Source organism: Syzygium oleosum, unplaced genomic scaffold (assembly GCF_021117445.2).
Source record: "Syzygium oleosum isolate NSW1041296 unplaced genomic scaffold, Sole_v2.1 Sole_v2.23, whole genome shotgun sequence".
In the NCBI taxonomy this organism is placed as follows: domain Eukaryota; kingdom Viridiplantae; phylum Streptophyta; class Magnoliopsida; order Myrtales; family Myrtaceae; genus Syzygium; species Syzygium oleosum.
In genome coordinates, this window is record NW_026607507.1 from 2,239,747 (window position 1) to 2,373,383 (window position 133,637).

The following is a 133,637-nucleotide window of genomic DNA, read 5'->3' on the forward strand; positions in this document are numbered from 1 at the left end:
CCGACGTGAGAAGTTACCTGATTTTATTTACCTTTAAAAAGCCTAATTCCCTAAAAAAATTTCAATTTTAGGTCAAGTTTCAAATATGTCCGGAACTTTTCTTTGTCTAAAAAAATACCCCAAACTTCAGGTCGAGTCCCAAATATGGCCCGAATTTTTTTTTTATCTCACAAAAAACTCCAAACTTTAAGTCCAGTCCCAAATATATCCCAAATTTTGTTTTGTGTAAAAAAAATCATCAAAATTCAATTTATTTTAAAAAATATATCCCCGTAATCTAGTCTCAACTTGACGTGGCACTTCCACGTCGATAACAAATCCACATTAACAAAGTAATTGGGCTTTTTTTTTAGAGAAAGAAAAATTCGAGGCAAATTCGTACTCAACCCAAAAATTGGGTTTTTTTTATATTAAAAAAAGTTTTTTTTGGGTGGATTTGTTATCGTTCATAACTTTCATATCCTAAATCGGTCAATAATTTTTATTGGATTGGATTTGTTATCGAAGTGGAAATGCGACATCAGCCTATACCTATCGCCTCATTACTTTGCTGATGTGTATTTGTTATTGACGTCGAAGTGCCACGTGAAGTTGAGACTGGATAACGGGGGTATATTTTTTAAAATAAATAAAATTTGCTGATTTTTTTACACAAAACAAAATTCGGGACAGATTTGGGACTAAAATTAAAGTTTGGAATATTTTCTAAGACAAAAAAAAAAATTCGGGCATATTTGGGACTGAACCTAAAGTTCGGAGTTTTTTCTGAGACAAAAAAAAAGTTCGGGGTAGATTTGAAACTTGACCTAAAGTTATGAGTTTTTTTTTTTTTGAATTCATTCATTCGTCTTTAAAAGATGGACTTTTAGAAAAATAAAAATAAAAAGAATAATACCCAAAAAAATAAAAGAATAAAATGCAAAAAAGAATGGGAGAAGAAGGAAACGATTCTTCTGGACTGGACAAGGATCAAGCAGTAACTTGATTCTAGGACGATCTCTGGTCCTATCAATGGTGGGACCAATACAGCGCTTTGCACACAAAACCAAATAGAGAGGCAGGAGGGCATCCGGGGAGGCGGCAACCGAAAGTCCAAGGCCCGTCCGTACCAAAAAAATCGTAAATTTATTATAATTATATTAATTCAGTTCTAAATTTTTTTTTATCAATTAAATCGTAAATTTTTTATAATTGTGCCAGTTCAATCAATTCGGCCAACTTTGACACGTCTGTCATGATGTGGACACTTTTTAATAATATTTTAATATTTTTTCGAATTTTTAAATTTATTTTCTTTTTCTATCTCTTTATTTTTTTTTTGTCTTCCCTTCCTTCTTCCTCCAGCCAGCCGGAGCTGAGGGCTGGGAACCTCGCCCAACGATGGCAAGAGCTCGCCCAAAGACGGCGAGGCCAACCTCACCGACCCTCGCCTCTAGCCGGTCGTCGAGGTCCAGCAACTAGCCGGAGGAAGTAGGAAGGGAAGAAGAAAATAAAAATAAAGAGAAAGAAATGAAAAAAGGAAAAAGAAAATAATAAATAAATAAATAATATTAAAATTTTATTTTAAATTGTCCGCGTCTGGCCGCGTCCTGTAGGATGGCTGACGTCCACATCAGCACCGGCTAGCCAAAATTGAGAAGATAAATTGAATTAGCACAACTATAAAAAAGGTTTATGACTTAATTAGCCAAAAAAAAAGTTTAAAACTGAATTGATACGGTTGCAATAAGTTTAGGACTTTTTTGGTAATGCTCTCGTCCGAGAGTACCTTTTGTCATTGAAAAACTGCTTTGATTGTGACACATCTCGTTATGCGACTCAAACTTTCAGAGCTTTATAAGTTTTCAAGTTAAATTACAAGTTCCTAACTAAGCTACCATTCAATCTTCTTTTGATGACGCACCCAATGACTATCCGAGCAACGTTTACATCCCGAGCGGACATTTCCCCTTCGCCTCTAACCGGCACAACTCAACGCCACGCGATCCCGAAGCAATTGTTAGAAAGGTAAGAGCTTCCGAAGTTTCCCTTGCTGAGCTTGTGAGTGGGTGGTATTCTTTCCAATTAGTTCTAGGGTCGATCTTCGATACGTGCTCGTGCCGTACACGAGATCTTTTCTGGCGACATGAAATCTCACCGATTTGATTTTTCATACGGCAAGAGCCGAGCACACAAAGTTGACTCCACGAAATTGACAAATTTGGAAAATCTAAGAAAAATGGCCATTTTTGTCCTTTTAGTTTATGTTCAGTGTAGTCCCTAAGCCATGTGAACATTTTTATATAGTCTAGGGACTAAATTGAACATGTACCAAAAGTTCAGGGATCACATTAAATAAATTAAAAATCCGGGAGATGATATTGCATATTGACATAAAGTCCATAGATCACATCAAGCCAGTTAAAAATTCAAGAACGACATTGTACATTTGATCAAAGTATATTGATCATTCGTGTCATTATCCCATATATTTTCAATGAACAATCACCCAATCCGATCGGCAGGCTTAGAATCTTCAATAGCCACCCTTCACGTGCCTCTTATCGCCTTAAAATCATACGATACTCTCGATTCTTTTCGAACGAGGACACGGTGGACGAACTCGAACGACACTTTACAGTCCAGGGTCGGGCTGGAACCATGGTGCCTGTCAAAAGTAAAAATTCCGAATCCACCGTATGTTAAATAAAGAAAGGATACACATGCACCTGTTCACCGGTTCGGGGAGCGACAAGTGCGTTTGGAGTTAATTTTGTAACGGAATTTAATGCAAAATTATTATTTGGACCGGCAGCGGATTTAATAAAAATTTGTAAATAACAGGCGGTGAAGGGAAAAAAAAGAAGAAGATAAATTGCCGTTCAAAAACACTGGGGTGACCCTTCGGTTCACACAAGCAAAACCCCGCGATCGGCGAAGGCACAAACGAAAAACGCATTTGCTCTCCCTCTCCTCCGCCTCACGCCCCCGCGACGCCCGCAGCGACGCCGGAACTTCACGCGTTCCCTTCTCCCTCCTCCTCGCCGCCGCCGCCGCCGCCGCCGCCGCCGCGGGGACTCGCCGGCGACGGGAGCTTCTGAGCCTCCGCCGGTGCCGTTCGATCTCCTCCGCGCTCTAGCGGCTCCCGCGCCTTCGAGCGGCGGATTCGCATTCCCGGCGGCGGGGAAGAGCAGAGAGACCGGGGGCAGAGATGGGGAAGAAGAGGCAGAGGAAAGGAGAGCAACAGCAGAAGCAGCAGCAGCAGCAGCCGAAGAACAAACCGAATCGGAAGGTGGCTGAGTTGACGCGGATTCGGATAGCCGAGAGGCTCGACAAGTTCCGCGCTTCCAAGCAGCAAGGTGCGCTTTCTCCTTTTTGCCGGTCGCCCTTGGTCAGCTCGAGAAGTTTGTCATTTATCGTCGGCGCCGCGTTTGCTCATATAATTCGCGTCGTGTTTTGTTCTCTTTTGTTTTTTTTTTCCGGCGAGTGGCTGCGTGAGGGAGCTCGTTCGGAGTCGATGATTTCTTTCGTTTGTGATTGGTATTTTGAGCGTGGTTGCTGCTGAATGCTGTGTGAGCATGACGAGCTTTGTGGCTTTTCAATTTGATTTGTGCGTGCGAATGAGGATTTCGCTTGAGCGGAGACCTTGGACTGAGGTTTTGGAGCGAGTAAGTCCGGAGCGATGCGACAGAATGTCTAGCTCAATGTTGTTGAGCGGTTCGCGTGCCAAAAAAAATGATTTTGCAGTCTTTCTTTAGGATTTCTACTGCATTGGACCCCTGAATTTGCTTCACTACCTAACGCTTTAGATTTTCGAGGATCGTTGTAACATGGCATGGTGTACTTAGATGGTTGTTCATTATTTGTAGTGACGCATATGTATGTGCAAGTGGCGATTCATATGATATTGGTGGTAATTTCCGGGGAAAGCATGGGAGAGCATTTTCCGAACGTGTCATATCCCTCCTACGCCATAGCTGCCTCAAAAGAGGTTGTATTCCGTGAGAAAAAAACAGTGCTTTTAGAATGGATAACTGATCTATGGGTTAATAAACATCCAAAACTGTTCTCTGTCACGTAGAATCACTCCTGAAAGTTAGAAATAAACCGACAAAGTCCAAGTACTTTCTCCCCCCTTTATATCTGACCAGTTACACCCATACGCACAAGCATTCAGTGGGTTCTGTTCTTGGGATTTTTAGGGTTGATTGTTGTGAACTATCTCAGTCTGTTTTATGGCAATAGGTCATAATGCTTCCTAGGGAGATATTAAATGTGTGCAAAGTGTAGCTATATATTGTTTATTCCACCGTTTGATAGGTTAATGAAGTATTGACTGGATCATTATCTCAATTTTCTTCTCTAACTTATTTATGATTATTCGCTTTCTTCTTGTAAGTACTTTCGTTTACACGCTAATTTACACATCTTGAATTCGATGCTTTCATCATATTTTGGTTATCAGGATGAATAACAAGCTTTGGAAACTTTGTTTTGGTTGAATTCACCGGGATGTTCTGGTTTAGGGCTATTCTTGCTTCCTGGGTTTCTTTGTTTTATTTATGCGATTTGCTTGTTTGGATGAGTGTGCCATTGGAAGGAAAAAAAAAGTCCTTTGTCATTTTGTGAACATTGCGTGCAGTGTTAACATTTGATGAGAACCTGTCAAATCATGAACGAGCTGTAGTGCATGCAGTCTGCAGGAAGATGGGAATGACGTCTAAAAGCTCTGGGTGAGTGTTAGGATGTAATCTTTTCCTGTCACTATGAACATTCTCGTGTGATTTATACTTGAATAAGCTTATTCTGAAAAAAAAAAAACATGGGCGCTGATATTGATAATTTGCTTTTGGGATTCCTATTCTTGGATGGTCATGGTTCAGGCATGGCAATCAAAGGCATGTTTCTGTTTACAAGTCCAAAGGGAAGGGGGAAAACTCAGAAGGGAAGGGGAGTATGTCTTATTTGACATTATCTCAGGAGGCTAAGGAGATTTTGAATGATCTGTTCATAAGATACCCACCGGGTGAGGGAGTGATTAGTGAGCAAATTGCTGTAAAACACACGGGAAAAAGCGTACAAAGAAAGGAAAGACAGAGAGATGACATATTTTGCAGGCCTCCCATGGATAAGGCAGATATTACAAAGAAGGTGGAATCACTTTCTGCTAGATTAGAGAAGGCTGCAAACTTGAAGCAGGTTCCAGATCTATTATCTTGCTTGCATCAATTCGTGGATTTCTTTTCTTGGTTAGGGAGTGTCTTTACTGGTGTTTTCAATTGGTCGGCCTATGGTTTATAAGAGATCTATGGTTATATCGAAACTTTTCTGATTTTACACGTGCAGATTACTGAAGAGAGGTCTAAGCTTCCAATTGCATCCTTCAGGGATGTCATCACGTCATCTATAGATTGTCATCAGGTTATTTTTTACAATATGCTTAATATCTTATAGGTTATTCTTATGGAACATATGCATTTGTTTTTAGCATGCTGATTTCCAATGCTGTCATTCAAGGACTTTTCTGGACATATGTTTGGCTAGAATCTTTAATTCATCCTTGGACTTGTTGCTTGTTCTGTATACAAAGCAGGTAGTTCTTATATCTGGTGAGACTGGATGCGGAAAGACCACACAGGTTAGGTTACCTACTCTTTGCTTTGTTTTCTTTATGGTACATAAATCGTGTTCGATCTGAAATATTCCGTGGAGGTATGCTTGGTATCGTGCGGCTGTTGCTTTTCGAATTGAAGCCATATTCATCCCTCGCATTCCTGAATACTTTAAGAATTGGAAGACATAATATTACCATTTTCACGCAGTTTTTGGACATTATGGTTTAGTTGAAGTTTATTTGAAGATTGATTTTCATTTGTTCCTAGCAAACTGTAGATTTGGTTTTAGCTTGTAAAGTTTCAAATTCTCGGCTCCTTTTTTTGGGGTACAATAATATCCTTTGCAAAGCTTGAAGTTCTGGTTAAATGCCCCAAATAGCTCATAGGCTATTCCCTACCCCCATGCTCACACCTTCCAAATCCAGAGGGGGTAGTTGTACTTCCACCTCCCCATTCTCATGAGAGATGCTGGCAATAGGCAAGCTCTAGTGTTTTTCTTAAGTTTATTTATTTTGTATCTATTTTTCTCTAGGAGCTGTGCTTTTAGAAAGATGAATTTGCTAAAAATGACATAACCCTTGGATATCTTTCTTATACCATTTTGTTGTGGCGTAAGTATTACATGTTTCGATCTTTTGTTCAAGCAAACAACAATCCTGAATTGGCGATCTCAACTGCTCATCCCAGAGCTGACTTTATGTGACCTTAAGTTGAGGGTGATTAAATGATATTGAAGGATATCATCGCTGGCGTCCAGCATGGAGGCCAAGTGGTTTGACTTTATTTATAAGATGACATCAAACAACCGTATATTGCATTTGTTATTACATGATTTGGTAGGGTAATTACGACGGTGAAAGTATTGGGGTTTACATGTTTCGATACGATAATTTTTTTATTATTAGTTGTAACATCTGGAGATGGTTTCTCAGATTATTGCGGTTCAAACTTCTATTTATACATTAATTGTTCTAGTTCCTTATACAATTTAAGAAGCAGATCCTTGCCAAAGGAAGACACGTATTTCTAATACGTTCTGAGGACTAATTAATTAGCATGTATTCTTTAGGTCCCTCAATTTCTTCTGGACTCAATGTGGGCTAAGGGTGAGGCATGTAAGATAGTTTGTACCCAACCTCGGCGAATCTCTGCAACATCAGGTGCACTCATGAGGCTGATTAAAGCTCACTCTCTCCGACTTTCATGTGAAAAATCTGATTGTCTTCTGTTTCTGTATAGTTGCTGAGAGAATATCTTCTGAAAGAGGAGAAAATGTTGGAGATGATATTGGATACAAGGTAATCAGTCATATCTCAATGGGCTAGTAGAGTGTAGTGCATCTATGTTCAAACTTCAATTACCTAACGAACTTTATGAAGTTAAAAGTCAAATACTGTAAAGCATAGGTGAGATATTGTTTTTTGTGAAGCATAGATGCTTGGTTATGGCCTGTCTAGGTATTCCACCTTTCTTTGTTATTGTTATATTGTGTAGTTGGGGTACTCTAGGATGTAGTAAAATCTTCAATTGGCTGATCATATTTTTTTGTCAACTCATTAAACTGCAGCAATTGAATTGTCAACTGAAGAGTAGTTGTGACGAGATTCATTTGTTTAGCTGCAAAACTCGGTTTCTCATAAACTAGAGATGGACCGAGTCTATCTCTGAGACAAGCATCGGCTTGTGTTAGTTACCCTCATTTCCCTACATAACTTTTGTATTGAGCAGCTTGAATTGAATCCTAAAGAAACCCCTGGCGTTGCTTAATGTACAATGCTCATGAAGTTGTGAATTAGTTGGAAATTCCAGTAGCCTGTGTCTCTATTCTCAAATTTTAACTTTTTTCGTTGGATATTTCAATGCTTTTTACTTGTTACAGATCTTAATGGACCTATTATTGGATTAATAAGGAACACTAGTTCCTCTTGTTTTGACACTGTGATTTTATATCCGTTTAACTTTTTTGAATCTGTGGGTAGCCGGTAATTAATTATATGCTTCCAAAATGTCAGATACGGCTGGAAAGTAAGGGAGGGAAGCACTCGTCAATTGTTTTTTGTACCAATGGAGTCTTACTGAGGGTGTTAGTTTCGAGAGGAGCTGGTGGATCAAATGGTGAAGCCTCCAATAGGCACTTGAAGCATCGTTTATCCGACATAACTCACATAATTGTGGTACTGTGTCATGAACCTCTCTCTACTTCTTGTCTATGAGTGGAGGCCTTGTATAAGGGACGACTTTTCCTGGTTGGATTAATTGACAACAGTCAATTGTTATCACCCTTACGTGATAACAGCATTGCAAATGCAGAGTCTTGGGCAGTTATCCTTGCTCTGGGATGCTGTACGTTATGCTTTGGTACTGATTGAATATCGATTTCTGAATATTGATTTTAGCAGCGTCTCTTTGTTGGGTTTGGTTTGAGTTAGTCATACTTGAATCAGTTGATGGCTGAGAAGTTGATTGCTCTAGCATATGAGAGAAATCAGACTGTTCCAACTCAATATAGTTCGAGCGGCATTTTGAGTCATTTTCTTGGCATCATTTACAGGGTTTCTGAGGGAACCAGAATCTAGGATCTTTGCTTTAACTTTTGGTACTTAAGTGTTCCTGATCACCTAAGTTCTAGTTAAGGGGACATAAGTCTGCAATGAAATGGTGCTAGCTTGGTTTGGAAGTAACATGGTGACGGTTACAACACAAGCCTAATAAGTACCTGAAATTGTATGCCATGACTTGAACTCTAAAGTATTGCAAACCAGCAAAATAAGATTTGCACCTTTCTTTCTAAAGATGAAAGTCAAGCTGTTCGGAAACTTTGTTGTTGGAAGCTACAGTACTTGTACTTCAGCAATTCCTATAGCATGCATCCTGGTCTCAACCGGGGTGATAAGCCAACCCATCCGGTACCATGCCCCCACGGTACCCCCTCTAGGCAAGGCATCAGTGGGATTCATAAATATTGTGTCAGATTTGTTTAATTTCTATCATGAGAACGGGTTTATATCTTGCTATGTCTTGAAGATGACTGTGCTATTCGTTGATTGATCCATGTTATATGGGCAAGTTGTCTTTGACTGGCAGTATTAGTTGAAGAAGTTTTAGAAAGATTGTGCTGTTGGAACTTGACATTTGCCAGTTTTATCCGGCCATTTATACCTTTGTTTTCTACATTTTCTATTACTATTTCAATCACAGCATTTACTTGTTTTAATGATGAACAAAAAACATTTTACCTGGTAAACTGGTAATGTTTCCTTTTCACTTGGTAGGATGAAATTCATGAAAGGGATCGCTTCTCGGATTTTATATTGGCAATTTTAAGGTAATTATGATTAATATGGAGTCTCTAGCAGTCACCACTTCAATTCAATAGCAATTTTCATGTCTGCATGCACTAGTACGATATATGTCATACATTGGGTCCACTTCGTGTAGAGAAAAAATCAGTAAGATGTGTTGTGCGAGCCTATTCAATAAACCTGCTGCTACTATGCTAGCAATGGTCTGAATTGTGTGGAAGGTTGATGATTCCGTTTCCACCGGTGGGCTGAAGGTCTGGTGGCATTGCTGGAGGCTGGAGATTGATGCAGGACACTTTGGTGTGTGCGTGTAGCACAACTTGGGGAGGGTTCATTAGTTTCATTTGTTAGTTTACTAGGACTAAGACTACTGCGTGAGTTGGCAGCAAAAACAATGGGGATGATTCTCTCTCTGTTGATGAAATTTGATGTTCTTATTTGATGTTAACATACTACTTTTGTTAGTCTAGCTAGTGTGGTGATGTGTGTGTATTTTTTGCAGGGACATGCTTCCATTGTACCCACACCTGCGTCTGGTTAGTGCCTTCCTTCCTTCTTCTCTGCATCGAAGATATCAAAACGAAATTTAGACGATTTAATTACGGACAATCTGCTGTCCCATTGTATAATGGGATGATAACCCTGCGTAGACATTCTTATTTTTCTCCACGGATAAGTGTTAATAATACTCTGAATGTAGAACATTTGCCTCCTTTTTCTTTTCTTCTTTTGCTTCCATAATATCCACGAAATTTTCTCAATAATTTTTTTACAGATACTCATGAGTGCCACTCTCGATGCTGAACGATTCTCCCACTATTTTGGTGGCTGCCCAATTATTCGTGTTCCGGGTTTCACTTATCCTGTAATGGCTACTATGATTTGCTTTCAATTTTCTCATTTTGGGTTTAGTAATCCTGCGAGACTGAATATGGGTATACTGCTCTTTGCTTTTCAGGTCAGGAGTTTTTACTTGGAGGATGCACTGACAATGCTTAAATCAGTACAAGACAATCACCTTGATTCCGCTACATTCGGTGTTACTGATGAAAACCAAATGCTGACAGAGGAAGATAAGGTCGCTTTAGACGATGCTATTAATTTGGCATGGTCCAGTGATGACTTTGACACACTACTTGATTTGGTTTCTTCGGAAGGAACTCCACAAATTTATAATTACCAGCATTCCTTAACTGGGATGACACCTCTAATGGTGTTTACTGGTAAGGGTAGGGCAGGTGATGTTTGCATGCTGCTCTCTTTTGGTGCAGACTGCCACTTAAAAGCGAAAGATGGTGCGACTGCACTGGATTGGGCTGAACGTGAAAACCAACAAGAAGCCGCTGAATTGATTAGAAAGCAAATGGAGAGTACCTCTTCAAATTCAGTGGATGAACAACTATTGCTTGATAAATATCTTTCGACAGTTAATCCTGAACTAATCGATGTAGTTCTTATAGAGCAGTTATTGAAGAAAATATGTACTGATTCAAAAGATGGAGCAATTCTTGTTTTTCTTCCGGGATGGGATGATATCAATAGAGCCAAGAGTAGATTACTTATGTCCCCCTTCTTCAAAGATACTTCTAAGTTTGTCATTTTGCCTCTTCACTCCATGGTCCCATCTATGGAACAGAGAAAGGTTTTCAAACGCCCGCCCGTTGGTTGCCGCAAAATCATCTTGTCAACTAATATTGCTGAGACTGCTATCACCATAGATGATGTTGTTTATGTTATTGATAGTGGTCGAATGAAAGAGAAAAGCTATGATCCCTATAACAACGTGTCAACTCTTCAGTCTTCATGGATTTCGAAAGCCAGTGCAAAGCAACGAGAGGGTCGGGCAGGCCGTTGCCAACCTGGTACATGTTATCATCTTTATTCAAAACTACGAGCAGCTTCTTTGCCTGATTTCCAAGTACCTGAGATCAGAAGAATGCCAATTGAGGAACTTTGTCTCCAGGTGATCATTTTTGTGCAACTGCTATATGTTCATTTAGATAAGGGAAAGCATGTCTATAGGGCCTCTCACTTCTAGCTTTTAAATGACCATGCTATTTGAAAAAGCAACCTGTAAAACTTTGATGTAGAAGACAGAAACATAGTTATTCCCTCTTACTTTTGCTTTTTCTTGCATTTTTGAATTTTGAGCGGAAATATATCTGAGAAAAGATCGATGTCGCAGTCTATATTAATTTCTTAACAAAAGATGCGAAATAGTAATTGTGGAAGTTATAACTTCTAACTGCCGTATTTAGAGTTAAATGAACGTCAAAGGGAACGCTGACTGTTAAAAATCACACTTCCAGCCTAAATGTCAGAGCAAGAAGTTTAATGCGTCAAAACTTGCTCATAATGTTTCTCCTTGCTTTTGTAGTTTTGAGTGGGTATTGATAGCCAAAAAATTGTCTCAAGCCCAAGAAAGTGCTGTATTTATTTGGTTAATATCTTTTGGTAGGTGAAGTTGCTTAATCCAAATGGCAACCTTGAGGACTTTTTGCTGAAGACATTGGATCCTCCAGTTTCTGAAACCATACGGAATGCAGTCAATATACTCAAGGATATTGGTGCTTTGTCTCTTGATGAAAAATTGACGGACCTTGGGGAGAAGCTTGGTTCTCTGCCTGTTCATCCACTGACAAGCAAGATGCTTCTCTTTGCCATATTGATGAACTGCCTTGACCCAGCATTGACTCTTGCATGTGCTTCGGACTACAGGGACCCATTCACGCTGCCAATGTTACCGAATGAAAAGAAAAGGTCAGCAGAAGCTAAAGCTGAGCTGGCTTCATTGTACAATGGGCAGAGTGATCAACTAGCAGTCGTAGCAGCATTTGAGTGCTGGAAGAAAGCTAAGGACATGGGTCAAGAAGCACGCTTTTGTTCTCAGTTCTTTGTATCCTCTAGCACTATGAGAATGCTGTCAGGCATGCGAAAACAGCTCCAAATGGAACTGACGCGCAATGGGTTCATTCCTGAGGATGTTTCTAGTTGTAGCTTGAATGCGCATGATCCAGGTATAATTCATGCTGTTCTGGTTGCTGGTTTATATCCAATGGTTGGGAGATTAGTACCGCGTCATAGAAGTGGAAAACGTTTTGTGGAGACTGCTAATGGTGATAGAGCTCGTTTGCATCCTCATTCGATTAACTACAAATTATCATTCTTGAAAACTGATGATCAGCCCTTATTCATGTATGATGAGGTAACACGTGGGGATGGGGGTACTCTTATAAGAAACTGCACTGTGGTGGGGCCACTTCCAGTTTTGTTGCTAGGTACTGAGATTGCTGTGGCTCCTGGTAACTCTGACGATGATGACGACGACGGTGATGATGGTGAAAGTGACTACGATGAAGACAGCGATGAGAACCCAACAAACAATAATGACAAGTCACAAGGAGGAGATGGAGAACAGACAATGTCCTGCCCCGATGCACCAGTGACAGTTGTTGTCGATCGATGGCTTCCCTTTGGTTCCACTGCACTTGATATTGCGCGGATATACTGCTTGAGAGAGCAACTTTCTGCAGCAATATTATTCAAGGTGAGGGATTTTCTTCTAGATGTTTCTATTCTTAAACTTGGATTGTTTCATTGGGTCGTTTTGGTTTCATCATTTTGATCAATTGAACGTTGTTTTATAGGTCATTCATCCACATGAGGTTCTTCCTCCAGTACTTGGGGCTTATGTATATGCAACGGCATGCATCCTATCCTATGATGGTTTATCAGGGATTTTGTCACCCTCAGGACCTGCTGACTCATTGATGTCGATGGTGAATGCAGATGAGAGTGATGAATTCGTGCCAGAGAGGAGGAAGACTGGTGAGTTTCTTAGATTTTTAATGAGGCCTGACAGACATCATAACTCAACGTATGGATCTTGGGAAGCTGGGTTATCTCTGTCCACGGAAAAGCAGAACTATAATGACTTGTCAATTCAAAATATTCAGCAGCCATTTTCTCCAGTTTCCACGAGTGTGCAAGCGAAACCTCTATCTGAAGTATCTACTTCAGTTGGCTATGGACCAAGAGGTCAGAAACCTGGGTTCTCTGCATCCAGGAAAAAGCAGAATACTGCATCCAGGGACAAGCAGAAATACAGTGACTTGCCAATTCAAAATATTCAGCAGCCTTTTTCTTCAGCTACCACGAGTGTGCAAGGAAAACCTCCATCTGAAGTTTCTACTGTAGTGCGCCATGGTCCAAAAGGGCCGAAAGCTGGGATTTCTGCATCCTGGAAAAAACGGAATACTAATGGCTTGTCAATTCAAAATATCCAACGACCATTTTCTTCAGCTTCTACAAGTGGGCATGAGAAACCTCCAACTAAAGTTTCTACTTCAGTTGGCCATGGTTCAAGAGGTCCGAAAGCTGGGGTGTCTGTATCAAAGAAGAAGCACGAAAATAAGGGCTTGTCAAATCAAAATAGCCAACAGCCTTCAACTTCAGATTCTATGAGTGGGCATCCGAAACCTCCAGCTAAAGTTTCTACTTTAGTTGGTTATGGCTCAAATATGTATGGACCTTACGGTCCGAGGGGAGATTCTCTTAAGAGGCAGCGTGGTAATGGCTCTGGTTGAGGTGGTGATCAACAGTCGGACAAAAGTGCCTTGAGCAAAGTAATTGATGTTGTGGACCTTCCTGGTTGCATTGCAAAATGAGTGGAACTCACGGAATCGATGACGGCCACTGAATTAGCAATGCTTCCGATGGATGGAAAGCTTGAATAGGTCATATTTGGGTCTTTTATTTACATGCTAACACAGCAGAAGATCCTGACAGATGTTGATGCAGTATTCTGTACCTCAGCCGAAACTAAGATGATTGGACCTGAAAGATGCAAATCGCCCCAATCCTGATTTGTGAGGTCTAATAACAAATGAAAAGCTGGGCAGGGTTGCATCTGTAATGAATTTTGCATTTCAACTCTGAGTTGGGACCTCTCTTCAGCATGCGGCTTCTTGCTCGTGCCTTCTCTTTGGGCCTTCTGCTGTTCCTTGCTTCTACTGTATGCCATCATTTTCTTTTGCTTGGATTTTATTTATAGATGAACCAAGTCTGCTCTTTTTTCGCCTCTTTTTGGTCAATGATGAATGAAGTCCGTTACTGTTGGTTACGCTTGAATTATAGTTTTTCTTCTAATCATATCAGAAATACGTGAATGAATGTGATCAGTTAGGACTTTTATTTCTTTTCTCTTGCGCATTTCTGCCTTCTTCCTTTGATCTGGACAGATAGCTGCATGCTGAGATCTAGCTTTTCCTTGCGCGAGGGAAATGAGGTGATTTTGAATTTACTCATGGACAGTTTGAACGTTTTCATGAGCCTCTTTTGAAAAGGTTCCATCTCATGTCATGAGATTGCGGTGAGAAGATTACTTGTTTCTTGAGGTCGACTAACTGTTGGGTCTTGATTGAGTGGTGGCTCTCCTGTTATATTGTTACGGTGGAGAGCAGAATTTGATGCTGAAAACTGTTTCCAGTGCCGCAGCTTTCAGACCTCGATCACGAGGTATGTGCACACCCGTTTTCTTTCGAAGGAACTAGCAGATTGAAGTCGTCTCGGGTTTCAGCAAACGCTGCAAATCGGTATGATGAGCTGTGTCTTGCATTGTTCTGGCCATTATCGTCGTGCCGCTGGGTATTTTGACATTATGAACAAGCATAAGCCATTTGAGCGCTTGATGCCCGGCATCCATGTCTTATCCGGCGATGGCGAAAAACTTTCAGATGGTATCGACCTCTATTTCCGGCTTTTTGATGACTTTGCCTCTCATTTGGTAGATATGTAGATAATTATTGATCAAGACAACGCGATACCGTAGAAGAAACTTAAAACACTTTTTCTACTAAAAAATACCTTTTATCAAGACAATGCGATATCGTAGAAGAAACTTAAAACACTTTTTCTCCTTAAAAATACCTTTTTTTTTTGCTGGAAGCAATTAATACACGAGGGTGGTTCTGTAGCTTATTTTGTCGATCTTTCTTTTCTTGGTCTGGACTTTTTCGAACTTCTTTTACTAACGAATCATGGAAGTTGTCTACTATGGTAAGAGCCCTAATTTTTCTTAAATTTATCTACTAATTAGGTTAAAACTTCTTTTCCATAAGGTTTAGGGAACAAAACAAGATAATAATAGCCTGACAAAAGCTTCTCGGTTCGATTCGGTTGGACCCGATGAATAAAATGAGATCACTTCTTATGGACCTGTTGATGATCAGTTCAAACTCCGTTTGAATTCTTAGTGAGAAAAAAAATTAAATTAATTTAGAGTTGGGTCGAATGAATAAATGGATAGAGTCCATCCAGAAAAAAAAAATTTCGAATATAGTTTTCCTTGCAATGGTTTTCGATGAGGCGATTCTTGTGATATTTTCGCTTGGGATGCATTTTATTTGGCAGTTTTTCAAATGTTAAATACCATATTTTTTTGGTCGGTTACTTTTTATTGGCATTGGAAACACATCACATTATGTCAGGGTAACGTTTCATAGTTTAATGAATCTTCCACTTATTTTTTTATATGAAATCTTCAACTTATTTGATGGACGATTTGGAAGATATAATTGGAGGGCATGTGATTCCATTTGTATACTTGGTCGAATCTAGCATATCTTAACCAAACCTTTTACATGCTGATTCTCACGATTTTGATAGCCATACCAATGATCCGGAGGAGATCTCTCGAAAAGTATTTAGTGCTTATTTTGACCAATTTTCTGTTATCTTTCTTTGGCCGAGTGGCATGCATTTTACATGGTAACAGAATTTGCTTTACTTGAAGAGTGAAACCACAAATCCACCGGGGGCAACGTGGGAGAGCGCGTTCTTAAGATCGTCCGGGGAGATGGACCGGTTGAACCCTAACCACCTTACTGTCATGCCGGAAAAAGAGAAATTGAAAATAAAACTCTGAAAAACAACAGTTATCAGACGTGTTCGGTTGGACACGATCTCGATCCACAAAGAAATCGTTTAGGTGTGAACATAATCAAAGTCTGTAGATTGCTAGCTCAATCAAGTCTAATTTGTGCGAATAAATTAATCGGTTTGAGGAGGCGACATCATAACGCAAAAGTCTTCATTCTCTCCCACCAGGATCAAGATACTTGTGGGCCTATCTTATTAAACAAATATTATATTATCTTTTTAGTAGATCGTCTCAAATTGTTGTTGGGTATTTTTCTTTTTTTGGTCAAAAGTTACTAATGAGAACGTGAAAAGTTCCATATAAAATTTATTGGTAAAATTAATTATTATGTAATTACGTCAGTAATAAATTTATACAAAACTAATTTTTTGACCATAAAAAACCCTAAACCGGTACATCTGTAACAAATTTATCCTTCGTTAGTTTTCGTTAAATTGTAATGTCAAATTACTGAGTTAGATGATACGTGACAGTTGACGGGTGTACCAGTTTGAGATTTTACACTCTGTTTGTCACATATGTACCGGTTTGTAATTTTTGTGATATTAATCCAATTTAACGGAAACTAACAGAAAGTAAATTTGTCACAAATGTACAAGTTTGAAGTTTTTTATGGTCAAACAATTAGTTTGGGGATAAATTTGTCACAAGTGTATTTGTTTGGAGGTTTTTGCGGTCAAAAGATTAGTTTGAAATAAATTTATCATAAATGTACAAGTTTAGGGTTTTTCGTGATATTAACCAAAATAATTATTGCATTATCTTTTTCTGTAGATCGTCTAAATTGTTATTGGGTATTTTCTTTTTTGTCAAAAGATATTAATGAGTACGTGACATAAACATTAAGTTCCATATAAATTTTTAAGGTTAATACCATGAAAAACCTCAAACTGATACACCTGTGACAAATTTATCCCAAACTATTTTTTGACCACAAAATACCCCAAACTGGTACACCAGTGACAAATTTACCCTCCGTTAGTTTCCGTTAAATTAAACTGTCAAATTGCTAAGTTTGATGATACGTGATAGTTAACGGGTGTAACAGTTTGGGGTTTTATCCCTCTGTTTATCACAAATTTATCAATTTGTGATTTTTCGTGATATTAATCCAATTTAACGGACACTAACGAAGGGTAAATTTGTCACAAATGTACAAATTTGGGGTTTTTAGTGGTCAAAAAATTAGTTGAGGGTAAAATTATCACAAGTGTACCAGTTTGAGATTTCTGGTGGTCAAAAAATTAATTCGGGGTAAAATTGTCACAAGTGTACCGGTATGGTATTTTTTGTGGTCAAAAAAATAGTTCGGGATAAATTTATCACGGGTGTACCGGTTTGGGGTTTTTGATGATCAAAAAATTAGTTCAGGATAAAATTGTCACATATATACCAGTTTGGGGTTTTTCGTGATATTAATCCTTTTATTGGTACTAAAGCCATCAGATAAAATTTTGTCCAGATATATGACATTGTAGCAAAGGCTGGCTTGTATGTGCACTGACATCGAAAGTTTAGGAAAGTAATGAAGAGCTTTTAAAGTTAAATTAGAACTTTGGCTTAAAAAGTTTCACAATAAAATCGAATAAAAGAACCTCGCAAGATCCCTTTATAAATGATCAACACTAGATTTTTGCAGAGATGAGGCCGCCGTTCGGTCCGATTTATGTTGCACTACTTCCTAAGAACAGCACGTCTACCGATTTCCCCGTAGCGGCATGCTCGAAATAATATCAAATTGCACTAGGGTTTTGGTCTAACGCTAATTAGTAAAGCCTCTTAAATGTACACTAGAAAAACTATATAGGAATGGTCAACAAGTGTGCTAGTTTCCGAGAACACACGTTTGCTTGATTAATATGAAAAAGAGCTTGGGAACTTGGTCCATAATTATACATATCAATTAACGGGTTAAGCCAAGGAAAGCATGTGAATCGACTTTTTCACATGGATGTCGAACCTGTTCCGATTTATTCTGCAATGCTTCTTAAAAATAACACGTCGGCATGCTCAATATAATATCAATATGCACAAGGGTCTTGGTCTTAGATATACACTAATAGGACTATATCGGAATGATCAACGACTGTGCTAGTTTCCCAGAACACGCGTTTGCTTGATTAATATGAAAAGGAACTTGGAAAATTGGAAGTCCATAATTGTACATATTAATTAATGGGTTAAGCCAAGTAAAGCATATGAATTGACTTTTTCTTATTCTTCTTTCATTTTTCTTTGTAAACTTGCCATTTTGATCAGGTCCTTAGTTTGTCTCCTCAGGCAATAACCTCGTCTTTAATAGTCTGTTATTGGTACCAACTCCTCGAAACCTTGCAAAATCCAACTTTCCACGTTCAAAATTTTGAAAAATAGTCAAAGTCTCCTTGGCAAGCAAAAGCAAGCAAGGAAGTGCAACATTTATCTTTTGCCTGCACAAGTTTAAACCGATGGAATATCCAGTCCATTCTCGACCTGCCTAGCCACCAAAAAGGAAGAAAAAAAGAGAAATGAATATATGATTAAACTATCTCGCACCGCTTATTTACGAGATTTATAGACTCTTTATATCATTAAACCCTAAACCCTAGTTAACTTCTTCGTTAATAATCTGACAGCAGTGAACTCATTCATTACACAACCCAGAACCAGCCTCCATGGGTCGCTTTTGCCTTGTTCTTTGCATCACAATCACATCATCATCAGACTCCGATCTTCATTATTTCCGACTTGATATAATTAAATCGTTTAAATACGTAATTATGGTGACTATTGTCAACTTCGGCTCCCGTGAAAGAGAGCAACTTTTGACAGCTGCTCAGTCCTTCGTTTTCCCATGCGCATGTGATGCATGGGGCTTGAGTAGTTTCTTTTATTTTGCATCATCTCATATGATTTTGCCTTGTTTTTAGGGTTTTCTGATAGGTGACTTGACAATGAAACCTGTCTTGGTTAATGATGCAATCGCAGTCACAGACAGCTCGCCGGACATCGACCACCGAGGCAAAACTTCAAAGTTCAAACTTGTACGCCTATGACTCTGCACCGATATTGATCACCAGTCTTCTCCCATTTTTTCCTCACCTGGACTGCTCGAATGTGTATTTAATAGCAAGTAAAATCGCCAAAGTCCAACCATTCTTAATTGACTCTCTCTATATATATTATATATATATGCGTGCTTACATGAAATTAGATCTTTAATATGGGTCAGATTTCAAGGCACGACAGCTGAACATGTAGTGGGACAAAAAATCAAATGGACTATATGAATTTGCTATTGCATAAGTTAGTTGCGGTAGGTAAAGACTTTCCCCATTAATAATAGTGTGGAATCGACATGATTTACATTTATCTATGCTTAAAATGGTGCGAAATCGATATGATTTACATCTGTTTACACTTAAAAAGAAACTAGCGTGTCGATCTTTACGGATGTTTGAATCTCTCCCACATCGTCATTTTTCGCAATCGAGTTGAGATTATGATAATTAGTGAGATGCCCGTGCTCATCTAAAATTTTGTGCATGATGATAGTGAAACTAGGGTTTGCGGCCGGGCTTAGCCCTCCCGTTTTGATGTGAATCATGTGCAATTGATTACGATGGAACTTCTAGTCCTTGATGCAGCAGATGTACAACAGAATAAAAATGTTTCGGGAACTCCAAGAAAGATATGATATCAACTGCTAGAGATCTGTGCAACCTTAAAGTTATTTTCAACTATTCCAAATATAAAAAAAAGCTATACGCACTCTTTCTATCATGGAGATGCTTGAACAATCATCGGCATCAATAAAGATAAAGAAATGGATATCCATGGCCGACCTTATTAAGAAATGGAGTTTAAACATTTGGTAGAGCTCTAGATCTACAAGCATATCCCACATTGTATTTGTACCTTTTTTTGTCGAATACTTGTACCTTGACATCTACAGAAATGGTATTTGTACCCTTGAGATCTTCATGCGCGCAATTTATCCAGCCTTGTTACAATTAGTAAGTGAAAGGGATTAGATGCTTTCACATCAAAGTGGAATTGACCCCATTAACACAAGATCCTCTAGGCTACTTTCCTGCACCATTTATTCATAATATTCAATTTATTCTGGTGTGGTAGCAGATAGGTCTATGCTTCTTGATTTCAATAGGACTTTCTATGAGCTTTATTTCTATCTAAATGATTGAACCGAGCCTTTAAATGGTCGGTGCACGATAGGATTGATGATACTATAACAAGAGATTGTATATGGTTGGATCAATACCATTGAAAAACCTAAATCCTTATGACACATTTATCCCAAATTAATATTTGATTCACAAGAGATCTTGAATCGATACCCATGACACATTTACTCAAAACTACTTTTCATCTTACAAAAACCTCAAACTAATATTTGACTCACAAGAGATCTTGAACCGATACCTATGACACATTTACTCAAAACTACTTTTCATCTTACAAAAAACCATACCTGATGATTCTGACCCAAATCTACCCTCCATTAAGATGCGCAAGTGTCAAAACACTTGGATTTTCCAAATCAAATCTGTCTTGCAAGCGTCCCCACGAATGTCGACATGCGTGCACCTCAACAAGATTTTGGACGGAATGCTAACGAAGGGTAGATCTGGGTTAATAGTACCGGTTTAGATTTTTTCGCGAGATGAAAGTTAATTTGGAGTACATGTATCATCTATTACCAATTTGGGATATCTTTTTTGGTGAGCTTTGGATGAATATGTCATGGGGGTATCCATTTGGCTTTTTAATGGCATTAATATGATTATAATTGCCAATAATCAATCACACATGCGGTAGACAGTACCGATCAAACTACAAATAATAAGTAAACGCCCTCCGCCCTCCGTCGACGCTAGCCTAAATTTCTTAAACTGTGATTCAACCACCCCCGTACCAACCTACCAACTTGTCGATCTGCATTCTAAAATTTGGTTATCATGTGCAAAATGATTGCCGCGTCCCATTCAACCGATCGCTGCTGTTGAGATCAGAGATCGTATCGGAAGTGTCGAGATTTTCAGTCTGAAAGTGTCAAATTTTGCCGTTTTGAACGCCAACGGAGAGATCAGAGATCGTATGATCTGCAACGCAGCAAAACCTCGACAGAGTTGCATGCTCTCATTTCTGGAACGAACATGTCTAATCCATGCAAAAAGGGTGATTGACGATGGCGATATCGGATGGTGCAATCATCACATTCGACCCCACATGCGACCGTACTATGGTTATCCAAATTTAACAAATTAAACCACGTTTTTCAGTAAAGAAAGCATCTAATCTGTGCACGCCATGCACCTACACCACAACCGGAGAAGGCAAGTTGCTCATACAATATCTAGTGGCGGCACACCATGCTCATGCTTTAGAATCCGCTTTGTTATCGTAAATTTGATGTGTCGTGAAACCCCAAAACCGAATCACATGGCTGCATGTTTGGTGTGGCGTGATGTGGGGCGGCGCGACATCTTGTCCTCATTGTAAGGACGGATCTGCCCGATTCATTTCGAAGAGAGACGTGTTCTTTCGTTTCGAATCGAGCTAATGTTTAATCATTGTGTGATTCTCGTCCTCTGTAACTAAATCCCACATCTCCGTCGTCGATTCGACCTCTCCTCTTCTCCCCTCCTCGCTACTAGAAAAGATCCTCCGTCTCCGATGGCAGGCGAGGTACCCACATTGGGGAATGCCTCCGTCTCGCTAATTTAGTGTTCTTACGATAAGGTTCCCCGGACCATTGCGTATTCGGTTCGTCAACGATGGACGGTCGAAATGGGGACATGATTCACGGTCTTCAAAGAACACGCAGTACAATAATGAAAACATTTTCTGCTTTCCGAAGCAAATGATGTGATCGATTGTATTGTTTGCGAGAAGAAATTGACTAAATTACTAATTTTGTACAAGTTGTTGTTGGTCTCGCCGCCAGGTCTTGAAAATTCTGAGGAGCTCTCCATTTTTGACGTCCAACGCATCATCGTCGCCCGCCGACAAATTTTGGTGTCCCAATCAGTGCTCTGAGCAAAGGCCAGCGGACAAAAACTTAAGCATCTTCTTCTCTTGTCTTCATAGATTTTAAGTGTGAATTTTGAGCATCTTCTTCTCTTGTCTTCATAGATTTTAAGCATCTTCTTCTCTTGTCTTCATAGATTTTAAGTGTGAATTTTTAGTAAGGTTCTTGACTAAATAAAACCTTTCTGAAGTTTACACTTAATACAAAAATAAATTTTGTAGTAAGGTTTCACATTCATTCACTCGACATACCAGACATACCATCAAAATAAGTCATATAAAATGTCTGGCCAAAAATAGTTGGTTTTTTTCCCCATCGAGTCATTTCTTAAGTTGAGGGTTACCGACTCGGACGTACCGATTATTATATGAAACTGTGAACTTTCCTTGTGTCATTTAACCAACTTTTTGCTAGTTAAATTAGCAACAAGTTTTTGGTTATCGACTATCATTTGAGTTGTTTACTGACATTGATTTGGTTTTTTAAGATTACTAATTTTTTATTGAGTGAATATTCTTATTTGCCTTAGTTACTACTCTTTTCTATGATTGAATTACACGAACTCTTATTTTGGGTTTTTTTTAAAGTACTAACTTCTCCTATTCTTGACAAGAGAGTCTTCTATTATTTATCACCTATTATTTAACTTTCTTACCAACACCATAGATTTATCGACCATTATATGAAATTGCCACATTTATTTGGTGACTTCCTCCGACTAAGTAACTCAATAGAAAAGTTAATAAACTAAAAAAACGTAAATAAATGTTGGAAAATAATTCAAATGAGAGTGTAACCCAAAATTAGTTGATTGATAAATTACTGAAATTAAAGTTGATAACATGTAATTAAGAAAGGTAAATAGTTGGTAAAAGATAGAAAAGTTGTGGTAATTAAATGAAAAATAAACTTGCTAAGTAACTAAAATAATAGTTAAGTAGCCCAAAATTAGGTGATAACTCAATATGAGAAAAGTTGGTAAGTTACTCTAATTAATATTAACAATTTCTTTAAAAGTTGGTAAATGTAAGGTGTTACTAAGAAATGCAAATAAAAGATTGTAAATAACAAGAAAAGTTGGTGATTCGCACTAATTTAGGTTGATAACCTCTAAAAGAGCGAGTAAATACAAAGGATTAGCAACCAAGGCATATAAAAATTAGTAACTAAATATAGTAAATTAGAAGAATAATTAAATATTGGTAAGTAACTTTGACGAAAGTTGGTAATCTAAAACTAATGGTTAATTTAATGAAAAAAATTAGTAAATCACTCGAATTTAGGTCGATAACTTCTCATAGAGTTAGTACATGTGAAGCATTGATAAGCTATGCAAACAAAAAGTGGTAAGTTAGTATAAAAATTACTAGTTTCCAAATTATAACAAAATTTGGTAATTTCATGAACGTGTCGAGAAGTTACCAACAAATTACGCGAATCATATTTTCTCAACATTTGTTTTTCGACATTTACAATATTTACTGAAATTTATCTAAAAGGGAAACAACCCGTACTTTTTGACGCGAAATGACATAATACGGCTGTTTTAACACATCAATCTTTGTCTCAATGCTGAGCACAGGCACCACAATGTTCATTGGGTTCATTTGTCCTCGTACCTACTCTTTTTTTTTGTCATATCTTGTACCTACTTAACATACATAATTTATGACAGATGTAATTTCATTTTTTTTTTCACAGTGACCGACAACAAAAGAAGGAAAAAAGAAAACTTCTCATTGTAATTAATCCCAAAGTGAAAGTGGCCTATTGGAGCTATATACATTAGCTTCGTCCTTTGTGATCTTGTTGTGAATAATTAATCACACATTCTCTTTTTTATATCAAAGAATGTTAGCCCCAAAAAACTCTTGGAAGGAATTACAGAGGCTCCTAATTGAGTGAAACCCCTGAAACTGTTTGTGAACTAATGAAGGATTTAATCATGTTCCCGCTATACTTTAGTAACGAAGGGCCGGCTAATTAACCATGCGATTCCGCAATCGAACAAAGCTTCCCCACTTAATCAACGTTAATCTTGTTTGGTGATCACCGCAAGTTCACAAGTCCTTGTCATAAGCAAATCTTAAAAAAGATACTAATGACATCTATGGGATTCAATGGTACCAGCACTAGATTTTTGCAACCAATAAAAAAAAAATTGGGTCTTAATGCATTCAATTTGACCATGACTTGACATTATTGAGTCTTGCTAATGAGTGGTCTTAGGTGCTGCATGAAAACCATTCTGGTTCTGTCAAGAACTGATTTTTTGTTCCCAGAATCAGTTTTGGACCAGAAACTCGTTTGGTAACGCAATTTCATTTTCTATTTCCGGGACAAGTTTGCTTCCATGGCGATTACGAAACCGAAATGAGAACCAAAAAAAAAGTTGATTTTTCATTTCTGGAACAAAAGTGAGAACCATTTATGAGGAATTCATTTTCTTCAACACACATATTCATATGGAAGTCACGATCTTTGAGGTGAGAAAAAAAAGCAAAAAATCAAAAATTTCAAAACTTAACAGAATGGTTTAGAATCTGTGGCTACCCACTTTCAGTGAAATTTAAATTTTTTTAGGTACCGAAAAAAATAAATAAAAATAAAAAATTTCAAAATTTCACAAAATGGCTTAGAAAACCTATGGTCACCCACTTTGAGCAAAATTTAATTTTTTTAGTTGCCAAAAAAAATAAAAAATTCTAAAATTTAAAAAATTCACAGAATATCTTAGAATACCTGTGGCCACCCAATTTGAGCGAAATTTTATTTTTTTTAGGTGCCGAAAAAAATAAAAAAAAGCAAAAAATCAAAAATTTCAAAACTTCACAGAATGGCTTAGAATACTTGTGGCCATCCACTTTGAGTGAAATCTAAATGTTTTAGGTGCCGAAAAAAATAAAAAAAATAAAAAATTTCAAAACTTCACAGAATAGCTTAAAATACCTGTGGCTACCCACTTTGAGTGAAATTTAAATTTTTTTATATGCCAAAAAAAATAAAAATAAGCAAAAAAGTAAAAATTTCAAAACTTTACAGAATGGCTTAAAATACCTGTGGCCACCCACTTTGAGCGAAATTTTATTTTTTTAGGTGCCGAAAAAAAAAAAAAAAAAGAAAAAAAGAAAAAATTTAAAACTTCACAAAATGGCTTAGAATACCTGTGGCCATCCACTTTAAGGGAAATTTAAATTTTTTTAGGTGCCGAAAAAAATAAAAAATAAAAAACTTCACATAATTGTTTAGAATACCTGTGGCCACCCACTTTGAGTGAAATTTAATTTTTTTTAGGTGTCGAAAAAAAAATAAAAATAAGCAAAAAAGAAAAATTTTCAAAACTTCACAGAGTGGCTTTGAATACATGTGGCCATCCACTTTGAGTGAAATTTAATTTTCTTTAGGAACCAAAAAAAATAAAAAAAAATAAAAAATACCATTTGGGCATCTAAAAAAATTTAAATTTTACTCAAACTGGGTGGCTAAAGGTATTATAAGTCATTCTGTGAAGTTTTGAAATTTTTGAATTTTTCACCTAAAAAAATTTAAATTTCACTCAAAGTGGATGGCCACATGTATTCTAAGTCATTCTGTGAAGTTTTGAAATTTTTGATTTTTTGCTTTTTTTTCACCTCCAAAAATTAAAATTTCACTCAAAGTGGGTGGCCACAGGTGTTCTAAGCCATTCTGTAAAGTTTTGAAATTTTTGAGTTTTTGAATTTTTTAGGCACCTTAAAAATTTAAATTTAACTCAAAGTGGATGGCCACATGTATTCTAAACGATTTCATGAAGTTTTGAAATTTTTGATTTTTGATTTTTTTGGGCACCTAAAAAAATTTAAATTTCACTAAAAGTGGGTGGCCAGTATTCTAAGCGATTCGTGAAGTTTTGAAATTTTTGATTTCTTGATTTTTTTTGAAAAGAATTCAACAAATTTCCTATTTTCCCGAAATCTAAATTTTTTTTATTTTCTCGACATTTTGATGATTTTTTCTGGAATTTTTCAATTTTTTGGGATTTTCTGAATTTTTTTAAAGATTTTTATTAATTTTTCGAATTTTTTATTATTTTTATTCCATTTCTAAAAAAATGGATTTTTATTCCTGGAAATAGAATTTTTCTTTGTTTATCAAACGGGTTTTATTTCGGGAAACGAAATTTTGTCTTTGTTATCAAACGGGTTTTACGTTCTAAAAATACAAATTTTTGTCATTATCAAACGGGTTTTTTTTCTCAGAAACTCATCCAGGAACCAGAAATAGAAAAATCTATTTCTGGTTCAGGAACTCATTCCGGAACAGAATGGTTATCATTCGCTACCTTAGTGACGTGCTTTCTACTCACCAACCGTGGAGGCGTACATGATTAGGAGGAGATTCCAATCTGGCCCCTCTTTCCATGATAAATCGTTGCTGAAAAAGCCATTTACTTTACAAAGTGACATATGCCCATTTCTCGCCCGTCGCGTCGCCACCGAACTTGTCTGTCGCTTGCCTCGCCCCACCTCCGTCCGATGATGACGGGGTGGCAGAATGCAGTAAAAGAGTTTCCAAATTCTTTTATATCAAACACACTGTTCTTCTCAAAGAGTTGCTCGATTTGATTTCAAATATGATCCCTATCTGTATAGAAAGAATCAAAGTTGTACCCCAAGGCGGGTCAGCGACGGAAACCAACAGTACTTTACTCTAGCGGGCCACACAAGAAGCATAATGAAACACCAGTCAAGGGTTTCTTCCACTGAAAAATCTCACCACTTATTTAATCATTTTTTTCCAAGGGTTTCACCAATAACGTCGTGAGATAACGATACAAATAATTCTTAAATTTTAGATCAATATGTGATGTGATCTTTAAACTTTAAATTTATTCAATGCGATCCATGAACTTTAGTCCAATATATAATATCGTCATTGAATTTTTTATACATGTTCAATTTAATTATTAGACTGTATGAAAATGCTCGATGTTGTCAATTCATTAATTCAAGTTCCAGGACAATATTGAATATTTCTATACAGTCCAATAACTAAATTGAACATGTACTAAAAGTCTGTGATCAAATTAAAAGTTCAAGGACAATATTACACATTGGGCTAAAATTTAAGGGATTACACTGAACAAATTTAAAGTTCGGGAATCGCATTACGTATCGTACCAAAATTCATGTACTATTTGTGTCATTTATCCTAACAATAAGCTATTACGCTTTCTTCAAAGGATGGCTACTTCCAAGTACACCTCCTGATTGGATAGACTTTTTCTCTTTGTCTCAGGTGGATCGATCGTCTCTGTTGGAATAAAAGAATAGAAACTTTCAAGCATAACTTATTAGGGTTTTGATTTCATCGCATGGAGGCAAGTGCAAGTCCACACACAACTCGAGCCAGCATATAAACCATTGCGTTCCACGAGTGCAGCGCCGTCCAATCTTGACCGGAGGGCGCAGTGGTTGGCCCCCCCTGCTTGAAGAAGACAGCGAGGAACAGAACAAGAAAGACAAAGTAAACGTCGTCGTAGTGGTAAAACTCCACTGTTCCAGTCATACGACTGCTCTTTGAGGTTCCGAAGTGATTCGTGCGACGCCACTACACTACCAAAAAGGTTGTGGGACGGGTCAAGTCAACCGTGCCTGCTAGTGCGAGAGAGAGAGAGGGGTCAAGTCTGAGGTACTCAGTACTCAGCATCACTCACTCAATGATCTGTGTCTGGAGTCAAAAGCCAACGTAACATCGACGACTTTGGTGCATTTTGCTGGCGTATCCGACGACAGAAATTTGAATCAGAAAGCTGATTTTTATGCCCCTACACAGTTGCTGCTAAGGCACGATAGGGGGAGAGTAAAGATAAGTGCGGTCAAAGCATGGAGCTCGTGAAGAAATCAGGGCGTGGTCAACAACTGGGAGCTGCCCTTTTGATTGCGACAAAACTGAGGGCATATCTGGCAAGAGAAAGAAGGAAAAAGTTGATCCAAACATATAGTCACAGCGATCCGAACGTACTTTAGTTTTATCTCTTGATCTGTCAAGCGGTTTTTTCTTTATTTTCATTCGAATCTACGAGAGATTAAGGTCCGGATGGTGCCTCATAAGCTTTAGACACACGAGCTGGAGATAGAGCGAGCGGTCCAAACGAAGGGATTGCTAGCTCTCGGTAGACGATCAAGCGTACATCACGCGCTTAATCGGTGGATGAGATGATTTTGCTCCTTAACCATTAAGCCAATCCCTAACATCATGAGTTATCGTTAGAAAATTCACCTGTCGTTTTTTTGAGAAGAAATATTGAAATTAATTGCAGAACAAGTTGGGAAAGTAGGTGAGATAAAAGCGAGGGTAAAGAGATAAAAGTTTATTTTATAAGATTTCCACGCGACCAGCTGTTGCACAAAAGTCGGTCTAATTTTTTTTTTATTATTATCATGCTTAGATTTATTCACTACTCCAATTTTTTGAGCATTAATGCGTGCGGGACTTGTCTAAAGCCTAAAAGGCAACTACCTCTATTGATTTATAATAATTAATGGTAAAAATGGTACTCTAATCAGAAATTTTGGTCCAAAAGTGAGTGCAGAATTTCTGTTGACTCTACTCTTTTATTTGATGGTTGAGTTTGAGTAAACAATTTTGTTTTTTAGAAAGAAAAACATCAGTTGCGTGGTAGGTTCCGACTAGGAAGTAACATGACCGGCTCCACATTATGTGCACCAAATATTGGTTTCTTCATCATGCAAGACTGATTTAAAGAGCATATATGAACCAGAAAATGCGATAATATACATAGTACTCCATATACTAAAAGAAGATTACAAAGAGTTATGATAATAACTGTAAGTGAGAGTTTGGGGTGAGTCGTATTCGATACCCATCATAAATATTTCATTTGACTTTGTGAATCAATCTCCTATATACGTTATAATTTATGTCCTGTTTAGAACGAGAAACGACTTTGATCATCAAATGGCAATGTTTTTCCTCCAACTTTAGACATATGGAGACTTTCGTGGTCCTAATTTTTTGTCAGTGAATTTAGTTAAAAAAAAAAAACTAAGGTAGCCATTACTTTCACGGTCCCAACCTGACTTTTTTTTTTTGTGTGTGTGTGTGCATTTTGTCATGTTTAATTTATGAAATATCATTAAATAAAGAACTTTAGAAAAATATGATCCGTAATCTAATTAAGAGCCTAAGATTCATCTCCATCATCAGCACTTGATCTTGAACACGTTTTTTTTCTGTCAATTATTGCAAAATATTAGATGTCACTATAACTGAAAATGAGATTTGTACGTAGTTAATTTAAAAAAATAAAGAAACTTTTAATGGGTATCACCAAGGCATTTGTCGAATAGCTAATTGAGAAATACTTCTGTTTTCAATGCGTCCATTGACTAACCTTGAGCAATTCTTTACGGCATTAAGGTTGCCTTGGTTTTTAGGTTTTATCGTCATGCAAATGAATTTATGTTGAGATCTGGTCTCTATCGGTTTATACCATCGGCAAAACTGAACTCATAATAACTGTTCGAGGTTCTTAAAAACCCCCTCACCCTAACTCGAAGAAGTTACCCTAGGAAGCGGATGTGCCGGTTATATCTTACAAGATGTTCGCATGTTGCATGAGAAAATCGACCAGCGATACATTTACGCGTCGAAAACGTTCGGTTTGATAAGCGACCTGGAACTTCACGGTGTGCATGCGACGTGTTACGGAACCGACAATCTCGGTTTAGTTCGAGATGTTGTACCATCCTAGCTACGATCTTGTCAAACTTCCGGGTGATTGATTGCAAGAGCCGTCACATAAAGGCCTCACTTATCCACCCAACCCGAGCGGTCGATATTTATTGGCCGTCTTCTTAGGCAAACCCATAATTCTTCGTTTACTTTTCTATCAAATCTTCTCGTGAGGACGAAGATGCAAAGGAGATGATTTCCGAACAGCCCCGATTCATGCCGGCGTGTACAGGGCTGTATAGTTGATGATATGTCGAGGGCTTAAAAGGAAAGAAAAAGAATAAAAAGAAGCCAGATGATCAATGTATTCACACCAGATAACGATATCTGTCCCGTGTGCAATTACATAGATACCCTTTCCGGTCTCGAATGATATGCTAAAGTGGAGTCTACTATCATCTGCGAGCTTTGCTTCCAAGCAAGTGCCGCTTGCCTGGCTGTCGTTGCGCCAAGGGCCGCCGAGAAGAGTTTTAAGGAAAAGAAGAAAAATAGGACCAACGTGATTTGAATGCAATTTTTAGGTCGGACTTTCGACTATTGACTTGGAGATAGGTCTCATATCAATTTATTTCATATGCGGGGTCCTCTCGTTCGATCAAATTGCACGAGCCATTCTTAATCTTGCTCGTACATGAGAAAGGGGTTGTCATGTCCCGCATGGCTTGTCTGTGGAGTTCATATGACGTTACATCCCATGTCACTTATTCACGGGGGTCCATACGCTCTTTATACATGTACGGTCTCTCTCTCTCAGCCCGTTAACTCAAATTTTTGAGCCGGATGTCCTAACGAGCACCGAGCGAGTTGGTTTCGGAACATGAAAAGCATCACTCGCGCTAAACAGGAAAGACTTAATCACGGGAGGACATTCAGAAAATCCTAGTGAGCATAAATCCCCACACATATAAAGCCCGAAGGACAAGACTAATAGATGACGAAAGGGGAAACAATTGAGATTGCTTTTTTTTCCCTCGCTAATACCCTTTTTTTCCATGCATCATACACATCAAGAACCTCCGTGTGGCTCTTACTCCCTGCGTTATATTCCTTTCTTGTTTTTATCAAATTATTAGTTGCCACCAACGACCCTTTTTGCCTCTTTGAAATCGCAGCTTTTGTTCAACGAGAGGCTACTATACTTTGGTTTTATTCAATACAAAACTCGAAAGTTGCCAAAGTGCGACAAAAGGCCAGTTCGCTCCTTATTCCATGTCGTGTCTGGTAATAACCTGTTCTCGCTCGTCCAATGGGATCCGAGCCGGCCCTTGCCACGTGATGCTCGACCCGGTGGTTCGCGCTTATATAAAGAGTGCGTCCCCAGCTTCGCTATCTCATCAAACTCTCTCTCTCTCTCTCTCTCACACGCACACAGACACAACACCCACCAAGGGCTCCTTCTCTCTCTTCGCTTTCCTCCCTCGTTTTCCTGTTGGCGTGCTGAGAGCAAGTTCCGGCTCGATCACTCGGAACCCTAGTTCTTATTCACTCGTACGTTCGATCCTGTGTGTGTGTGTGTGTCAAACAGAAAAGTGCGTGATAGATGGAGGAAGTGCATGAAGAAGCTCTTTGCTTAAGCTGGTTAGAGAACGTTGCGTTTGATCGTTTTGAGTGTTTGTGTGTAGGCGGGAAAGTTTTGAGGGAGCACAAGAGAAGTAAAGATGTGGAAGCTTAAGATTGGAGAGGGAGCGAACGACCCCTACCTGTTCAGCCTGAACAACTTCGTGGGGAGGCAGATATGGGAGTTCGACCCGGAGGCCGGGACTCCCGAGGAAAGGGCCGAGGTCGAGGCCGCCCGCCAGAACTTCTACAACAACCGCTTCAAGGTCCGCCCCAGCTCCGACCTCCTCTGGCGGTTCCAGGTATGTACTCTCTCCCTCTCTCTCTTGTGGGCACTCGGTGCGCATGCCGCATGCCGCCTTCATTTCATCGACGGCGATCTGAGCGCCACGACGCGTATCGGCGAATAATCTTTCCTTCCATTCACTAATAGCATCGAAAAGAATTTCACAGACCGTGTGATTCACATCAACTTGTTTGTGCCCTTCTTTTGGTTTCATTAGTACGAGATCACATCAAATGATTGGAAAATTTGCTTTCTTCACTAGTGTTGAAACGTGATAAGCAGTAGTAATCTCCGATTAAAGAGATCTTCTGTTTTGATGCTTACCTCCCCGCGGAGTTTCCTTTTCTTTCGTTCTCTCTCTTTGTTGGCATATCGACATAGTAACATGCATGGCCAGTCTTGAGAAGTTAATACGATCGAGACCTTTGATAGCTAGCTACCCTTGTGCATATCTTTAGATCGCCTCGGTTACGTCTTTGACTTTCCTTTTCTATCTTCACTGTTCTGTTGTTCTTGGGCTTGTGATCCGCTCCATCGAACGAGATCCAGAGGTCTCAGATCGGAGAAATATGACTTAGAAGGATGAATGCTCGTATATTGTGACCATAACCACATGTCTCGCTCCTTATTTGTTCATGAGCCACGGACCACTTCTCTATTTTTCTTGATCTATCTTGGCCACAATATGCGTGGGTCGGGGGGACGATACAGTTGAACTCAATAATTTTGTTGGGCTCCACGCATGAGCTATATAGGCGGTGATGGCCAAACTTTATCGGAAAAATTATCCAAGATATCTCAGACAACAATAACATCCTTTCATTTATGTGTCCACATTAATTCACTCATCAGGTTAGGTCCCTAACGTGCCCGAAAAACAAAAAATGGTATGGTCCCCAAAATTTCTATGGCCGAGAGTCGATCGGAGCCTGGACTCCTCGCATCATTAATATGAATATCCCCCACAGACATAATTATAAATTTACCATACATGTGTAACACATCGTATCGCATCCTTTGCTTACAGTACCACTGTAGCAACGGCCAACGAGACGTTGCCATTTTTTTATTTTACGGGTCCTCGGTTTCCGCGACGATTAATTTGTCCTTCCTTAGGGTTTGAATCTTGAGTGAAATGCATGAAATTACTGCCGTGTAAATCGATGGGCTCATGCATACGAGGGTTAAAGAAAGGAAGAATCTGACCATATGGCCGGACGATCTAGAAAATTTTCCACAAAGCTTTATCTATCGGGCTTTGTCTGCACGCCAGCTTAGAAAAATTCGACCCTTTGATTTTGACTCGTAAAACCCTAGACGGTCTCATAGATAAAAATCGAAGGCCGTAAAAAGAAAACAATTTCGCTCCATCAGTAGTTTACCCACATCAGTAAACAACCGGAAAGAAAAAGACAGTATATTGCTCGCCAAGCTGTATTTAACCCGATTACCCATATCTCCAGAAATCATCATATTAATCCATTCTTGTCGTGTCATGCGTTTTGGAAATCAGTAACGAATAGTGTAGCATGGCAAGTCAAATTGAAATTGCTCTGTGGATTTGACACGTAACCCTTTGTTCTCTAATTTTCAAAGTCAACTTTGCACCACACTGCTCGAAAGTCATAACATGCATGAAAAGCTCACCAATCGCTCCAGTCGCAGCCCTTGACCCACTTCCTCGCTCCACCCCTTTTGCATCCGCGATCACTTTGCCATGATCCTTAAGAAAACGAGAAGTGAAAAGGATCGCGTGTCTTCGGTAATTTCCCGCGAAGCATCGTCGTGCACGGCAGTCCGACGTTTTTGTCCTGTCCGTGTCCGACGACACGACCTTTTTGACTTTCTGCAGCAGGCCTCTTGTTCACAAGAAAAGAAAAAGGGACCAAGTACGCCTCTCCCCTCCTTCACCAACCGACAGTTTTCGCTTCGTGCGAGAACTCCGTAACCCTTTTGGAATCCTTGTTCTTCCTGGATATATGCTCGTCTTCTGAACTCTTCCTGGATATATGCTCTTGTCTTCTGAACATGGCCCAGAAACAGGGGGACAACGGAAGAACGTGCGGACATTAGAGAACTGAGATTAGATTCCCAGGTCGGACCTCGCGCGGTTTTCTTTTTTTTTTTTTTTATATTCGGCGACGGGTCCTCCGATGTCACTTGCTCCGGACATGATGCGACCCGGCACCTGATCGGTTTGGTCCGAAAGGGCGCGCGGCGAGAAAAACGGTCCGGAGTCCGGACACATCTCTCGATTGTTTACCGCACGTTTGATCACCAAGCTGTTCATGTGCTTAGGATTTGATTTTTTATTGGGACTAGGGTTGAATCTTAGGACATCGGCCGGTCAAGATTTGGTCCTACAGTTATATTACTTACTTTTTCGTGTTTGTTCATTTTGGGACTGCCCTTTGCTGGGGCCCACCAGAAAACTAGATCGAGCCCCCTGTTTTTGTCCGTTTGTGCGCCCGTTGACTTTTTTGACTTTTTCCTTTTTCCTATAAATGACGTCCACTTAATTGGCGGGATTTTTTGTTCTCTTTTCTTTTTCCGTTTGCAGTTCCTGAGGGAGAAGAAGTTCAAGCAGACGACCCCTCCGGTGAAGATCGAGGACGGCGAGGAGATCAGCTACGAGAAGGCGACCGCCGCCGTGCGGCGGGCCGTCAGCTTCTGGTCTGTTCTGCAGTCCGACCATGGCCACTGGCCCGCCGAGAACGCCGGCCCCATCGCCTTCTACTTCCCTCCCCTGGTGGGTGTGATTACCCCCGTCGACCGGTTTGAATTTCTCCGACCGGACCGATTCGCGCCGGCGACGTCGTAGCTTTTTTTTTTTTTCACTTCTTCTTTCGTTTTTTGATAGCACGTTGTGATGATCGGAGCTGCGGTTCGCGATTTTGCAGGTCATGAGTCTGTACGTGACCGGACATCTGAACACCGTCTTCCATGCCGAGCACCGCCGGGAGATCCTCCGCTACATTTACTACCATCAGGTAACGTCGAAACGTCCTTAGACCGATACGAGGTTGAAGCTGTTAGATGTGGGCTGCGACTGTGTGACTACGTTGAGCTGGATTTTGCTGAAAATGGTTTGTGTGCGTGTGCGTGTCGCAGAACGAAGATGGTGGCTGGGGACTCCACATTGAAGGCCACAGTACGATGATCGGGACGGTCCTCAACTACGTCTGCATGCGCCTTCTCGGCGAAGGGCCCGATGGAGGACTCGACAATGCTTGCGAGAGAGGGAGGAAGTGGATCCTCGACCGCGGCGGTGCCATCAAAACCGCCTCCTGGGGCAAAACTTGGCTCGCGGTACTTTCAAATGCTCGATCACGATTTCGTTCCGTTCGCGCGAAATGCATAACTGCATTGCTCTTGATATTAACGGTTGGACTTTGGTTATCTTTCTTGTAGATCATTGGTTGTTATGAATGGGCTGGATCCCACCCAATGCCCCCAGAGTTTTGGGACTTCCCTTCATTCATGAGTCCAGGTAAGCAACTTGCTCGGCTTAATGCCCGAATGGGCTTTTCTTGTACTCTGCCTCTGACCAGAGGATTCTGTTTCCTCTGTTTGATGCCGAATTGGCTTGTCGTGTAATCTCTATCAAGGCTTGCTTGTTCTGACTTTTGTTTGCGCCGGAACCTCTATTGCAGCACAAATGTTCTGCTACTGCCGTCTGACTTACATGCCCATGTCGTATCTGTACGGGAGAAAGTTTGTCGGTCCCATCACCCCTCTCATCAAGCAAATCAGAGAAGAAATCTACAACGAACCTTATGATCAAATCTCGTGGTGGAAAGTCCGCCACTTATGCGCACCGGTAAGTTCGACGGGTCACTTTTTTGTTAAATGATCATATTGTGATGTAATCGCGCGGGTTCTGAAAGGATTCTTGACGGTTGTTTCAGGAAGATGCACACTATCCTCACACGAGATTGCAGACCCTCATGTGGGATACTCTCTACTTTGGCACCGAGCCTCTTCTCAACCGATGGCCATTCAAGAAGATTAGGGATATTGCCATTCAGAAAACAATGGAGCACATTCATTATGAGGATGAGAACAGCAGATACATTACCATCGGTTGCGTGGAAAAGGTAATGCCAGTACCAAGAATAAAAGAGTTGAATGGTTCTGATAAGTTAATGCGCAACGACATGTACGGTGTTTCTAACACTCTGCTATCCAATTGAATTGAACAGCCATTGATGATGCTTGCTTGTTGGGTCGAGGATCCACATGGGGAAGCTTTTAAGAAGCATCTATCCAGAGTCGCAGATTATGTCTGGGTTGGAGAAGATGGAATTAAGATGCAGGTTTGTCTTTATAGCTACCGAAAACGAGTCCTTAAAAAAGCAAATCTTTAGCCTTTTGGCTTCTTAACATAAAAGAGCCACTCAAATTGTCGAGAATTTAACACTTTCCAATTGTCGCAGAGCTTTGGAAGTCAAGTGTGGGATTGTGGTCTCAGCCTTCAAGCGGTGCTTACTAGCGATCTCATCGATGAATTTGGCCCTGTCCTTAAGAAAGGACATGAATTTCTGAAGGAATCTCAGGTGTGTGTTAGTCCTTGAGCTATTTCTTCAATCCAGTTGAGGAGTTTACTCACCTTCTCTCGTTCCTCATAAATTTAACTGAAACTGTTTGTCTGTAATTCGACAAGATTGACCGAAACCCCTCTGGCGACTTAAAGAAAATGTACCGTCACATTTCCAAAGGAGCATGGGCTTTCTCGGACAAAGATCATGGATGGCAAGTTTCGGATTGCACGGCAGAAAGTTTGAAGGTGAGCATTTTTTTCTTCAGTGTTCAGGTTGAATACCGGACTTCATCCAATTGGCTATTCCTAACCAAGTTCTCTTTCATTCCAGTGTTGCCTACTTTTCGCTATGATGCCGCCGGAAATTGTTGGACAAAAGATGGAACCTGAGAAGCTGTATGATGCTGTCAATGTTATCCTCTCTTTACAGGTAATCAATGAGTTACATTACAATAGACAACTGATCTATTATTAAGAAGGGGGAGGAGCATGTGTGAAAATTAGAAAATTCTGCTTCATCCTCCATTGCCCTCTGTCTGAGGACATTGGACATGTGTAAGTGTCGCTAATAAGCATCAACAAATCGTACAGAGCAAGAATGGTGGTATGTCAGCCTGGGAGCCATCAGGAGCTGGATCATGGCTAGAGGTATTTGCTCGACTTTCTTAAATTTTCTTTTCAAATTTCTTAGGAGTTCCCTAGCTATCAGATAGTAATCCATCTTCTACTCGTTTCTTCTTCAGTGGCTTAACCCGGTGGAGTTTCTTGAGGACCTCGTTATTGAATACGAGTAAGTAAAATATAGACCCCTATATTTTGTGGATTGTCTCTGGCTTCGAAACTTTTTCTGATGATGAATTAAATTTGATACAGGTACGTGGAGTGTACTTCATCTTCAATCCAGGCATTACTTCTGTTTAGGAAGTTACACCCTGGGCACAGGAAGAAGGAGATCGACAAGTTCATTGTGAATGCTACTCAGTTCATTCTAGACATTCAAAAGCCCGATGGTTCGTGGTATGTGTTATCTCTAGATCATTAGATGTGGGAAATTTTTACCAGTTCATGGTTAGAAATGGTCCAACGGGGATAAACTGAATCAAACCCCTATGCAGGTATGGCAATTGGGGCATTTGCTTCATCTATGGCACTTGGTTTGCGCTAGTTGCCCTGGAGGCTGTCGGCAGGACTTACGAAAACTGTGAAGCTGTGCGCAGAGGGGTTGAATTTCTGCTTAACACTCAGCTTGAAGATGGCGGTTGGGGAGAGAGCTACCTTTCATGCCCCACAAAGGTGGTTTTCAATCAGTTTCCTCTTTACATTAGTAATGTGTCTCTGTTTCTCTCTCCTCTTCCCAGTGTTCGGACAGTTTGTTCCATCACTTCTCCATGACTAACTGGATCATTTTGTTCTTTGTGACAGTCTTACAAGCCTCTTGGTCACACAAACTTGATACATACGTCACTGGCCATGATGGGTTTGATCCATGCTGGACAGGTCAGTTGATCAACCGTTATTGAAATGTCATAAAACTTTTTGCAGTTCTCCAGAAGAAAATTGACATATGTGACCATGCTTTGATTAGGTTGAGAGAGATCCCACACCTATTCACCGGGGCGCGAAGATCCTGATCAACGCTCAACTAGATGATGGCGATTTCCCTCAACAGGTACGTCTCCTCTCCTTAAATTTAAACTGTACAAACGGAGAAACTATGAACGCAAAGATCAGCGACATTCATATCTCGGGGCTGCTTTCTCAAGTTCAACTGCTGACACGCTTCTTCTACATTGACAGGAGCTGATGGGTGTCTTCATGAGGAACTGCATGCTGCACTACTCGGCCTACCGGAACATCTTCCCCACCTGGGCCCTCGCAGAGTACCGCCGATTCGTGCCCTTGCCTTCCAAAGGACACTAGATCTGACCCCGTTCCCTCCACAAGCGCGGCAAGCACGGGGGACAAGCCCAATAAACAAAGAGTCGAAGTAACGTTTTCATGTATAGATGTTCACGTGCTTTGGTGTAAATCCCGCCCGAAATAACCTTAAGCCTTAAGCGCCCCCACCACAAGATGCAATGTCTGTATTCCCTTGTTACTATTACTTCAGCTGTAATGTCCTGGACGACATGGAAAGTCATGGACCCTCCCTCACTCTCAAAGTGGAAGTCGAACCCAGAAGAGAGAGAGGCGTCTTCTTGTAAGCGAGATGGATATTCTTTTTCCTTGGCAAAATGAAAATAACTAGATCTTCTGTGGAATAATATTTCCTGCTCTGTGTTTTTTGACTCTGTCCTTCAACGAGCCACATCACTCTGACACTGACCTGCGAACCCCTCCTCCTCCTCGTACTTATCCAAATCCATCGTCAAGATCATATCACTTCAATGACCTTCCTCTTCGCAAACGCCACCATCGAGGTTCAGCAAAGAAAGATGGCGGAGGAACAAGAAAATCACAGACCCAACACGCCGATCGTCGTAGCCATGAAGGGCCACCCGGGCACCGGCAAGTCCACCCTCGCCCGCGCCCTGTCCTCCGCCCTCAAGATCCCCCTCCTCGACAAGGACGACGTCCGCGACTGCACTCTCGCCCTCCAGCAGCGGCACCAGACCCCGCCCGGCCTCCTCAACGACCTCGCCTACGACGTGGTCTTCGCCGTCGCCGCCACCCAGCTCGCCGGCGGCCTCTCCGTCGTCGTCGACTCGCCCCTCTCCCGCCGGGCCCACCTGGACCGCCTGGTCCGGCTGGCGTCGTCCCACGGGGCCCGGGTCGCGGTCGTCGAGTGCAGGCCGGGGGACGAGGCCGAGTGGCGGCGGCGGCTGGAGGCGCGGCGCGGCGACGGGGGGAGCTGGCACAAGCCGGCCACGTGGCGGGACATGGAGAGGCTCCTGGAGGCGTACGGCGGGTGCACGGAGTACGACCTCGGCGGCGTCCCGAGGCTGGTGGTGGACACGACGAGGGGAGGGCAGGGCGAGGAGGCGGCGGCGGCTGCGGCGGAGTTCGTCGCCGACGTCCGCGAGGGGCGGTGGGGCGGGAGCGCCGCGCGTGAAGAGTGAAGCGCGCGCGTCGTTGGGGTCCTGTTCCTCGGACGACGAGACACGGATCGTGCGCGTCCGTCGGATCAGGACGAGAGTTTCAACGGCAGCGATCGTCCGGGGGATGGGTGGGTCTTAAGAAGACAGAAACCATTGTAAAATGCGAAATTGGCTGTTGGCGTTTGTAAATGTAAAGACGAGTCGATTTCGCTTTGCGCCAATTTTTTTTTCTTTTTTCTGTTGCCACTTCGATCGAAAGACTTTAGTACATACACATATATATCTTGAAATTGACGCAAGATAACCAATCAAATTAACGACCCATCTACGATATAAATCTCCAATGAAATTTGCCTTTTCTAAGTTATGCAAATTTCATTTTCTTAATTTGCCACCATCATGGCATATAATTTGCAAAAGGGTGTTTTTTTTTTCGTCTATGGATAATATTATTTTGGGATAATGACACAGACGGTCTCTGAATTTTGGTTCAATATGCAATGAAATTCATCAACTTTAAATTTATTCAATGTCGTCTATAGACTTTTGATAAATGTTCAATGTACTCCCTGAATATTATATAAAAATATTCAATGAAGTCTATGAATTAATTCATAAGCTAAAATTGAACATGTACTAAAAATTCAGGGACCACATTGAATATTAAGTTAAAGTTTAGAGATCACATTGAATAAATTAAAAGTTCAGAGTTCACATTGAATATAAGATTAAAGTTTAAGAACCACGTTGAACAAATTAAAATTTTAGGGGCCTACTCGTGCAACGTGCCAAAATTCACCGGCCGTTTGTATCATTATCCAGATTGTTTTTGTCTCGTACGAAATGGCGAACCCTTTTCGTGTCCCCTCAATTCGTTGTGTGAGAGAAAGGGAAAGGGGAAGCGGGGCAGAGTTGGTGCTGATTGATTGGTCGTTGCTCTTGTTTGACGAGGTAGAGATGATGGCGAAGTCGGTTTCTTCTTCTTCTTCTCTCTCTCCTTCTTCTCCTTGAGTCAAGCGCGTTTGCACTCGAGCTGAAAAGAGAGGAATGATGCCCCCTTCTTCCTCCCTTCTTCTTCTGTTGACTTTCTTCTGATTCCCCAATCACCAGTTCACCACCACCACCACCACCACCACCACTCCCATCTCTCTCTCTCTCTCTCTCTCTCCTGCTTTTTCCCTATTCACACACTCCACTTGAGCGCTCGCGTCTCCCCATCTCTCCTCAGCAACGCGCTCGTGCCCGGCAATCCCCGCCGTCTCGGGGTCACTGGGTTTCCTCCCGTTCCTCCGTCCGATCCTTGGTCCGGGCGATCTTCCCGTTTCGAAGGGCCGGGGTTTCGTGCAGGTTTCTTGGCTCCATCTCTGTCGCTCGCCGAGCGCGAGGAGTTGCTTGCTTCAGTAGGTGATTCGAGCTCCCCTGTTCTTGTCGCTGCTCGGTCTTTCTCTTTTGTGATGAGCGGATAACCGTTTTTTAAGCCGTTGAGGAGATTCGTTGGGACAAAGGGTCCGTCGCTGATGCTTTTGATGTCCGTGATCGCTGGAGAATTTGGGCAAATGAAGTTGCCGTCTGGATTTGCTTAGCGTCTCCGAGAGGTTCTTTTACGGATACCCTTTTGGCGTTCGTGGGTAGAAATCACGGGACTTGGATGTGTTGAGACTGTTGGAAGGAGTGATTAGCGACGGCTGGTCTTTGAAGAAATGGAAAATGGGAATGAACTGTCTTCGTCCTCGTCTTATTTGTCGAACGGGTCTACCGATCACGACGCGTTGGCTCCGGCCATCAATCTAGAGTCGGGCTATAACCCTGATCTTCTGAGCTTGAGCAAGCTCGCCGATAGTCTCGACAAGCTACTGGTTGATGACAATTACAACTACAGTGACGTGGAAATAGTGGTCGAGGGCATCTCTGTGGGAGTCCACAGGTGCTTGTTGGCAGCTCGGAGTCGGTTTTTTCACGAGCTTTTCAAGGAGGGAAATGGAGATAATGCAAGGGAAGGAAAACCGAGGTATCTCTTGTCGGAGTTGGTAAGCAATGGTCATGTTGGATTTGAGGCTTTTAATCTTTTGTTGAGTTACATGTACACGGGAAGGCTCAAGGTATTTCCAGTGGAGGTGTCGACATGCATGGACAGCCGTTGCGAGCATGACGCGTGCCTCCCTGCTATTAAGTATGCCGTGGAGTTGATGTATGCCTCGGCCACTTTTCAGATAACAGAGTTTGTGATGCTTATTCAGGTATTTCAGGCGTCTGGATTGATTTTTTCCTTTTGCTGCCTGGATTAATTACTGTTGCGAATATGTCCTACCGATCTGTGCGCAGGCTGCTCTTCAGTAGCTTCTATACGAAAGCTAATTTCATGTCTAGATCTTCTGGTAATTTATGTAGGGACGAATTGCAAATTAATAAGATGATCTTGGGTATATGGCTATATTGTTGGATGTACATCAGGACAAATTAGTTGGGGAACTGACATAAGGAACGTTCTGTGACAGTGAATTTTATTCACAAAAGCTACGCTGAAAACTATATGTTAAATCTCCAGTTTCAAGTGACTGGCTAGAATAGGAAAGTAAGGCCAAATGCTGAATACACTGATTCAGGATTCAGAGAATATATTCATTTTTGAAACTATGTCAGCCAGTCGTTTGTTAGCAGATCTAATCAAGCTTGGTCGACCCATATTCTTGCAGCGTCGTCTTTTCTACTTTGTCGAGAAGGCCGCGGCGGAAGATGTCATCCCCATACTGGTGGTTGCTTTCGACTTCCAGTTGAACAATCTTCTCTTATTCTGCATCGAAAAAGTTGCAAGATCTGATATGGACAGTATTGTGTTAGAAAAAATGCTTCCTCTCGAGATGTACGCTAAAATAAAAGTACAACGTAACGGATTTGGTGAGGCTGCTAAACCAATGGTAACTGAAGTGGATCCCTTGCTGGAAAAGAGAATCAAGCAGATCCACAGAGCTTTGGACTCTGATGACGTCGAATTGGTCAGGCGGCTCCTAAGTGAATCGAAAGTCACTCTAAATGATGCTTTTGCTCTTCACTATGCCACTGCTTACTGTGATCCCAAGGTTTTCAAGGAGGTGCTTGGTCTAGGACTTGCCAATCTTAAGCTCAAGGATTCTCGAGGATACACAGTACTTCATGTGGCTGCGAGGCGAAAGGCGCCGAATATTTTAATACCTCTGCTGAATAAGGGTGCCTGTGCAATGGAAAGCACGCCAGATGGTCAAACAGCTGTTACAATTTGTCGGAGATCGACGAGGCCCAAGGATTATAACCAGGAGACAAAACAGGGGCAGGAATCTAACAAAGACCGAATATGCATTGATGTCCTTGAAAGGGAGATGCAACGTATTTCAGAGGCTGGGTACATGTCTAATTACAAGTCAGTTTCAACAGATGCAACACATGATGACATTATGAGGCTTGAGTACCTGGTTAGCAGAGGTAAACCTGAGTGCAGAATTTTTTACTATTTTTTCTCGAGTTGGTCTTTATTTCTTTGGCACGTTTTGCTTTCCTTTTTGGATTTTGAGGAACCTCACCTTATGCCGGTAAATATTAGGTGCATAAAATGCACCCACTAACTTCATGAAAAAATAATGTGTGTACCCAAACTAGGTTCAATGTCGTTGCCATTAACTTAATGGAAGCATCTTATTGAGGGGATTATGTGCTTCTCTATGCCACTCACTTCTTGTGATCCTAAGTGTTTTCCTGTTTTCTATCAATAGCAGCAGCATAATACCTTCACAAATTCGTCAGAGAAAAGCTACTCTTATCTTCCAAGATAACTCAGAATAAATCTCTTTGAGTTTGCATGTGTGGCCCAACACTAACTCCATGGACATTGTGGAACTTTCAGTACAGTCTTCCGGTTGTGAATCATTGCCCTGGCACCCACGTCGTCGGTTTGCAAATATAGATTTGGTTATCTGAGAGAATACTGGATGTTCTATCTGCCTTGTTTTAATCACTTCTTGGTTTCATTGTGGCAGTGGCATTTGCAGGGACGTTTTTTCCTGCTGAAGCCAAGCTAGCTATGGAGATTGCAGATGCAGAGTGGACCTCATTGTATAAAGGTTTAGCATCAAAAAGCTTACATGGGAATTTCAAGGAGGTTGATTTGAATGAAGCCCCTGCTTTCCATGCTAACGGACTCCAATTGAAGCTTCAAGCACTGCGTAAAACAGGTACGAACTGGTTTGTCGATTTGTGACCTTTTATGTTCTAAGCTCACACAAACGCATGAAATTGTTGAGTATATGGAGCCTAAAAAGATGTCCACTATCTTTGTTTCCTGAATGACATGATCTAGAGCAACACTTGAGTGGTCTTAGTGGACTAATGAGGCTGTTGCTGATAATTTGGCAAATAGCTTTCAAAACTCAATGCAATTACTCGGGTACCAAACTTTTTTTGTCGTCTCTCTACTGGAAGTATGGCCCTTCCCATTTCCCCTGCCTCTACGAGCGGTGTAATCCCAATGAGAATGCTTTCAATCGTAGATCCTCGACAATAGTACTTCAAATATCAGCCAATCTTGTTTCTTGGATTATCATTTTTCTAGCAAGGCTAAGGGCTATCCGCCAATTTATCATGTATTGACACTAAATGGCTTGAATTTGGCCTTGCGAACGGTGCTGTACTTTTCATCTCAATGTAAAGTCTCACTCACCAGTCCCTAGGTTGACATGTTATTGCACAACTACCACTGCATAATCAGATATTATATTAAAAAGCCACCATTGCTGACAATAAAATTCTGAGATTTTAGGCATATCAAGATGTCTGTGTTCAAGTTTATTTTTTGTGGATCGGTTTCTTACTAATCCCTGGATGATGTACGCAAATGATTTGGAATTCAGTGTACATGCTCACGCAGATGTGAATATCCACGTCTTATGAACATAACCAGCCCAAAGCATTTCTCTGGATTTCTCTGGCCTGTGGCTCTTAGTTTGTAAGCTGTCACTAATGCTGATAGACAACTGTTTTGCTTCCCAATAAGCACCATAAAAAGCACTAAAAGCTTCTGCACCAGGCTTTTTACCTGAGAAATCTAAACTTTGAAGGATTATGTTAGTGTTCAGCGGGATGATGTAGGTGTGGACTGGACTAGAAGCCTTGGGACAATCTGGAAATTCTAGTCTGCTGATTCCTATAACTAAAATAAGGTCGTTAGTCATTATAACATCGACGGCTCATTGAAATTTCGTTGATTGCAGTGGAAATGGGTCGTCGCTATTTCCCTCATTGCTCTGAAGTTCTCGACAACTTTCTGGATGAGGTTCCCGATGATTTCTTCCTTGAAAAAGGCACAGCTGAAGAGAAGAGAAGTAAAAAGATGCGTTTCATGGAACTGAAGGATGAGGTCCAGAAGGCCGTTTGCAAGGACATGGCCGAGAACAAGAGATCCGGTCGGTTCCCCGCTTCGTCATCCTCATGTTCTCCGAGACAAAGGAACAAGAAAAAGTGAACTTCTCTTGCTGGTACATCCTCAGAATTTGCAAGAATTTGAGTGGAGAGAGAGCATTCATTTGGAAGAGCGAAAGTCTTTGCCTGTGTGGAAACGCGATAACTCCAAACATACCTCGCAATACAGTGCTTGCCCTGTAAATTATGTAGGAAATGTCAATGACTGGAGAAGAGAAATAGTGATTCTAGCCATTGTCCTCATATGAACCAAATTACATCAGAAAAGGATGTAGTCCATGTCCTCCATGGATTGGCATTTCGGATGTGTTGTTACTTGTAATAAGAATTCGTGGGATGTTCTGTACTAATAAATACTTTCAGGTCGAGGTGTAGATGAATCATATGGAACTTTGATCATGAACCTGGTGATTCCATACACGATGCTGGTATTTTTCTGAGGAAGAAAACCGTTGCATATTAATTCCCACCTCCTTTTTCAAGCAGTGTGTTGTCAGTACTTTGCGATTTCGCATTGAATGGATCCCTTCATTATAGCAGCGTCCGCCGGATGAACGGATGAGAGACTTGACCGGACCTGGGTTACATAGACTGGCTCTATGTAGTCATTGATCATGCAGGTCTCACACAATCAATGATTTATAAAGCTTTTTACCGACATTGTTGTTGCTACACCGCATGTTGAAAACATAAATTAGCTGCATATCTCGCAGGAAACCGTCGAAATGCACTGAAATATCTCTCGACTTTTTCGCATACAGAAACAGGTAAGTCCTTTGTTTCTGGTTAGCCCACCAAACCACCTAATGAACACAGTTTGCTGACCAAATATATCCAGTAAGTATAAATCTGATTATAATTAGTAAGGCCATCTTAAAATAGGCAAATAACTTCAATTTGATACAAAGGAGGTCCTATTCATGCAAAAAGATTACCGGGTCCCTCTTTGTAGATTTACTCTAATTAGTGGTGTTGACTGTTGTAGCGGCGTTAGATGGCTTGCATATGCTTCTTTATGTTTTTTTCTTTTGGGGCCCGTGATCTCGCACGTGCTTATATATGCCCGATCTCATTATGATTAAAGGAGTACCAGCAAATCCGTCTAAGTAGATTTTGTTATCGGGTGTCTCGCGGATAATCTCTAACGTCGCTGTCTTGAAAGGTAAAATTAATGTCTGTGGAGACGTATGGAGTGGGATTAATGCATAGCAAATTCACATGTCGCCATGATATGACACAAGGTGTATTATTGTACAGCTTCTAAGCGCTTTTGGTGAATGTTTTTTTTTTCTATATTTTTTAAAAGTCAAACACTCGAAGCTAGATAGGCAAACTGATGGTCGGAAGTAATGACTGTATTTTTGTTCTTTCTTTTTGCAATATTTTATATCTTATAATAAGAACCAACATCGAACAAAATTTTGGTCACGCAATTGTTTTAAATTGATTCCGGCTGTCAATTCCTACGAATTGTTGGGGAAGACGGGGAAGACATTTCCTTTATAAGGTAAGTTGAATCTTTGTTAGAAGAATGTGACGTCCATTACGTTTAGTGCAAGCTGAAGTATCTTGTATTATACACAACAAAATTATGGTCCTCTAACTGCTTTTAAAAGGCAACCTACATTGTCGAACATTGTTTGATCCAATTAATTCTAATGTCGTACGGCACTCCCGTCCGGTCTCTCGACTTCCTAACAGCCTAATCAATGGCTTTCCCAATCTTCCAACGGCAGACATATGCTTAATATGGAAGAAAGTCTTTGAACGAAGCAACCTTTACGAACTAGTCAGGAGATTATATAAATCGCCACAAACGAAACCCTTTCAAATATTAGTTAACCAGAAATTATATTTATGCATTGTTTCGTGAGCTCTCTCTCCATTTTTACAATATTTAAGGAGAACTTATGTTCACTCACCAAATATAATTCGAGAATATAATTAAAAAAAACATGGGGACAAAAGGACAATTACATAAAAAGTGTATTGTCGGATATATGATATCTAGGAAATAGGGCATTGGGCGCATTTATGACGTCAGGTTAAATTTTTTATGCCTCATGTATGGAAAATGACATAAATGGTCTTTAAATTTTGGCTAAATTTGCAATGTGATTTCTGAACTTTTGATATATTCAATGTGGTTACCGAACTGTAACCCAATATGTAATATGATCCCTGAACTTTCAATTTGTTCGATGCGGTCCCTGAATTTTTTGTACGTGTTCAATTTAGTCCATGAACTATATGAAAATGCTCAATGTTGTTCTTAAATTTGAATCAATCGAATAACATCATTGAACATTATATAGTTTATGAATTAATTTGAATATTTATCAAAAAGTTCATGGACTATTTGAATAAATTAAAAATTTAGAGATTATATTGTACGCATGAGTTAAAGTTAAGGGATTATTAGTGTTAGGGCGAACATCCCCCTCGTTGATTAGTAAATTAATTCGAGAAATCAGAAGAGCCATACGCACACAGGCCGGGGGGGTGGGGTCGGGTTCCGTCCAATGTCGGCCTCTAATTGGCCAGTCTGACATTGACGCGACGCGTTTGACCGCCACGTCACCTCCCCGCTCCTGCGGTTTTACTATTATTATTAAAAAAATTCAGGGTTTATCCCTTTTTCTGTGTTTTTTCTTCTTCTTTTTTTCGTACTTATTTATAAATTTCAGTTCAATTCCATGTGAATTTTCAGGCGGTTTTGCTTCTTCTGGAAGGACAACGTAAATAGAAGGGAAAAGGAAGGGAAGGCATCTTGGTCATTCATGGTGGTGGTGGTGGTGGTGGTGGTGGGTTGCGTGCACACTCCCTTGGAAACCTCGCTGTCTCCCTCACCCAGAATCTTCTCCCTCGCTCGCTCGCCGACGACGACGACGATCGCCCTCCGTCGGAGCTTCTCCGATTGCCGGTGAGAGCTCGATCGCCGAAGGGGTCTCTTTTCCTCCTCCTCGCGCGCGCGCGCGCGCTGTTGTGGTTCGTCCGTTACGGGGTCGCCGTCGTGCTTTCGAGGTTCGTTTCTGTCCCTGGCGTGATGGGTCGCGGGAAAGGGCCGTGCTTGATGGTCTCCGTGATCGCTCTGGTGTCTCCTCCTTTGCGTGTCATGGTGGTGGGCAGTGTCTTGCTCGTTGTCGTTTCGAATTTTTCGCGTTCCGGGGGGCGGCTGAAACCCGGAGAAGCTTTTGTTCGTGGGGCTTTTTTGTTTTGGCATTCGGATGGGGGTCTTGTGCTGTGTGTGCCGTTGGCCGTATTGATTCGCTCCTCTGTGATGGCCGTAGGGACATTGGGTTTGCTCTGTAACGAGTCGATAGTCGTGACGGTAGACATACATGCAAGGTTCCGGGGGTGCGCGGTATGGGTTATCGGCTTTTGAAGGAGCAATGTGGTGTGCTTGCTGTTGCTTATTTTCAGAGTATTGAACCATGCGAGCATTCAACTATGTTTACTTATTGCTTTAAGATGTCAAGTTTTGTGCTTTTCAAAGCTGGACTGTTTTTGCCTGCTTTTTATTTGGGGGGGGGGGTGGGTGGGCGAGGGGGAGGGGGAGGGGGTGGTCGGGGGTGTTTAAAGCTTGAAGTGTTGGTCCGAGTTTGCTTCTCTTTCTGTAATTGAGTCTCTTGGGAACAGGGATGCATCCATTTATTAGTTTTAGAAGCATCTTACTGCAGACTGAGACGAGAACTGTTTTTTTCTGGCTGTAATTGATGAGTAGTTCAGGCAGGTTACTTCAAGCATTATACTTTCGTGGTTGATTTTTCTTATCTTTTGACAGGAAGCAACCTTGTCGATTGTCACCATGTTTTCCCTGTCATTTTGTGGTTTGTTAGTCGTCAATTGGAAGTACTCCTAATGCCCAGAGTTGGGCTTTAGTATATAATGCTCTTATTATTTCTCTGAGTTTCAAGAATTTACCAGCAATACAAATACTTGCGGACTATCATGAAAAAAGAAGCTCAACTAATCTGGTTTGGCCATAATTTTTGCAAATCTCTGATGGTAGCACTTTCTCAGCTTCTTTTGCAATGTGTGGAAGCATTTTATCAATATTTTATGGATTTATATTAGGTCCATTGCCAGTGTAAAAACTGAGTTATATATTCATCGTTAGATGATTTACGTATGGAAGAATTTTAGCTATTTCTTTATCTCCAACTACACATGACTATCTTCCAAAGATGAATATTTAAAAACTTTTTTACACTGGTGGCGGAATCCTAATTTCAATTGTCAATAATTCTGTGTCTTTAAATTGCTGTTGCTTTTTCAAGGAATGAAGATACTTTAGATGGAAACAAGGCTAGCATATGATGCCTGAATTATGTTGTGAAGAAATCGTTCAGTGTATACTTTTCTTCTTATTTGACCATATTGGTCCCAATCTGTGTGATATTTGTGATGTTCATTGTTGTCCTCTGGACATGAGATTCCAATAATCGATTTTTCTGGCAATTGACAGATCAAGTGGTGCTGGAGTTAGAATTTGCACCATTTCAGTTAGACTTATCTAAGTGACTTCTGATTGCTGTTTCTTCTTTGTCACTCATCCTCCTTTTTTTTTTCAGAGAACCATAGAGAAAGAGGATAGAAGAATAAAACAGCAGAGATAGTCTGGTCGGCACAGAATTTGACGCTTTTCTGGACAGAAAAAGCAGGGCAATGGCAGTTAGTTATTATCAAAATCAGGCTGAACATCTGCTGAAGGAGTACATGCTTGCAGATCCTTTCGTTCCTTACACATCTATTGTCGGTGGGATTCTTGCTTGCAAAATGGTAGGTTCACAATTTCCTTTACTAGTATTGCCATGCGGGGACATGTAGTACTAGTCCCATCATGTTGCTTCCTACATTATAATTATTATCATGCTGGTGTTTTTGCCCCAAGGCAAGGAATTGTCAAAGTTAGCAAATTTCCTTTTGATTATTTATCTTTTGTTATTTTTTTAATATGGTTCTGTTTTGATTGTTCAAATCAGGTCTATGACCTCACACAGTTGATTAGTGCGCTGAATTTCAAGAGCTATCCAAGCCTTTCTTACATAAAGCGCGTTGAGTGGAATAATCGGTGATTGAATAATTTTCTTCTGTCAGCCTTTTCTTTTATATTTCATAACACGGAGTTTCTCACACGTGTAACTTTTGCAGGGCCATATCAACTGTTCATGCGATTTTCATCACTGTTCTGTCACTATATTTGGTATTCTGGTCAGATATGTATGCTGATTACCAACTCAATGACCTCATTACGTTTCGAAGTTCTTCACTGTCCACCTCCATATTAGGGGTGAGGATGCCTTCAGTGTTTTACCTCTTCAAACGTTTTTGCTGTTTGAGTTAATTTTTGGCTGCAACTTTTCTTGCGTAGCTTAAGTATGTGTAAGTGATGCTGTAGTTTCCTCTTTGGTACCGGTATTGATGGATGAAACAGATTTTTGATCTAGTGATAGTCTACCCTTATAAAGAATCGAGGAAAGTCTCGGGTTCCACTCCCATTTTTCCGCCCCCATACCTTCTACTTCTTACCTGGCGGGGAAAAAAACTCAGTGAGTCATGTTGTTAGCTGATGCAAAAGGATTGGGGAGTATTTCTGTGTGGCAAGTATAAACGGTGACGTATTTTGGATGCCTACTGGTAGCCTACGCCTTCAAAGTTTTAGGGTGCCTGCGCCTTCAAAGTTTTAGGATATCAACATCAAGTTACAGACTCTTCTTTGCTGAAGTTAAGTTACAGACTCTCGGATGCCTAAAAGTGTACTCTCTTCTTTTGTTAGTTTCCCAGGTTTTGATGAGCTTAGGGCACTTGTGATGTAGAATAAGAGGCAGCGCTTAAAATATGGAGACTATGTAACTGGTTTAGGTTTTCTTTTATATAAAGTGAAAAACCTTTGGATGAAATTTGGAGCTTTAGAATTTACAGTGACTAAAGGCTTGTGAAGAAATAATTGAATTCAAGTTGACTGCATCCAATCTTTGATCCTTAGTGTTAACGTTAAATATCTTAGCATTTTTCTTCTGTAGTTTTACTTTGGTTGTGGATAGTCTCTTAATGTATGGTTTGCTTTTGGTTTGACCATAAAAATTGTTGTGCCTGTAACTATACCTTACTATTTTACACTGTAGAAAGGGAAGCTTGTCAGTAGCCTTTTAAGTTGATTACTTTCTTTTTTCTCTTTCCCCATTTTTATGCGTATTCTGTTTCGTAGGCTTCTCTCTTTAGCACAGTGCATCTCTATCTTGTTTTGCTGCACTGTGGAAAACGTTAATTCAATAGGATTAATCCGTAGGGAAGAAGAAATGATGCTCATATGCCTGATAATAGGTTCACTTGGCAACTGGCATGTACTTTGGAGTTAATGCTATGCAGTTCCATTGTATCGTCAATACAGTAATGAAAACTAAAGACATAGCCATTTTGAAATATATCCACTACTGCAAGGTTTACTGCAATGCCTTTTAATTCAGTAATCTGAATTGTTGCCGTGTGGCTTTACTATGTATTTACTTGCAGGTTTCTGTTGGATACTTTCTCACCGACCTTGGGATGATATTCTGGTTTTATCCGTCGCTAGGTGGCATGGAGTATGTAAGTAAACTATCTTCTTAATTTAGGTGGAAGTCATATAAGACTTCCTGAGTGTTTTCAGTGTTCTACATTTATCATTGTGATGCTCCCAAGTTGGTGTCAACCGTTTTCTGCTTCTGGGTGGATGCAGCTTTATATTGAGAGTCTGATAACTCCTTGTCATAGCTTCCATGTACAATTTTCTCATGTATGAAGAAATTCTTGGGTTTTGACTATCTTTATTGCATTTGATAGATAAATTGGTACTGTCTGTGACAGGTAATTCATCATCTCCTATCAATAGCATCATTGGCATATGCTATGTTAACCAGTGAGGGACAACTCTACACCTTTATGGTTCTCATCTCTGAGACAACAACCCCTGGAATCAATTTGAGATGGTATTTGAAACAATGGGAATTTGATAAATGCTTCTGGCCTTTTTTCACTTAAATTATAGCTTTCACTTTTTTGGGTCAGGTACCTTGACACGGTTGGAATGAAGAAGTCTAAAGCATATCTTATCAACGGTGTTGTCATATTCTTATCTTGGCTGGTAACTTCACTCTACTGCTGTCTGCTAAATTGTTAAAGTGATTCTGTTTGCTATAGTAACTTTTATGCATCTTGTAATTGTTTGACCTTCCGTGACACTCTTATTACATCTGTGCAGGTCGCCAGAATTCTCCTATTTGTCTACATGTTTTACCATGTCTACTTGCACTTAGATCAGGTAATAACCTCTCATAGTCTTTATCTGTTTAGTTTCATTAGAAATAATCACTAAGGTTGGTCTTCTCCGTGGAAAAATTATTGGTTGCAAGAACTTTGCATTTGTAAATTAATGTCTTGGCAGATAACATGCTTTAATTTCCTTTCTTTTTCTTTTTCAAAAACTCTGTATCTTATATTTATAGTGGCGGTCTTGGTTGTGGACTGCCATTTGTTATATCCATGCTAAAATTCTCAAACCATTTATCAGTCTAGATGGCCTGTCTCTGCGCAGGTCAACGAGATGCATGCACTTGGGAAATTCTTGGTGTTTGGTGCACCATTGGCGCTAACTGTGATGAACTTATTGTGGTTCGGAAAGATCATCAAGGGATTGAAGAAGACTATAGCAAAGAGGCAGTAAAAGGTGGATAAGGTATTCTGCAGGTCTAGCCATTGGAGAGAAATAGTTGATCAACTCATATCTGGCTTTCCCTCATGTAAAAAATTGAGAGGGAAAGATAAAAGAGTTCAGGACCCCTTAAGGTTAGATGGAGAAATTCGGATAATGGACTTGCTTGTAACAGCATCTCCGTTGTCTGAAGTTTAATCATTTGGTTGCATCCTGAGTTCCACTTCTGAATTGGATGTATATAGTGTAAAGTGCTTATTTATTTGGATTTGAATGGAGATGAAGTTGCTCGAGATCAATGCAATTACTGGTGGGTTCTTCTACCTGAACCTTACGTGCGTTTACCCAAATACTGTCCACCTTATGGAAATATCTTTGGGCTAAAGGGGTTTTCCGAAATGCAAGTAGTGTTTGATAAAATATTTTTTAAAATCAATTTGGGCTAAAAGACTTTTGCTAATATTTAAAAAAAAAAAAAAAACTCTGGCGGAGCTTAACCACCGGCTACCGCCGCCGGCCAGATCTAGTCGCCGGCCAACTATCGACGGCCAGATCTGGTTGCCGGGGCCACGTGACCCTCAGGCGGTGGTCGCCAGGGTCGGGTTAGCCCTCAAGCGGCGGTCGTCGGCCGCTGGACCTGCCTTTGGGGAAGATGAACAATCGCGATGAACAGTGCAAGTTGCATTCCGAAAATGCAACTTCCCAAAGCACCTCAACCCTTGCATTGGCCAAAATTCCTTTAGAGAGCATTCCAAATGCAATTGCATCTTTCCAAAGTGAGTAAAAAAAGTTGTCAAACACCATTTGCATTTTGCCAAAGGACTTTAGAGTTCAAATGAGCATTTCAAATGCTGAACCAAACAGGGCCTGTGTAGACGTCGCTTTGGCCGAGGTTAAGAGACCACCTGCCGAATATGTATTCCCGAATTCAGGTTCGGTCCCAATCCAGGCTCATCAATTTTAAGATTGCGATTTTGCTGGCTTTGTCAATTGCTTCTCTCTAGATATAAACTCCATTTATAGTTTGAGTTAATACCATGAAAAATCCTAAATTGATACACATGTGACAATTTTATCTTGAATTAATTTTTTGATCCCAAAAAATCCTAAACTGGTACACACGTGATAAATTTACCCCAAATTATTTTTTTGACCACCAAAAACCCAATACTGGTATACTTGTGATAATCTTACCATGAATTAATTTTTTTATCACCAAAAATTGTAAACTGGTATACGTATGATAATTTTACCCCAAACTAATTTTTTGACCATTAAAAATCTCAAACTGCTACATTTGTGACAAATTTACCTTCTGTTAGTATCCGTGAAATTGAATTAAATATTACAAAAAATCACAAATTAGTAAATTTGTGACAAACAGAGGGGTAAAACCCTAAACTGGTACACTCATCAACTATCACGTGTTATCAAACTTAGCAATTTGATAGTAAAATTTAAAGGAAACTAACAGATGGTAAATTTTGTCACAGGTATAGCAGTTTGGGGTTTTTGGTGGTCAAAAAATTAGTTTTGGGTAAAATTATCACAGATGTACTAATATGGGGCTTTTGGTGGTCAAAAAAATAGTTTGGGGTAAAATTATCACAAGTGTACCAATTTGGGATTTTTCGTGGTCAACAAAATAGTTTGGGATAAATTTATCACAGATGTACCAGTTTGAGATTTTTCGTGGTATTAACCCTTATAGTTTTTGGCAATGAACCATTCAAGCTTGAAGATGAGATCAGGCCTAAATTCCTGAACTCTCAAGTTCAGTCCCAGTGGCTTGAATAAAGTACCATCCTACTTTGGTTTTTACCGGTCCGAAGACGAGATCGGAGCATGTTATGGAGACACAATGAAATGAACAATCGATGTCGAGATGGAGCAAATAAAACTTCTTCTGTCCATCAATAAACATAGGTAACTCTGGGCGTCCACATACATACAGAACAAAATACTGGAACGGATGGAACATTGGCTAATTAATAAATCCACCACTCTCAATATGAAGGCCAATGTCTCTAAAGGATTATTAACACGAGAGCTAAGGTCTCAATATAATGCCTATATCCTTCTAACACTAGCTGAGGCTGGTAAGGGGGGGTGAAACCTTAATTGTTCAGATGCTTAAGTCCAAGTTCAAGTGACTGGTTTCGGGAGGATGATCGCCGCCGTCGGAACCAAACTGGAAGATGTGATTGTCAACCATCAATGGCCATGACGGCTCTTTATCTTCTGCCGCTACACATTGCATCGTCACCGAGGAATTGAACGAAAGCGCGAGATCGCAATTCTCGCTTACCTCACCATCATCTTCCTCCCTTGACGTCTGTGCCTCCTGCATAGCAAGAACAGAGAAAGATTAGCCCTCTGCATAATAATGAAAGATTATCAACACACACACACACACACACACACATGGAAACTAGCTAAAACCTCGTATTCATTATCATCCACTTTCTCTGTCTGCAAAGGCCATTCATAGCATTCTGCATCCACCACCCTGCAGAGAGTAGAGCAAACACTCAGACAATATTTCACATGGCCTTGCTTGAGCTAAGTTATTGACGAGTTAAATACAAACTCAGTATCCTCAGCAGCAATTGATATTAGACATTTGATGTCATTATGAGTTAGATAGATACTATTAAATTACTTGTTAAGATATAAGTATATTCCCCACCGCACTCTAGTGGATTAAGCTTTTGAAGTAGACTGTTGTTTATATAACTTCACATTTATCAAAATAATCATATCTATGCATTTCATGTCACCATACTCATTCTTGAAAATTTGACATCCACTCACATCTTAATCCTGTATTTTCTCTATACTTACTTTGATGCAGAAGTTTCACACTCATATTAACATTCCTGTATATGATAGTCATGCACACCTTGTATTGGTATGACTAGTTTTTTAATATATCATAAAGTACTATGTAGCTTAATTATTTCAATAATCACGAAATCTTCAGTAATATCAGCGTGATTTTCTTTATTAAGTTGCATACGTTAACTTGGTTATATAAGCTATCTTTCACCGTATGCGTATACCCTAATTCTATCATCGTATTGATTGAGTTGCTCTCATGTTCTAACATTCTTTAATATAAAACTAATTTATGTATTCGACTTTTTTAGCGAGCGTGTGTAGGTTTTGCCATGTTTATCCAAAAAAATGATTGTAAAAAATTGTGATTATTTTGTTAATTCATGTGATTTCTTAATCTCAACATTGTTGTGCTCATATTTTTAGAGAGAGTTGTTTCACGCCCCTAGGTATTCTTTACCTACCCACTAGTGTTGGCTTAGGGTAAAACGTTACTAAAATGTGAAAAGATATATAGGCGGATAATTGTCCAAAAATCCTAAATCTATTGTACGGCGATCAATTCAATTCTCAACCTTTCAATTGTGTCAATTTAGTTCTAAATTTTTTGATAATTTGCCAATTTAGTAATAAATCTTTCAATGTGTCAATTTGTCCTAAACCTATCGAAGATTTGTTAATTTAGTCTTAAACCTTTTGACGATTTGCTAATTTAGTCCTTCCAATCAATTTTAGCCAGAAATCGCTAATGTGGACGCTAACCATCCGACGTGGCATGGCTGGCACTAACATGAACCACATTTTAATTTTTAAAAAAAAATTCTAATTTGTTTTTTATTTTATTTTATTTTCTGTTCTTTTCTTTTTTTGTTCCACGGTCTATTCCTAAACTTTAGTAAGCAAACATGCGTGCTTTTCACATAGCTATAAAAAAAATACTACTCTTAGAATATAACTATACTTGTAACCACATTATACCTTCGCAAGTCTATGTGATCGAGTGACATAAATTCTTTTCTTATTAAAGTTTGTAGATGCACGGCAATGGACATAATTATCTGTTAAATTTTATTTTTTAAAAAAGAAAGGGAGGGTTCCGCCCCTAAAAAACAACATGTGTCACTTTCTAAGAGGGAAGGACCATGTTTAGAAAGATTAAAGATTCTTTGTAACCCATGCAAGAGACTAAGCACATGGAGCAAATTCCACTCAATGGACACGTACATGCACTTAGCATTTGATTTTGGAAGAAATGGAAGACATAATTGGAGAGTTAAGTGGAAATGATGGTACTAATTAAAAGAAAGAGAAAAAGGCTGACCTGTTGGTGCAAATGATTTGAGGCTCATCATTTTCTTGATCATTTGCTCTATGAACATGAGAGCCTTCCCATGGCCAAAGGACTGCACCAGCCACTTTGCTACCATCCCTGGAACTTCTGTACATCTGCATCCCCATTGATTTTTCAGTACATATATTAAGAGACAGAGAGAGAGAGAGTCATTGGATATATATACTCTAAACGATTTCAATCAATATAAAATGAAACCCGATCATATAAGTCACTCATATGTACTCACCAACGATCTTAATCCATATCAAATAAAACTGCATCAAATTAATTTAACAAGATTTGGATCCACACTGCAGCTCAAAGTAGCCACCAAGTATTACTACTTGCTGTCAAAGCTTTTTTTATACAAAAATACACGTGAAGCTCACAATGAATACTATGTTATCATCAAGTCATCCATCGTGTAAGCAATGTTAAAGATGAGTCCACCCAAAGAATTCTCACAGTTTGGTAGTTCTGAATAAATCAGGGGGAGCTCAGAATTTTCAAGGCACGACTGATAAAAATTTTCGTCAACCTTGATCGACAACTAGGAGCTTTGTACTTTGATACTGCATTATTAAAGAACTCTTGGGTTTGTAGGGAATTCTCTAGCATGGCTTTCATAACGAATAATGACCAACGATTCTCTCTGTATTCACGACATTTTAGTAAGATATATAAATGAATACACATGATAGAGTTAGATGATATTGGAAATTCGACAATCAAAGATCACTTGTTAGAGAGTATTCAAGTTTAGTAAGATAAAAGAGGGAAAACAGAAACGCAGTCACATCATTCAAACAAATTAAGTATATCCGAAAGGACAGCACAGATGTAAAGAAGTGAATTACCCTACGTTGAGCATAAGTTTACATAGTATAATATACCCGAGTTGTTTCTATACTTTTATGTGCGTGATTGCTTTATTTAGTTAGTTCTATACTTTTAACATATTAAGAGCACGAAAGTTGGTCTAAACACCACCTCAACGCTCCAAAAAGCAGACTTAACACCATAAGAAAATATATTGAACAATACGATGAACTACATGTCAACAGTCGTGAATACTTTTGTTGTGACCAAGTAAGAATTCCTCTTCTTTTTGTGCTTCATCAACCTTGTAAAGTTCACTAATTTAGTGAGTAGACTACCCTCAGATGTAGAGAAGATGTCCACAAAGAATAGCTCAATCCATACGAAGAGCGTACAAGAGGAAATTTGAGGCAATGAGGCTATAATCTGTTGCAAATGGGGCGTCTAATAGTAGCTAGAATACTAAACAATATTGATATTGGCTCCCAAAAACCTACATGAACATATGTATCCTTAATGGTGACCATGAGTCATGCCTTTTTGTGATGCAAATACAACAAAAATAGGGCTTTGTACATTAGGTAATACATGGCGACAAAAGCTTATATGTGCATTAAGTCCTGTCAATTAATATTAGTTATCTCTCTAGTAGTACTAACTCTTGGCTATATCCACTTGTAATGTATGAGATGATGATAAGGCATATGCGAACTTAGGGCTTCTAACGAATGATCCATGTAGTTAACAGAGGTATATATATACATGATTAACTAGAAAAAGGCTGAATCTATTTCCGATTTTTAATTTTCAGTGCAGAGAATGAAATTGATCCACTCACGCAGTCGATTTCCATCTGTTTTTTATGAGGTCAATTTGTAACTGTCGCCAAATTTGGAAGTAGTGAGCAGAACATGCGTTGCATCTAAACGAAAAAGGAAACAGAAAACATGTAGGGCATACGTAGAATGAAACAACTGATGCAATATATGATGAGCTCTCCCTAGGGTTTCTTTTTCTGCTCGAAAGTGATGCATCTTTCGTTTGTCGTCCTAAAAAGATCAGAAAAGTAATAAGCAAAAAGATCCACCACAATCTCAGGGCGAGAGAGAAAAGTATCCATAGGAACCACGTTCGCATGCTTTCTGACACCAGTTGAGAGAATGATTAATTCTCTAGAACCCTAAAGTTCTTATATCGGTAATCATTGTACAGTTGATGAAGCTTTTCTTTCCTGATCTTGTGGCTCTTTATGACACTGTTACCTTTTTTTCAACCTTTTAAAGAACGGGAAAACCAGAAAATCTATACCTGAAGGTGACTCTTGACATGAGAAATCTTCAGTCCTTCTACGCTCATCATCTGCAGAATTCGCTTCGGTGTCGCGTCTGCTCAGAAAAAAAAAAACAGAAAGAAAAAATCACTGTATCGATCTCTCTCACACACAGACACACTCACAAAAAGAAACCAAATTGCATCTTTTCAGTTTATGTCCCCGAAAGCAAAAATTCGATCATGCGTATGATGTCCTCTCCTGGAGAGTCCCTCTCATATAGACAAGATCACAGTTCGGAAGCTCACTGTATTTTCCTCCGAGCCGCTCCACGGCCTCGACAAAATGATCGTGGAGCTCCGGTGTCCACCGGAGCCGGGGAACTGCGGACTTGTTGTACCGCCGGACCTCGCTTTTCCGAGACCTTCTCATTTCAGCACCTGGGTTCGTCATGATCAGCAAAATGCTCATTTTGGAATGACTTTAGTCTGGTCGACATGGCATATAAATGCGGGTAAGACTTTTTGGACCCCGAATATAAGAATTCTCTCTTAACACCTTAAGTGCGAAATAATGGGCCAGTCTAAGACCTTAGACTTCTAGCATTTGGTACATGCAGAAAGGTCTTCATTATCTATCTATTCTATAGTTGTACGTGGAATTACATAACACACACGATACGTACTGTAGACGCAAAGCATAGCTAGCCCCACCTCCTTTGAAACTTGAATTGAACTCTTTTTCTTTTTTGGTTATTTTCTTGTTTCTTAGGATATATTGTCTAGTGTTTGAAACTTGCTCTTATTAGAGCATAGGTAAAACTAAAAAGAGATGGGTTCTCTTAGTTTGACTCTTTGCTTTGTCTTTCACAGTGATTGGGTCTTAGGGCTGAAGTTTGGTTAGATTGATTTAAAAAACTTGAGCGCATTGATTAGCTTAATGATTTTAAATCTGATATGGAAACGAACATTTAGCGTTGAGTACCCACCAAAGGTCAAGTTCTAATACTCTAAAGGAAATTCGACAAATTCTAAGCACGATCTCTGCGGGCATAACACGATAATGTATGATTTAAGTCAATTTGTCTCGAACAACTGACCTACATAATGAGGGCCAGTCCAAAAAAAAAAAAGAATCAACAACTTTGTTCTGCACGCACATATAAGTTAGCTAGTTGATAAGTTCATGGTGATTATATAATGAATGACTCCTTTCAATTAGCTTGAATATGAGGCAGCTACTTGATCTTTTGCTCAACTAATCGAGATATGTCAACGAAGAAGATTTACATCTTCGTGACTTTGTCGATACGGTGATGACCTTATGTGTATACAATTACTAATTTTTTTTTACAAGTCCATAAAAGATTCAATTAGTCTGAATCTTAAACAGCTAGCTACTTGATCTTTTGCTCAACTAATCAAATTATGTAGAGGAAAAGGATTTAGATCTTCGTCGATACAGTGACGAGCATACGTTTGTATAATCGCTCAACTAAGCACACATGGTTTAAGGCTAAGATAGGTTAATTAAACAAAAGAAGCCCTAGGGCATGTGCAATGTTGTGTGCTAATATAACTTTGTGGCTGTGAGCTAGCTTTGGATATAAAGATCAGTCCTCGAAAAATGGTAAAGCAATACCATGAACCAAGTCAAGATGAGGATAAAAAGTTATCGGCCGCATTAATTGGCGAGAGAATTTATATGCAACCTAGGAATTGAATAGTCGAGGCCGTGGATTAAAAAAAACAGAGAAGAAAAGGCATATAAATCATTCTCCTATCGCTCTCAATGTCAATAAAGGACGGTGCCTACTTTTGGACCCACCCCTCAATATGAACTTTAATCAATCTTTGTTGTTGCCGTGTTCCGCACTTACTCTTCTCCCAAATTCAATGAGCAAGAAAGTTCACACATAATTATTTATCATCATGCAAAGAAGTCACTGCATCTACCTGTACTTCATCAGTATTAAAATAGTCACGAAGATAGGCGACCAAAGAGGGAGATAAGATCGAAGGACCTGAGCGGAACGCACCGTAAGCAAGGTTATTTCATCGTGGTTTCATATAGAGTATCGCAACACTCGAGTATTTCAGAATTGTCGAGAATTAAGAGATTCATTTTTTGTGGTGAATAAGCGACCGTGTTGTAAAATCGCATCATTTTGGTATGATCGAGGACCGTTTGGAAAGAACACTGTTGCTGTCAACTTGCAGACAAATCATGTCATGCCTTTCAGCTCAGAAGCTCAATGACAACAAGGCCTCGGACAAGATATATTCACATCAACCTTTTTTTGATTGAAAAAAGGCGAAAGAGGACTTTTTTGGATGCCAAATGGGAGAGAGAAGCCCGAGACCAAATTTAGACATTTGCTAAATGAATGAATTTATATCATCTCCATGACTGGGGCTTTGTCTTGTTTTTTGGTCAGAAATGACTAGGGCTTTTTCAAGCCATGTGATGTAATACACCCGCCATATAATTTGGACCGTTAGCCTAAGAGTTAGGTATACGGTCTCCCGCTACGATGCTACAAGTTAGTGTGAAAATGTGAGCGCTTTCACATGCACGTTGTTGAATGCGTCCATCGTTCATCGAACATGCTCTCAAATTCACAAAAGAGGTGATGAAAAGGACGTGCTTTACGTAGTGCAGACAATGACCTCTCTCTCTTTCTCCGTAGCGTTTTAATAATAGGCATGTGAGTAACGTGCCCTAGGAAGAGCGAGACAAAAGAAGAGCGAGACAAGCTTTTGCATCATTTGATATACGAAAAGGTAGCGGTTCTGTTCTCACTTGTGCTTTCTTTTCCTGTCTTTCGAGTACTTTGCCGTGTTCAGAATCGCTTATACGAGTGAAACTTTATCCGTTTTCCCCTAATCAAGAACGAGTGTGCTTAACCATTGGTTGTCATCGAGCTGCTTTATCTTTGTCCTAGTCAAATGGAATCTTTGGACTTGGGCTTCCTCGTTTTGGCTTTTTTTAACGTTTCGTGCGTCCTCGGGATTGATTCCACCGTTCTCATCACGCATCAGAAAGTGCTGAAAGTAGGATTGATACCGTCACGAAGCTTCCCTAGTTCATCATGCCATTGGCAAATCTCTCTTGATTAATCTTCGACTTACGACCCAACCACCGTCTAAACTTTTGTCTGATTAATCCTCTTCATCCCCTTCTCTGCCAGACGGTAATAGTTTGGCTTGGTAGCCGGAAAAGTAAACGTTTGTATAAAACCTAATCGTTCAATGCTTATCTCCGTTGACAACGCCAAGAGAAGCACACAGTTCATTATTGCTCTAGGTTTGACGAAATGTTGTGGACTTTAACACGGGGCCAGTCCGTCAAGCAAGAAGCGTCGGGGGCGGTTCCCACTTGGCGCAATCTCTTGGGTTCATGCCACAAAAGAGAAACTCCTTACGAATTTCCTTACTTTCAACGCGAATGACCTGTTTTCAATCGGACCGGAGAAGTAAAACCTGATTTGATATGCGAAAACTAATCCAGGATGTCACCTAAGCATTAAGCCGTTACAATTTTCTAAATGCCGCCAAATCATGGTATACAGAATCAAGTATATAGATCGACCAGCATTTTTCCTAGAGGGAACATAATTGCAGTAATGATAGGGAATGCTTCATTTCTTCTCCATCATGATGGAGAATGCTTTTTTTTCTCTTTTCATTCTAGAAAGGCAGATCTGATATGGAAACACTCGCCATCATCATCATGTCTACTTTGGCATATATGAGCGCATGTGTATGGAAAGGTAAAAGAGAATGAGAGCATCACTTGCTATGTCAAAAGTTTGTCAGCATATCGATGGTCCTCGGAGGAAAATAGAAACTGAGAATGTTTGTGTCTTCTACGGCTGTGTTTGTCTACATCATTCCATTTGCTTACGATTGCTCTTGAATTTCAAGTCCTCTCTCTCATGGCATCTTCTAGATGGTTGTACTTAAAAGTAACCCTAATTCATGTGATGTGCATCTTTAGTATATATAATAGCTTTAATCTCACAGTAATCTTTTAAGAAACAACTATAAAAATGTGAAGTACCTGAATAATGGTCGATGCTTTCGTAAAATTTAACCTAATTGATAAGTTTTGGAAATCGTTTTCTCCAAAAACTTAAATTGGCAAGAGGGTATATACATCTCCTAGGATAAACAGATCTTCTCAAGAACATCCTTATCGATGTCGATGTAACTCATGTGATTTGCTCAGGTTTCAGTGGATTAAAAGGATAAGCAAGAGGAGAGAAGAAAATGACATGAGAAATTTTACTTTTGGGTTCTTGCAGTTATTGAATATGTAGGGTTCGAGCTTCGTTTTTTTTTTTTTTTACACTGGAAAAAATAGCGCAAGCGCTGCTATAAAGAGAAATAATGAGTTATTAAATCAATAAAGAACAAATTAGTATGTAAAGATGTTGATTCACCTTTTGAGTATAATTTCAATTGTTATTAAAGGAAAAAGGAGAGATTGGTGGAACATTATTATGATTTAAATTGAGTAGGTAAGATTTGTCAATCACCTTGGTTATTGTAAATCACGATTGTATCCACCTATAGTTATGTGTGGTCATAGGGTATTCTCCATATGTGCATGGATTTTCATCGAATTATCTATTAAAGTTTGAGGTTGAAGTGGCCATATTTGCCACACTAATAGTATAGATTAATGGATCCACGGATCACTTAGGGCTCATTTAATAAAACTGAAAAATAAGTAGAGAAAAATTAACTATTGAATATTAAGTGTTGTATCTAAATATTGAAAATGAAGATAAATTTTTTTTGGGTCGGAATGAAGATAAAAAGTTATCCGATAATAGATTAAATAACAAATCCTACCGGCTTTTAATCAAACATGGAACAATGAACTTAATTGGAAGGTTTTCGACAATATAATTGATAAAATGTTAATTTAGATAGAATATCTTATTGCTCAACCAACCAAGTAGATCATTAAGTCATTTTCGACTTGAAATAATCGATTAAGTTCAGCGTAATTAGAAGTTATCAAAAAACAATATATTCCAAGAAGCTAGATCTTCATCACTGAATGTAATTATCAAACACACCCATAAATGAATAGTTAGTCATATTATTGGATCCTTTTACAGTTCTACTTGAGTTGATATCTCGAGTTAATTTATGGTACTTTGAGGAAGTGAATTGACAAGCTCTTTTATATAATAGAGGAATCGAGACAACAGTAACAAATGACTAATGAAGAAGAATCTCCATTCAGACCAGAAACAACAAACGAAAAAGATAATCAAACATCTCCGCATGTCTTGCCAAGATCCCTATCATTCGTCCATGCACAAAGGAATCATTCAACCTTGGCCTAGAACTGCAACCCACATGGAGAACATAGAGCAGTTGATTCCAGAAGGCAGCTCGAGATGAAGCAGCAGTCAAAGGGTTGATATAAAGCAGATTTGGCAGGTTTGGTTCAGTAAACCAGAATTCAACCCTTTCTGAATTAATTAAATATATAATCATATGGTTTAGACCATCATAGTGCAAGCTAGCTAGATAACATCTGGAGCTCACCGTTCAGACAGGGCAGGGCTCACCTTGTCAATTCCATGATCGTTCTTAGAAGTCTCTGCATGCTGTGTGACATTTACAACACCCCGAAGGACTTAGGGTTGCACTTCCTGCCACGCAGTCTTTAGATGGGATGAATCTCACGAGATCTCAAATCAATGAGGAAGAATAGGTGGAGCATCAATGCATGCACCTAACCCGCAGAATGGAATGCCGGCAGGTTTGTGATTTAGACAGGAAAGTTGGATTTGTACATAGATCTTTTATGTCGATTCTTTTTGCAAAAAGAGGGCGAAAAATCGACGGATTAGAGGTGGAGAACATCCCGACATGACTTATAATTCCAAGAGTATATAGCTTCGCGAGCACGGCTCGCCTATATCTAAGTGTATCGAGCTGTAAACATGAGCAGCGCGTGTCTGGACAAAATTTTGCCTTTTATTTCTATTTTTATTTTTTTACTGCAAAATCTTATGACGAACACATTCTGATTTTTTTTTTATTACCCTATAACACCTAAAGCTTTCACAATATACAAATTTTGACATCCATATTTACACATAATTTTTTTTAAAAATTTGTATAATTTTTCAAATATTAAGGAGAGCAGAGGGTCATTTTTTCTTTCACAAAAGCATAAACAACTATCATATTAATTAGCAGACATTTGTATAGATATATGGTATGAGATGTCTGACATTACTAAACTCACTCAAAGATATTATCATGGTAAGAAAATACTAAATCACGTCTTTATCCGATGACGAACCAAGGGGAGCTAAACAGAGCCATCCCCTCCCCGACCCTCGTGTGCATCTTTAGCAGATGTATTATGTAGTTTAAACAACATCATATAAAATTCCTGTATATCCTCCGATGAGATGAGTTGAGATATCGTGAAATTTTCTCTATATCATTCTTTTAATCCAAATTCCCGCGTCCGTCGCTCCATTTAGTTTAAGAATTATCAAGACCCTTGCACAACAAAACTCTGCATAAATCCAAAGAGGGGACGATGATGTCATTCGCGCAAAGTGGTAGAGTCAAAAGAATTGGTAGAACTCACGCGATTTTTTTAGGGTTTCGAGCAATAAGTTCTTGGACGCCATGAGTGGGTAGGATGAAATTTCTTGAAGCGTGATGATACCATGTGACACCAATGAGGCCATGAGAGAGAGAGAGAGGAGAACTGAAGCAAGTCGTCACGGAAAAGCGAGTTATACATGCGCACGCCGAGCGAGCAGACATTTTTCTGCGACACCATAAGTGGGGATTGCTTCTGGTTCATGCATAATTCAAAGGTTCAAGATGATGCCTTTAGAAAAATTTAGACCTTAAACCAGGGCTTTAGATTCTGTCCTCACTAGCTTGGGATCCGCAAAATCAGCATGTGCTATATTGGCTAGTGAGATCTCGGTCAATTTATGATGGACGCGAGCGAAATCAGCGGGGAGATTCGTTCTTAAATATGTCACGAGAAACGCGAATAGACTATTTTACGTCATCTTCTTCTTGAGATATTAACTCTTCAAGAGAAATGACATGCCGCGTCACGTCGTTGTCGATGTCCCTAAAGATGATTTAGTACGGGGACGAAACAAGAATTTGAAACCAAACCTTAGAGTAGCTAATTTTTGGGTTATCTTTCAGCACCAACCCTGTAGGTCTAGAAGTGGGAATGATCAGAATGAACGGCAGGTGGTAATCACCTTTCCCTTTCCAATAGACAAAATGCCCTTGTCAATTCTAATTACATGGTGAAATGGCCCATCAAGCTGAGATGTGAAGTGGCTCACGATCAGGCCCAATGACCCATTAGTCATGCGGTGTTCAGAGTGCTAACTTCGTGATCAGTACTTGGAATTCTTGCCATTTTAATTAGCTGCAACATTCACTGTTCACTGCTACAGCAGTTGCAAGCAGCCTCGGTTAGGCGGCAATGTCGCGTGAACTGGAATAGGCCTGAACCAAAAATCCGATCAGGTAGGCACTACGCAAGGCCCGTCAAGCGCGTGTTATCTACCGTTCATAAAGTCCCTCCAAAATATGGCGTTAAGAACAAATGTGTTAGAGAGAGAGAGAGATTGTACAAGAACTAATTGGTCCTTTCATGTGATCTTTACATTCACTGCTCCCTTTTCTAATTTAAACAGTGAAGAAACTAATAATCAAAGCTGAGCTGACCATGGACCCTTATTTCACTAGCCACTTATGGCTCCTTATACGCGACTGCTACATCTATATAACATGGGAATTTACAGAGCTCAACCTGTTCTGCTACAAGCCCAACACTTCAAAAAATGGACCAAAAACCCAAGTTCTCGTCAGTCAACTCACGCATCTGTTGAAGGCCCCACAAGTGCTTTTCCATAAGCCACAGGCAGTGATATGAGCTTCTTTGCCTTCCCCACATAAGCTCTCTTTGTGAAGTTGTTGTAGTCGTTTGCTTCAATGGAGTCCAGGATTTGCTTGTACAGCAGCAACGACGCCATCACCGGCCACCTGCTCGCCGCGTTGAGCTCCATGACGCCCTTCTCAGCCTCGTCAAAGAACTTCCTCGCCCGCTTTATCTGCTCTTTCATGAATCCCCTCCACTTGTCGGTCACTTTCCCCCGGAATATGTCCTCATCTGATAGCCCGGCGCGCGCGAGCTCATCCTGCGGGAGATATACCCTTCCTCTCCTAGCACTGTGTCAACAATTTGAATTGCAGTGTGATGAGTTTTGATAAAATCACCTATATGGGTGCTCAAATTGCTTCAACAATCCAAGCTAAGATGTCCAACAATGAGAACGATATGAAAGTACTTATTTTCAAGCAGCTTTTTCTTCTGTAATAGCAAAACCTTACTCTTCGCCGACGTCCCTGAGTATGTTGGTCAGCTGATTAGCGATCCCAAGTGCCAATGCAGCATTGTAGACGCTTTCTGTGGATGCCTTTGATTCAGGCGCGATCCCCATGACTGGTACACTCATTAACCCGACCGTCCCGGCTACGTAGTAGCAATAAAGGTAGAGCTCGTCAAAGTTCATGTATCTCGATTTTCTCAAGTCGAGCCTCATGCCCTCTATCATGTCCTTGAAGGGCTGCACAGAAGCAGTTATGGTTCAGTTGTCGAGTGATTTGTGGATGATACACTTAACTAAAATCATAGTGACAAAAATCGAAGTGGCGACTTCAAAGAGCGATAGGACTTCTACCTGAATATCCACGGGGTACTTCGAGACGGTGTCTGCCAGAGCAGCATCGTACATGTCATAAGGACGGCCCTCGAAGAGATCATTCAGTCTTTTCTCCCATCTGTCCAGAGCCTTTGGAGTGATGTGCGCAGCGTTCGGTCCGTCCACGAGTTCATCAGTCCTCCTGCACCACACTGCAACATACAGTGATCCAGCTTATTCATTTCTCTATAACCCCGCTTATCACAAGGACCATTCAGCAGTGCAATTTTAGCGATTTTTCAGAATGTTTAAGATCGCAAAGATTGCTGCTTTACATATGCATGGATTATATGATTGATCCTGTCACATAAATGCACAAATTGGATAAAAAACGGACATGGACGAACTAAAGTCACAAGCGCATGCTCGAAAAGAATGGTCATGTCAATACCGTAGATTGCCCAAACAGCTCTTCGTCGCTCCGGTGTCATCAGTAGCGTACCTAAAATTTGTGAGGCAAGCAGCTGAGTTAGCTAGTCTACACCTGAATGACTTAAAAAACGAGTTTGAAAATTCAGTTCACATATCTTTCGTGCAGAAATCAATGTAGGGTATTAACAAGTAGATTTCAGAAAAATTCCTGGTGAAAAACGAGTAACCGGGTATCTCAGATTGTCAAATTCCTGTATATGCCAGATTAAGCATATGGAGACAGGCAGTGAACAGCTAAATCGACCCCAAACCCAGTTTCCAAATGCACAGAAGCACATTTAAATAATTTGATGCAAGTTTATCCTCATTTCAATAAGTAATCTTCAACCAGATAGTTGGAATTGGAGGTGGTTTGAAATAAAATTAAACTCCAGTATCCAAAGAAAGCCCAGGAACTAACTTGGAGACAATGCAGGAGATAAGGTCAGCCAGAAAAAGTGCAGTTTTCACTGGACCCCATTTTTTTTTAATCAATTGAGCAAGATAATGATATCCTTCCTCTTTATGCTTTAACTAACATCAACCTTTTTAGAATTCATAGTCAAAAGATGAACGCATTATCCAAATCTCAATAGAAAAAAGTAGCACCACACGCGCACAGGGAGAGAGCAAAGTTACCCAAGTAAAACGTCTTGGCATACTCGGCGCAGACCTCGCCACACCTCTCGTAGGCCTCGTTCAACAAGTCGCCGCCGGTCAACCCCTCTGCTTCCTCCGGCTTCTTCACATCCAGAGCCTTCTCTGTCCTCTGCTCCCTCACCAAAGCTGCTTGCTTCAGCACGACCTCGTACACCCTCTCCACTGAAGATCTCGACGGGCTCGCCACCGAGGTCGAAATGGCCGAGACCACGCTCACCACTCGCACTCCCGAGCACAATCTTGGCCTCCTCTGTTTCTTGCTCGTCCTGGGCTCGAGATTGAACAGGGACGCGCCGTTCCCTTTGGGGCCAACCACCCAAAGAAGAACACCAGACATCTCTCTCACACAAAGAGCTCAGGGCAAGGATGGATCTTTGTATTTTCCTACTCGGGTATTGCTCTTGGGTGAAGATTTCCCCGAGGCCCACCCACTTTCTAGTGGAAATGGAACAGTACAGAGGAGCAGGAGAAGGAGAAGAGGAGAATGGTCTCTTGAAAAGTAGTAGTAGCCTTGAGCAAATGGGCGACCACCAATGGCGGGTTTTACTAATTTCCTCCACTCAAGTGGGACGACGATAGTGATGACGACTCCAAAAAGGTTTTGACAGATGAAGAGATGCCTCCCCCCCGCACCTCTCTCTCTCTCTCTCTCTCTCTCTCTCTCTCTGTAGCTTTTGAATATGCTCCCCGCCTACCCTGATCTGACACATGGGACTGGTCTGGCCCATGTGTGGCTAACGTTTGTGAGTTCGACCAATGCCTCGGTTGGAAGGTTTATCGAGTGAGCGTGGTGCATGCACATCGCCAAACACGATAGGTCTCTCCCTTCACGATCTAGATTGTACTTGGATACGTGTATTGCGCACACTTCAAAACTTTCGCATCTCAATCGAACGCAAAGAAAAGAACTAGTAGATTTCGGACTAACACGATAGGAAGAGCAATATTCCGACACGATTTAAGTAAAGGGTTTGTAATTTATGGACGAGATGAGAAAGTTGACTTTCTTGTGTAACCAAGCTAAACAATTACAAGGATTGGCTATAAATGATTCAATTCACCATTACTTGGAGAGAAAATGACTCGAAATACACATCCGAGCAAAACTTATTTGACGAGTATTTTAGTCCCCGAGAGATTTGGATAATGTCAATAACAACATAATTTTGAATGAGCTCATTGGTCGAGATTGATGTCGCCCTTTTATCGTTATATTATTGGGGGCATAACAAAACGAGAAAAAGGAAGAAACTATAGCTAGCTCAAGCTAAAATGACATCACCCTTAAATCTATACTTGAGATTGCAGCATCATGCATGAACATGGTACTAGAAGAAGATGCAATTTGAATCATTATCTGGGTCAATGTCCCTCCTCGAGGACATGTGATGCATATCGGCCTCAATGTGATTTCTTTCCATACATTTTCTTTATTTCCGTCAAATTTCAGCATGGCCACACATGTGAAAGCTGCATCGACATGGTACTAGAAGATGCCCTTTGAGAGAGAGGGAAGGGGAGCAAGTGGGTGTGAAATTTGGGCCCTGTGAATGGGACTGTGGGGCTGGAGAAGTGGGGCCTAAAGTGTGGAGGCACGGGCACCGTCGAATGGGTGCGTGAATGAAGAGGAGCGTGATTGATTCACACGACGCGACACGACACGGCTTTCGCGCACGTACACAACTGTCGTGGTTTTGCTCGATATTGTCGATTCCTGGGGTGTTTCCATTTGCTTAATATGCGCATGTTTTGAACTCTTTTGTCCAATGCGTGGTCGAGTTCTCATCGTTTAAATTTGCGCAATCAAAGTTTTGTACGTTCAGGATCCGGTACAATTAAGTTTTTTCAACAATCGCTCGAACAAATTTATTGACGTGGTACTTCCAAATCAGGCCGGACGCCTTTCTAACTTTTTCTTTAGCATGCATGGCTTCACATTTAAAAATAGAATCGTTTTTTTTTAAAAGGAAAAAATAAGAAAGCAAAAAATTTTGGAAAAAATAAAATTATCCAAGAATGAAAATTACAAAAAAAAAGTGTAAAATTAAAGAAACCAAGTGAGAGAGAAAGAGAGAGTGTGTGTACCATCACGACACATAGGAGTGAGTATGGTTCTAGGGTAAAATTTGCAATCAGGGAACCGGATCGATGGGAACCTGTCTGATTTCAGGTTCCGGGATATGCAGGGTAAGTTTCAAGTTCTAAAAATAGGGAAACCTATTTCAACGGGTAGGTTACAGGTTCTACGTAAGTGGAACCTCGAACAAGCTTTTGTGTTTTTCTTAGTCTATGTCTTTGCGCGATCTTACGGTATTCCATGGCGTCAGATGTGAGTGTATAATATGAAACCACTAGTCTGAGCTTTTATTTTATGACTGGGACTTTTACTTTGTTAATATTTAATATTTTTCACGTGTCTAAATATAAGTTGTGGCTAGTGAATTGTAAAAGAAAGTGATGGTCATTCTGTTCAATTAATAATATAGGTGAAACTTGAGTAAACCCTAAAACCTATGACAGGTGGTTTGGTATGCCATTGCAATGTATGTTCTATTCTAACTGGTATGTTTCAAGTTTTAGATGTAACCTATACAAAACCTGGAACCGCTCATCTCTAACTACACATATGTGGTCGAGGCCTCAAGGAGGGCATGCAAACTGTTGCCCAAGATCAAAATGAGGGCTCGCATGTCCTTGTTTGTGGTCGACGAGGGTTGCGAGCCTTCACCAAGTCCTAGTGGTGTAACACTCGCCCTCTCTAGTCTTTGTTTTTTCTTCTTTTTTAAAAAAAATAGCCTTTTTTATGATTTATTTCCACCGTTCTTTTTTCATTGTTTTTAGTTTTCTTAATTTTTTCTACCAGTGCCATCTATGTAAAAATAAATTTAAAAATTACGCCAAGCAAATTCCAACATGCCAAGTCAGCAAATTTGGTTGTGAAATCGCTGGAAGGACTAAATTGCACCGAACCAAAAACATAAAGAGCTTGATTGCATAAATTCAAACATTTTAAGACTCGATTGCCCATAGGGCCCACCATTTAGAACTTCTAGAGCAATTTATGCAAAAAAAATACAAAAGAAAATCGAGGGGATGACCTGATGATTGAAGTTCACATAGTTTACACATGACTGGCGATGCGCAACGTCTCGAGTTTAAATAGTCATAACATAGTAAACATAGCTTATAATCAAATTGTAACGACTATTACGCAGATTGATTTCGAAACTATACCTATCATCGGTGGGTAGAGTCTTATCAGATATACGAGAACCGAACAACTATGTTCGCTAGTATCAATGGAGTTGAGACCGCAAAGTGATTTGGGAAGACGGTGCTATGTCGAGAGCAAAGGACACCGTTCAGTGCTTGCATCGTTTGGCAAATTCCCCACACATCAAGTGCTCTCTTCCCGTGCGCAGCAGGGCTCTCCATTTCGGGCATTAATTAGTGTCCAAAGGAATCTGGGATTCGACATCTTGGACTGGTCCTAGTTGTTAACAGAAGATTATCGCATTAGTTAGGCCAAAAAAACATAGGCTTATTTCCTCTAATCTCGAGGTGGGGGTGGGGACAAGGACAATGTTTCCGACTGGACCACACCCATGTGACCCTAATGTTTGGCCCTTTTTTTTTTCTTGACCCAGATATCACTAGATTATTGCACGCGAGAAAAAACGATTATATAGATGTTAATAGAGTGAGATTGTCTATATGACTAAATTATTTCCAAGAAAGGAAAAAGATTAGTGCTCGGTATAACTAAATCGGCTTACAAAATCCATATGGCAAGTGAAATGGCGCAACAATCTGCAAGCGATCAATTCAACGAGCGAGTCATGCTCGTCGCGTCATTTCTTGTAAGTTGTAAATCGGTCGTGGCGAAGATAGCATTTCATCCGGAATAGTAAAGCGGCCTAAGTTACGTGTGAACTGATTTTTGCAAGTTGCGAGTGCATTGCACACGGACAACAATAACATCAATATGGCCGGACATTTCGTTGTCGAAGACTCGTGGCGAATTGGACTGGAGAAAACGAAAGGGATTATTATAATGGAAATTTTGTAGTTACGTACGAGGTAGAGGTTCTCTTCCTGTAAACTCCCCATTTGGCAAACGCCTTAAACGCTTTAGTTTTACGTGGATTCAAGGTAGCACCGAATTTTATTTGCATTTTCTTTAAAAATTGATATTTTTCCCGAGAAAACACATACATAAATTAGGAGTGATCAATTCTAAGATGGGTCGGTTCCCACCCTGAAATCAGGAACCAATCCAATTTTTGGAATTGGAAACCAACGCACTTGGTCTTGGAACAAGACCGATCGGTTCCCCGATGGGTTCAAGAACCGGTGTTGATATCTATCTTTCTTTCTTTCTCTTTTTCTATTCCCTACAAGACTGCAAGTGTTGTTGCATAGTATAAATTTTTAATTTTTTTAGTGTTTTGGATCTTTAATCAATGAAAATCTTAGTGGAAAGACGCTAACTGTGTGATAAAATATGATGAAGTATCATTAACCTGCAGATTAAAAAAAAGTATTGATCCAATCCGGGCGATTCGATTATACACTTGGAACCGTGAATCAGGCTAATAATCACTGGTTCCAAATTTTGGAACAAGGAAGTGGACCGATTCCCACGGGAACATGCCAGTTTGGATCCCGGTTCAGTACGGTTCCAATGCTTAGCCCTAACATAAAATGCATCTCCCCACGTTGCAAGAGATATAAAAAAAAAATTTGAAAAAAAAAGAACATATAGAAGCAGGAAAGTGAATCCAATAGACTATAAGTCGGAAACCTTGAATTGAACGGTGGTTCTCGTTGAAATAGAATATTCGAGTTTCGGTTCAGTTCGAGACACCATTCACAGAGTTCATCGCAGAGAAGTCGAATCATATTTCCGTACCATTTTCTTGTCATGCAAATTACCCATGCACTCGCGCATGGATATTAGTTTTTGGCCATGACAATCGTGGCCGGAATGCCTTTTAATTTTAGGATGCGTTTGTTTGATTGAAAGAATTTTTTGCAAATTAATTTTTCGAACTTTCATACGTTTATCTTGTTGAAAATGATTAGCCAACGGAAAATTATTACCTCCTAGTCTAAAAAAAAGGAAAGGAAAATCAATAAATTCTCCCCGAAACAAACACGCCCTTAAACACAAAAAATTTGTAGATTTCAAAAATTCGAGAAAATTTAATTTCCAAAAAGATGAATTACTTTTCACCGTTCCTTTTCTTTTCACGGAAAAGAGAAAAGGTGTGGAAACGACCCTCGAATCGAATGGCCTAGACAGATTTGCGAAGGAGCGCCTCCGCGCACGTTCCCCGTTCGAAAATTTTTCCCTCGGCTCCATCTAATTTTTTTTTACCATTTTTTTTTGGTTTTGTCTTGTATTGGAACAACCGAACAACAAATACTTTCACGAAGAAAATTAAGAGTCAGGACGACGACAGATCCGTCTTTTGTCTTCGCTCTGATGGAAACATGTGGCGAGATTTTCCGAATTTAATGAAGGGTCAGTTTATTTTTGCGTTTTTTTTTATTTATTTTTTCAATGCGAAAGTGGGTGCCCAAAAGGAAAAAGTACCTTCCTTAATCTGAGGTTATGAATCCTCCACGTGGACAAAAAGTTATCGGCCTTGGGAACAAAAAGGGGTGGTTCGGGTTGGGCACCTTTTTATGGACGTGAATCGATTTTCATAAGAGACTGATGATAAATAGATGGATTGTTTTTTTTTTTTTGGTTAATATTACGAAACATTTTAAATTGATATATTTATAATGGATTCATCCTAAACTGATTCTTTGATCACGGAAAAAATCCAAATTTGTAGATTTGTGATAATTTTACCTTCGATAGTTTCCGTTAAATGTTACCATCAAATTTTTGAGTTGGATGGCACTTGACAGTTGACGGGTGTACCGGTTCCGGATTTTACTCTCCGTTTGTCACAGGTGTACCAGTTTGTGATTTTTTTTGTGATATTAATTTAATTTAATTTAATAGAGGGTAAATTTGTTACAAATGCACTAGTATGAGGTTTTCCGCGATATTAATCTTTTTTTTTAAATGCTCCTTAATTTTGATTGTGATCTTGATGTATGTCTCAATTAAAAAAAGTTTTAAAGATGTGGAATGGATGAATTTGGGGGTAATACACGTTTGCCTCCAGCTTCCTATCATTGTAAGCCGTCTCTCGGTTTTTTATTTCATCGTCGTCGTCCAATTGCATTCACGTTTCCAATGTTAAACTCATCGCGACGCGCAGGGTAAAAAAAAGAAAGAAGAAGAAAAGAGGCCACGAAACTCTCGTGACTTTTGAGGATGGCATGCGTTCACGTCCTCTCAAAACTTCGATTATTATATATGACTCTCGCGTAGCTAGGAAGAAAATCCAATTTACAACGACGACTCTGGAGAAAATAAAACACAAGAAGCCATCTTTTCTATCCTGCTCCTCGTCGCAATCATTTCGGCAAAAGAAACCATTTCATCTATAAGTCAATGTTCATGTGGATGTAGAGGAAACCACGAATCCTTCGAGGAAGAACGTTTCAATGATTCTTATAACAGTAGTAGAGGACGCTTACATTTTTTAACCAAATGTTAAGAGGGGACAAAGGAGTTACATCCACAAAATTATCGGGATTTAGTATAATGTCCCCTTTTTCCACATAAGATTCGAAGAAAAATTTACATTTGTATTCCTCGAGGCTCCGTTTATTTCGTAAAAAATAAATGATTTAAAAAACATCCTCCTAAAAGTGATCGCTTGTGTTATTTGAAGTAGATGGGAATTTTTTTTTATTGTCGATAACAATTCATGCCTAAAATTTATGTGCGAAGTGCATGTGAATCAGAAAAGTGAAGGGAGTGCTGTGCAATTATTCAAAGTTCAAGAATTTTTACATTCTACGCCAAATTTCAAGAATGTTTTGCATGATCTATCCCCGCAGCTTTTGGTCTTTCTAAATTCTAATAACTTGTGTTATTTTATGTGTCTCTTGATAATTCGATTTCTACAAAATAGATCCTTGGGGAAAGTAGGGGCGGCCCATTTCATTCACCTACTCCCACTTGCTTTTGACTTCTTCTTAAAGAAAAAGATTTCCTTTTTTTTTCCCCCTTTTTTAATTTCCAATAAATATATCATAATAATTATATATCATCTTTCAAATATTTCACCTATTTCGGATTTTCCCAGTCTCGTTCATTTCTCAGGACGGCTCTCGATAGACAGAACTCGTTACACATCATTCACTGTACAAAACTCTTTATACATCAAGCCACATTAATTTAAGACCCGCGGTGCACAAAAGCTAAATAGTCAAAATGATCACACACACAAAAACAACAATTTGTACATTGTCTTATAGATTGGGATTCGAATCATGTCTTCTACAGACGAAAAACGCTTTATAGTTTGTGGGTTCTCAAAGATGAGCTCAAGACTCAAGAGCTTGATCCTAATGCTGGATTTGCTCTGATTAACCTCGTATCATCCTTTTGCTCCACCCCCAAAAAAACCAAAAACAAAAACAAAAAAAAATTGGAAAAATAATAAAAATGGTTCATGAATTTTGATCCAACATATAATGTTCTCTCCGAGCTATTAATTTGTTTAAATGCGATCTCTGAGTTTTGATCCAATGTTCAATGTGGTCCTTGAACTTTTAAATATTTTCATATAGTTTGAGGACTGCATTGAACATTTATCAATAGTTTACGGATCATATTGAATGAATTACGAGTTTAAGGACGACATTACATATTGAGATAAAAGTTTGGGGACCACATCGCATAAATTAAAAGTGTAGGAATAAAATTTCATATTTGATCAAAATTTAGGAGTTATTTGTGCTATCGTCCCAAAAAAAGATTTTTCATGGAGGAGGAATAAAATTCTCTTTGAAAACCAGCTTCAAGTTCGGGCCTCGACGGAGACCAATCGGGCCGAGCACATCATCTCGGGCCGGACGTCAAGCAGCAGTAGAGAATTATAAGTAAAATCGTCGTCAAATGAGGGTGCAAGCCTGCAAGGTGCCTAGATAATCTTCATTATATAGGTTAATTTATATGTGGTCAAAATTTTTTAAAAAAAATTCTCCACTTAAATATATCGACTGTGGCCTGTGTTAGAAAAACCCGTAGACCGTAGAGCTAAAGACGCGATGTCGAAATTTAGGAATAATACTATTAAAAATTTCATGTCGGTCTACATTTCACTTCGAATTGTTCTTCGTCTCACAGAAAATCAAGTCCTTGACCCGAGTTAGCCTTCGTGGGTAGACAGATGCAGAACGGATTTGGACTACAGAATGACGGATCTGACGTGAAATATTCACGCATTTTTTTTTCTTTTTTGTCGAAATATTGGACCGGATGCTGACGGAAAGTATATTTGGGCGATCGATACTGATTTGAAATTCTCCGCGAGATTGAAAAAAGATTAATTCATGGCAAATGCGTCGCGAGATACTAATTTAGTGTTTCAAACGGTGTTTTATCTCTAAAGATTTTACAAATTAGAGGGGATTTCATGGATTTGGGAATGGACCGGCCAAATGGATTTGTCTCGGAATGCGCCATTAGCCGGGAAAAGAGGGCCAAAAAATTGGCGCGTATCCGCCACCGCCGGAATCGTCGCGTACGTTGGACGACAACGAGACCACGCAATAATAATCCATCATTTTTGCAGGCGGCCCACAATCATTTCCCTCGTCCCCTTCGTTTCAAATTCGAAACGACGACGACGGACGGCGGACGGCGGCCCCCCCCCCCCCCCCCCCCCCCTGCGAAGCGCGCGCGCTCTCTCTCGGATGCGCGTTCAAGGCTAGGGTTTCCGAGCAGGGTTCGGCTCCTCCTCCGCCGCCGCCGCCGCCGTCGAGGCTCTTCCGAATTCTCCGAGAGGGATCCGATGGGTTGCTTCTTCGCTTGCTTCCGCGTGAAGGAGGACGGCGATCGCGCCGGGCTCCCTCGCTCCGTTCGCTACCAGAAGACCCCCGTAAGCCTCCTCATCCTCCTTAGCGCATTTGCGTGGGTCGACGGAGAAGGCGTCCTCTCGATGCCGGTTACTCGTGCTCGGAGCGGTTGCTCGTTCGTGAGTAGTTTTGTTTTTCGAATTTGATGGTTTCGCCGGGAGGCGATGAATGTTTACCGGTGGATCGGATTAGCGAAATCCCGTGCTGTCGCGAGAAGATTTTGGAAGCGGATGAGCGGGATTCATAACCTTCTCGGAATAAGACGGGCGATTCGAGTAGCTCTTTCGTTTTACGTTTCTTTGATGTTTGTTGTTACTTTTGATTAAGATAGCTGGACGAAACTAGCTTCGTCGTCTCGTCGGTTGGCGATCTCACTCGTGCTTCCTGTCGGGTCAAAAATTCAGTTTCTGCTGCAGTCATTATTGGTTAGCTATGTTGTGTAGAATTTGGGAAGAATGCTGGAGATAGTCAACTGCTCAAATCTGTGTGTGCTTGGCATTTGTTATGTATAATTACCGCGTTTTGGCGGCAACGGCGGATTCTGTTTTTGATCTGAAGCTCACTGCTGTCTTCTCTTGTGTGCATCACACCCAGGAAGCAGTTGTTTCGCGGAACCCCTTATCAGCTCTATTTCTGTCTGATGGTAAGTTTTCTCTCTTTTTTGGTGATCTTTTTGATTGATTCGAGGATGAAGCGACAATCGGTTTGCTTCTTTATTTGGAAAAGGAAATGAGGGTTCTCCTTGCAAGGACAGTGAAAGTCTTGTTTATGGATCTCCACTTATCAGCAAGGAGCTCAGAGACGAGGTATGCTTTTTCACGATCTTCCATTTGTGTTTTTGCATGTGTTCACCTGGAACTTCTGGCTAAGAAGGGGTCGTTAGATATAACTGGGAAATTTTGGAGAAAAGGGACGATTCGGAAACCACATGTTAATTGCACTGTTAATTAGCTGCCTGACCGTTGTCTTAGTTACTGTTAAAGATGTTGTAGCAAATGTCAATCTGCTTCGAAGTGCTAAGCTGTTAATGACTGCTTCAACTTGTAGTTCTGGAACTTCTATTTTCCACGCTTTTTCTAGTCTTACTTCTTTGCAAAATGGAAATGTAGTTTGGGTTTGGATGGAGGAGTTGTGGCTTTTGGGCTTTTGCTTTTAACATTTAGTATGTGACGTTGTCTGCCATTGATGACCTTAAATCTTTCAACAAACAAAAATAAATATTTATGGTTAGAGGGCAGGAAATTCTAGCGGGGAAACCCCCACTAATGATCAACGATAAGGGAAAGAGAAATTCTTCGGCACCATTAAGATGCTTCTGGCTGAAGTAGAGTGAGGTTATTGAGACTTGCAATCTTTAATGGCGATAGTTTTTTCTCTCGGGCCGTGGACTTGGCATACTTCTGCCAGACAGTGTAACTTACTGAAGTGAGAAGAGGACCATGCATTTGTTAACAGGGTCTTACGGTTACATGCCTTAGCCTTCCACTTCAAGTGGGAATCTACCTCTTCTTTTACATTGTGAGTTAGAGGATTTCAAATGACTTCCATATTTGCTATCTTTGAATTAAGTTTTAGACCGGTTCAAGCTTACCCTGTCACAGGACCCACATATTTTGTGTTCTGACCTAAATTTCTTGGTGAGGATCATTAACTAGCTCAAGAAGGTTGTTAGGTAATTTCTTGGGATCATGATTCTTGGGGTCAGAGCTAATTAATTCTACGGAATATTGTTTATCGTAGTTACTGTGTTTGTAATTACACGAAAAGAAGGAATGTTTACATCATAGAGGAAGCAGTCTCCAATATCAAAATCATTCATATTTTTATATTTTAGAATACTTGGCTTGATATTCGACAGTTTGTAGGCTCTGTGACATTCACTTTTCTCTTTAACAGGGTAAGTTCCTTAAAGCATGTGGAACGTTACCGGAAACCCCTAATGAAATCCGGAAAGCATCTAACCGGCCAATGGCTTCACCAACTGAAGGTAGGGATTCTGAAAATTCAAAGTTTCACTCGTGGCTTCCAGTTTCATCCATTGAGAGGCTTCAGCTAGAGCTTAATAAGCAACATGAATTGTCCCCAACACCTCTAAGACTTTCTGACAAGTGGGGAAAAGGTTCAAATTCTGCTGAGCATACAGCTAGCAGGTTAGATGCTCTATAAAGAATCTGACCATAATATGCTTGATAATCAGATCAGGACTCAGTAGGCAAGGAAAATAGGAACTTATTCGTTTGTGCTATTGCAGCTGCATATTAGACGACCAGAACATGGGAACTTCTTCCATTAGCTCCAGTGAGGGCAGTCGGGCATTCGAAGTTAAAACAACTAGCGAGCATCATAAGAGACAGAATGATAGCATAGCAACTGCACTTTCACCCTCCAATCCCACTGTGAATGCTCAGTGTAGGAACAAGTCAGTGCGTTTTGACATTGATGGGTCTTCGTCCAGAGATTCAACATCTGAAATTCCAAGCCGGAGTTTTGAAGAATCTGAATCACGCGGTATTCAGGATACATCAAATGCTGGGCCTCATCCAACACCAATGAAGCTAACAGAGGAAATGCAGACTCCTGGAACTGTTTTTCCTGCATACATGGAGAAATTGTCGCCTCGAAAGGCACGTATTAGGTCAGAGTATGTGTATTCAGTTCTAAATCCTGTACAGAGCGTCTCTCAGTGGAAGTCACTAATGGATGGGGAGTCTAATTGTAATCTACTTTTAGATGAGTTGGAAGACTCTTCTGAGCAACCTGGAAGCACAAGGAAAAAATCTGAGACGCACATCGAAGAAACTTCAGCAAGAAAAGAATCAAAAGTGGAAACAAGCTTATCTTCCTGGTTGAAACCACCTCAGAAAAAAGGGCATGACGATGATCACGCATTTAGAGCCGTAGCTAGCAGAAAATCCCAATTTCATAGTACTCCTGGTGATAGGCCAATCATCGGTCTTGTCGCAGCACATTGGAATGAAAATGAAACTCCAACCTTGCCAAAGTGGTGGGATGGTAATGGGATCCCTAATTCAACTAACAAGTATAAGGAGGTATCTCTTTGTGGCCTGTCTGTTCCTTTGTGATTCTAACTCAAAACTTTTTCCTCGAGACAATCAGTCTGTTGTTTTTCTTCCCCTAGGATCAAAAGGTGAGTTGGCACGCAACGCCATTTGAGGAAAGGTTGGAAAAGGCGTTGTCTGAGGAAAGTTCTCTCTCTCAAAGGTATTTATTGACACTTTGAATTTCATTTTGACATGGTGATATTTTGAAAACTGGCATGACATTATAGGTATTTGCTTAAGTAGTGACTCAAAACCGAGAAATTAAAACTGCAGTTGCACACCCTTACCTTCAAAGCTTTGTAAAAAAGACAGAAGGGATAAGGAAAGCAATGGAGGTCAGAATCTTTGGCTGGAAGAAGCTTGCAATGCTCTAGGTTCTGGTCTTTTTTTTAATGGCAACATTTGTGGTAGACGTGTAGCCTGTTCTGCTTTTGGCAATTTGATGTGGACTGGATGAAATATAAACAGCAAGATGAACATGTTTGGTCTAGACATCAACTGCAGCAACATGTTTTGGAACTGCATTGAGCATCGAGTTTCACATTTATCTGTTCTGCTGATAATTCATGCACCTTCTATTTTTCTCCTAGAAAGTTTGCTTGCCAAGGAATTGACTTGCATTGCATACCCATTCCTGCATGTGCTTTTATTTGCTTTTCTTGTAGAATGTTTGAACCATATTTTCATATTACTTGGCCTCCAGGATGCAGCCTAACGGAATGCCAATAACTTTTGAAAGGGATGACGAAAGTGACACTGCTCTATCTCATTTTCGAAATTCAGCCCACTCGGAGTCCGTTGTGTCATTCTAGCGAATCCATTCCCCCTACTTCTCATTTGGCTATGCATCTATGCTCAAGACGTGCTTGTAATTAATGTGGTTGACATATCAAGAAGAGTAAAGGTCTGAATTTTACTTCAACATTAGCTTGACAGTGCAACCGTCTTTGTGATTTTTGAATGCAATCTTTGCTTTCAGCCATTTTGGCTGCTAGATAGCTGCTTCCATTGTACCCAGTTGATGGAAATTGTCTCGTTGGGGGAAATACTTGAATTTTTGCATGGGTCTATTTCTGCTCGACCAGCCATGCAAATGGTTGCTTATTCATCGGGTTGCTTATTCATCGGCCTGTAGTATTGCTGAAGGACTCTAATACATGGATATGTTACATGCTTAATGGATATTCCTCAGGATGATGGTGAATATACCGTTTTGTCTGCTCATGGTTCTATCTTGTCTAGACAACAGATTACTCTTTTTACTCTCTCGTGTCTTCATAACTTATCTCATCAAAGTCGGTAAATCCTGAGCTTTTAGCACTATGCTCCATGGTAAATAACACAATATTTCAACAGCATTTTGCAGATATTGAATGTGACGCCAACACGTACCAATTAATATTATTAAAAAAATGGCCAGTGGAAGTCAAAGTCTGAATAAGTTTTGTCAAAAATACTATTGCTTCTCATTAACAATACTTGTGAGAATTACAAGTCCAGACAATACATCATAAAATCACAAAACAAACATCTGGGTAGGTCGAGGTTGCCTATCTCCATGCTACAATTTACTCCAAAGACGGCCCGCACAAAAGTAGACTTTACAACGAGTCGTAGATGTCGTCGCCTTCATATCAACCAAAATCCCGCATCTACCCATATAGTAGATATACATCTAGTACAAACTATATCTGCCATCGGGATAAGCATATCAACGTCCTGGCATTCATAGTATTTAGGGAAAAACTAGCAAGCATTGGTAGCAGATTGTCCATTCCTACATGTCTGAAAAATAATGGGATGAGCCGAAGCCCAGTAAATAAAATCTCTAGTTTTAAGTTAGGAAAATCAGTTTACCACTTCACCTGGCATAAACACATATGCATGCATAGCAAACGATATGCATAGAACTTGAATGCAAGTTATACCTTTTCCGTCTAGATGTGCCGCAAAATCTGAATAATGCAACATATCATAATATTTTCACTCAAACGCAAGCATGATGTAAAACATTTATGCTCATGCGATTAGGTTCATTACTTCATCCTCCCGAACACTCTTGGGGCATCCCGACCAACGGGGCATCTCGACTCCCGAGGCATCTTGAAACACTCCCCGGGGCATCCTGACCTACGAGGCATCCCGACACACGGGGCATCGTCACACACCACTAAATGGGCGACGGAATTAATATTATTCTCATGCAAGTCATGACAACCAAGTATTTGCATGCATAAATCCGCTTTGGCCCGTCCCATACCGAGCCATCACGGTTTTTGTACTTTAAAGCCATGAAATGCATCATTCGAGACATTAAATACGAAACAATACATTTCAAACTCAGAAGCAAACTCAATTCATAAACAATTTCGGGTTCAAAAGCAAATTCGGTCATCAGAAGAAAATACGAGTCATCAGAAGCAAGTTCAGACTCAGAAGCGGGTTCAGACTCAGAAGCGAATTCAGACTCAGAAGCGGGTTCAGACTCACAAGCGGGTTCAGACTCAAAGGCACATTCAGATTCAGAAGCAAGTTCAGACTCACAAGGCTAAAGTCTGAAGGTAAAATTTGAACGGTAAAGTCTGAGCAGTAAAGTCTGGGCGGTAAACTCTGAAGTAAAGTCTGAGTGGTAAAGTATGAAGGTAAAGTCTGAGCGTAAGGTCTGAAGGTAAAGTCTGAACAGTTTAAAAAATACACATAACCAGATTTTTTACAGTAAAGTCTAAGCAGTTTCAAAGATATACAGACTCATCATTCATACTCACATAATATACTCTACTTTCAGTAAAACGATTTTCTACCCTTTTTAAACATACATAAACCAATAAGAAGAATCCAACAATCACCTCAAAGATAATACTTACACGATCAGATTTAATCGTTTCACTTGCCGATTTTCACCATACTTTAAGGAAACAAATCACATCCATTTAAACATGCACAGAACTAGCAAAACAGATTCAACTATCATCACAACCTCACTATTGCACATCAAAATAACCTTTTTCAAGCAACCAAGTTAAAAGCGTCAGTAGATTTACTTAGCTTAAACCTAGAGTTTTCATTTACCTTGTGCAGAATCTGAACACCCCAAAGGTTAAAACTCTTCCACAGATTTTTGGATCGGTGGTGGTGAGAGTAGAAAATGAAGGAGAGAGTGTAGGTTTGGGTGAAATTGTCTTCGGTAATTACCCAGACGAAGATGAAAACTGATAAGTATACGAAGGGGTGGGTAAATTCATTGTATTCACATGTGGCACCTTATCTCTTCATCATGGCCAGGTGGAAGAAATCAGTGGCTTAATCGTAGGAGTATTGGCCAAGGAAAATGATTACCCAAGGCTTAGGTGTCTAGCTCAAGGGGACAAATGGCATTCGGTCAACCTTTCCTTCAATAGTCACGTGAGAGAAGAAGAGTCTAGAAGAGATATTTTGAGAGAATATCTCCCCCCTTTCCTTAACGGCAAATTAAAATAAAAGACTAACACTACTTAACCAAAATTAACCAATAATAATAATACCTACTAAATTCCCAAAACAACGGTAAATTAATTAATACCGCACTACGATTATCGCACACAACAACGTTTAAGATTTTAATTACGACGAGCTCGGGGCGATTACGTTTCCGAATCCGCGCTTCGCGATTTACAATCCAACAACGATTTTTACGCGTCCGCACGAATATTAACTTAAATAATACTTAGCTTTATAATCCAAATATCATCTTCGAACATAGAAAATTCCCAACGTCAATTACTTATTGTTACGAAATTTCCGGATGTCACAACTCTTCCCCCCTTAAGTAATTTCGTCCTCGAAATTCAAAGGTACATGATCTCTCAAAAAGATGTGGATATTTGTGTCACATATCCTCTTCACTTTTCCATGTTGCTTCTTCCATGTCATGATATTGCCACAAGACCTTGACCAACTGAATGGTCTTGTTTCTCAGAACTTGTTCTTTTCGATCCAAGATCTATACTGGTTTCTCCACATAATTTATTCTTTCGTCTACCTCGATCGTCTCAAAATACAATACATGAGTAGTGTCTGGTTCATATTTCCTTAATATAGATACATGGAAAACATCGTGAATATTGAAAAGTCTGGGTGGTAGGGCTAAACGGTAGGTCAAGTCACCGATCTACTCTATACTGGTTTCTCCACATAATTTATTCTTTCGTCTACCTCGATCGTCTCAAAATACAATACATGAGTAGTGTCCGGTTCATATTTCCTTAATATAGATACATGGAAAACATCGTGAATATTGAAAAGTCCGGGTGGTAGGGCTAAACGGTAGGTCAAGTCACCGATCTACTCAAGAATTTATAAAGGCCCTATAATCCTTAGACTTAGCTTGCCTTTCTTTCCAAATTGCAATACTCCTTTTATCGGTGATACTTTCAAAAATACATATTCACCAATGTTGAATTCCAATGGTCTTTGACGTTTATCCGCATAACTCTCTTGGGCAGTTTTAAGTCAATTCCAATTCACTTTTACAGTATCTGAAGTGATTCGTGTTAACTCCGGTCCCGTTAATTTCTTTTCGCCGACTTCACTTCAACAAATAGGAGTTCTACTTTCACTTGTTGACATGTCAAACATTTCGGGCATGTTCGGCGATATCAACATTTATTCCATTCCACCAATAGTGTTGGCAGAGATTCTGATACATTTTCATATTTCCTGGATGTACACTGTAATTGTTTCGATGTGCTTCTGACAACATCTCGTTCTTAAGTCCTTCCTCTTTAGCTTCGCAAATAAGCCCATGAAACCTTACTTTTTCATCCTCGGACACTTGAAAATCTGATCTTTCTACCTTCTACTACTGGTTTGCAAATCCTTGAAATCTTAGGATCTGATTGTTGCGTTATCCTAATCATTTACATAATCTCTGGTTCAATTCTAAGAGTAGCCAATACACTCGTTGAGTTACTTACATCTCTCCTAAAGTCAGAATCAGAAATCTCCCTAAGCAATTTCCATATTTGTCTCTATGGAGTTTGATTCCACCAAAACAAGAACTTGTCTTTGATCACTATTTAAAAGATCATCTCTTAGACATGAGTAACTATTATCTTCCAAATCATCAGAATAATAGGTCGTCCTCAATTCCACAAATCTTAATGTGAATATTATCACTTAAATGATCAACACCTAATTGAATAACTTCAATTCCTCAGATCGCCCAAAGATAAAAAAACTTACCTATATTCCATTCAATGGTCCTCAAGTTCTATACCTCAAGAATCATCATTTAAACTTATCACTTCTAAGATTACATCTTAAGCATCCATCTCTTTTCTTTGAAGAGGGTATAATTCATGTTTTCTAATTCCTCAAAACTGTTTAAAAAAATCAAGTTGCATCCTACAATCATAAAGATCATGCCTATCACCTCAACCTACAAACCACAAGTGAAATTTCACCACACGTTACAATTTAAGCCTATAACTCCCAAGATCAGAATTTATCAAACTAAGTATCTTCCAGCAATACATCAATATTTTTAATATAGATTCTCCTTTTCCAATAGGAGATCGCAACCTAACTCAATCGATCATAACTTAGTTTCTAAAATCATAACTTACTTTATACATATCATGTCTTAACCAATCCATCTAATTCCACCAATGATTAAAACACCTCTATTTCATTCTAAGACTTTCTTGGCGAATAACATCTAAACACCCACATCACACACCATATGAGCTTAAAATTCAAACTTAACACCTCTAAAATCCATCATTGCCACAATGCAAATCAACCAATACTAACATCCTCATATCTCCAAAAATTATCTCTTAGATTCTAAAAATCATAACTTATCGAATAATCTACAAGTGCCTATAGTCAAAGCATACACATAACAGTCCATCCTTCTTCTTCACAAGCAACACTGGCGCACTCCAAGGGGTATCACTTGGTCCAATAAATCCTCTATCAAGCAATTTCTGCAATTGTACCTTTAACTTCTTTTCTGGTCACTTATTACCGCTGGATGTCATTACCAATCATCATTCAAAAGTTAATGCACTTCGAGTACGGAAATAAGCATTACAGATAGATTTACTGCATTCCCAGAGAATTCAAAACTAGGTTGGTCCGGTGGGTTAAACTGAATTTCCTTCCCATGATAATCCACATTGGCTCATTGTTTAAGAAGTCAATCCATCCTTATAATAATGTCAAAATCATACATAACTAACACCACCAAGTCTACCATCTGACTTCATTCTCCTATCGAAATCTTACAATCCAAACAAGTCAGGTTAGACATAACAGTGTCCATTAAAGATGTGGAGACATTTAGAGGCGTTTCAAGCAACTTAGGTTTCAATCCACATAGTTGCACACGGAGAGCATACCTGATATAATGGTTTTAGAAGCCTCGGCATCTTTCTGAGTAACTGTATAAACTCTTCCTTGAGCGAGTGGCCTCTGGAAATTTTCTTGCAGCAGGTTTTGGTTTTGTGGTGGCTGCTGCACCTGAAGTGCGGGCACAATTCGTTGTTGCGGCTATTGTACCAATGGACATTCCCTTAATATGTGGCCACGCTGTCTACATTCATAACAAACCCTTAGACCCATGCATGGTGTATTTCCATGTTGCCTCCCGCAAGTACAACATGTATTATTAAGAGACTGCATATGCATCGTCGGTCGTTTGTTCCGTGTGAATCCAAGACCTCAAACATTGTTCCTTTTATTTGGAACAAATGGCCTCTTCCTAGTGTGCACAGGTCTCTTGTCACGATGAAAATTAGGTTGGAAAATTTGGCAATTAGGTCGCGCCTGGGAAGTCTGTGTTGTCTCTGCTGACTCCGCCAAATCTTTTTCCACAAGTCGTGCGTGTTCGTACAACTTATTATAATCTTTCTAGTTTAAGGGCACTAGCTTATTCCTAATATTTGATCTCAAGCCATCCCAAAATCTCTTGGCTTTGTCTTCCCTATCTTCTACCAACTCGTGGGCAAACCTTGAAAGTTCCGTAAATTTGGCTTCATACTGATCCACAGTTAGGTCATTCTGTTTGAGTTGCATAAATTCCATTACCTTCCTATCCCGGGCATAATCTGAGAAATATTTCCAGAAAAATGCCTTGACAAAACCATCCCAAGTTACGATAGTGTCAGTTGAAATCATAGTTTCCTTGGAGGCCTTCCACCAGTGTCTGGCATTTTCTTGAAGTTGATATTCAGCTAGGGCTATTTTGTCGATGTCATTACAATCTAGTAGATTGACCATCTTCTCCATCTCATCTATCCACGATTTTGCCTCTTCAGGATTTTTAGTTCCAGTAAACCGGGGTGGTTTCAACTTCAAAAATTGTTCAATCAGACCTTGTAAACGACGTTCGCCATTACCAGAGCTAGAGGCAGCTCGTTGTAGTTTCTGCTTCTCCATTAGACTTTCGACATTGGCAAGCACTTGAAGGATTCCTTCCAATCGAGGATCCTTTTCTGCGTTGCTATCCGAACTCATCTTGTAATACCTACATATATTGCTTACTTAGCCACTAAAGCGCAAAATCAATCAAGAGCAAATACATGCACTTGATTTTCTACACTCGCGCCATCTAAGTCAAGTCTACTACTCCAAATTCTAACCGCACCTTATCACTCCATGGGTAAAACCTGCTCTAATACCAAACAGGCTGTGACGCCCCAGAACATCACGCGCAACACGTACCAATTAATATTATTAAAAAAATGGCCAGCGAAAGTCAAAGTCTGAACAAGTTTTGTTAAAAATACTATTGCTTCTCATTAACAACACTTGTGAGAATTACAAGTCCAGATAATACATCATAAAATCACAAAGAACAAACATCTGGGTAGGTCGAGGTTGCCTATCTCTATGCTACAATTTACTCCAAAGACGGCCCGCACAAAATTAGACTTTACAACGAGTCGTAGATGTCGTCACCTTCATATCAACCAAAATCCCACATCTACCCATATAGTAGATATACATCTAGTAAAAACTATATCCGCCCTCGGGATAAGCATATCAACGTCCTGGCATTCATAGTATTTAGGGAAAAACCAGCAAGCATTGGTAGCAGATTGTCCATTCTTACATGTTTGAAAAATAATGGGATGAGCCGAAACCCAGTAAATGAAATCTCTAGTTTTAAGTTAGGAAAATCAGCTTACCACTTCAACTGGTATAGACACATATGCATGCATAGCAAACGATATGCATAGAACTTGAATGCAAGTTATACCTTTTCCATTTGGATGTGCCGCAAAATCTGAATAATGCAACATATCATAATATTTTCACTCAGACGCAAGCATGATGTAAAACATTTATGCTCATGCGATTAGGTTCATTACTTCATCCTCCCGAACACTCCCGGGGCATCCCGACCAACGGGGCATCTCGACTCCCGAGGCATCCCGAAACACTCCCCGGGGCATCACGACACACGAGGCATCGTCACACACCACTAAATGGGCGACAGAATTAATATTATTCTCATGCAAGTCATAACAACCAAGTATTTGCATGCATAAATCCGCTTTGGCCCGTCCCATACCGAGCCATCACGGTTTTTGTACTTTAAAGCCATGAAATGCATCATTCGAGACATTAAATATGAAACAATACATTTCAAACTCAGAAGCAAACTCGATTCATAAGCAATTTCCGGTTCAAAAGCAAATTCGGTCATCAGAAGAAAATACGAGTCATCAGAAGCAAGTTCGGACTACGGGTTCGGAAGCGGGTTCGAGACTTCGAAGCGATCGAGATTGAAGCGGGTTCGACTCAAGCTGACTCGAGCGGGTTCGGACTAGCGGGTTCGAGACTCAAAGCGCACATTCGAAACGAGTTCAGACTCAAAGGCACATTCAGATTCACAAGCAAGTTCAGACTCACAAGGCTAAAGTCTGAAGGTAAAATTTGAACGGTAAAGTTTGAGCAGTAAAGTCTGGGCGGTAAACTCTGAAGTAAAGTCTGAGCGGTAAAGTATGAAGGTATAGTCTGAGCGTAAGGTCTGAAGGTAAAGTCTGAACAGTTTAACAAATACACATAACCATATTTTTTACAGTAAAGTCTAAGCAGTTTCAAAGATATACAGAATCATCATTCATACAAACATAATATACTCTACTTTCAGTAAAACGATTTTCTACCCTTTTTAAACATACATAAACCAATAAGAAGAATCCAACAATCACCTCAAAGATAATACTTACACGATCAGATTTAATCGTTTCACTTGTCGATTTTCACCATACTTTAAAGAAACAAATCACATCCATTTGAACATGCACAGAACTAGCAAAACAGATTCAACCATCATCACAACCTCACTATTGCACATCAAAATAACCTTTCTCAAGCAACCAAGTTAAAAGCGTCAGTAGATTTACTTAGCTTAAACCTAGAGTTTTCACTTATCTTGTGCAGAATCTGAACACCCCAAAGGTTAAAACTCTTCCACAGATTTTTGGATCGGTGGTGGTGAGAGTAGAAAATGAAGGAGAGAGTGTAGGTTTGGGTGAAATTGTCTTCGGTAATTACCCAGACGAAGATGAAAACTGATAAGTATACGAAGGGGTGGGTAAATTCATTGTATTCACATGTGGCATCTTATCTCTTCATCATGGCCAGGTGGAAGAAATCAGTGGCTTAATCGTAGGAGTATTGGCCAAGAAAAATGATTACCCAAGGCTTAGGTGTCTAGCTCAAGGGGACAAATGGCATTCGGTCAACCTTTCCTTCAATAGTCACGTGAGAGAAGAAGAGTCCAGAAGAGATATTTTGAGAGAATATCTCCCCCCTTTCCTTAACGGCAAATTAGAATAAAAGACTAACACTAGTTAACCAAAATTAACCAATAATAATAATACCTACTAAATTCCCAAAACAACGGTAAATTAATTAATACCGCACTACGATTATCGCACACAACAACGTTTAAGATTTTAATTACGACGAGCTCGGGGCGATTACGTTTCCGAATCCGCGCTTCGCGATTTACAATCCAACAACGATTTTTACGCGTCCGCACGAATATTAACTTAAATAATACTTAGCTTTATAATCCAAATATCATCTTCGAATATAGAAAATTTCCAACGTCAATTACTTATTGTTACGAAATTTCCGGATGTCACGTTGAATCTTTAAGTGTATTGAGGTAGTGAGTGCACATGTACTTGTGTCCGTATTAATCCAGTTAATTGGCGACTATAACATCGTTTCTCAGGTGCAAACAAATAAACAATCAAAAGACAATTGATGTCTTGCAGGTGGGTATTGTCTTAATAGAAGGAACACTTGTTTCTTTTGATAGATGAAATGAGGTCTGAACGGGCTTTGTTACCATTATTAACCCTTAAGCTTAAGCCATCAAGTTATAAGTGTCCCGTGGCCACACATTTCAGGCTCGTATTAGTCCCATACCCAAGCAATATGTCTCACAATAAGCTATGCTTGATTTTCATGGCAATTCATCGCATACTTGCCAATCCGGCTCTGAAGAATTTCCTTCTCTGGGTTAAACGACCAAAACCACGATTAAGTCTCATCATTTGTCATAGTTCACACGATTAGTCTCTCTCTATATTTATTTGCTCAATATATATTACATGCACAATATAGCATCATGAGTTGAAGAGACAGATAGGCGTATCGATGATTGCATTGATCAGTAACGTCAAGAGATAGTTCCTCAGCTGGGGTACGATCCATGCGATAGCTAAAACTCTTTGGCCCGCCTTTCTAAATGAGAACTGAAGAGCACATGAGCTTACTCTTTGTTCATTTTGGTTTTGTCCCACCTCAACAAAAGTCAAGTCATGAGCAAAAGGGTCTCTTTTAATGGCAAGTAAGTCCACTTGCCATTAAAAGGGCCAAGATATCATTCTAAATGTGTACATAGTACTTCGGAAGCAGATTCCACACTTAGAAATTTAGCAGTGCGCAGGTTTTTCCAATGGGGTAAGCACGTTTTCTCGATTTTCACACGGTTTGTGTCCTCCGACAAGAAAGGAATAGAAAGTAAGTTGCTAGAGCAGCCCCATTTGAAATCTTGCGAATTCTGCGTTCATGAACATGTAGGTCAAAAACATCAGTTAAAACCCCACGATCCAATTCACACCGACCTGAACAGAAATGATTTGACCGGTTACCATAGCCGTGAATATTATATGTGTCGGGCGTGTTGCTTTTTTCCGAAAATTCAAACCATCAGGAAACAAATTAACATGCAAATGAATCTATGTCTTGGGTATTTCTCGCGCACAAGCCGGCCCATACTTGTGAAAGGCAGGATGTGGACTTCACCATACTGACCAAGACGAACGGGAAACACCAGATAAAGATGAGATGTCAAGCTGGCGATTTGTGCTATAACGCCATGCTACGCGAACCGTTCATCGTACGATACCAGTACGACAATTCCGTTAATATGTAGACATGTCCTGCGAACCGTTGGCGTTTGCTCAAATGATTCATACCCCTTGTTAGAAGGTCCAACGTAAAAACTCGAGCTATTAAGTGGAAGGACGGTGCACATTTATATTTCTAAAGTCCGATGATGAAATATATAAGTTGGCCCTCTCAGATTTTGGTTGTGGGGTCATTAGAAATTTGGGGTTCATGCTCATGGTTAGGTGTCCCACGATGAAGTTTATGTTAGTTACGTTTCCGGTGACTAGAATTGCTCAACGTGTTACATTATTTTGAAGATGATTTATGGCTAAAGACAATGAACTTGACTGATTAAATCGCAATTAGTTCACGGGCGAAGGTCGTAAATGGGTTTACAACTTATTAAACTCAACTCATCTCTTTAACTCTCACTTAATTTCGTGTTCACTCATTCCGTACTCTCATCTCAGTTTAGATATGAGTTTTCCTAAACCCGACCTGACCCACTTGTTAGACACGTCTAGTCACAATTAGCTATAAATCATTCAGAAAAGGACCAGGAAGAAAATTGAGGTGTTGAGGCACTGTGTGCTTCTTTTTGTGAAGGGTTTTTTTCCCGAGTGATGACCCCAGGAAATTGACTTTGCTTCGAGAGGGAATGTGTTTCATAACATCAAGACGAGTGTTAGATAAAGAGCGATGGCCTCTCAATTCAATGGATGGTTACGCTTGCATGTTGATTTCAGCAACTTAGGGGTTGGACCCTGTTGTGATAGCAACCCTTTTCGATTTCCCTTTGTTATTTCCAAGAACATTCGATCACACGAAAAGACTTTGGGGCAGATGATAATTGCATACATGATCTAATAATCATACACAATGTTGCGATTTAAATGCTCATAGTCATAGACGTTGCGTGCGAGGTAAGAAACACGTGACGTCGACAAGCGAAATGCTTTACTCCTCAACACGTTAGAATGGATCGTCATAAGAGACGACGATTCAAACGGCGATTCGAGTGATTAACACGTCCCTCTTTTTTAAGTGAAGCGAATGAAGTTATATATGTCAATCTCAACTGTTAGAGCACATGATATCTATGCTCACATGGTTCTATCAATGATAGATAAACTCAAGCATTTGATCGAAGTATCACCCATGATACTGTTAATCTAGAAACTGGATTTCGTGTATAAACATTTTTAACTTTGGCACAAATTCTTGTGGGCACTTTTCCTTTTGGATTTGTCGTTTTCTGATTTGTGATTGGTCTCGTTTTAAAATCAGTTGCATAATAGTTTTTCCTTCATCCAATCTGGATGTTAGCCGCTAGCAGCATATAGTTTATAAATTCATTAGTTTGTTTCCCGTTGTAACGAGTACAAATCCGAAGCTTTCGGCTTCACTAAATCTATCGGTTTACGTGAATTGGATAAAGCTCCACTCACCGGGTGCAGCCTCCAAGGAATCTAGAAGCTGTGATTGTTATACGACATCTGTTGTATCCAAGTTAAGCGTTTAATTACTCATTTGATTTCGGACATGTTAAAATGTTTCATTAGATTATTAAAGCGGGATATTAAGGGTTTTAGGTAGGGGTGTAAAAAATCGAATCGAAAACCGAATCGAAATCGGAATCGAACCGAACCGAAAATTCATGCATTTTCGATTTATTTCGGTTCGGATAATAAGTAAAAAAATTTAGTTAGTTGATAGTTCGGTTTGGTTTGGTTCGGATCGGATCTCGATTTCTTTGTATTTCTTGTTTCTTTTCGCGTACACTCTCTCTCCTCACTCTCTCTTGTCTCGCTGTCAGCAGCCGTCCTCTCACCCACTTTTCTCTCTCGCTCTCCCTTTTCTCTCTCTTCCTCTATCTTCGCAACTCTTCTCTCACTCACTTTTCTCTCTCCTCTATCCCTCTCTCAAAATTCGGCCAGAGGCCGGTGCTCTCGGTGAGGCCGAGGAAGTGAGGGGTCCGGGTGGTGTGGAGGTGACGGATGCGGTCTGGGACGACGGAGAGGACCCCGGGGGCACGGCGGAGGGCCTCGGCCTGGGGGGCTGTGAGGCGGGCGGAGAAGCTGCCGGCGGCTCGGGAAGGAGGGTCTGAGGGTGGGAGGGAATGGAGGAGGGAGGAGTACCAGTGGTGGTGGGTGGAGAAGAGGGAGGGCTTGTGGGAGGATGAGGCATGGATGATGAAGGTCTGCTGGGGGCTGTGGGGTGATTGCTCTCGTGGGGTTGAGAGAGATGGAGAGATGAAGAGCAGGAGGATGAGGAAGAAGGAGAAGAGGAGAGAGATTGGCCATGGATGAAGAAGAAGGAGAAGAGGACGAAGGAGACGAGGAAGAGGAAGAAGAGGACCCCAAAACCGAAAACCAAGCTGTGAAAAAAAAAGCAAAAAAAAAAAAAACAAAAAAGAAGAAAAAACCGAACCAAACCGAACCAAATCGATTTTTCGATTCGGTTCATATTCGGTTCGAGCGAGATTTGATTCGGTTCAAGAGTGCACCCCTAACGGTTCGGTTCGGTTCGGTTTGGTTTTTCAAGAAAACCGAACCAAACCGAACCATTTACACCTCTAGTAGGGCGCGGCAAAGGAAAAAGACCACGAGCGACAACCTCTATTTCTAGGTTTAAACATTTCTGCCCTATGTCTTTCGAATGATTTCTTTTTTTGAAGTTCACTTATTGGTGACTTACTATGAAATTTCCAACTTTTTTGATAGTTTGCAAATCACTTATTTTTATATTAACTTAGATTGTGTTTGGTGGTCTGGATTTTTAGTTAGGATAAAACTAAATAGGATAAGATAAGAAATCGAGATTTTTTGTTATATTTTATATATTGTTTGGTGAATCGCACTAATAAAGCAAGATACTTTCATGTCCTATCTTGTTCTTTCTTTGGTATACACGGCATATTAGTGTGAAATAAACACGAAAATGTACAATCGAAGATAATAAGAATATCTTATGATTCGCTGCTAAAGAAATCGTAAATGCACAAATGGAGATAACCTCGATCAATCAATCTAGGAGTGTAGTGCGAACTAAATGTTAAATAGCAAATAAGCTCATCGCAGCATTCCAAAACCACAAACTTGATTATACAAGAAATGTAAACGAGCACCAGCAATATTGACGAGGTAGATCAGCAAGCGAATGCCAATTCTAGTAAAAGAGAGAAAACATGATCATTCACCTTCGCGATTCCGAAAAATATAGTACTTCGACTCTCTCACCACTTTCGTCAAACTTCAACGTGAATCGCAAAGTTAAGGTGGAGAAGGAGCTTGACTCTCTTGATGCTTTCGTGGACTTTTAACGTGAACTAGAGAGCTACGGGAGATAAAGAGTTTCGACTCTCTCGCCGTTTTCGTGAATTTTTTACGTTAACCAAAGAGCTACGAAGATGAATAATTCGAAAACTATTTTTCTAAAAAAATAGTTTCATCATCCACGTAAATGTTTATGTCGAGATGAACGTGTGAGTTGTGTTAGGAAATCTCAAATCGGAGAATTGATGTGGTGTGGAGTGATAAATATATCCTAATTGTCTCATATCTCATTGGCTTAAACTTTTAAGTGAAGGTGGATCCAATTAGATATGTTGACAGGCACAGACTTGGCCTTCCTCTTGGCGATCTCCCTAGGTGAAGGTATCCGAACTTTTGTTTCGAGATCCCAATAGTTTAGACATAAATTGTTATCGAAAATGAAAACACTTTTCATCGACTAATTATTTCATGCGATATAAGTAATGATTTTTAGGAATATATTTTTTCAATCATTCATTTTTCGAGAAATAAATAGAGCCTTAGTCAGAGAACTCAAAGCAACTTTCCTACAAATTAAATGATTTGATGGAGACGTTGAGACCTTACATCTCACAAGTCATCGAACCTCATTATTGGGTTCAGACTAACGTCTTGTATGGTTCTATGACTGTATCATGTATTAATCAAGATGGAGAATCTTGCTCTTACAGCCATCAAATGGAATCTGATCTAACATGGATGATTTCTTCCTTTGACTGCATGTGAGAGAGAGAGAGAGAGAGAGAGAGAGAGAGATGTGTAAAATTGTATTGAATTAATCATATGTGATTTGAGCCAAACCCTAGTAACATCAATTCAAAAGGTTTGGTTCCTTTTAGACACATGGAAAATCTCCTACAAATTAAATAATCTTAGACATCAACAAAAGGGTGCTGTCCTGTTATGGACATGTACCTTATTAGTTTCTAATCATATCACAGTGGAATCCTCAGCAACTTCCCAGAATTTGATTTCAAAAATATCAGGCCGAATGACACCATGACACAGAATTCCGACACAGACAATTAAAATCAAAAGATGTCACGGTGGGAGATGAGTGGCATTTCCTGCTGGGGCCAGAATAGACAAGTTTCACAAAGTTCCTGCGAGGGCATAAATGAAAACCGAGGGTTTCTATTGCCAAGTCTGTCAGATAACGAAAGAAGAAGGTTCTAAATGGACTTTTTTGGTGTTTCTAGAGCCAAACAGCTGAGGACTTGACCCAAGCAAAATATCAATCATGGACTTGGACTTTTCCTCAAATCTTTTTTTTTTGGGGCATAGTCGTGCCCGCAAATAAAATATATGCTTTTCTATTCTCTCTCCATTGACTTGAAACCTAATTGCACCCTTCATTATCATTGCTGCATCTCTCTCTCTCTCTCTCTCTCTCTCTCTCTCCTCTTGGCCGTATACATTGTTTTTCCATTGCATGGGCCACTTACGAAAGCTCAGTATGGAGAGAGCAGTCCTCATGATTCCATGCATATGCCAGGGTCTCTCTAGAAAGCAATCCTGGAAAATATATATTTGGGTCTCAAACTATTATTCGGTCGACATGGACGCGGCACGCAAAGAGATATGTCGATGATGACTCTGTGGTCTTTAATTTTCCACGTGTCCGTATAAGTATGCACCCGGTATGTGTACACACGAGCTCATGAGAATCCCGAACAACGCATCTGCCAGCGTTTAGCGTTTCTCTATGAAGAATATCGCTATCAGATACAAAATGTGCGCATCTACATTAGCTCATGATCAAAAGAGATTAACAATCAAGATCGTCTATCAAACATACACAACGAATCCACTGTACTGGATTGATGAAGGGATCGAGACTTTATAACTCAAAAAATGCATGAGACCATGTCGGGCAATGATATCGCACGGGTCGCATTTATTTCTCTCGATGATAATTATATAGTAAGGGACACGGGCCGCATCCAAATGGACGCCAATGGTGAAAGATGTATGCAGAAAGGGCGGGGTCTTCACCAAGATTTTTTCCAAGAAATTCATTTATGTCGAGCAGCTGTGTTTGTTGACCTTGCCCTAGTCTTCCGTTAAAATCCTGCAGCAACATTAATTCGTGATTAGTGATGCTGGGTCAACCCTGATGAGGACTTAGGCATTGCTTGGGGACAAGTGCCTAGAACGAGTCATCCTTGTTAGAAGGATCTTACTTACATATACAACCTGCATCAGTATGATACAGCCATATGGCCTGCAGTACGCATACGTGATTAACCGGCCGATCAGTTGCAGACTTTAGTACAGACACGAAAGTATACTTGGAAGACCGTGTGTAAGTTGAAACTTCAGTAAACGAGATTCAGTCAGATTATTGGTTGGGTTTAAGAGAAATCAAAAGCCTGCTAAATCACAACACAAAGGAAGTCCTAGAAATCGAAAGCTTGCCAAGTTATATGGAATTCGACCTATGAGAAATACCCAACTAAACTTATGAATTAGGTAAGATGCAAGCCATAATCCGGATGGGTGGCTCGAATATGAAATTATTTCGTTGATCATGATATGAAAAATCGAACCTATGACGTGTGCTTAGCTCGCACACTCGTTGATTTTTCAATCACTAAGTCAATCAAATTGCCATAAGTGGTCCAGCTTCACTCGGTCTCTCTATTGCGTGAGTTGGTATGGCTGCGACTGCCTTGTACTCATTGGGTCTCAGGACACTAAGCATGGAAAAAATTGCATGTTCAGATGGTAGATTGCTCGATGGTACGATTGTACTAGAGAGATCGCGACAGATCATGACTTAATTATGCCTCTAATTTCACACATCACTCGGAATTTTATCGCACCCTCGAAGAAAATTCTGTGTACGTAATGTCCTCATTCATTTTTCTCTTGGGATAAGTTTGATTAGTCTGCAAAATCAAGGTCAAGTCCTCGATGGTTAGATATATATTCGGCTTATACTTTTGGATTTTGGCAAGAATTCAGGTTATAATTCTGAAATTTCTACAAAGACAACCTTCTAGAAAAGAGGCTTTTAATAACATCACATTCATGTTAGGATTAGGTATATAAACACAACGAAATGATGAGTAAAGGCGAGAAAGAGAAATCGAGACACAGGGTTTTATCCTAGTTCAATCCTTAAGTTAGAACTACATCCAACGGAAGATTCCACTATAATTAATATCCCCACCTCTCTGTTATAAGTCTCAATTAAAAAAGAAATAGATTATTTATATAGGCAGCACAGTAACTATTCATAGGCTCAACCCAAACTACTAATAAAAAAGCAAGACCCCGTGCATTCCTGTCGATAGGGAGCATGAACTACACCCCAACAATTTAGTCATAAGTTGATACAAAGCGCATTGTCGCTTTGCTCGTCAATTTCGTGTCTAACATAGACATAGAACGTTCAATTAAACTAATATGGCAGAGAAACTTTCAAGGGATTGGCTGAGCGATAAAATGACGAGGATTTTATGCCCAAATAAGCGCGAGGTCTCGAGTTTGATTCTCTCTCTATATCCGATCGGTTTGTCAACAGATAGTAATTCAAAAATGCAAAAAAAAAAAAAAGGGGGGGGGGGTTACTAGAATCCTAAATACGTGCAAGTGCAAATATAGTCCACAGTGACTTTGAATTTTCTTCTTTCTCGATGCACTATTAAAATGAGTATTTTAACATAAGCATGTGTGCGAGACTTTATCAATATATTAACCAACTATATGAAGAAGGAAGCAAGCACGCTACATTCCAAATTCCGAGTCAAATGAAGAAAATTCGCCAAGCTAGTCTACTTTAATTAATAGGGCCTCGAACAAATTTTCTTCTTCTTCTTCTTTTTTATAATTTCTTTATGTGGGCGTGGAATTTCATTTCAGAAGCGACATGATTATTGAATTCTCTAGAATCTAATCTAAATTAAACAAAGGTAATATAATCACGCTATGAAACCCTAATCTTCAGATATTTTAGACCAACAGAGAGGACACACGAGGCGGAACTCAGCCTGAATAAGTCAAACAATCAGGGCCGCTCAGGTTGACTTTCTCCGGATGATTTACGCAATCAAACGATAATAACTTCAAAAAAAGTTCAAGAAAAAATCCCTCTGCATCAGGTTTTTCACCAGACATATTACGACCTTGAAGTGAGCATGTTGATAGAGTCAATATTTATCAGCACGACGTAGGCGGTTCTAAACTCGTTCTAGTATAACAATTACGTTTATAGTCAAAAAAACAAATGATTAGCCAAATTTCGTTTACTTAAAACGCCATGGCTTTACAAATTACAGACTTGTCGTGCTCTAATTGATTGTACTTACCGCATCGGCAGTGGAGCGGCTTTCCATTTTATTCTCTCTCTCTCTTACCTTCGACCATTCTTGACGGAACGGTAAGGATCACATTCGTAATTTCTTTATTTAAGTTCTAAGTTGCCTATAGATGATCATCTAGAGCCATCTCGATGATCGGTACAGGTTGAACTTAGGAGAGAGGACGCAAATTTAGCGCTTGATAAAAGTATTTACGAGAAATAGAGAAAGAATACCGTATATTACTTTAATCCGTGATCGGTAGATTAGTCGATCATGTCAGCCGTGGAACGAGCCCGGCCAACCGATTTTCTTTTTTCTTTGGAAATAAAGAACTTTCTCTTGGGGATGGCGACTCCATCATCATTTAATGGTTTATATTAATAATCAAAGTCCATTATTGACCAAAACCAAACCACGGGATCGATCTCTCTCTCATATGCAAACATCTGATCCCCCACACACACTATAAGAAGCTTCTGCTTCGAGACCTGAATGTTGAGTTAGGACACTCCGAAGAGACAACAAAGATTATTAGCGAAAGAAATAAGAGAGAGAGAGAGAGAGAGAGAGAGAGAGGGCGAGAGATATGGAGGTTATGCAGAAAAAGAGCATAAGTGAGTGTAGTGGAGAGAGGACTAAGGAGGATGAAGATGGAGGCGGGACGGCTCTTCCGGGGTTCCGGTTTCACCCGACGGACGAAGAGCTCGTCGCGTTTTACCTCAAGAGGAAAGTGGAGAAGAAGCCTCTCAGCATCGAGCTCATCAAGCACGTCGATATCTACAAGTACGACCCTTGGGATCTTCCAAGTAAGTTTCTTTTTTGCATCCATTCGCTTTCTTCTTTGTACAGTTTGTGTATTTCATACTGAACTGATCAGAAAAATCATCTCTTTCAATCGTATTTGTGGAATATTACATCGGTGTAGATCATCGACGGCCTTAATATGTCTCATCTTGATTTCTCCAATAATTCTGCAGCTCAAAGCATGCATCCTTAAAGTGATTCGACCCTAGAAAGTTGAGTTAGAGAAAATATCAGAAGAAGAAATTTTTTTTGGTTTCGATATGCATAGATGAGCACATGTGACTGTCTTGTTGGTCAGTTTGAGCTGAGAATCTGTTCGAACAACCAAAGGATTAATATTCATTGAATTACCTTATGATGGAGATGTTTTATCCATAAAAGCTAGCTACTTATTTAGCCGGCAACAATCGACGATGCACAAGACGGTCACCAGGATTCTAGTAGTACATGCTTGCTCAGCAGAAAAAAGATTACTGAGTTTTAATTACTATACGTGAAAGGTTTACAGAATCACTATCTGCATATATATATTATCCATTTCTTAGCGGTTTGATCATCAGATGGTTCTTCTCAGACAGATCCCTCCTTACTTCATATGTAATAACCTTAAAGAAACTGCGAATAGTAAGTGAAAGAATCCCAGTATGATCACCAAACACCTTGAACTTACTTCTTCCAAATCGTGGTCCGCCTATATCTCCTCCAATATCAAAAAGGTTGAGAAATTTTCTCCAACACTTGATCGAGAAAATGATTAACTTATTCGGCTGTTTGTGTACATAAGCCCAATAAGATTCGGAGTAAGAAAATTTCTGAAGCCGAATGAGAAGCATCTCGGTGCCATTGTGAAAAGCTGGAAGATTAATCGCCTGATAAAATGAAAAGCTACATAGTCTCCCTTCCTTCGAAAATATGATGATTATAGCCGGTAAACAAGAAAATGGGACTTCTTTTTTCTTTTCACGGTGAAAATTACATACCTACGTACATATATACGTATATTTAGAGCTCTACCTAATACTGAGTGTGTGAACTATATAGAAAATTTCAAACTTGTATCTCACTAAAGTTCACTGTCATATTGTGAAAAATTTGAAGAAGTAAGCACCGTTGGGGAGAAAGAATGGTACTTCTTCTGCATGAGAGGGAGAAAGTACAGGAACAGCATAAGGCCCAACCGAGTCACGGGGTCCGGGTTTTGGAAAGCGACCGGCATCGACAAGCCGATACACGCGGCCAAAGAGCCCCACGACTGCATCGGCCTCAAGAAGTCCTTGGTCTACTACATCGGAAGTGCCGGGAAAGGCACGAAGACCGACTGGATGATGCACGAGTTCCGGCTCCCACTGTCGGGGAAAGCCGCCCATGATAGTCTCTCCTCCGCCAAGAACATTGCTCAAGAAGCCGTAAGATTTCTCACTTCATTCATTTTCTCACTTCCGCCGTCAATTGAATAAGAATTCTCACTCCATTCATTTTCTCCCTTGATCCATTTTCACTGTGGTGTTGCTCAACATTCTTGATTATGTCGACTAGAGTTTTGCAATGATCATCTACACTATTGCATGGGAATGATGAGGAGAAACATAATCATCATTATTTTCTATACAAAGTTATTGTTCTTTTTCATCTGATTTTTTGTGATAAGTATATTTTTTTCTCTATTCCTTTTAAGTCTTTAGCTCACTTTTGATAGAAAATGATCAAATTAATAAAAACCTGTTTCTAACTTACATATTAGACAGCGTCAAAAGATTTATCAAATAAACTGCAATCTTCATTTTACAATCTATATGCATGTCCAACATCGTCAGATTGAAGGGTCATCTTCTTGCTCTTTACCTTTAATTGATAAAGTGGTCAAATATATCATGGAATGTAATGTGAACGAGTCTACTCGAGAATATTCTATTCCATCGGCGGCCGTACAATTTTGAAATTTCTAAGATGAGTTCATATACCATCTTATTTTCCTGTGGATGCATGTTCCTGCTCCATGTACACATGGTTGGCCCGTTTTCATATCAGAAAACAGGTTATGTGTACGAAAAGTTGAAGCTCATGTTCTTACTGTATTTGATTTTCGATGGCCAAAAGAAAAATTGAAAACTGAATTTGATTCTCTTCCTTTGGTGGGCTTTGCAGGAGGTCTGGACACTATGCAGGATTTTCAAGAGAATCCCATCACACAGAAAGTACACGCCGAACTTGCAAGAGCACAACACCACCCTCAAGCAGAACCCAACTGACTCAAGCTCTAAAACAAACAGCTTCGAATCTGAATCTGCTGAGCAGTGCGTGAGCTTCGGGGATTCGGCTGTCGTCACCCACAATGAGACGAAGCCGGTCATCATGGACCGTTTCGATGACCGGAACTACCTGCTCTTCACTCAATTGAACTCGATATCTCAGGCGCCGTTTGCAGCGCCGGCCTACTCCGGATTCTGGAATCTGAATGGAGAGGATCTTCTCATGCACGGTAACTGCTGGGATGAGCTAAGGTCAGTAGTCGAGCGAGTCGCCATCGACCCTTGCCAAGCTTTCGAATGGAGATAAATGCCGAAACTAACGTTTCTTGGTCGATCGAGCTCGTAGGCCCTTCTCTCAGATAAAGGGGCATCATGTAAATGTCAGAATCCGCTAAATAAACACTGCTTGTTTTCCATAACAGTAAAGCCATCCGTTACGCAGCCTTGATGTGGTTTCCGCCAAATCATGTTGTATCGGGATAAATAGGCATACACTATGTAAAGGGTCTAACTTCCTCACAACATACAGCCTCGATTAATACTATTAATGGCTCTTTAGTGTTACTTTCTCAATTATGAGTTAAGCCACTTCATTTCGTATGCTTAATGAGTGAGAGAGTGAGAGATTCATTGACTCAATTCATTACGTCTTGATACAAAGGACACGCAGCAAAATTGTCCAAAAAGTCTTAAACCTATTGTAAGGAGACCAATTCAAATTTAAACATTTCAGTTATGCCAATTTAGTCCTAAACCTTTTGACGATTTGCCAATGTAGTCATTTCGGCTAAATATCCAAAATAATAGGTTTATGACTAAATTGGCCAATTTTCAAAAAGTTTAGGATTAAATTGGCAAATGATCAAAAAGTTTAAGACTAAATTGACATTATTAATTATTTTATGACTGAATTGACTACCATACAATAAGTTTGGGACTTTCTGAACAATTATCCCAAGGACACCCTATTCTGCAAGGTTCTTTGCATTGGGTGGCTAAGACTCGGCATGAGGGGACAAAAGTCACAAAGCAAAATATTTGAGAAAATGACCGACACGACAGGAGAGAACCACTCATACCAGCGCGAATTGAAGCTCGGTCAATCGCATGTTTTCTATTTCTCCCTCAATTAGAAAAATGTCGCAGATATTTGGCAAACCACTTGACTTGGATATCTCTCGATGTCTAAGCAAATACAACACAAGCCACCAAACATTTACCGAAAGTCATGGAAAGCAAGGGCCCTACACGCTTACAACAGCGGTTCTTTTGTGACCATCACGTTGACATTCAGAACAAAACTAAGTCATATTGGGCTTGGCCATTCAGCACTACAGTGACTAAACATGCACACTTTTCTCCCAGCTCATCCGTCGATCTAATCTCCTCTACAACGAGAAGTGGTCCCGACACCAGGTGAGGTGGGGGGTTGTCGTGAGATGGACATTATGAGGGTTTCTAGCCTTTAAGTAGCTATACTACTTTCAGATGATCAAGGAACCAGGTTGTCTGCAAACGATGACATGAACCTCAAACTAGACGATATTGTAGAGAAACTGGAACTCCAACGGAGCCAAAGTTGCTCAAACGAACTTCATCATAACCAAGAAGGGGGGTAACCTAGCGATGACGGTTGACTCTTGAATAAACTTTTTTTTTTTTGCGTCAGAGACTCTTGAATAACTTCATGGGGTAATGTGTTTGGTTGAATCACCATCAGGCAACATAACTAACATAATTTGTGCAAACATTGAAGAGACTACATCGCCTAAGGGAACTCTTTCGACACAATCGTAGTGGGCTCCAATGTAAAATCAGCTAGACTATTTCCAATTTTCTTGGGCATCGGTCCTTGGGAGGTTAGGGATCCTATAGTTCGGATTAGGATGGATCCTAGTCTGTTGAGAGGCCTTCTCTAAGTTTAACTCTCATTAGTATTATCCACACGATCCTCAATAGATGAAAAAATTCAGCCCCCTTTTTGCAAACCCAAGTTTCAGCTCTATCCGACCAAAAAAAAAAGTTTCAGCTCTCAACACGCCTTGTCATGGGGTATGCTAATCCTTCTTAATAAACATGTCTCATATACAAATTAACTCTTTATACCTTAATTAAAAAAATCTGAAACACAAAGATACTAACTATTTCAAGCAACCTCAAGACTGATTGAAAATTTTACATTCAGTTCAAATCATCTGCTCTACATGTCCGTCGTAGGAGTCATAGTTGACCCCAACTTACCCAGCAGAATAATCAGAATGGCCTCTGGTAGACATCCTTAAATACCAATGCTATGGGAAAGGTTAACAATTACTGAAACTCCAGAAGGGGAGAAAAGAATCAACTCCAAAAGATTTGACGTTCATATTCTCTTAAAGCTTACCTTTTCTGGTAGAGTACCACTCCCTATGTGTACATTTCCTGATTCTGTTGATTACTTTATTTGTTGAATCAGTCTCTTCACACGACCAAACATTAAGACTGATGGTATGAGTTCTGTCCTTGCCCTTGATCATTATTAACTGGTTGACTAACAACAGGAATGTCCAAGCTCCGTCCCTCTGCCTGAGAAGCAACTTCTCTAACGTCAGATATCCTTGCTTCTGTAGCCTGAATATCATTCCACTCCCCATCTCCAATTGGCCGGAGATTCTCTTGATCACCAGTCACATGGATGACATTTTCTCCGGAAACCGATGCTGCTCGAGAGACACTGAGACATGCTTTATCCACATTCTCCTCCGAGGAATCTACATGCTTCGTCAATGGAAGGGCACTTCCCACATCTGAGCAAGACTCGATTTTTTCCTCAAAAACCTGCTTTGTGTCCATGTGTTGTCTGTCCAAATAAAGCAAATCGATTCACTAATACTAAATCAGCCACACAGCAATGAAAAACCAAACTTAGCCAGTGGCCTTAGATGAGTGACAGCAATAAAATTAGGATTTACCATTAATAAGATAGAACTGATCTAATCATCATATAACAAAGGGTTTCCACACCATTCCAACTATTCCTAACGAATCTATGTTCAGATGAATTTACATGTATAGTATACAAATAGGTCAACATGACAACCAGTTAAGAGATGAAACTAGGAAAACGATAGGGACTGGTGCTCTTCATGGATGTCATCAAAAGTAAAGATTGTACCTTTGAAGCTGCGCTTGAAGAACATTCACATATTCAAGAAGCTCCTGTTTATCCTTTGTTGCAGCTGACTCTTTCTGCTCAGCCTCCCTTATTCTAGCAGCAGCATCTGACTCCGCAACTCTGGCCCTCTCCTCAGCCCTGACAACAGCTGCTTCCAAGATAACAGCACGCTCTCTAGCTTTTGCAATCTCAGAACGCCATAACTGTGCCTCCTGAAGAGCAGAATCTCTCTGCTTTATTAGTTGATCTCTTTCTCTGCTAAGAACCATAATCTTTCCTTCAGACTCTTTCAACTGCACATACAAAGCTAAATACAGATTAGCAACAGACCAATCATCGGAAGGAAAACAAAACTCTCTACAGAAAAATAGAACTCGGCTATCTATGCTAGATGGCATTTCCATGCATCCTTTATGAGGTATTTGGTGCCTAATAACCAATGTGTGATACACTCATCAGGGCAGTTGGACAACATCCAAGCCATGAAAACTGAACTACCTTCAGTTTTGACGTTTCCACCTGAATCTCGTAATCTTTCATCAATCGCTCAATTTCTGCACAAGCTACTCTTCTTTGTTCGTCCATTATGTGAGCTGCAGATGCTGCAGCCTCAGCTGCTTCAGCAGTCTCTGAAAGCTTCTCTGCTATTTCTTTGATAGTTGAATCCCGTGCCCGAAGACTCCTGGCCAAATTTTGCAGTTCCTCATCCTTTACTCTAAGTGTCTCCTGCAAAATATTATAGCATTTATAATGCAACAAATACACCAGTAATAAAAAGACATGCGAACTACCATTGCCTGTCAATTATGATAACTGTATAAGGATCTAAAATTGAGACCATTTCCACCAGGCTGGGCTCAGTATAATCACAGATAGGATAAAATGCAAATTAATAACCCTTGAGTAGGGTAAAAGTCCAATCTTTTTGCAGATAGAGAAAGGATCACCACTCATTACGTGAAAGGAATCGTGTATCTTACAAAGGCAAACCACCAAAATGTTCAATGCCCAAAGTGAGGAACAATTGAATACAAAAGGAAAGGATCTCGTCATGCCGACAAGTATTCACATAGAAAGCCCTGTCATCACTGCATTAAGAGTAAGTTTAGAGGAATTCAGATTTTGTACCTTCATGATTGTCATATCATCTACTGGACCATCAATTGGCTTATTTGTCATCATCCCCAGAGCATTTCTCATAGAAATCTGCATTGCTGCTTCAATTTCTTTGGAACATTCCAATGCTGTTGAATTAGCTGCGGCAACTACAGTTGCAACTGTTCCTAATTTAGCAGAACCATTCCCACTTAAGGAATTTACAGCTTCTTTATGAGCCCTCAGGACCAACTGGGTAGCACTGATCGTTGGAAGATGGAAAGATAGAGAACCGTAAGAGAGAGAGAGAGAGAGAGAGAGAGAGAGAGAGAGAGAGAGAGAGAGAGAGAGAGAGAGAGATTTATAACAGCTGATATGGTCACGGAGAGAGCTGAGCATTTCTTAGGTTAAAACAAGAGGAAAAGTGTAGCGATAGTGAAGAATTAAATTGGGGATAATGGAATATTGTGAAGAGAGATCTACTATGGCTTGAAAATAATTATACAAGACACAGTGTATGCTCCACAAATAAATCTTCATCACAAAAATAAATTCATAGACCTTGGTATATAGTCAACAGAAATCCATATCATGATGATCAAATTCATGGATGGATATCAAACCCTCCTGCCAAAACTATAGCAAAAATATAGTTTTTTTTGGTCAAAGGCTAAAATATAGGTTGACTTTAACTGATTATGAGAAATTTCTACTGATGATATGTATACATTTGTGAAGATCTGCGATATTCACTATTAAAAAAGAAATCTATATTAGGTCCACCGATAGTGGAGAACTCATTATTTCCAAGACAAATCTTCAGCCTTTTCTCCCCGATTCGGCTTTAAGATCAAATCACCAGAGTAACAGAATTCCTGAACCCTTTAAAAAACTTCCTTTACATGTAAATTTTCAAAATCTCTGTGACAGCAAATGAGAAAATGAGCCAATGTTTGTTAAACTATGAAAACAGAACGCAAGATTTAACTTACTGAAGAGTAGATACCCAGGCTCTGGCTGCACCAGGAGTTTCAGCACATAGAAAGTAATCTTTCTTTGTGGGAGTCCCAATGTCTAATAAATTAGGTTAAGAAGCACATAGATGCATAGCAAACTGTATGCTAAACATATCAACTTGAAGATTTACAATTGACGATAACAGGCTCACAGCCAGAAATCAAGTTCTAGGCCAAGAGGATACAGAAACAGCAGCCGTCATACTTTGGCAATCCACTGAGACATAGATGAATAGAAGGTTTAAAATCCATAAATCATGAAGCAAAGTTCAAATTAGCTCAACGATAACAGAAATCTCATGTAGAACAATTTCCGATAGAATAAATCTTACTGGAAGTTTACAGGAGACACTGTAATGGTGCTATTAGCATCGAATATTATGATACCCTTCACAGCTGGCTCATTTCTCCTAATTCTGATATGAACAAATAACAAAGAAATTTAAATGATAAATACAGACTTTTACAAATGAAAGCACAGAAAATTCCAATTTGAAATGACTAACTTGTATTCCATTCTTCCAGTTGTAGGGTCTAGGATCACCCACCGCTCGTTCCACTTCCTTAGCTATCAAGAAGAGAAAATCACATGCAGGATCTTTTCATCAGACAGATCACGTGACAGGGAAAGGTAAAACTTTTTAAGTAGACACACTTTCACCAGTGGAGATAGCGAAACTTATAGTGCCCATGCCCTGGCTGATTATCTAGTACCATTGCCACTAAGTAAGATGGATATAAATTTTAAACTGGAAGACCAGGTCTAAGTGCCTTTCTTCCACAAAAGTCAAGCTAACTGTATAAAACACTTAAGCTAACTTCAAAGATATTCAAAGTCGAAATGCAAAAAGCCGAATTTCTTGCTTGACAATAGAAGACATAGATCTCATTTCTCCCCTATGGCAACTGCCTCGGAGTAAACAGAGGGGAGGACATCTATAGTTTGAGCTGTCGGAGTAAATTGGCCGATGATGATAAAAACATCTCAATTTCCATAGGGCACCAGACTCCAGAAAATGGAAGTCGTATAATTTTTTAGAGAGGCATCAAAATGGAGAAATTTTACTGCATCGATGAGTACTTCTTTTGTCTATTACAAAGAGCTAGCAAACTTTTCCAGCCGCTCTATGACACCAGATGAACAGGTTCTTACTACTAATTCATTGGATAGAACACCCGTTACCCCGAACTATGAAACACTGGCTCTCTTATACACCGTGCACGATCACCCTTCTGAATTCTACTCCGAGAATAGTTCACTTTCAAATTTTAAGCGAGCACATGCCCTCGTCTAATTTGAACCGCCCCCACATCACTAATTCAAAACACATTCGCAAAATTAGAGAGACGAAGAAAGAACGATGCGACCCTTTTTCTAAAAAGGCAACAGATACTATGCAATTTCCATTCACGCAGTGATCAAGGGAGGACCCATAAGCCACATTGAGGCAGCTTGATCAGGGTGGAAACCCCAATTCAAATCGCTGCCGTACGGCACGGCAATGAGAACCCAAACCCAGGCGATATTCAACAGAACAAAGACCAGATCGCAAACGAATCTCACAGATACGGAGAGAGAGAGAGAGAGAGAGAGAGAGAAAGAAAGAAGAAATACAGTTTCGGATCGCTTGAGAAGTGGGCCCTGCAACAAGTTCCTGCCGGAACCAGACGCGAGCTGCCGCTTGATCCTGTCCAAGCTGTTCTCCGCATCCGCGGCTCTCTGGAAACACCGTGATCATCCCAATTCCTTTAGCTTCTCGCCCTCCCACACAAAAAAAATGATAAAAAAGAAAAAAATGAACGACCACGAGCAGGAAGTGCCGCGGAACTGACCGTCGCAGCGCCATTGGAGGCCATGATGAAGTCGGACGGAGGCTCTTCCAGGGAGCCGAATCAGCCTGGAAAAATAACAGTCCTCGTCGATGCCGAGCGAGCGAGCGAGCGAGCGAGGGAGGTTCAAGTCTGGCTCCGACAAGGAGGCTGTTAGGTTTTCGATGGACTTGCAGGTGAAAGATGGTGATGTCTTTCCTACGTTACTCTTTGTCTCTCGTTTTCTCATTTTCTTTTTCTCATTTTATTTTGTTCATTTGCGCCTAGTCTCCGGGAGGGAAGTGTTTTTATTTTCTAAAAAGCCCGTATTTTTTTTAAGATTGTATCAATAATCTAAAATTTTCATTGTGTCCCGAAGAATTCTAAACCTTGTCCACCGTGACACCAATATTTCAAACATTTTTTGCGCCGTCAAAATTCCAAACTTATACAAACTTGGGGTATTGGCGAATAGAGAGAAAAGATACGGATATCATGTCATAGTGAGCTAAGTTTACAATTGTTTTGGTTGAAAGATGGTATTACTGTCGCACTAGCACGAATTTTGGGATTTGATGACACAAAAATGGGCATTATTGCCATAATGAGCATAGAATAAATTGTAGTACACAAATACTTTTCAAGTTTTCACATGGCGCAATTGGAAGAGATAGGAAGAATGGGTTACTAATGTTCTTGCAGCGGAATAGATGTCGAATCGCTGTACTAACAACAAAATTTTTTCTTTGAAAACAATAAACGACATCCACTTTAAAGTTCCGTTTGTTTCGTGAAAAATAAATAATTTGAAAAATATTTTCCAAAAAATGATCGCTTATATCGCTTGAAATAATTAATCAATGAAAAATATTTTCATTATCCACAATAATTTATATCTAAATATTTTTCTTAAATGATGAAAATATTGATTTATTTTTATAAGAAATACAAGCCATTATTTTTAATAAAATATTTTTTTAATTATTTATTTTTCGCGAAACAAACATGCCCTAAGTATAATGTTTGCCCCTTAAAATATCCATCAGACAATTTAGTTAGTTAAGGGCGCGAATGATAACCGTTCTATTTCAGAAACAATTCCTGGAACAGAAATAGATTTTTCTATTTCTGTTCCCAAAACGAAATTTCTGAGAAAAGAAACCCGTTTGATAACAACAAAAAATTTATGTTTATGGAACAAAAACTCGTTTGATAACAGTATAAAATTTCTATATCCTGAAACAGAACCCCGTTTGATAACAATACAAATTTCTATTTCTCAGAACAGAAATCCATTTTTTTAGAACCACTTTTGGGGTTTTAAACCCTTTTTAGGGTTTTTTAGAGGATAAAACCCCTTTTAAATCCCTAAACTAAGGAGTCTTCAAAAATACCATTTTGGCACCTAAAAAAATTTAAATTTCACTCAAAGTGGGTGACCACAGATATTCTAAGCTATATTGTGAAGCTTTGAAAATTTTGATTTTTTGATTTTTTTTTGAAAAAATTCACCAAATTTCCTATTTTCCCAAAATCTGACTACTTTTTTTATTTTTTGGAAATTTTTATGAATTTTTCTGCAATTTTTCAATTTTTATGGATTTTCTGAAATTTTTTTTGAGATTTTTAGAAATTTTCCGGATTTTCTAAAATTTATTAATGAATTTTTTGAATTTTTTTTTATTTTTTTCTGATTTTTCTAATTTTTTACGTTTTTTATATTTTTTTTAGAAATTTTTTTATTTCCCCCCCAAGAATGAATCGGACCAAACCGGTTCGAATTAATCTGATCAGGTCAGACCGGGGCCAAATTTAGGAAGAGATGTATTTTGAAGAGAGAAAACAGGTTCTTTTAGAAATGATTTTCATTTCCCGTCTAGAAACAGAAAATCTATTTTTTTTGTTTTGATTTTTGGTCCATAACTAGTTCCGGAACACAAAGTTGTTCTAGAAATAGAAAAATGGAATTGTATTACCAAACGGGTTTCTTTTCCAAATCTGTTTCTGGGAATAGAAAACTAGTTCTGGACAGAAACATAATGGTGTGGGCTAAGGAGCACTTTCCCATGTCATGTCCATTTTTCCATTTTACAAAGTCAACATCCGGTTTTTTGCCCATACGGCATGACCGGTTTGCCCCTCCTTTGGCAGGTCTTGACCACTCACGATATAGTATGAACCGGGCCGGAGACCTGTCGGTTCTCGATTGAACTGACCGGTCCGGTCTGGTCCGGTCCAATTTTGCGAGCAGCAGGTTGCGGGTGCCCGACACCGACATGATCCGACCCGGATTCCGAGCCAATTTCCCGGCTCTTTTTTCGAAAATCCCCTAAAAAACCCTAAAAACCATTTCATCGCCAACATCGTCGTCGTCGTCATCGTCGTCGTCGGCAAATCCTGATCCAGCGACGTTCCTTCGCCGGACAAATCTTCACCGACTTTTTCCTTCTTCTCGGGCGCGTCAACATTGCCGTGATAGTCCGCAAACCGTCGCCTGCAACGATCAATCCGTAGCACCTACAGATGCTCGCGTAGCGGACGGCGATGGCGGGAATAGTGAAGGTGCCGGGCGCGTTCGACGTCACGCCGCACAAAGTCTCGCTCTGCATACTCCTGCAGGTCTACGCTTCTCCGAATCAACTGTTCGTGCCGTTCCCTTTCTCCTCTTTCGCTCAGCACAACAGCCTCGGCCTCTTCTTGCTTGCCCTCACCAAGGTACTCCGTTACTCTCCGTGAGCTCCTCCTAGGTTGAGGTTCTTATCTGCATTTCCGATTTGATGTTGGCTATCTCCTGTTGAGCTTTGACTGGGACTGTTTTTGCACATGTGAGTGTATGGAGCTTTGTTTTTACGGTAGGATGTGTGATTCTATGATGCAGTCGTGTGACGATATATTGGAGCCAAAGGTGCATGACCTGATAAATCAGTTGAGGGAAATTGGAAACTCATCGATCGATTGGTTAGCTGACCACTTACTCAGCAGGCTGTCCTCTCTGTCTGCTCCGGATGATCTATTTAACCTTTTCGCTGAAATGCGAGGTCAGTTTGGTTCATTCGTGTTCATGTATTGTTATTAATTTCTCTCTGCGTTTGCATAATGAGTGTGATGCCGGGTGATTTAGCTCCTGCGAATACTCAAGGGCGGGGTATGACTTGCTGCTTCATTGTTCTCTTGGACCTCTTTACCTATCTTTCACTTCGTTAAGTATTGATAAGTTATGAGTGATGCTAAAAGCGAAGCGCGAAGCCTAAGAAAACAGAAAAAGAGGGAAGCTAAACAGCGATTAGAAATCCCAATCCTACATAGTCTTGTGGACAATATCCTTCAACGCTTAGGTGAACATTTTTCGTTTTCCCAATTGGTTTTATGCCTAAATTGAATAAAAGTATATCATCCTAGAATTATGGATTCTACAAATATCATAAGTACTTTGGACATTTTGAAATATTCTATATGGTTATCAATCTTGCTGAAAGTGCCTCATCTAGCGGACGCTGAACCTTTACTCAGGAAATTCTTACTTTATCTTTTCATCTTCACAGTTTGGTACTGGACATGTTGCATTGTTCTCTCATGAACTGGTTCGAACGATTCAATTTTCTGCAAGAGTACAAGTTAAATTGTAAATCTAACTTTATGAAATATATTACCCAGGAGCCCTTGCTGGCCAACATGCTGGTGTTGTTGAAGATGACCAGATTATACTGGACCCAAATAGCAACCTTGGGATATTTCTTCGCCGCTGCATACTTGCATTTAATCTCCTGTCCTTCGAGGTACTCTAGCTACCCTCCTTTAGAACTGCTTAAATGCTCCTTTTCTCACTTTCTTGTACCTGCAAGCACATGAATGCTCGAAATATCGTTTTTCACATGGGGTAAAAGAAGATCAGTCTGAAAATGTTATCTGAGCAATTATTGTTAATTTGACAATAGAAATGTTAAATGTGCAGGGTGTTTGCCATCTTTTGACCAATATTTCTTTGTACTGTAAAGAAGTCCTCTCAAGCCGTGCTCCTCATGAGGCCCACTTGGATGGTTCTGGTGTTAATCTCATGGAAGCATCAGAGTATGAAAATATGGACCTCGAAAATTTTGTTTTTGAGAAAGTTACCGAAGAAATTGAGACTAAGAAGAAGGCTGGAGAGCGGATTCCTTTTCACCTTCATGTGCCCTCTCCGATCTTTGGTTTGGTTGAAGGTAACTTTAACTTAAAAAATGGTCCGTTAGCAGTGCCCTCCTGACAGCAGTACTATTTGAGATGTTTGCATGTAATTTAAGAGAGAATTTTGAATGATGATGAATGCTTCAGATGGCAAACCTTTGGTAATTGCTTGTGAATGTGGGTAGAATGAGAAAAGTAATTTTTGACAAGATCATTTTTTACCGTGCAATAGAGCTATAATATTTGTAATGCATTTCATGCAAATTGTTAAATACTTTCTGAGAGTGCACCTCTAAGAATACCAGCAGTCTTGATAATTATGTGCGGAGTGCACCTTGGTATGGGTGCTCAATTATTTATATAGCATCTTAAAATGCTGAAGACTACTGAACAAGGCTATGGTAGGAACTACATTTTGAAGGCCATTACATGGTATTATCACTATTAACAAATATTTAGAAATATTTCTGAAAGCACCACTTATCAAAGTCTTGGCTTGTTTTTGCTTGCCTAAGCCAATAGAGATTGCGTGAGATCAAGTCACGGAGTCACCTTATGGGATGAAAAGTTGTATTTTTGTCTACAGTGCTGTTGCTCTACTGTTTATTAGTAGTTGAAGACCTGTCCACCCAGAAGGGTTGCAAGCTAGTAACAACGTATTGGTAACCTCGACATACAGATATCGAACTCTCAGCCAAACCAATGTTTAAACAGAACGCAAAGGGGAAAGAGGCTTGTTCTTATGCAATGACACTTGATGATTCGTCTGGGGCTGTTGATCATGGCTTTTTCCTGCGTTCAAATTGGCAAATACAAGGATACCTGCTAGAGCAAACAGATGCAATCGAGAAGTAATTCTTTCCTATTTTTCCTTTCTTTCTTATTTCTCTGTTTTTTGTTTCTAAACAAGAGTGCTCTTGATTTTGTATTTTATCTCAATGACAGGCATGGTAGCTCTTTCCCTTTAAATGCTTTAGAGTTTATACTCGGGCAACTTCAAAAGTTGGCACCTGAATTACATCGTGTAAGTTATCATGTTGTTGGTTTTTTATTTTTGACCTTTCTTTAAAATTGTTGACATCTATGCTGGAAGCTGAAGTATTTGGTGGTGGCTTTGGTTTCAGGTACACTTTTTACGATACTTAAACAGCTTATACCACGATGACTATGCCTCTGCTTTGGAGAATCTGCATAAATATTTTGATTATAGGTAAATATTGATGACTAGTATTAAATGATGATGCCATGGTGCTTCAGTTGTTGTGGAGCCTAGTCCATGCATAACCTGCATTTAATTTGTCATCTTAGTTATATAGATGTTACTCCATCCTGAAATTTTAGTTATAATTGGAGACGTCGTGGCTGAAAGCCTAAAAAAATTTGACTTAATGACGACGACTATTATTCTATTTTTGGACTAGCAAGAAGCTAAAAAGGTAATTAATTTAGTATAAAATCAGGCTTTAAACAATAATTTGATGTCCACTCGTATTTTCGATCACTCCCGAAAATTGCTTCATGAAGGGAATCAGAGTGAATTAATCACTTAAGATTCAGGACTTATAAATTGTGATAATTGTGAGCTAGAATCCCATTTGGAATTTTGAGTTTCTTGAGTTATTATTCTGTTGAACTTTGGATTCTTGTCTATCTATCTATTTAGAAGCTTCTTCTGACTATTTGGCGGTAAATTATCTCTGACAATATGCTAATTTAAATGTTGTCAACATAAAAGTGCAGGGATAGAAGGATTTGATGGTATTCCTCCCTCATCTGGCTTCAATAATATTGGAAGATATGAGATTGCTTTATTATGTTCAGGGATGTTGCATTTTCACTTTGGTCATCCTAAGCAAGCTGTGGAGGTAAGAACGGGAGAGCAGTCTCATCCATATGATCTAGAACAGCAACCAACCCTGTTTCCATGTTTCCCTTAAGTCTGATTCGATCAGTTTCAGCATCCTTTTTCATGCTTTAATAAGTTTAATATTTTTTCTTCTTTTTTTGGTGTTTAGGCTTTGACTGAAGCAGTTCGTGTCTCCCAACAGGTAATCCATAATCTCATCCCTCAATACAAATTTGCCATTCATTTCATGTTCTTTTCTGTTTGAAGTTTCTCTTTGCTGTTATCTATATAGGAATAGTAGCTTGTTGACTGATATTATCATCTGATCAGTGCTTTCATTTTATATGGTTTCAAAATTTGACGTGACAACCTAGCGGCAAGTTAATTGAATTTATTCTTCCTTAAGAATGAATCAGATGTGTTGGTGTAGCCAGATATCCTTTTGGGCAAATTAGTTATGGATGTGTCAAGAGCATGTTACAAGATAGTTGACCCAGACAATCACTTGTAAGTCTGTCTTGTGATGATATAGTATCCATGTGTTTTCCAGAACCTGCTGTTCATGGGAGTTCTGAATATTTGGACATATATTGTGGATTAATTGGAAAATAACTTGGAACGAAAACTTGTCACTGTTTAAGATTAGAGATCAGTAAGGTTACTTTCTTTCAAAAGTAGGCCTATTAGAGACTTATTTAGAAAGTAATTGGTGCCAATTTTTGTCAACTTTGGAGATGTCTATGATGGAGCTTGAAGAGAACGATTTCAGATGCTTCACTTTTGTTTGAAGAAGCTGAGGCTGGGTGTGATTGGTCATCATGGGGGGGTGAGGAGAATGCATAGATTGACCAATCATCAAATGACCTCCCGGTCTCTATTTCATTCAACTTGAGTAGATTACCTTATGTAAAAATTTAAGTTCATGTATCTAAAGATGAGAGGATTGCATCCTATTTGACTCCAAACCACAGTTCATTTTCCACTTTGACAAGTATACTGTCAGAAAACATAATCGATGGACTGTTACGGGTCCAAGATTAATAATTGCCATTGCTACTATAAAATAGCAATCTGCTACATCTAATGCCCATTTGACCATCGTTTAGTTAATCCTTCTTTCCTTTTCTCACACGGTACCTCGAGGGCACCATAAAAGAACAAACTGTGAAATTCTAGGTCTATAATTTAGAGATAAGCTGGAAAACAATAGCCTTCTTGGCTTTCAGACTGAAATAGTTAGCAGCCTTTCTGATGGTAAGTGTTGTTTTGGATACAGTTGTTCTGCTCTAAGTTTGTTCATGGGCTAGCCTAAGAGACCCAGTTTGTTCATGGGCTAGCCTAAGAGAAGCTGTGTGGGTCTTTAGCACAAAGACACATTTTAAAACTGCAAATGTTACATTCTCACCGAGGTTGAATTTTTTACCTTGTGCAGCACAGTAATGATACCTGTCTTGCCTACACTTTGGCAGCTATATGTAACTTGCTGTCTGAAATTGGTATATCAAATGCAAGTGGACTACTTGGATCATCATATTCACCTGTTGCCAACATGGGAACGTCATCATCAATCCACCAGCAGCTCTTTGTACTTTTGAAAGAATCTCTAAAGAGAGCTGAAATCTTGAAGTTAAAAAGACTGGTGGCTTCCAATCATCTTGCGATGGCTAAATTTCATTTAATGGTGAGATATAAATTTATGTCTTGTATTCTTGTATGCATATCCTCTCTTTTAAGGAGAAAGGGCAATGATTCCTGAACTAAGTGAAATGTCTGATGGAGTGTTTGAGCCGGTGATACTGTTTTTACAAACTGTAGTTTTGGTCAGTCAGTTCTCCTTTAGTGGATTTTTTACGTGCAGGAGAGAGGGAGGGAGGGAGTCTTTGAGAGGGTTAGACATATGTTGTAATCTTGTTGCTTTCTGGTACAATGTGCAGCATGTACAAAGACCCGTGCTATCCTTTGGTCCCAAAGCTTCCATGCAGCTTATAACATGCCCAGTTAATGTTTGCAAGGTAATGTCTTTTAGTTTAGAATATGTGTTGCTATTACCCGTCCGCAAACTGCATGGTTTTGTTTTACCTCTTAATTTGCTTAATTCTGCTTCATGCTTCCTCCAATTCTTATTGCAGGAACTGAGATTAAGTTCTAATTTGATTAGTGACTTCGACGTCGAAAGTTCCATGATGATAACTGATGGTTCATTGAGTACTACTTGGCTTAAGAATTTACACAGACAAAGTGGTTCATCAGTAATTTTTGAAGAAACTGAACCTGGGAATAGATCTAATGCTTCCAGTTTCTTTTCTCAACCTAATTCTATTCCTGGATCTGTGTCGCAACTGGTTGGTGCTTCATATTTGCTCCGTGCCACAGCATGGGAAATGTATGGCAGGTAATATTTCGTTCAGAGGTTAAGTTGCCATCGGAACAGATGGTTTAAAATACTGTGTACGGTTGAACCTGTTGAAGATATTCGGTAAATCAGATGTTTATGGTTAATAGGAATGTCCTTATTTATTAGCTTTTCTCTTTGTGAGCTATGGATTTCAGCATCTTAATACTATTGCATTTAGCCTATCATGTGCATATGTAATCACTTGAGTATATCTCCCTCTCTCTTGTTATCTAATACTTCATAGAACGTTTTTTGAGCTTTAACTCAGGAAGCACTAATTAAATATTTGAATTGACTTGTCCATTGTCGAGTTGTAAAGTATGTCTAGGTCTTTCTGTTTTCATGATTGCTTATGAGGATTTCTCCCTCTATGTAAGCATGTACTGAGTGTTGCAAATGTCTGGTGCCGTTTTTGTTCCCAAGGATAAAGAGGGCATTGAGTGGGCAGTCATCCATCTTGATTTTATGTAAATTCATTTTCCAAATAGGCGGTCATCCTTCTTGATTCGTATTTAAATGGATATTGCAGATTATATGGGTTCTAAATCTATGTTTTTGCTAGATTTTGTCTTGTCGTATCATGTTTCCGTAACTCACTCTTTGAGTTATGCTGTTATTAATATATAAAGCACACAGTGAGGGTCCATTTTTATCTTTAATCAATTTGAGCAATATTTAAGCATATTGAGTCCTCTTTGCAATGAGAGAATTGCATCAACAATTACCTAGACGTATTGCAGAGGGTTCTGTGGGCTTCTCTATTGGTTGTATTTGAATGAGGAACTCTTTGGATCTTTCTGTTATTGAAAATTTTTACTAGGCATATTGGATTTTTCTGTTGAAGATATAGTTTAGAACAAGGACTTTTCTTCTCTGTTAGTGAAATGTGGTAGATTATTTTATGCATGATGATGAAATATTATTGTTACTGTCTGTGTGACTTCATGAAGCAAGGAGAGAAGATCTTTTCAACGAGAAAAGTTCTTTTGACTGAAAGCTGCACACTGTTAAAGATATTGGTTGTTTATGGTAGTTTATTGTCTGTGAACTCATGCTTAACAGTAGAAAACATCTCTTGCATTAAAACTTTCTTCAAACCTGGTTAGTTCTACTTTAGGGAATAATGTGTTGAGTTGCATAGGCTGCTTATGCATCTTATCTTTTAGTCAACTCTTCGTTGGTTGATTGAATTTCTAGATGATTTTATCGTTGTCATTTATTGAATTATTTAAAAGGAATTGTCGTTAGTCATTCTGTTTCCAATTAGATGCTTCACCTTTATTTTGCCTGCAGTGCACCTCTTGCTCGAATGAATGCTTTGGTTTATGCGACTTGCTTTGTGGATTGTGCCAGGTAAGTTTTACATCTCTGAGAAATATATGTCCTTACATGTCTCTCTTCTATAGGCCCTTTCTCAATATCCTAGCTTATTTGACCTAAGGTTTGCTACTCTATTCATATTTTCAGTTCAGTTGATGCAGCAGTGGCTTACGGAAAGCTTATTCAGTATTTAGCGGCATACAAAGGATATAAAGGTTGAGTTAAAAGATCTAGAGCCATTATAGGAGTCTGTCCTTTTAATCAAAAAATTTTCTTCTAGGGACTCTGCTATCTGCCTGTTTCTTTTTGAAGGTCTTAAACAGGAAGTTGGTAGGATCTATGAGAGTTCATAGTAATTTTGTAGCCAGGCCTTGTATACTCCTTGATCTGTTAGCACTCCATCTTTTTCTTCTAATTTTGAATCTTCTTTATGTTTAGGTTGGTTGGTGCTTTTCTGAGTATCGATGTGGTTTATATAATTGTGGGAACTAGCGGGCTTGATTAGATTTAGTTGGATCAGGTTTTGCAATTTGGTGAAGTTTTACATTTATATGTTGCCTTTACTTTTTACCTTTATTTTCTATTTGTTCTTTTACATGCAAGATCTTCATATATGGAGGGTGAAGATTAGAGAAAATTGGACTTTGATTCCATGTTTCTTTTCAGCAAAATTGCTGTTCTTGTCAAATCCTTTCAATTTCTGTAAAATGTTCTCCTGGCCTACAAATTTTTATCTACGGGCTGTTCCTTTTCCTATCTTCTCATGGATGCACAGGAAGATATCCTATGCGCTTGCTTGTATAACTCTTCATGTCATCTTCCTTAATATTTTTTTTTATTTTTCTTCTTTTAGCTGCTTTTGCTGCTCTTAAGACCGTGGAGGAGAAGTTTATATCAGTTTCAAAATCACAAATTATGGTATTGAAATTGCAGCTACTTCACGAGCACGCTTTACATCGGTATGTGTGCTTTTGGTACCTAACTCAACCTCTAGTTGTTAAAATTTGACATTGTCAAATTACTCATGAAGCAGTGGACACTTGAAGTTGGCCCAACAAGTATGCGATGAGCTTGCAGTCCTTGCATCACCTGTCACAGGCGTTGACATGGATTTGAAGGCAGAAGCTAGTTTTCGTCATGCCCGTACTTTGCTTGCTGCCAAGCAGTTCAGTGAGGTCTAGACATATTTAAACAACTTCTGATTTCCACCGAGTGATATTTATATAGTGCGTTACGTGAATACATATGAACACAATTTACCTACCACGCGATTTTCATTTAGCTTCTATGAGGTGGATATAAATTACCAGAGAAGGAACCATGACATATGCCAGTCCTCCACATTTGCCGTTTGGTTTCCTTTGTCATTTGCCAAAAGTCTTTTCATACTCTAGATGTAGTGCCATTGTCTGCATGATGTTGCTGTTAATTTTAACTCTGGAAATGGAATAAAAGATGGATGTCTTTATGTTTTTCATGTAGATGGATTGTTTTTATGTACTTGTCTTTGCAGGCTGCAGCTGTTGCGCACAGACTCTTCTGCATGTGTTATAAATTTAATCTGCGAGTACAGGATGCTAGTACCCTCCTCTTGCTTGCAGAAATACACAAGGTACAGCCTAGGAAGCACAGACACTCTCCGGGGGCCTCCGTGTCGGTGTCGGACACGTGTCGGACACCGACACTCATCCGACACTCTTTTTTTATTATTTATTTATTTGTGGATTTGAATCAAATTAATTTAATTGAAATAATCATAAAAATGATAATTCATCATGTATATATAAAAATATACATTTAATATACGTGTTCCAACGTATCGGAATTCTTTATTTTTTGAGAAATGACGTGTCGGCGTGTCGTGTCGTGTCGCGTGTCGGTGTCGGCGTCGGTGCTACTTAGGGTACATCAGTGCATAACAATTCCAGCTTGCTTGAGAGAGAGAAAGAGGGAGGGAGGGTCCCTTAGATCTCCCTTAATAATTTTATGTCAGTTTTTGTTTTAGAAACAGTGCACTGTTGAATGAAAAGAATGCCATTATCCTTTTTGATGTCCTCTTTTGGTTATTAACATTTAGCTTTCTCTCTTATCAGAAATCAGGCAATGCTGTTTTAGGAATTCCATATGCATTGGCCAGTCTCTCGTTTTGCGAGTCATTCAATCTAGATCTTCTAAAAGCTTCAGCTACTCTAACCCTGGCTGAGCTCTGGCTGTCTCTCGGATCGATCCATGCAAAAAGAGCCTTAACCCTCACACACTCTGCCCTTCCTATGATTCTTGGTCATGGAGGTTTGGAGCTTCGTGCTCGTGCACACATTGCAGAAGCAAAATGCCATCTGTCTGATGCTAGTTTTTCAGGTATTTACTATTTTAATTGCTAATGATACCTTTGTAGTTCTCTGTGCTATGCCCCGTTAATGTGTTGCTTATGCTGCATTAGAAGATGATAAGGCATTGAACACAGTGACGACATTGAGCTCCATATCTGTTAGCGCTGGTTGTTTTTTAAGTGCATTCTTGAAGGAGGCTGCATCGCTACTAATTTATTCATCTCATTACAAATATTCAATATTATACATCCCTTCAGTTAACTTCTTGCTTTGTGGCATCGTGAGTGGTGTTATCTGTAGTTGCAGGGATTCATTACCTTTTTTGAACACATCCACAGTTATGCTACCCTTCTTATCTTTTGATCCTGGTTGCAGTTCCTGAAACTTCAGGGATCGTGCTGGATTCCCTGAGGGAAGCTTCGGATGAGCTTCAAATTTTAGAGGTACGTCAACTCCTTCATGTAAGCAGTGCTTATTGTATCAGTTTCTTCCAGCCTAGTTGCAGACCTGTTAGATTCTATGAAAATTGGGTTCATGGAGAAACCGACAATTTCATGTGTGAAGCATCTTGCCCCTCTCTTTCGTATGGAAACCTTTATTAAAGCCGTGCAATTATCCTTGCAAGAACTTTAGTAATGGTCATCACTCCTAACCTGTTGCTATCTGGACATTAAAAAAAGGGTTAATACCACCAAAAACCCTAAACTGGTACACGTGTGACAATTTTACCCCGAACTTTTTTTTTTACCACCAAAATTCCCAAACTGGTACACCTGTGACAATTTTACCCAAAACTTTTTTTTTACCACCAAAAACCCCAAACTAGTACATCTGTGACAATTTTACTCCAAACTGGTAAATCCGTGACAAATTTATCCTAAACTAATTTTTTGACCACGAAAAACTTCAAATTCGTACACCTGTGATAATTTTACCCTGAACTAATAATTTTTTAATATTATTTTTTTATTTTTTCGAATTTTTTTTATTTTTTCTTTTCTTCATCTTCAACCTCTGGCCGGTCACCGGACCGGCGACCGGCCAGAGGCGGAAGTCGACGAGGTCGGCCCCGCCGGCCGCTGGCGAGGCTCGAACTCGCCGGTGCGGGCGAGGGCCGCCCTCACCCGACTCAGGCGAGAGTTGCCCTCACCGGATCCGGCGAGGGCGGCCCTCACCGGATCTGGCGAGGGCGGCCCTCGCCGGCGTCGGGTGAGGGCTGTCCTCGCCCGCCTAGGCGAGGTCGGCCCTCGCCCGCCTAGGCGAGGTCGGCCCTCGCCTGACTCAAGCAAGGGCTGCCCTTGCCGGCGTCGGGCGAGGGCTGTCCTCGCCCGCCCAGGCGAGGTTGGCCGTCGCCGACTCGAGCGAGGGTCGCCCTTGCCGGCGTCGGGCGAGGGTCGCCCTCACCCGGGCGGGTGAGGATAGCTCTCGCCGACGCGGCGAGGGCCGCCCGCCCGACTCAGCGAGGGCCGCCATCGCGAGATCAACCTCGCTTGGGCGGGCGAGGGGGCCCTTGCCCGCCAGGACGTTGGCACGAGGGCCGCCCTCACCGGATCCGACGAGGGCCGCCCTCGCCGCGTCGAGCGTGGGTTGTCCTCGCTCGCCCGGGCGAGGAGGGTCGCCCTCGCCGGCGTCGAGCGAGGGCCGCCCTCGCCGGCGTCGAGCGAGGGCCGCCCTCGCCGACATCGAGCGAGGGTCGTCCTTGCCGGCACGCCGGCGAGGGCTAGGGCAACCCTCGCTGCGTCGGGCGAGGTTGCCCTCGCGAGATCCGGCGACGGCAGCCCTCGCCCGATGCCGGCGAGGGTTGCCCTCGCCAGATCCGGCGACGGCAGCCCTCGCCCGATGCCGGCGAGGGCGGCCCTTGCCAGCAGCCGGCGGGGCCGACCTCGCCGGCTTCCGCCTCTAGCTGGTCGCCGGTCCGGCGACCGGCCAAAGGTTGAAGATGAAGAAAAAGAAAAGAAAAAACAAAAAAATTAATAAAATTTCGAAAAAATAATATTAAAAATTTAGTTCAGGGTAAAATTGTCACATGTGTACTAGTTTGGGGTTTTTTGTGGTATGTTAATGGTAAAATTGTTACAAATGTATCAGTTTAGGGTTTTTTGAGGTATGTTCGGGGTAAAATTGTCACATGTGTACCAATTTGGGGTTTTTAGTGGTAAAAAAAAAAGTTCGGGGTAAAATTGTCACACGTGTATCAGTTTGGGGTTTTTTATGGTATTAATTCTTAAAAAAACGAAAAGAATCCTACCTGTCAACAGTGACAATCAAATCAAGATAGAAACTTAGCCAAATTTTTCAACAAATAATGCTCACTCTTTTCTTCCTGCAACATGAAAAAAATAACAAAAGTACCACCTGTCCCACTTTAAATTGTCTGCAATCAAATCTTGTCGGAGCTTAATATCCTTGCCAGCTCTCCCTCGCCTTCTCGTGTGGTGTATAATTGTTGCGTTGTCATATGCTAGGAAGCATGGATACTCTCCGGGGCTTCTGTGTCGCGTCAGACACGTGTAGAACGTTTAGGTACCGACACTCTTTTTTTATTATTTATTTATTTATAAATTTGAATCAAATTAATTTAATTGAAATAATCATAAAAATAACCATTTATTATGTATATATAAAAATATACATTAAATATATAACGTGTCCTTATGTATTGAATTTCTCTATTTTTTGAGAAATAACGTGTTTGCGTATCGTGACGTGTCGTGTCTCGTGTCGCGTGTCGGTGCTACTACTTAAGTCATATGCACTTGGTCTCGCAATTGAATTAAGGGACTGCTACGTATGCTCTTATGGGCATTGGTGACAAGTTGTTTACTTGATTGATTCTTCGTACCGCTGGACGCGCAGTATCACGAATTGGCAGCCGAAGCATTCTACCTAATGGCGATCACATTTGACAAGCTGGGGCAACTAGAGGAGAGAGAGCAAGCTGCATCGTCTTTCCGGAAACACATCAGGGCGCTCGAAAACGTCGCCAACGAGGACGATCCTCTCTTAAAATGAGCGCGACGGAAACCGCCGGATGCAGAGTCGACGAGGAGAAATGTGTCATACACAGTAGTGCGGTTATATATTATCCATATGATGTAGCATAACACATTTTCTCGTTCATCCTTTGTTTTGCGTTGTGCCACGTGTTTTAAGTAGCTTTTTGCTTTGATCAAAGTTGCACCATGAACTCATGAAGTGCTTAGTTTCACTTTTGACCGCCTTCAGCTGAGAGATCCAAAAACCATCCTCCGTTCCCTACACTCGCCTGATGCCACGTGTCCCCCCATTTCCTCCCTTCCCCCCCTCCATATATTCACAGTCCCACCCCGCTACCTCCTCACAGTCACTGCCGACGTACAACCTTTTACAAACCAAAGCCAACCGACGCATTGCTTCCAGAACGGAAACCATGGGCAAGCAAAACGACGGCATTACTACCAGCTCTGACGACTTCAAGCTTGTTGGCGACTCCAACTTCGTCCGGTCCAACCCCCGGTCCGACCGCTTCCCCGTCCGCCGCTTCCACCACGTCGAGTTCTGGTGCACTGACGCCACCAATGCCTCCCGCCGCTTCTCCTGGGGCCTTGGCATGCCCGTCGTCGCCAAGTCCGACCTCTCCACCGGCAATGCCACCCACGCCTCCTATCTCTGCCGCTCCGGCGACCTCTGCTTCCTCTTCACCGCCCCCTACTCCCCCTCCATTTCTGCCTCCGGCGGCCTCGGCCCCCCCTCCATGACCTCCCTCCCCACCTTCTCCTACTCTGCCTGCGTTGCCTTTGCCGCCAAGCACGGCCTCGCCATCCGTGCCATCGCCGTTGAGGTCGAGGATGCCGACGCCGCTTTCCACATTAGCATCACCCAGGGCACCAAGCCGGTCTCCCCACCGGTCATCCTTGACGGTGCTGTCACCATTGCCGAGGTCCACCTCTACGGCGATGTCGTCCTCCGCTACGTCAGCTACAAAACCCCGGCCTCCAATTGTAACAATTCCTCTCCGGACTCCTGGTTCCTGCCTCGGTTTGAGCCGACGGACGAGGTCTCCTCCTTCCCGCTAGACATCGGAATCCGGAGGCTCGACCATGCCGTCGTATGCGTCCACGAGCTCGGCCCGGCGGTCTCGTACGTGAAGAGGTTCACCGGCTTCCACGAGTTTGCTGAGTTCACCAAGGACGACGTCGGAACCGATGAGAGCGGGCTCAACTCTGTCGTGCTGGCGAACAACGACAAGAAGGTCCTCCTGACGATTTGCGAGCCGGTGTTCGGGACGAAGAGGAGGAGCCAAATCCAGACATACCTGGAGCACAACGAGGGCCCGGGGGTGCAGCACCTGGCGTTGATGAGCGAGGACATCTTCAGGACGCTGAGGGAGATGAGGAAGCGGAGCGGGGTTGGCGGGTTCGAGTTCATGCCGCCACCACCGCCCACGTATTACAGGAACCTGAAGGGCCGAGCCGGGGACGTGTTGACGGACGAGCAGATCAAGGAGTGCGAGGAGCTGGGGATTCTGGTGGACAGGGACCACGAGGGGATTCTGTTCCAGATATTCACTAAGCCTGTGGGTGATAGGTATGTGATCGATTTCATGCTGGCTCTCTCTACGAGCTACGATCGTCTATCGAAAACCTTTGACGACACTTTAGACAGGAATAACCATGACAGTCATGAACTTGATAGAATAGTCCCTCAGTTACATTAGTTAGCCAAGTCCCAACTTTTTTCTTAGATTTTGGTTGAATTTGTCACTCTAATTTGATATCAGGAGCAAACAAATTACCATAGATTACTGCTTTAAGCCAGGACCAACTTGAGTAATAGTAGGTGGGATTTAATTTTTCCGAAAGGCTAAAGTATCTGTTGGCCCTCCTTTGTTGTTGTTCATCTGTTTTCTCTTGCTGCCGTGCCGTGCAGGCCAACCCTATTCTTAGAGATCATACAGAGAGTGGGGTGCATGCTCAAGGACGATCACGGAGAACTGAATCAGGAGGGCGGGTGCGGAGGGTTCGGTAAGGGCAACATCGCTGAGCTCTTCAAGTCCCTCGAGGAGTACGAGAAGACGCTCGATGCCCGACACGTAGCCCGGCCGGCCTCCGCCTGAATGGATGCCTTTGGCCATTTCTTTCCTTGAGTGTGGTTTCTAATGGAAGCATTGTTTGTTACTGTATGTTTGAGTGCCGGTGCATGACAGAATAAAGGCTCTTAGCTGATGAAGTTGGATGCGTTTGGTCATCGCTGATATAAATTCATGAAAACTCTCTCTATTGTCGTGCTTTCGTTTCGGTGTGAGGGCATAAGTTCACGGATGAGGTATGGTCCAGCGAAGAAAGGATATCTTTGTGAATAAATTATTCTGTGATTGATTAAAGTGATCTCAGATAATCGCATATTTTAAGTAAGTGGAGTCAAATTTTGTGCGCTAAGTATACTACAATTGATTTATAAAATCAATATATTAAGTGATATAATATTATATTTACTTCTCATGATCCACGTGTTTAATTTCACTCTTGCAGTCTTCTACATCACTTATTATATTAATTTCGTTGATCGTATTCTTAAAATAACTAGCCTTACAAATGTCAATTTCATGTGACTATAAGAATACATGTGCTCAACGTGAAAGGAAGTAATCACGGGACAACGAAGTTCATTAGTCAACATACGGTTCAGTTTATGTGGCCTACGTATTTGCAAAGTACGTGTAGAACTCTTCTAAGAGCAATAACTACTTCTTTATGACCTAGTCTCCCGCAACCTTGTTGTAAAGAAAGTGACTCTTGTGACTTCAATTATCACATATACTATCAGTACCGTGTTTTCGGTTTGGGTATACGAGTCGAGTCGAGTCTCGGGTTGGGTCACAATAAACGTACATCCTACATGTTTGGATCGGGTCCGATATCAATGGGAACCTGAACCGTTGACACCCCTTAAGTGCTAACTCTAATCACCACTGGGCATTCAAGTTGCCCTCCCCCACAAACCTATCCATAACATGAAAAAGAGCTCAAGTAATTTAGGAGGCTACCAGGACTTGTATCACCATTCAGATATATGATCTGAGACTAATGATCTGGCTATTAACCAAATTTGCACAACAAAGCAATTCATACTGCCCCGATGAGGGCAAAACTAAGGACCATGAACTGCAACTTGAATACCCTTACTCATGGCACCCTTCTAATATTTCTGATGTCCTAACTCATGTGGTGTTTCCTGTGACAGCAACCCTAACAAATTTAGATAACTTCGAACTCCAAAGGACAGTTATAGAGCAACGCGTCTGTATACTGCTTGAAATGTCTGCCCACCGTTCCTGGCAACTTTCTGGCCTTCCTCGGTTGCACTGGTCAAAAGCTTCACCACCACTAGATCGTTCTCGAGTTCTTCGGCCGTGAGTGCCTCCAACATGGGGTGGTTTTTCAAACAGCCTTTCATCCATTCTCCAAGTTCTTCGACATCTGTGATAGTGTATATGATGCCACCAACAGCCAGAGTATATGCATATGCTCATCTAACAAGTGAAGATTAACCCTGGGACGGTGATTTTTCTCTTTGACCGGTTTTGGTCGCCTTCAATGCAGAAAAGCGTTTATTCACATATCCAGTCACCTTGTCCCTGATTTCCATCCCGATCACGAGTTTATGGATGTTTCATCGGTAATGAAAAACCTTTCAAAGTGTGGATCGACATGAAAATCAATAAACGATGTGAACGATCAATAGTTAATTCTTGGATAGGAAACTTGACGAGAAAGTAAAAGTATGGAGATTGGAGGCCAGCCATGTGTACAGAAATGTAAAGAAAACGAGGAAGTAAAATTGAACAACCGGTGTTCATTCATTAATTAGCGATCCCTACTACAGATTAAGTTTCTAGTACCAACAGTTTACAATGGTTACAAAGAAAGCACCCATTACTTCGACAGTCCTTACTTTTCCGCTCTTTACACCCAATATCGACGGTTACTTCTGTAGCTTGTGGGCTCCGCTTTCGGTTATAACTTATAATTGTTATATTTTGTCGGTCCGCCCATGATGTGTGTATCCAAGGGACACCATTTGCTCTAATAAGAAATGTGTCTGAGAGACACCTTTTGAAGAGGTGCGAGAAGAGTTTCTTAAGGGAAGTTAAGATAACTTCCTCAGAAAAAAGAACAAGATTAAGAACTCTCTCTCTCGACGCATTAGGATTCCGGATCTACTTTGAGAAGACAATCGGCATTAACGCTGTGGAACAAGAATACTTTCCTTGTGATTGTATTCGGACCAACGTGTAGTAGATTCGTTCATCGTTTGTTGGTGATTCAATGTACGATTTTGAAAATTTTGTTTGGAGTGTATCGAATAGGTTAGTCGATTCTCCCGACACTGGCTTCCAACATTGGTATCAGAGCTAGGTTATGATCTCTGCCTTGTTTTCCCGTTGATTTTTTCCGCTTGCTGTTTGATATGGAGATCATGATGATGAACTTCATACTGTCTGCATGTTCATTGCTCGGGAATTGCAAGATGAATCAACGAACATGAATTGTAACGAAGAACGGGTTTGAACGTTACGGGCGACCGTTTTGTTCGGATGATTTTCGAAAAATTCTTTACGTTGAAAATTATTTTTTATTATAAATAATTGAAGAACTCGTCGAGACAAGCCAAACGGTGAGTTGAGCGCCGCCGGAAGACGCCGTACGCGCCCACATGCGCAGCCAGAAGCCGAGGCGCGTGGGAGCCACGCGCCCAAAGCGTTGGCACTGCCAGCGCGTGAAGGCCACGCGCGCGTCGCCAACTGGCGCGTGCTGACGTCATCGATGACGTCAGCAAAACTGTCGGTGACGACACGCTGACGTCAACTCGCTGGCCAGCGACCGGCGACCTGACCCGACCGGTGACCTGCCCAACTCGGAAGGTGACCCGACCACGACCCGACTCGGACGGTGACCCGACCAGACCCGACCCATGACCGGTCAACGGTCAACCGGTCGGACCGGTCAACGGTCGAAACGGTTGGGACCGCTCGGACCGGCTCAGAAGCCCGTATAGGGCAGGCTCGTGCGCCACACGCGCCGCGCACTTAGGCGGCGCTTGTGGGCGCATGCGAGGTCCAATCAGGTTGTAGTTGGTACCGTTGTGTTCGTATTGAAATTCTCTACATTGTGGTATAGTTATTTTATATGTTTTAAGCTTTTAAAGATATGAAAATGCATACGAAACTCTAAATACATGTATTTTTGCGGTATTATTGCATTTTACTTGTATTTCCCTATGGTTTTGGAAATACAGAAGCTGGCTGACATGTAAATGACCACATAAATATTATGTAGAGCATGGTTCATTGATGGCATGTTTATATGGTTTGACGTGCTTGCAATTATCTAATTTTGAGCATATTAAAACAATGGCTGGAGATCCTTACGTCATGAATTCCGCTGTTGATTATATTTGTTGCATGAATGTTCTATTTGTTGATTTACATCATGCCATGCTATATGATTGCTAGAAAGGATGTGATCATTGTTTTAAATATTTTTGTGAATTATCTAGTCTAGTGGAAGTTCGTAGGTTGGTAGAATTAGAAGAAATTCTCACCTAGAACTTAAAATTTGCACAAATTGAATAAGTTAATGATAGTAAAACAATCGTACGCCGAAATTGATTGGGAACATCGTGAACTTTCGTTTTGGTGTCTTTTGTTGAATTATCATTAATTTAGTTTGTCTTTGCTGCAAATTAAAATATGTGTGTTTATGTGGAAAATGTGCTAGTATTGATTCTGCGTTTATTATGTCAATGTGTAGTAGATAGTGATAATGGCTTCGGCATTCAAGACCATTGTGGCTGACCTCAATAAGGGTGAGAAGCTGAACGGTGACAATTATGATATTTGGCACCGAAAAGTTCAATATATCCTTGAGGAACAAGAGGTTTTGGAAACCCTCAACCACACCATGGATAAACCTGAGCATGGAACTTCTGCTCAACACAAAAGAGATCAAGAAGCTTTTGAAGCTTGGAAAAAGAAAAATAGCATTGCTCACACCACGTTGCTGAGTTGCATGCAAGATGATCTCATGTGTGAGTTTGAAAGTTATGACAAAGCTCAAGCAATGTGGGTTGCCTTGAAAGATAAGTTTGGGGGTACGTCTGCCACTAAGTTGAGGAGGCTCACCATCAAATTTGACACATACCGGAAGCGCTCAAATCTATCGATGAGGCAGCATCTTCGGGAGATGTCAAACATGATACGTGAGCTGAAGTCGGCAGGTCATACCTTAACTGACGAACAACAAGTTCAGGCTGTTATAAGGTCTCTTTCTAACAGCTGGGAACATATGAAAATCAATATGACGCACAATGAGAATATCGTCATTTTTGACGATATTGCGCGTCATTTGGAATTAGAAGATGAGCGCCTAGATGCTGCAAAATCCTCTACCCATGTTTATGTTGCTGAATCAGGTTCGAGCAAAGCTTCAGACTTTAAACGCAAGAGGAACCATAAATTCAACAAAAAGGAAAAGAGACTGATGAGGCACCCAAGAGAGCCAAGACCTTCCGACGCAAGAAGCGCGGCGGGAAGAAGGACAAGGCCAAGAAGATGTGCTACAATTGTGGCAAACTGGGCCACTTCGCTTGTGAATGCATTGAGCTGAAAAAGGTACCACATTACTCTATTATTTTGAGTAATGCTTTTGTTTCTAGCATTGTAATGCTTGCTGAATCTCATCCAATGTGGACTGTAGACTTAGGAGCAACAGACCACGTAGCTAGAGACCGAAGAGCATTTGTGGAGTATCGTCGGATACAGCCTGGAAGAAGATGGATATATGTTGGAAATAACTCAAGAGTTGAAGTGAAGGGTATTGGCATATGTAAATTAACCTTTCGTGGTGGTCGAAACCTATTCCTACATGATGTCATCTATGCTCCAGATATTCGGCGAAACTTGATCTCCGTAGTTGTTCTTCTTAGCTTAGGTTATATTTTTAATTTTCATGGTGATTGTGTTGACATTTTGTTTGGAACAATTTATTACGGTTCTGGTTATGTATTGAATGGTTTTATGGTGTTTGACATTAACTATGATGTGTACAAAGTTAATGTTAATGGTTGTTTTTCTTTAATTGCATCTTCTAGTAATGTGGAGATAGATGCAAGTACTTGACATGCTAGACTGGGTCACATTGGGTTACAAAGAATGAAACGATTAGCAAGAGAAGGCCTTTTGGGGTCACTCGCTAATGTTGAACTATCCGTATGTGAACATTGTTTATCGGGAAAAACAACTAGAAAACCATTTGGTAAAGGAACCAGAGCTGAACTTCCATTGCAACTTATACATTCTGACATTTGTGGTCCATTAAATGTGAGGGTAAGGCATGGAGCCTCATATTTCATCACTTTTATAGATGACTTTAAAAGTTTCGGTTATGTTTTTCTGATCTCCCATAAGTCCGAAGCATTGGATTGCTTTATGCGGTTTATAGCTTTGGTAGAGAATCAGTTGAACAAAACAATAAAGGCATTGAGAACCGATCGCGGACGTGAGTATCTATCTGAGCAATTCAAGGCTCTTTGTGATGAAAAGGTAATTGTAAGACAATTGAATATTCCTGGTACTCCGCAACAAAATGGGGTTGCAGAAAGAAAGAATAGAACCCTATTGGAAATGGTTAGGTCTATGATGGCGCAGGCAAATCAACCTGTCTCATATTGGGGAGATGCGTTATTGACTGCTGCCTATATACTTAATCGTGTGCCCTCTAAGTCAGTTGCTTCCACCACCTATGAATTGTGGACTGGTAGGAAACCAGACTTAAGTAATCTACGATCTTGAGGATGTGCAGCATATGTTCATGATTCTTCCCATAAATATGGCAAATTAGGCCCTAGAGGGAAGAAGTGTATCTTTATTAGATACTCTGAACACTCCAAAGGATACGTGTTCATAGGTGAACAAGCTGATGGAAGTGTGACTGAAATGGAGTCACAAGATGTCACGTTCTTGGAGAACGATTTTCCTAGTAGAGGTGAGATCGATAAGAACTTCCAATTACATGAGATGGAAGATCCTGATAACACACCCACTAATGTTATTGAGGGAAATACAGATTTACCTCAACATACAAGACCTAGTGGGAGTGTAGCGCCGCCTAGTGAACTGAATTCTCAAGAAGTTCAGTTGCGTAAAAGTAATCGTAAAAGTATTCCCCGTCGTCGATTTGAGATTGAAGGGGAAGCATTTATGATTGCTCCACAAGACGATGCGGAGCCTAAAACAGTTCAAGAGGCTCTCTCATCTCCTAACAATGAAGAATGGAGAAAAGCTTTGGAAGACAAAATTGAGTCTATGAGGACAAACCACGTCTGGGACTTGGTTGATCTACCACATAATCGTAAGACTATTGGAAACAAATGGGTTTTCAAGATTAAGCGAAGGACGGATGGATCCATTGAAAAATATAAGGCTCACCTTGTGGCGAAAGGCTATACTCAACAAGAGGGTATAGACTATGAGGAAACTTTTTCACCAGTTGTAAGGTTTGCCTCCTTACGCCTTATTCTAGCCATTGTTGCACATTTGGACCTAGAATTACATCAAATGGATGTAAAAACAGCATTTCTCAATGGAAAACTAGATGAAGAAATCTATACGAAACAACCGATAGGTTTTATTGCTGAAGGTCAAGAGCGTAAAGTTTGCAAACTTCATCGCTCAATTTATGGCCTTAAGCAATCGTCTAGACAATGGTATTTTCGTTTTCATCGAGCCATAACTTCTTTTGGGTTCACGATAATCAAAGAGGATCACTGTGTGTATATCAAACGGTCCGAGGATAAATTTATGATTTTATCTCTTTATGTGGACGATATTCTGTTGGCTAGGGATCACACGGGTTTGGTTATAACCATAAAAGAATGGTTATCTTCTAATTTTGAAATGAAGGACATGGGAGAAGCTGCATATATATTGGGAGTTAAGATTGAAAGAGATCGATCAAAGAAACTCCTTGCTATGTCACAAGACTCTTATATAATGAAGATTCTTGAACGCTTCAATATGCAGCACTGTAATCCCATTGATACCCCTGTCATGCAAGGTGA

At 40.2% G+C, this 133,637-nt stretch overlaps 12 protein-coding genes across 17 annotated transcripts; 8 read left to right on the forward strand and 4 right to left on the reverse strand.

The window, feature by feature from the left end:
• Positions 1-2,896: 2,896 nt before the first annotated feature.
• Positions 2,897-14,026, forward strand: LOC115682715 (DExH-box ATP-dependent RNA helicase DExH6). 2 transcript variants are annotated; one of them, XM_030607006.2, is made up of 14 exons: positions 2,897-3,338; positions 4,622-4,712; positions 4,863-5,178; positions 5,326-5,400; positions 5,573-5,617; positions 6,664-6,754; positions 6,834-6,892; positions 7,607-7,768; positions 8,867-8,919; positions 9,399-9,432; positions 9,672-9,761; positions 9,855-10,859; positions 11,355-12,443; positions 12,544-14,026. In XM_030607006.2, exons 1-14 carry the CDS (start codon positions 3,191-3,193, stop codon positions 13,480-13,482), a joined length of 4,197 nt encoding a protein of 1,398 aa, XP_030462866.2. In that variant the 5' UTR covers positions 2,897-3,190; the 3' UTR covers positions 13,483-14,026. The 2 variants fall into 2 exon arrangements, with proteins under 2 accessions (XP_030462866.2, XP_056177482.1); XM_056321507.1 differs by lacking the exon at positions 4,622-4,712 and having other exon boundaries at positions 3,205-3,338.
• Positions 14,027-30,895: 16,869 nt separating this feature from the next.
• LOC115682747 (beta-amyrin synthase-like) lies at positions 30,896-38,251 on the forward strand. Of its 3 annotated transcripts, none has more exons than XM_056321578.1 (19): positions 30,896-30,913; positions 31,227-31,463; positions 34,008-34,196; positions 34,348-34,437; positions 34,559-34,756; positions 34,859-34,937; positions 35,101-35,267; positions 35,356-35,544; positions 35,650-35,763; positions 35,884-36,003; positions 36,111-36,233; positions 36,319-36,417; positions 36,579-36,635; positions 36,731-36,777; positions 36,861-37,004; positions 37,103-37,280; positions 37,410-37,484; positions 37,573-37,656; positions 37,785-38,251. In XM_056321578.1, exons 2-19 carry the CDS (start codon positions 31,263-31,265, stop codon positions 37,905-37,907), a joined length of 2,277 nt encoding a protein of 758 aa, XP_056177553.1. In that variant the 5' UTR covers positions 30,896-30,913; positions 31,227-31,262; the 3' UTR covers positions 37,908-38,251. The 3 variants fall into 3 exon arrangements, with proteins under 3 accessions (XP_056177553.1, XP_030462926.1, XP_056177554.1); XM_030607066.2 differs by lacking the exon at positions 30,896-30,913 and adding an exon at positions 30,937-31,092; XM_056321579.1 differs by lacking the exons at positions 30,896-30,913; positions 31,227-31,463 and adding an exon at positions 33,390-33,542.
• A 2,252-nt stretch (positions 38,252-40,503) lies between these two features.
• Positions 40,504-44,869, forward strand: LOC115682764 (BTB/POZ domain and ankyrin repeat-containing protein NPR1-like). The gene is made up of 4 exons (XM_030607093.2): positions 40,504-41,262; positions 41,719-42,481; positions 43,033-43,227; positions 44,263-44,869. Exons 1-4 carry the CDS (start codon positions 40,726-40,728, stop codon positions 44,511-44,513), a joined length of 1,746 nt encoding a protein of 581 aa, XP_030462953.1. The 5' UTR covers positions 40,504-40,725; the 3' UTR covers positions 44,514-44,869.
• Positions 44,870-47,237: 2,368 nt separating this feature from the next.
• On the forward strand, positions 47,238-52,462 carry LOC115682821 (uncharacterized). 2 transcript variants are annotated; one of them, XM_030607174.2, is made up of 9 exons: positions 47,238-47,494; positions 49,045-49,252; positions 49,456-49,544; positions 49,625-49,763; positions 50,987-51,061; positions 51,320-51,441; positions 51,521-51,596; positions 51,714-51,773; positions 52,047-52,462. In XM_030607174.2, the coding sequence occupies exons 2-9, from the start codon at positions 49,139-49,141 to the stop codon at positions 52,173-52,175; spliced, it is 804 nt and encodes a 267-aa protein (XP_030463034.2). In that variant the 5' UTR covers positions 47,238-47,494; positions 49,045-49,138; the 3' UTR covers positions 52,176-52,462. The 2 variants fall into 2 exon arrangements, with proteins under 2 accessions (XP_030463034.2, XP_030463036.2); XM_030607176.2 differs by having other exon boundaries at positions 47,238-47,393.
• Positions 52,463-54,049: 1,587 nt separating this feature from the next.
• LOC115682801 (probable transcription factor KAN4) lies at positions 54,050-59,003 on the reverse strand. The gene is made up of 5 exons (XM_030607138.2): positions 58,732-59,003; positions 58,462-58,538; positions 56,323-56,447; positions 54,606-54,672; positions 54,050-54,507 (listed from the first exon to the last, which is right to left on the reverse strand). The coding sequence occupies exons 1-5, from the start codon at positions 58,892-58,894 to the stop codon at positions 54,289-54,291; spliced, it is 651 nt and encodes a 216-aa protein (XP_030462998.1). The 5' UTR covers positions 58,895-59,003; the 3' UTR covers positions 54,050-54,288.
• A 7,068-nt stretch (positions 59,004-66,071) lies between these two features.
• LOC115682814 (phytoene synthase 2, chloroplastic-like) lies at positions 66,072-68,912 on the reverse strand. Its single transcript, XM_030607163.2, has 5 exons — positions 68,259-68,912; positions 67,600-67,650; positions 67,188-67,360; positions 66,838-67,073; positions 66,072-66,675 (listed from the first exon to the last, which is right to left on the reverse strand). The coding sequence occupies exons 1-5, from the start codon at positions 68,614-68,616 to the stop codon at positions 66,321-66,323; spliced, it is 1,173 nt and encodes a 390-aa protein (XP_030463023.1). The 5' UTR covers positions 68,617-68,912; the 3' UTR covers positions 66,072-66,320.
• Positions 68,913-77,075: 8,163 nt separating this feature from the next.
• Positions 77,076-81,565, forward strand: LOC115682669 (protein JASON). Its single transcript, XM_030606962.2, has 7 exons — positions 77,076-77,296; positions 77,868-77,916; positions 78,000-78,079; positions 79,170-79,423; positions 79,525-80,323; positions 80,413-80,495; positions 81,039-81,565. Exons 1-7 carry the CDS (start codon positions 77,210-77,212, stop codon positions 81,145-81,147), a joined length of 1,461 nt encoding a protein of 486 aa, XP_030462822.2. The 5' UTR covers positions 77,076-77,209; the 3' UTR covers positions 81,148-81,565.
• A 5,661-nt stretch (positions 81,566-87,226) lies between these two features.
• On the reverse strand, positions 87,227-87,832 carry LOC115684018 (uncharacterized). Its single transcript, XM_030608693.2, has one exon. It carries the CDS (start codon positions 87,830-87,832, stop codon positions 87,227-87,229), a length of 606 nt encoding a protein of 201 aa, XP_030464553.2.
• Positions 87,833-99,759: 11,927 nt separating this feature from the next.
• On the forward strand, positions 99,760-102,982 carry LOC115682682 (transcription factor JUNGBRUNNEN 1-like). The gene is made up of 3 exons (XM_030606976.2): positions 99,760-100,162; positions 101,259-101,566; positions 102,306-102,982. Exons 1-3 carry the CDS (start codon positions 99,943-99,945, stop codon positions 102,714-102,716), a joined length of 939 nt encoding a protein of 312 aa, XP_030462836.2. The 5' UTR covers positions 99,760-99,942; the 3' UTR covers positions 102,717-102,982.
• Positions 102,983-104,493: 1,511 nt separating this feature from the next.
• On the reverse strand, positions 104,494-109,701 carry LOC115682762 (uncharacterized). Its single transcript, XM_030607091.2, has 10 exons — positions 109,508-109,701; positions 109,290-109,394; positions 108,181-108,242; positions 108,007-108,090; positions 107,860-107,891; positions 107,651-107,732; positions 106,692-106,920; positions 106,062-106,289; positions 105,564-105,856; positions 104,494-105,248 (listed from the first exon to the last, which is right to left on the reverse strand). Exons 1-10 carry the CDS (start codon positions 109,529-109,531, stop codon positions 104,885-104,887), a joined length of 1,503 nt encoding a protein of 500 aa, XP_030462951.1. The 5' UTR covers positions 109,532-109,701; the 3' UTR covers positions 104,494-104,884.
• A 2,133-nt stretch (positions 109,702-111,834) lies between these two features.
• On the forward strand, positions 111,835-124,721 carry LOC115682695 (anaphase-promoting complex subunit 5). Of its 2 annotated transcripts, none has more exons than XM_056302271.1 (20): positions 111,835-112,198; positions 112,362-112,521; positions 113,138-113,259; positions 113,436-113,682; positions 114,327-114,498; positions 114,593-114,671; positions 114,772-114,857; positions 115,383-115,512; positions 115,663-115,695; positions 116,926-117,174; positions 117,428-117,505; positions 117,623-117,885; positions 119,182-119,241; positions 119,356-119,423; positions 120,062-120,167; positions 120,242-120,383; positions 120,722-120,820; positions 121,302-121,566; positions 121,914-121,981; positions 124,395-124,721. In XM_056302271.1, the coding sequence occupies exons 1-20, from the start codon at positions 112,028-112,030 to the stop codon at positions 124,548-124,550; spliced, it is 2,754 nt and encodes a 917-aa protein (XP_056158246.1). In that variant the 5' UTR covers positions 111,835-112,027; the 3' UTR covers positions 124,551-124,721. The 2 variants fall into 2 exon arrangements, with proteins under 2 accessions (XP_056158246.1, XP_056158247.1); XM_056302272.1 differs by having other exon boundaries at positions 113,141-113,259.
• A 150-nt stretch (positions 124,722-124,871) lies between these two features.
• LOC115682696 (4-hydroxyphenylpyruvate dioxygenase-like) lies at positions 124,872-126,749 on the forward strand. Its single transcript, XM_030606991.2, has 2 exons — positions 124,872-126,104; positions 126,447-126,749. Exons 1-2 carry the CDS (start codon positions 124,948-124,950, stop codon positions 126,631-126,633), a joined length of 1,344 nt encoding a protein of 447 aa, XP_030462851.2. The 5' UTR covers positions 124,872-124,947; the 3' UTR covers positions 126,634-126,749.
• Positions 126,750-133,637: the final 6,888 nt, after the last annotated feature.

Bases quoted from the DNA above. Each gene is read 5' to 3' on its own strand.
- LOC115682821 (XM_030607174.2), top strand. From the start codon at position 49,139: ATGGCAGTTAGTTATTATCAAAATCAGGCTGAACATCTGCTGAAGGAG. The intron at 49,253-49,455 runs GTAGGTTCACAA...TGTTCAAATCAG, and splicing joins GGATTCTTGCTTGCAAAATG to GTCTATGACCTCACACAGTT. The intron at 49,764-50,986 runs GTGAGGATGCCT...ATTTACTTGCAG, and splicing joins TGTCCACCTCCATATTAGGG to GTTTCTGTTGGATACTTTCT.
- LOC115682762 (XM_030607091.2), bottom strand. From the start codon at position 109,531: ATGGCCTCCAATGGCGCTGCGACG. The intron at 109,395-109,507 runs GTCAGTTCCGCG...CGGTGTTTCCAG, and splicing joins CCTCCAATGGCGCTGCGACG to AGAGCCGCGGATGCGGAGAA. The intron at 106,921-107,650 runs GTAAGTTAAATC...TCCAACGATCAG, and splicing joins GCCTGGGTATCTACTCTTCA to TGCTACCCAGTTGGTCCTGA.
- LOC115682682 (XM_030606976.2), top strand. From the start codon at position 99,943: ATGGAGGTTATGCAGAAAAAGAGCATAAGTGAGTGTAGTGGAGAGAGG. The intron at 100,163-101,258 runs GTAAGTTTCTTT...AAAAATTTGAAG, and splicing joins CGACCCTTGGGATCTTCCAA to AAGTAAGCACCGTTGGGGAG. The intron at 101,567-102,305 runs GTAAGATTTCTC...TGGGCTTTGCAG, and splicing joins AGAACATTGCTCAAGAAGCC to GAGGTCTGGACACTATGCAG.
- LOC115682801 (XM_030607138.2), bottom strand. From the start codon at position 58,894: ATGAGCATTTTGCTGATCATGACGAACCCAGGTGCTGAAATGAGAAGG. The intron at 58,539-58,731 runs GTGAGCTTCCGA...TTTTCTGAGCAG, and splicing joins GCGGCTCGGAGGAAAATACA to ACGCGACACCGAAGCGAATT. The intron at 54,673-56,322 runs GTCAGCCTTTTT...TACTCTCTGCAG, and splicing joins CAAATCATTTGCACCAACAG to GGTGGTGGATGCAGAATGCT.
- LOC115682814 (XM_030607163.2), bottom strand. From the start codon at position 68,616: ATGTCTGGTGTTCTTCTTTGGGTGGTTGGCCCCAAAGGGAACGGCGCG. The intron at 67,651-68,258 runs GTAACTTTGCTC...CACAAATTTTAG, and splicing joins TGCCAAGACGTTTTACTTGG to GTACGCTACTGATGACACCG. The intron at 67,361-67,599 runs GTATTGACATGA...TGTATGTTGCAG, and splicing joins AGCTGTTTGGGCAATCTACG to TGTGGTGCAGGAGGACTGAT.
- LOC115682715 (XM_030607006.2), top strand. From the start codon at position 3,191: ATGGGGAAGAAGAGGCAGAGGAAAGGAGAGCAACAGCAGAAGCAGCAG. The intron at 5,401-5,572 runs GTTATTTTTTAC...TATACAAAGCAG, and splicing joins CATCTATAGATTGTCATCAG to GTAGTTCTTATATCTGGTGA. The intron at 6,893-7,606 runs GTAATCAGTCAT...CCAAAATGTCAG, and splicing joins GAGATGATATTGGATACAAG to ATACGGCTGGAAAGTAAGGG.
- LOC115682669 (XM_030606962.2), top strand. From the start codon at position 77,210: ATGGGTTGCTTCTTCGCTTGCTTCCGCGTGAAGGAGGACGGCGATCGC. The intron at 79,424-79,524 runs GTTAGATGCTCT...GTGCTATTGCAG, and splicing joins GCTGAGCATACAGCTAGCAG to CTGCATATTAGACGACCAGA. The intron at 80,324-80,412 runs GTATCTCTTTGT...TTCTTCCCCTAG, and splicing joins CAACTAACAAGTATAAGGAG to GATCAAAAGGTGAGTTGGCA.
- LOC115682747 (XM_056321578.1), top strand. From the start codon at position 31,263: ATGTGGAAGCTTAAGATTGGAGAGGGAGCGAACGACCCCTACCTGTTC. The intron at 34,938-35,100 runs GTAAGCAACTTG...CCTCTATTGCAG, and splicing joins CCCTTCATTCATGAGTCCAG to CACAAATGTTCTGCTACTGC. The intron at 36,418-36,578 runs GTAATCAATGAG...CAAATCGTACAG, and splicing joins ATGTTATCCTCTCTTTACAG to AGCAAGAATGGTGGTATGTC.
- LOC115682764 (XM_030607093.2), top strand. From the start codon at position 40,726: ATGGAAAATGGGAATGAACTGTCTTCGTCCTCGTCTTATTTGTCGAAC. The intron at 41,263-41,718 runs GTATTTCAGGCG...ATATTCTTGCAG, and splicing joins AGTTTGTGATGCTTATTCAG to CGTCGTCTTTTCTACTTTGT. The intron at 42,482-43,032 runs GTAAACCTGAGT...TCATTGTGGCAG, and splicing joins TGAGTACCTGGTTAGCAGAG to TGGCATTTGCAGGGACGTTT.
- LOC115682695 (XM_056302271.1), top strand. From the start codon at position 112,028: ATGGCGGGAATAGTGAAGGTGCCGGGCGCGTTCGACGTCACGCCGCAC. The intron at 114,858-115,382 runs GTAAATATTGAT...TCAACATAAAAG, and splicing joins CATAAATATTTTGATTATAG to TGCAGGGATAGAAGGATTTG. The intron at 120,168-120,241 runs GTATGTGTGCTT...CTCATGAAGCAG, and splicing joins CACGAGCACGCTTTACATCG to TGGACACTTGAAGTTGGCCC.
- LOC115684018 (XM_030608693.2), bottom strand. From the start codon at position 87,832: ATGAGTTCGGATAGCAACGCAGAAAAGGATCCTCGATTGGAAGGAATC.
- LOC115682696 (XM_030606991.2), top strand. From the start codon at position 124,948: ATGGGCAAGCAAAACGACGGCATTACTACCAGCTCTGACGACTTCAAG. The intron at 126,105-126,446 runs GTATGTGATCGA...CGTGCCGTGCAG, and splicing joins ACTAAGCCTGTGGGTGATAG to GCCAACCCTATTCTTAGAGA.